Consider the following 120,351-nt stretch of genomic DNA (forward strand, 5'->3'; position numbering starts at 1 on the left):
TACTCAAACTTTACATGTGGTAGACCTCCACAAAGAATCAATAGCTATTAAGTAGTTTTAATTTAATACAATTAATATACAATAAAATATTAATATAAATTGAATATAAAATAAATTGTTATATTTTAGCCAAACAAAGAACAGAAGTTAACTGCCAGGCATGCCACGGATGAAGCCGTCTATATACTAAAACTCTTTACATAAAACAGCATACCTATTACTTATATGCTTGAAGCTTGTAATTTTTTAAGTGACTGCATGTCATATTAATGTTTATATTTATACAGTATTTAAAATGATATAGTAAAGCCTATAATGTGATTAAAAATGTACACAACTCATTTTAGATTTGATTTGAGTTTTAACTACCCATTGAAATATGTGGACAATCAGCGTACTTCACCTGCTGCCAATTAAAAACATAACACTTAAGTATGTATGGTCTTTATAAACATTTGAAGACATAGTTATGTATATTATATTAAATTTCCTGTCAATAGATCCTCCAAAAACTACACACTGGACCTTTAAGCAAAAAGTTAATCAATATGTAAATTAGATTACAGAGAGTTGACTCATTTGCTGACACCTACTGGTGGAATACAAATGTATACCAGCACAAAGAGGTCACAATCTAATAATACCAGAGACAGTACAAGTAGGAAAAATGTACCACTTTAAGGAACTCGATATGGAAATGTAGCAAGGGATGTCCCAGCTTTTGTTTAAAACATCTAGTTGCGTTATTGATTTATCTGACTGCCTCCTCCTATTACTCTGCGTTAGAATATTTGATTATATTGGATAAAATTGAACTTTTGTTTATTTGTTTTTTGTTATTTAAAATATTTGATTAGTTATAGAAACTTTGCATAGCCACCAGATTCAGGCTTTGCAAAAATGCCAGCAGAATGACTTGGTAAGACTTGGATAATACTCATTTGTTGGAGATGGTAGCTTTTATATTTAGTGACTGAACTGTCATCGGCATTGAAATGGCATGTCAGCTGACATCATCACTTACATAGCCTGGAGGCAGATGGATGACACTTATTTATTGAAGATGTGACAACCAAATGTTACTCTGTTTTTAGATCACATAAGCCAGTCAATCTAACGCTTAACCAATTCTGATAAGCCAATATAAGTCTGTGATAACACTGGAAATTAGACAATATCTGATGCTCAAAGCCAGCGAATGGGGAAGTGAAAGAAGATTTAGCACAAATGAACGTCTGAAGCGTAGTGAAAGGCTTGGAGGGGGGGTTACCTGTTGACATTTACAAGCCACATGCTGGCTTAATGATGCAGGAACAAAACCAGCCAGTGCACCTCAGCAATGACCTTTACATCATGGGAGTGGGCCTACAAACCCAGCTAGTCAGCTGGCCTACGTCTGAACTCGGATAAGAAAAATGACCATGTTCAGCCACTAATGAAGCTTGTTTTTCTATGAGAAAGGCATGATGTAATTGGTATGGCTGGTTTAAGAACTGAACGGCTGTTTATGGCTTAGAGTTTTGATAGATCTCAGAAAGCACTGGTGGGATTTGCTGCTACAGCTTCAACAGTTTTGAAATGCCATAGATGCTGCAAATAAACAATGCACTGATCTTTGAGTCAAGTGCAAGTAATGAGCTATTGATTTCCTGCAACCAATGACATAATCTTGACGGCAGAACCGGGTTTATAGCTCACTCACAAAGAAACAGAAGCAATCTTTTCTACACGATACTTCTACATCTGCAAGAGGAAAAAATTTAAGATATGGCTGGACAATATATGGTGTGCATTTACTAGAAACTATGCTATATATACTATATTTAAAGGTGCTGTGTGTAATATTTAGGAGTATCTATTGACAAAAATGCAATATAATAAACCTATGTCAGCTGTATAATGAAGCGTTATGTTTTATTATTTGCATTTCGTAAATGAAAAGGATGTGCAATTCGCAACCTAAACAAATCTCCACATTGCCAATATTTTACTTAAATTGATTTTACAAAGTGAAGTGGCATCCCTTATTGCATTGTTCAGCACATTTTTGCATTTAGCATTTTGATTAAAGATATAAAAAATATAAAACAATTATCATATTAAAAAACTAACCAGAGCTTCTTAAAGTTTAAGAAAACTAGAGCAAATGTGCGTGAAATATTTTGTGAAAACCTGCAACTGAGTTTAATTGTATGATCTTTTATCTTTGTCTTTTCATTTACGGCCTTATGCCCATTTTACAGTGATGCTGCTGACACCAAAATACACATTCAGCTATCACAGCTTCATCCTTTTCAACCTGAGCTCAAATATCTCATTATGTAGCTCCTAGCAGAAATCACTGCTGTTTACTTTGTGTCTCTCAAAAGATTTCAAGGCTACATTTTTTCAGTTCTTTAAATGTTGCAGTAATACGTAGGCATACTATAATTGTTTATCTCTATAAAAGAGAATCATTTTTTTAAGCAGTTTGTACGGTTTTAGACCTGAATGCACCTTTACTGTGGTGAGATCATGGTAGATATATGGTTATTGTGGTTTTACTTCAAGTAAAACCATGTTTATTTAAAATAAGTTATATATTGAGCTACTGTCTCTCGAAACTCCCTCCACAGAAGCACGTTTTAAGATTTGTCAATATTCTAGTGTAAACCAAAGCACATCTGTTCCTTTAAGCTTTTATTTAGTCTATAAGAACACTGGAACAAAAATATGTAGACACTGTCTACTCTGAATTGATCTCCCTTGATGAACTGAAAAGCGTTGTCCCTGCTATACCTGGGGAAAACAATCATACAGCACACGAACACTAGCAGTCTTTCTCTCGGTCTTAATGATTTGTGTGGTAGTGCAAACACACCGTTCACTTCAGCCTGTACCTTACAGCCAAACGCACACATATAAACACAAACTGACGGGCACCGGCGTGATTTATATCAACGCCTACTTTCCTTCGGCGTGTGCTTGCGGAAGAGCGGTTACCTGGTTACAGGGGGAGTGATGGAGCATCGAGTAATGTAAAGGACTCCAGTCGGGTCGCCGCCGCTCACTGAGATATGAGAGTTTATCCCCGCGCGCGCTCACAGACCAGCCACGCGCTGCTTCTAGCCGCTTCACAGCGCGATATCAAGCACTCGTCCGGGATAGGAGCTTTAAACCCCGAATTAACAAACGAAGAGTGTTTATTTCGTTGATATCCTCTGCGTTTGAGGACCAGGTTGGTTGACAAATGCTGTTTTGAGGTAAGAAACTTTAAATCATTTTGCATTAGATCGTTCAGCTATTAGTTTAAGGAGAGCTCCTTGTGAGTTGTGGATATAAAAGGCATCATTTTAATACAGTTACAAATAATGGGTAGGAGCTTATATTAAACAAGAATGTAATTGTGTTGCTGTTTCATTCGGGTTTATTCGCAACACTGTGTAATTGGCAGCAGTAGGCTAACATCTTTCTTGATGCGAAAGGGCGAATTACCGCGGCAGGTGAAACCGCATGTGCGTTCACACTCTCATTACCTTGTGCTATTAGAGCGTTAATGTAACTTGGTAACACATTGGCAATGTTTAATGTCTTTCTTGTTATTCAACCGTATAGTTGTGTTGATTTCAAACGTTAATGTGCTTATTTTTGTTAAAATGGCTAGATGGCGTAGACGTGATAAGGGATTGACTATAAAAATGAGTTGCACTTTTTCAGATGTTTTGTTTATTTTAGTGTAGGCTATATGGGTATTCGAGTAAGTTTGTCGTTGCAGTGAGAGCTGATTTGGTTGGTTGTGTTCGCAAATGAAAATGAAATTTGAAATATATACATCTATATTGTATGCCTAGTGATAAATACTATGCTGTTTTGTAATATTAATATGGCTATTCGTGTAATTTAGATATTTAAAAATGTTACATGCAAATATCATTAGTTTAGGATTGCGGTTTATGACCTTGGAGAACTTGCATTCAGCTGCTACACTATTATACACAAGAAACAGAAGCCCTTATTAAAAAAATGTAGTGTGTGAGCATTGCACCTTGCTCTTGAAGAAAATTGAATTCACGATTATCAGAACACTCGCAGTGAAGAATCCTGCCAGGAAGGCAGGCATGTTAGCCAGTAAGCCAAGACACAAGGCCTGTCCAAGTCTCCAGCGAGATGTGTCAGTTTCGACAGCCTACACGGTGTAACTGATGAACTCACTCTGCTTATGGAAATATTGAAAAAATCTTGACTATTTTCCTCCACAGTCTCTGTCTGTCTGATCGGTTTCACCCTCTGTCTCACATGTTTGCATATTTGCTCCTTAAATAGAGAGGTTGTCTTTCATTGCAGTTGGATAGAGAGTTGATATCAGCCCTCAAAGCAGGTATATCTGTAATTTGTCAGCATTATTTGATAACTGAGAGAAGGGGAGCGAGAGATGGGATGAAAGTAGGTAGGCAGGAGAGATAAATATGCCCCGCTCCATTGTCTCATTAACAGTTCCTCCATTCTCCCCGAGCTGACAGTCGCTTTAAATTAAACCAGATGGTGCTCATATACCTCTTCATTCCGAGCCCATGGAGCATACCTGCTTGGTATTTTCTCAAATTAAAACCTGGGGGTTTTCTCATTTGCAGTGTTTTATATGTTGGGAACACTTGTTATCATTTCATATAACTTTGATTGTACTGTAAGACTTTGGATCTGTATGTGTTCTCGCTTTTAACAACATGTCTGTTTGCAAGTGTGTTTATGTGTTAGTTTTATTAGGTTATCATTTTGCCCAAGGAACATTTTAGTGTTTCTGTTCTGTCAGGAACCTTTCCACTTTTCTTGGTGAAAGTGTGACAGTGTGAGCTACAGTGTTGCCGCATTGTCTCATCGCATGCCTCTCTCCATTCCAACACAGCTCCAACTGTTCCACCCACATGCAATAGAGCTTGTCAATTGACGTCACGGTGCGTTGCATGCTGGGGCGGTGGCGCCGTCTTCGGAGGTTGTTAACTAGTGATTGATACATGATCCTCTGTGAGATTTTCTTTGCGTTGTTTACAAATCCGAAAACATAAAAATGACTGTGCGCCTTGCTGTTGCAGTTGGAGTTTATAACACAGCACAACTAACCAACCATGTTTATGTCTTAGTCAAACGGAACAACATTGAACTGCAGCGCCACATTCTCTATTATAACTCCAGCACACGCTCTCCAATCTATCTGGAAAGTTAATAGAGCACAATAAAGATCTTTCCCACTTGCAGTGGTGTATTTATTAAGTTGATTCTAGCGTCATGTACAGTACAGAACATGTCAAGAGCACAATTCTGTCAATGCTGTGGTAATGAGATCAAATGGCCTGCTTTTAAAGACTTTTACAAATTCCGTCTTTCTATCTGGTCTTATTTCTCTGTCTCCAGTTCACAAATATGGTTAACAGCTCTTTTTGGTACTTTTTATTGCTGGGCTTCTAGTAAAATATTTTTTAGTTGCTCTATATCTATATCTCATATATATTACATTATAATTATAATTACTGCTGCTAAAATAAATGTTTAAAATAAATGTTTTATTATTGGCTATATGTGTGTGGCATGTACATTTATATGTATATATAAATGCAAAGACGTGTGTGTGCGCGCGCGCGAGTGTTTAACAAGTATATATAATATATTTACATAGAAATATATATAATATATACATGTTGGTTTTTCTATTCATTTATGAATATACACACCACATACACATACATACATTCTACTGTCACACTAAGCCGTGGATACGGCAGACCGTGGTGGAGCCCAAGCTACGGAGGATGAAGCTGGAGCTGAAGGGTAGAGGCCTGACAGAGCCAGAGAGACGAGGCATAGCCAGAGGATAGGATCCCCGAGGCGAAAGTTGGTCTAAGATTGACCAAGGCGGAGCCGGAGGGACAAAGGAGACTGGTGAAGCCAGCAGGGCCACGACGAAGACGAGGAAGGCAGGAACCGAGGTGTAGCCACTGGGTCGGAGAACCGGCTCACGCATCTGGTCAGACGCATCTCGTGAGTAGCTCATCATCCAGACCTGACTGAAACAAATGGTTAAATTCAGGGTCGTTCCAACTTGCACGCCTCGAAGAAATCCTCTGCATACATCTACAGAGACATGCAGTCCTGGCAGAACTTCATTAGCTAGGTCTCTGGAGAGGTGATGTCAAAGTCCAGGTCCGAAAGGGGGTCAGTGAAGGGCTTGAGGGTGGCGAAGGGGTACAACTTAACAAAAAGTCAAAATGAAGAGAACAGTGGTATGTAAATATAGAGTCCAAGTGGATGAGATACAGGTGTGAGTGTAATCAGAGGTGAGATTGAGTGCAAGTCATGATGGGGAATGTAGTCCATGATGCTAAAAGTCAGGTGATCGAGAGCGGGAGAAGCTGGGTGAGAGCGCTGCTTTGGGGGGCGTGGTAGAGTAGTAGCGTTTGTTACAACTACATACGCAATTTATATCACTGGATATAAAAAATATTTTTTTATGATTTTTGTTTAATTGAGAGAGGCCGAAGTAACTGAAGTGCTGCTAGTTAAAAACTTTCCTTTTCTCCAAGAGGTACTTACTGCAAGGATGAGGATCAGCTCTTTATGCTTAAAGAGAACAACGGTTCCCAGGAGATTGAGTGTCATTTTATGGCTTCAAGATGAAGCTTAGATGTAAGCTGAAATTGTTTAAGTTCGATCTGAGACCTCTGATGTTATCAAGAGGAAGCTGAGTAGATCAACATTGGTGCTCTGGTTGGCAAAGCAAGTGAATTTGATCTGGAGATATGGAGGGATTTCAGTTTTATACGATCTCCTCCTGTGATTTATTCTGCAGCGTTTCAGGCGTGATAAAAGCATATTGTTTTTTGGTGCTTCTGAGAGGAGATTGCGAGCCTTTGAGAGATCCCAGGGTTCTCTGTTTAGAAACCGTCTGACAGGCATGAAGACTGAATGTGGGGCTCATGAAACCTAACCCACTTTATAGAATTGATTCTGAACCAGCCAGGAGTCACATAATCCCTATCAGGACTGGTTATAAACTTAGAAATAATAACATCAATAATGCTGTTGTTTTCAAATTATTCCAAGAAACTTTAAACATTCAAATACCATTTCACAGCAGAATTCCCTTTCATTTTAACAGCTTTAAAAACACAACTCCTTTTAGTTACAGTATTACACACACAGTTCAATAAAAGTACACAAGCCATCCAGCAAATATTAAAATACAGGTTTTGAAAGTTTAGCCACAAGAATTCAACATCTTGGTAAGATACTTGTTTCATTGAATTGCTGGCCATGTTTGTGTAAAGTAATGTGTAGTCTTTCAACTTTATTAACATGAAGATGTTACCTAGCAACTTTAGTATGATAGATCCTTTAGCATGAAACTTGTCATGAAACTGCTCCGAGACAGGCAGGTCAGATCCAAATGCAGCTTTATTTCAAAGAATGGTCAAACAGGCAGTGATCAACAACAGCATCAGGTATGTCAGGGTATATCCAAAATCAGAAACGGTAACAGGCAGAGGTCGGGGCAGGCAGCAGAGAATCAGATAACAAACAGGCCAAGATAAAACACGGCAGGAACAAAATGTCAGACAGGCTAAACAAGACTTCGCAGTGTGTGAATAAGTGCACATGGTATATATAGAGTGAGATTAACAGGGTGATGAGATACAGGTGAATGTAATCAGTGATGATGAGTCCGGGAAGTGTGTTATGGGAGATGTAGTTTTGTGAGTGAATGATAAGTTTGAGGTGGAGTGCCCTCTGGTGGTTTTCAAGGGCACTCCAGCTGGTGATTGTTACAATACTTTAGCATGAGAGTTGTGATGCAACTTTGTGAAAAACCTGAATACATTAAACAGACTCAGAATTAAACTCACAGCCATTACAAGGAGGTCCACCCCCCTAGAAATATATTCCATCAAAAAGGTCGATTTAGACAACTTTACTGCTCAAATAGTAGATATATTTGTAATGAATAATTCATGTTAGTGCTTTACAAAATTGCAAGCATCACAGTTTGCTTCCATTGTAAATGGCTTGCATAACAATGATATGTGCTAATACAGTCCAGTTCAAAAACTCGAGATAAAACACAGATTTATGTAAATAATACTCTTAAAATATTCTCGCAATATTTGTGATGTGCATTTCCCGAATCGTGTTAATTACCACCTGGGGCATGTTTGAGAACCCATGATAGCATTTTTATTTAGGAACATGCTGTATCATCAGTTTATTAAGCAATTCAAGGCACTCTGGGTGGCTAGAGTTGTGGGGGATGATGGGAGAGCTCCCAGATGGAAGGCCCCTACTGCTTGTTAAATTTATGCATTTGCACAAACACAGACATTAGCTGTAAACCTGATACGTGATCTATTATCTGAATACATTCATGTCTGTGGCCATACAAGTATATTTACTTGCAGCTTTTGGAGTCATAATGCTGGGAGTATTTCAGCAAACCGTAACTTTTAATCACAGCAGTTCAGGTAGTAAGTCATGTTTTATGGGAACACAATCTAAGACGTGAATTACAGCAATACCTACAGTCTGAATGACATTCAGGAGAAAAGTCTCTTTAAATAAAGATTGATAAGAACTGCAAACAAGGCTAAATGGAACTACCAGTCACCTGTGCCACTGACCTTGAAATCTCCATCAATGCAATGGAAACTGTAAAAGTATCCCCCGATCATCAGAAATGCGTTTCATGTATGAGATAGAAATTGGTGTAGTTAACTCTTATTAGCTCTTGTTTGCTCGAATCTGTCATCTGATATAGCAAAGGCCAACAATCGGATTAGCTGATGGGGGAGATGGAGAGGAATGTGTAAAACAGAACACATTACATAGGGATGCAAAGGTGACACCACATAGCAGATGTTTCTTTTTAATCATTGATAAGCTCTCTTTCGTATTATTCATCAAAACTTGTTTTATTTTTCAGCTAAATCTGTTGTCTGTAACTGGTTCAGTTTCCCTTTGCCTATGAAAGTTTTTATGTAGTGACTGTTTTTCAGAATTCATTTTCTAAACAAATGTTAATTCAAAAGTTTTTTAAACATCAAATGTCACCTCTGTACAAGAAAGAGAAAACTATACAGGCCCCGTACCAAATGCCGCCCTCAGCCCTTGTAATCCTCCTCAGAGTCCATGCTTTTGTGACGTAATGCCACATAGACTGGCATGGTATGAGTCCAGACTCAGATCATGAGCCTGTTGGAATCATGTAAAGAAATTGGTCACCTTGGCCTGAAGCAGCAAGTCCACAACAAAGTGAGTCATTTAGAATGACTGGCTGTTCAGTTAATATTAAGTTGAATAACTGTTTAGTAATAACTTCATATTCAAACTTCAAATAATCTAAGACTTTCTATAATATGAAACTTTTTTGGATAAATTGCGTGTGGATTTTTTTGTTGTCGTTGAACAACGTTTTATCTTGTTGATGTTGAACAGATCACTGCTGTGGTTGTTATGCTGTTTTTCAGAGGTATTTCTGTATGGTGAAGTAATGTGACATCAGACATGGTTAAATGAGTCACGTCTCTTGTTCTCTGTCTATAGGCAAATCAGTCTCCAACCTTCAAGGGGAAATACTCAAAGCAAAATGAACAGTAATGCTTTGGCAATACAGAGGTTTAATAATTCTAAAGCATCCTTTTTTTACCAAGTTATAGGCCTATTACCCCTGATTGTGTGACCTGCGGCACCTGCCTGTATGCTTTCAGTTGGTCCCGTATTTAATCTAATAGGTAATTATGGGTCTGAATGAGGAGGAAAAAACATAAGCTCTGACTGCTACGATTGCTTTTGCCTTCAGCTTCACTGGTAATAGATTAAATATTTCTCCTTTTACATGGTGATAGTATTACATTCAACTAGTATTTTTAGGCACATATCAGAAAGAGAGTTTGTTTGAATTAGTTAATGGTTCATGGGCAATACAAAGTCATACTGTACATGGTGACTGTGGCAGGCCTGTGCCAACAATGCTGATAACAAATTTCCGACAAATCATTCTTAGAAATAGAGCAAAATATGAAATAGTAACATAATATTTACTCAGTTTATTTAAATCAATAGTAAAGAAGTGTAAGAAAGGTAGCGCCATCTAGCTGCCATCAACGGCTCACTCCACACCTCCTTTTTGAAGCACCACAGCGGGTGACACCGAACTAAGGTGTCGTCATATTTTTGCTAATTTACATATTGAGATTGCGTATACGAAATGAACTCTGTTGAGCAGTTTGTCCGTTTAGGGTTATAGAAACAACATGATGAATTCCATGCAGGGTGACCCGCGATGTATTTAGATAGAAATAACTGATTTTAAATGCTTCATTATGAAGAGTCTTTATACACCTCTTAAGACATGGTAATGTATACTTTATTGCATTTCTCTCAATAGATCCTCTAACAAATTACACAATGGGCCTTTACACAATGGGGGGTTTGGTGTGTACATTGGCTTATAGAGTATAAATTATGACAGCTGTAAGCTTTTTATATCAAGGCCATATTGAGGGAAATCAATTCATTTGGCAAAGTAAAACAGGAATGTCAATATTTGTGTTTGAGTTGTGGGTGTATAGGATGTTTCCTAAAGTCTTTTAGTCCCGAGATTGACAAACATCTGAGGCTAAGACTCAACCTGGGGTTTGTTGCATAAACTGCTTAGACTAGTCTAACAAGTAAGTCACCAATTTATTTCTTCATGACTGGTCATAACTTCTTCAAATCAGTTACATAAAACGGTAGATTGCTCTGAACTTGACACTGATTTGTCATAACTAATTGCTAGTCTGTACGAATAGTTGTTTAGACACAGTCTTAACTTAGTGGCTGCTTATGCAGCTGGCCCCTTGCATCAAAGTGGGAGGCAAAGTCTACCACTCCAATAATGCACCCTCCCCAACCTGGGTAGCATCAGGTGGCAAATGGTACTGAATATATGATGATTACAATAACTCACTAATGAGGATCATGCTGTTTCAGTTAGTGCATACAGACAGTGTCCATTTGAAGTCAATCAGGATATAACACTGTGATAAATTCATAATAATATGAAATATTCTGTTTAAGGGATCATTCCATGTTGAAATGAATGTGTAGTGGGCCACATATCTCTCAGAACAATTGAAACAAATAGCTTAAACAACACTGTCTCGTTATGTATAATTTAGTATAGCGATAGTCAGTGTGTGTCAACCCTATGCGTAGGTCCTCCTTTTTCAGTTCTTTAGTGAGAGAAGACTTGAAGAGATTTAAATGAACCTCTGAGCAGAGGTTCAAACACTGAGCAGAGAAGTCTAGCTTTTACAAAACGATGAGACGAAAAAAGAGACAAAGAGTGTGGGAGTAAATTTATTTAATACATTTAGTTTGTCAATTATCAAACTTTTGCATTAAAAGTAAGTTGTCCACAATACACAACTGTTTTACAAGTCATTGCATATTAAAGTGACACTAACTTGCTGATTATTATGACTCCATTTTAACAATAAGTGTAGTGGACTTCTGAAATGAGGTCTGTTTTTATGTAGATTGATTCAATGTACCGTCATGTTCCAGAAATACAGAACAGCATTTACAAGATACTTTGACCAACAAGAAATACAAGCATTTTGTATTTTTTATGACAGGTTTGGTGAATATTTTTAGATTATTAGTCATAAAATCCTTGATAAACACAGCAGGTGTAATGAAGGTCGCAGACACTGGGTGCATCTTTAATTTAACCGAGCTGAGTGCTCACTGCAAAGTAATTTCAAGTTCATTATAAATTCATTCGGATTCGGATATGAGTGGGTGAGTTGTAAACTCTGTAATTTGTCTGTCCATTTCAACCAATTTGAGACACTCAGGTCAATTAGTGCATAATTCGCTACATGATAGGCATCCATTCAATGTGACTTTTCTCCTGTATTTCATACTAATCTCTATTCATTCTTCAGGACCCTGGTGAGAGCAAAGAGAGCTTTAGGGAGTCAACAAAGACAATAACTAAGGCTGCGTCCTCCGGAGGTCTCATTTGAAGCCTGTTTCATAAAAGCAGGTATTACACTTCGTATGCACCCTTCTAATGCAACCTACTTTCAGGAAGAATTCGGAGGAAACTTGAGGTATCCTTCGTTGCAAGAGATAACCAACAATTCTTTGCGGCGGCCAACGCGTGACATTTGAATAAACAGCCGCAGCTGCACATTCAATCAAATATGTGGTGTTTAAATGTTAACAGTTTACAATTTGTGTAACGTTTTTTAATCTTAGCAAGCATATGTAGTAAATAGGTTTACAAGTTTTCAGTGATTTTTAAATGTTTAAAAACAGTAAGGCAAACGTGGTCCTTCCTGTTTCCTTTTCTGCCAGAATGTCCTACGAAGGACATCTCTTTTAATTTTGAGAATCCTCCTATACTTTAGAGGATGATACCTCTGGAGGACACAAGGACGCAGCCTTACGAATCGAGACACAGCTAATGTAGACTCTTTTGTTAATGTTAGACAAAAGTATTTTAGAAAAATGACATATTTAATAATATATTTCTTTAATCTCCCTTCTCAGAGAAGACAACCCGAGTAAAGAGATATACAAATTCAAAAGAATTAGAAATAAATAGCAGATATCAAAGCTTTAAAATAAAAATTTTAATTTAATAACTAAAGATCAAACAAAGTCTGTCAATCTGCCAGTGCTACAGTTTCATTAGAAAGCAATTACCTTTAAAATACCACACAAAACACTTCTGGCGTATTTGGACAACCATTTTATCCTCTGTGAGGTTTTGGAGCAAAGAAATCGTTTTGATGGTTTGGATAGCTATTTTATCATGATGGTTACACGCAGTGGCGGCTCCAGACAATTTTGGGGGGCCAATGGGGGATCCTGGTCATTTCAAGGGGGGTCTCATGAAAACCAACTAAATATACAGTGGACACGGCTAATAACTGCATATTAATGCTAGTAAACAAATAAAACAACACAGCATATAAACTACTTTGTTTTTAATTAATTAATCAATTGTAGTTTACAAACAATATGCTCTAACTTTAATTGCAATAGCCACACCCAGTACGCTGCTAGCCATATTGGTGCCCTAAGCATAATTCCATTAAGATTTCCCCCCCACCCTGAAATAGAAAAATGTTTTTGCTTTTTATTACCAAACATATAACTCAATACCAGTAACACAATAGCAGCATCACAGTATAAAACTTAAGAACACTAAATAGAGAAAGTAAAATCTTCACAGCCTTGCTGACTTTATAAACATATGTAGAATAGCCAACACACACTACCATCTTCAGTAAACAGAATAGCAAAACAAAAAAACGATCAATGTTTAACAGTAAAATCTCAATTCAGATTGCAAGCAGCACCGAAATTACATGGCTGAAATGTGCCTGCCTAATAGTTTTTCTATAGCCTAATGAAATAATATTTGATTTATAAAAAAAATTAATTAGGCTATTTTTGGTGACCCCTCAGCACCCCCCAAGACCCCCCCTGGCACCGCCGGTGGTTACACATTTCTAATTATTGTCAGGGACTTAAATGATCACATGCATTTTCTCCTTTTACTTCTTATTCTCTTTGTTTGACTCTGCACTTTTATTCTTGGCTTTCATTTCTCCATTGCACTGACAGGGAATAACTTGAAGTCTACTGTGTTTCATGCTCTCATCTTTTCCAATTTAAATTAAAATCTTTGAAATTTGGGAAACAGAGATCTCATACAATGAATTAGTTCTAGAAACATTGTCTTCTGTTCAATATTAGAAACTCACAAAAATGTCTTAATATAAATGGTTATTGGAAAAAATGTATCTTAAAATTGGTTGATGTTCAGTAATTGACCAAGTGAAAGCGGCAATTCGGTATGTATTATTCAATATATTTAATATATGAATAATGTATTATTCAATATATTTTCGGTGTGCTTGGATGTCCAAATTAGCTGTTTTTAAATGATAAAATACTGTGATGTCAAATTTGGCAAGCACTTTTTATTGCTTATTGACATTCGCAAAACCCAGTGACAAATATAAAGAGTGACTAATAATAGTGATGCATGGCAAAAAATACAAATCACGAAATATGGAGATTCAAGGTTTCTGAAGGACAGCAGTCCAATATTTTAACAGTTAATATAAAACATATTAATATATATATAAAGAAAATGAATTTATATATATATATATATATATATATAAAACTATAATTGATTCTACAAACCTACAGATCGAGTGTCTCATTTTCTGAATGCAATCTCCATTTAACATCATATCTCATCCTAGATTGGATTCAATTGTACTATAGCGCGTATCTGCATGTTTTCCCCTCTTTTTCTCTATATGAGTTTCAGCACCACATTGATCTCGAATCAATTTATCCTCCCCATTCTTTCCTTCTGGCCATAATTGAGAGAAAGAGAAATGGAATCAAAATGGAGAGAGACAGGTGTGAATATTTTACAGAGACATCAAGCCTTTTCAACAAAAACCAGTTTCATCTAAGACTCTAACGCTTATCATCCGCCGATACTCACTATAAGATACATCATATGACGCACATCAAGAAAACCAAGGGCACTATTAAAACCAAGGGCACTATTACCTAGGAAAAGCACTCACATCATGAATGGGCTTTTAAATATCTGTGTTGTCAGCTTGTGTCTACTTGTTAATGAAATGTAAATTATTAGCCCTGGACTACAAACCACATTTGGGAACATACAGTGTTTATTCTGTCTGGGGAATAAATGTAGTACATCCCTTGCCAAACAATGGCATTCCCATCACCGGCAATTGTTTTCCACCTGACACTACGTGGCACTGTGACAGCTCTTACCATTTATTTGTTTTGTCCACTTTAATTATGCCTTTAAATCACTATTACCGGTATAACAAACCATGCCCCTTTTTTCATTACTCTTTGCTTTAGGGTATCATGTAATTGCTGTGTTTGTTTTTCCACATTTCAAACGTGTACAAACATAATATAATGCTAATGGTTTAATGCCATTGATCCAGCAAGGTACTGTTAAGGCTAATTGGCATGTCAGATTTCCCAAAGGACAAAAATAACATTGTTTTGCGATAACAAAACATACATTCAGACATGCTCAAATTTGTTGGAACCCCTCCACAAAAAACATAGAATGCAAAAAAAATATTCTGACTAAAGTAATTGGCATCCACAATTGTTTATTCAATATTTAATAGAAATTTTGCCTAGATAGTCTTAATAGTCTCCAGAATGCCTTGAGGTTTCATTGTGCCCAGCACAGATTCAAGGCACCCTGTGCCAGATGCAGGAAAGCAGCACCAAAACATAACCGAGCCTCCTCCATGTTTCAATGTAGGTATGGTGTTCACTTCTCTGAAAGTTCAATTTTTTTCATCTATGAACTTAGAGCTGATGTGACTTGCCAATACGCTCCAGTTTTGACTCATCTGCCAAAATGACATTCTCCCAGAAGGATTGTGGCTTGTCAATATGAATTTTAGGAGGAATAAAGCATTATTTCAATGAGCTGTAAGTGTACCAGCAAATTTGAGCACGTCTGTATATTAGAACAGAAACAATGTCTTACATTGACTCATAAGTGAGATTTGTCATCATGTCTGCTCTGTTTTAAATAAATGTGAACAATGACTCATACACATATTTGAAACAATCTAAGGTTGCGTAAATTATGAATTTTCATTTTTGGGGGAACTATCCCTTTAACCAATATGTTGTATGTAGTCAGTTTGATCCAGATTTGTGCAAAGCCTCTTCACAATAGCACTTTTGTCTATAAAATATTTATTTATTGCATACCAGAGTATAGCCTTGTATGTGAGAGTGCATTGAGAGACAAATAATAATATGTGGTTGTTCTTTGTACAGGACAATGGCCCCTAGCTGAAGGGAGTGACGTCAAAAGACTGAGATGGAGTTATCCTCAATAGACGCCTTTTCTGCACTGGGTATATGGGGCAACAGCTCCTTTCCCAGTTTCCTCCTCAATGAGACTATTCTTAATGACACCTGCCTCTTCAATGCATCAAACTGCACCAATGTTTCAGATAGAGCCAACCGATCAGGAACAAGCATGGCTGGAATCCTCATCCCTCTTATATACATAATCGTATGCATCTTGGGCTTGGGAGGAAACTCTCTGGTCATCCACATTGTCCTGCATTACTCAAAGACGGAGTCTGTGACTAACATCTACATCTTGAATCTCGCTATAGCTGATGAGCTCTTCATGTTGGGCCTTCCGTTCCTTGCTGTGCAGAATGCCATGCACTCGTGGCCGTTCGGATCTTTCACGTGCAGGCTGGTAATGACCGTAGATGGCATCAACCAGTTCACCAGCATTTTCTGCCTCACCGTGATGAGCATCGATCGATACCTGGCTGTGGTTCACCCTATCCGGTCTTCGAAGTGGAGGCGACCGCAAGTGGCCAAAGCAGTGAACGGAACAATCTGGGCGGTCTCATTTTTGGTAGTCCTGCCTGTGGTGATTTTTGCCAACGTGCAACGAGAGGGAGGAATCTGTAACATTATATGGCCGGAGCCGACCAAAATCTGGGGGGCGGCGTTTATCATCTATACATCCACCGTTGGGTTTTTCTTTCCCTTGCTGGTCATCTGCATGTGCTACCTTCTTATTGTAATCAAAGTTCGTAGTTCGGGAAAGAAAGTTCATGCCACTTCAACCAAACGGCGCAAGTCGGAGCGAAAGGTCACACGGATGGTCGTGATAGTGGTGGCGGTGTTTGTTTTTTGCTGGATGCCGTTTTATGCCCTCAACATCATAAACCTGGTAGAATCACTGCGTGATGAGCCGCAAGGCCTGCATCTTTTCGTGGTGGTGCTGTCTTACGCCAACAGCTGTGCCAACCCTATCGTGTACGGCTTTCTCTCTGACAACTTCAAGCGCGGTTTCCGCAAGGCTCTCTGCCGCTCCTCACGGAGGGTGGAAAACCACGATCCCACAGACCAGCAGCGTCAGGAAGAAAGAAGAAGGGTGCTGATGCCCAGGGAAAGCCTGAGAAGAGCAGTGAAAGCTGAAGAAGATGAGGAAGAAGATCTCGGGGAGGAAGTGACAGAGATGACCGAGATCTGCAAGATTACTCAGAACGGAAACGGAAGTGGACAACCTGAAAGCACCCGTGCGCTTTTCACAGAGAGACCCACAGCTCCGGGGTTTGCCGAGACGGCTTCCCCAGGCACAAGGGACATGGATGGGGAAACCGCTGGAAAATTGTCAGGCATTGGGCCTGCAGCAACTCTGTTGAATGGGGCTAAAAACGGGAACGTGAAAACCCTTCCAGAGGAACCAGTAGAAAAAAACACCTCACTGGAGATCAGCTACTTATAGGATAACTGGATTTATGTCAGCTGCAGGAAAAAATATTGTAAATGCATCCTGGGGCTTCTTCAAAAGAGCCCTTTTGAGATTTGTAGGTATTTTCTCTTGTGGCTTCTTTGAAATCCTGTTTCACTTTTTGAATGTATCGAGACATGTTCAATAAGCAGATTTAATACTATGGACACTATTATAGCTTTGCAAACCATCACAGTGGTTTTTATGTTATTTGTCGAATCTGCCAGACAAAAGATTTGTGAGCAGCAGCATTCCACAGTCTTCATGTGCCTTCTAAATTTGTTAAGGGAGCTTAATCAATGCAATGAATTAAAGGCTACGACTGGGCACTGGATAAATGAGATCTGTAGCATATTACTGTAATATGTGATAAACTTATTGAGAAGATAATCATTTTGTTCACATGCAAACAAAGGTTAATAATTACCTACACACAATTTGTTGATATATTCCTATGGTGGTTTGTAATTTTCTGTCTTTTTATGTACTTTTGCATTACTTGTAAAGTATCGTATGCTAATAGAAATGTGTTGCAGCGTCTGCAACTTAGTTGAATGTACAATTTAAGTTCTAAATTTATGATCCTAATGATCTGGGTCCTGTAAATATTTTTTCCAAGTGTGTAAGCAGTCACCTATCAGCAGCTTGCCTTTCCCTTACCCCAATTTGTCTGCCATTTTCCTCTCATGATCGACTTGTGTTTTATCCAGTTCTGTTGTCTGGACCAAACTCCTCCTTCTAAGAAAGAAAGACACATTTGTGACCCAGCCTGTGGAAATCCAGTCAAAGTAATTTTTAAGTGATTTGTCCCACCATAAAATGTAAAGAACATTGTTTGAAAATAGAACCTTGATATTTTTAATATTGTCTTATATGCATCACAAAGATTGAAATCATAATGAAATTAATGATTACATTCAAACTGTGATGCTTGATTTTTCATTTATAGATAATTAGACTTTAGGCTGGTTTTCAAAGTCAGGGTCATATCTGTACAAATGATTATTTCCATTAATGGGAGGGGAACCCATCAATATAGTATAACATCAAGGTTTTTTGTGCAGCTAATCCGTATTTGATACAAACATATTCTTATATAACAATTCTTAAGGGACTCAACCTCTATGGCGTATACTGTTTGCGTCACAATGCCCCACAGAGTCAGGGTTACTTAATGGCTCATGTTGTGCAGGGAGACACATTCCACACAACGAAGACTTGAAAATCAATGTAAAGCTAAAAACATCAGGACTTTAAGCCTGGCCTTTGACCCACTCAGAATATCCAACAACAGCCAAATTTTAAGTGTTTTAGTGCCCCCAATTATAATTTAATTTATGTTCCCTCAAACGGAAAACACATACGCATACATTGAAATTTCAAAGTACCCCCATCCGGCACCACAGTATGTATATGTGACATTCAAAGACCCTTTTCTTAACGTATAAATAAACGTTAACCATTGAGATCGTAGCAAGCCCTAGCGTATCACCCACACTCCCCATCTCCTCCTACGCCCAAGCTACCACTCAGGGCTCGAAGGAGTAAACGAAGCCATTATAAGAAAGGCACATTATAAGAAAGAGAAAAAACATTTTTAATGACCGTGCTGTCCCTGTGCATTTCACAGCTTTCAATTACAACTGATTGTTTAAATGTGTCAAAAGCTGTGTGTGTGCTGGTCAAAACACAAGATGTTTATTATGATTATTTTTAATTGTTGTGCTGTTACGTGGCATTTATCGAGAATTATTTTTACCATCGCGCCCTCAGAGAAGCTGCCATTTCTGTCTGTGGGCAGAGCAGCACCCATCCTGTGACCTTATGATTGGACAGCTCTCTAAATGAATGTCTGTGATTCACTGGACGCTTGACACCCACCGAGGCCCACCCACACACGGTATGGATGCACAAAGAGGAAAATAATGCTGAAGGCTTCTTGTGAGCACCATGATGTTATTCATTTCTTGTCACAGACTTATATAGGCCTCTTGTGCAAACAAAGCCATTTACTCCAGCATAAAAATACAACAGTGCCCGTGTCTTTGAGAAATATGTGATTATTTTGCCGTTGTAAGTTTTGTACAATCTTCTTTTTAGCTGCTTAGTGTACATTTTAAATTACGCACTATGCTGAGAGACTGCAATTCATGTCTAATATTTTGGGAAGAATTACTATGGAATTAAATAGCTTTTAAGTGTTAAAATTTATGAATCTGCTGCTGGGTGCATCTTGCATTAGATAAATCCTTTCATATCTCTAAATCATTCTGTGTATATAGTGAGAACGTTACCAAACTCTACATTTATATATTTTCCAAATTCTGAAATAAATGTTTTGTCTCTGTGAATTTGCTTTTTATGCTTCTTTCATGTGTTTGTCAACATTTTTCAAAGTAGAATTTTGTTCTGCCCAGAGGCAGACGAGTGCACAGCTGGTAACCTCAGGGAATTCTGAATCTGTTGGATTTTTGTGCTTTTGTTGAATTTGGTCGGATTAAAATAAGACATAATTATGATGATAATGAGGAAAGACAGGACATTGTTGCTTACCAAGGGAGCACACAATTAGCATGCCTACTAAAAATAATGCCATAAAAGAAAATTACATGGAACACATTTGACATGAAAATCAATTTAGCTTGACTTGATAGAACACACGTTCTGAGTAAAATATTTCTGTGAATCGCAGTGGAACTTCGTGTAGTCATGCACTTCTGGGTGTGTGTCTTTTTTTGCAGGTTTGTGTGTGTTTGGGAGTGAGCACTCAAAGCAAAGTACTCAAAGAAATGTCTGTCCTCTAAGGCAGAAGTGGTGATGGAAGAAGAAAATTAGATCAATACTCTTCCACTCGTCTTAAGCTTGAGGCTACAAGAGCAGCCAATGCCTTCCTGTTCTTTTTTTTAAATCAATAATAAATGTACCAAAGTCCATACCATATGTTCACATAGGTTTTCTGCTTTGTTTTGTTCTGGGCAGTGCTATGATCAGCTACAGCTTTTAAAAACATTTTTTGCTAGTATTTCAGATCAATTTCTGTCAACACTCAATTAGGGTTGTTGTTTAGACATCACATTGTATCTCATAACATGTTTCCTGATAAATCCGTACAGGCATTTTTCCCTCGAGTGACTCATTGGCCAATTAGAGTGGGGATATCGCTGAAATGGAGAGTGTGGGCAACCTTATCAGCCAGCAGAAAAGGTCCAGTCGTTTCTCTTTCAATGAAAAAATCACAAACTCCCTGAATGCCTTCTCTTTAATTTCCACCTTCACGTAATGGTGTTCATTACGCTTGTGAAAAGAAAATGAAAAACAAGGTATATATAAAAGGTTTCAAGTGGAAGGACTGCAGCATTTCTGGAGACTGAGGCTGTGCATACTTCCTGAAGCTGAATCATGACATGAAAGTTGGATATAAACACAGAAAGCAGAGGAGTGCAGATGAAAACTGCAAAGCATTAGGTCAAATGCTCACACTATAAGTCAGAGAAACATTATTCCTGTATGGGCTCTAGGTTGTCTCTTGTCACTCTTTTTTTTTACTGTTGTTGTGTTTCCTGTTTCTTTCCTAATTGCATCCACCTGCGTCTTGTTTTGTCATTAGTGTCAGTGTATTTATAGCTCACTTGTTCTCACTCTCTTTGTGTTTGTTCTATGAAACCAGGTTTTAATCGGGTTTAATTGTGGCCTGGTGTGGGTTTTTAATTAAACTCTGAAATAGGGGGTTTAAAAATGTATATTTAGACTGACGAGGCCATGTCTTATGCAAAGCACTTTTACATTACAGCAAAAACCTACTGGAGTTTTTTGCGGTTTCATAAAGTGTCCCCTAGAAATTTATCTACTGTACCTTATACAAAAACAGAGCTTCTATTAAATAGCTTCACAATATATTAATATGGTGACTTCACATGAACTATTTTATTACAGATGTAGCCTTTTAAATTTAATGCTTTGTACAAAACTGTAGACTTTTGAAAGCATTACTTTGAGTCTTGGGAGCAAATAACGGAGCACGGTGAAGTCTTTACAGCTCTACAGCCTTAATGTTCAGGTAGGCCTACTGTGCATATACATTTTGTTGTGTTTTTGTTTCTTTTCAGTGCGATTAATCTTTCAATGACTGCTAATGTGACACAAATTTCATCAGACTTCTAGTTGTAATCATAAATATATGATCACAGGCTTGTATGCCAAATGGCTTGACTCTGGCTGTGTTGTTGCTTTGAAGAAGGTATGATAAGTTTGGAACCGTACAAAATACAATGCTTGACTTATGGCAAAACTAATGTGTCTACATTTTTTGCTAACCCCTTAGACAAAACCCCAAAACTGCTTAAATGTTGCACTCAGTCAATCCAGTGTCAAGAGATCCTTGAAATTTTAAAGGCATGCTTCAACTGTTTTCATTGCTTAAAGGGGATGTGCAATGGTGTTTCATGCATTCAGACTTCTTTACAATGTTAAACGTGCTCTCTTCTCATGCTTGACATGCTCAACTTGTCAAAAAACGAGTTTGACGTATTACGTGTATATATATATGATATAAAATGGGCTAGTTACACAAGGTGGCGCCGGGTGAGTTTTGCGACACCAGAGTCCACAGACTAATTTCCAGTCGTATACCACTATTGAGTTGTTTTGGCTTAACGAAGTGCTCAGCAATGTAAAGAGGATCAGTCATATTGCTTATATTTTACTTTCTTCTTTGTTATCTAAAAAAACACCAAACTTCCTCCTTTTCACTTTAAATAAAATGTGCACTAAAAGTGCATCTCTGCTCGTAATCATTGGGGAACCACTTTAAGTGCTGTGGAACCATATCTTGGTGTTTCCATGTTGCGTCAGCAGTTCTTTGATATGACGAGGTGCTGTATATAGAACCGCTGAAAAACCCTACATGGGCTTCACATTTTCTTTATATGGAAGCTGTGCTGTATGGTTCTTCAGTGGTTCTACAGCACCTCAGTCATCCCAAAGAACCTCTGAAGAACCACTGGAGCAACAAGATATGGTTCTACATTGCACTAAAAGTGGTTCCCCTATGATTATTAACCAAGAACCCCTTTTAGTGCTACGTATATAGCATCATTTTTAAGAGTGTTACCATACAGTGTTATATGACTGGGGACGCCCTTGGCGCCATCTTGTGCAACTAGCAAATTCATGGGCCAAAATCAGTGGCCAAAATCATTACATTAAAACCAGTGAAAACAAATTGGTGATAAGTGGTGGATGTTATGATTCTTGTTTATTACAAAACCAGGGCAGATGTTTATTGTGACATTTGTGTTTATTGTGGGCCTATTCATGTCCCAGTGGAAAATGTCTGCACTTTAATGGTGCTTCCTCTCAGCTAGAGTGTGTCAGACTTCCTCACTTTCATAGATAAGAGAAATTTACAGCCCTTAATAGCACAGATAGTGCTGTTTTGTTCTAATGTGCCAGTGGAGCAAAACACTAGGAAGAAGTTGCTATAGCCTACTACCAGAAGAAATGGTACCGCTTAAGACCTTTAATAAACAACAGCTGTTGCTAATTTAATTCCCCAAATAATAGAGTGCCGCCAGCAACTCAGTTAGCGTTTCAGTATGGTGTAAATTCTAACATGTATGCTAATGCAGGTGTATGTTACTGGCAGGATGTTATTCCTTGAAGATGTCAAAGTATCAAGGATCTTTCCAACAAATAGATAACTGTTTGGATTTCTCTGAAAGGCAATTTGTGGAAAAGCCTTGTATTTGCTGCATTCATATTCCTTCATTCTACCTCTGCTGTGGGGATATTATTCTTTGAGAGTGAAATTACACCACAATTATGCCATTATGTTGCATTTCCAACTAAAATAATTTGTTTATAAAGGATTCTTTCACAGGTTTTGTGGAAACAGGTGCAGTGTAAAAAGCAGACTTGTAGTTAAATGAGGAAATATGCTTACCTCTGATTTCAAATATCATTCTCATTACATAGCGATACAATTTTAATGTGATTTTCAATCCTTGGCAGGGATACTAATAACAGGCTTTGGCTTTTACCAACGTACAGCATACTGCTGTGAGCGCTGCTAGACGACCTGTGGATGACCTGGAAGTGAATGACAGACCAAGATGTAAAACAACTCATCTACCCTAATTGCAATCCTTCATGAGTGCTATGAGATGCTTCACCAAAAGAGACAAATTAAATGTCACCACTTCTAATTTGCCACCTCTCCGTATCGCATACTGATGGAACACTCAAGGTATCAGGTCTCATCGCAGCATGAGTATTTACAGAGCATAGCTACTACCTTTTGCCAGAGTAGCGCGTAAAGATTGATTTGTCTTTCTGTAGATATGCAGAGGCTAGAGGCTTTTATTAAGAAACGGCTATTGTATCTCAGAGCAATGGAGAGCTAAGAAATGCATCACAAAAGTGAAGGTCGAACCAGTAGCCCCACCCCCATACTCATGCCATTGGTTAGGTCAATGTAATTATTTTCAGTCCAGGCCAGTTGGTGCTGTCTGATGCCGAGATTATACTCTTGGAAATTTCACAATTCACAACAAAAGCATTAAATATTACAAAATTACAGTTTTTCTTCTAAAAAATTATGTTATGCACATGCTCAGAACGACAAAAGCTGAGAGGGAGTAAACCAAACTCTGAATCATATACACTTTGCAAGTAGACAATTTCATTCTGGCCTGGTCTCCGGGGGAAATGAGTCATGTTGCTAAGAGACTAAAACCCTGGCAGCTAAAGACAAGGAGATAGAAAGTTTTATGTGGCGATATTAGATGGAAAGGCAGGTAAGTGGGTGGATGGAGAAACAAAAACTGTTTGGATTAGTGTAAATAAATAAAAACATAAAATTTTAATTTAAACAAAATGTGAACTAAAAGTAAACTGTAGCTGATGATGCCAATTCTAAGGGAATTACCACGTGGAATTTCTTCATATAGGCTACAAAATCAATACAGTACAGTATAGTATAGTAATATCTCCCACTAGATTCAACATTTTAAAGACACGGTTAAATAAAGGATTGACCATAAAAATTAAATGTTTACACACAAAGCATTATTCTTGCAAACTGCTTTTGTAGTTTATCTCTCACACACAGAGCAGGATACAATTGCCTTAATTTTAGGATTTGTAATTGTTTGTGTGGCTGTTATCAGTTGATCTTTCTCAAAAAGCATTTACATTCATCTCAATTATTTGATGCCTGTGTTCTGATTGGCTCTACACACCTATTGTCTCCCTACAACCAATTGGGCCCTCACTGGTCAGAGACCTGATCTGACACTTCACAAACTACCAACTTTCATTTATATCTATTAAAGGTGAAGATCCCACATGCCAAAATGTTTAAGTATACCTTATGGTCTAGGTAGAGCATACGGCACGTTCATCATAAACATACATGGACCCAATTTACATATCAAGACTAAGACCAAATGTTTAGGTAACTGATATTCAGGTTAGTAACTTAATACTTACAAGAGTCACTGTTGTTTTGGGTGTATTCTTGTCTATTATATCACTCCTACATTCTCATTCAAAGGCCATTACAGTAGTTACATTAGCGCATGATGTGTTACTGTAAAAGCAAGTCAAAACAGACCTGAGGTATAAATACTTCTCCAAGGTTTCAAGCATGAAACACAAATATCAAACATTTAATTATTCATGTACAATAATTACATTTGATATATAGTTCTATTTTTAAAATGAAAAGTGGTGTAATATTTTAATCACATCGAGCCAATTAAGAAGGATTAATTATCTGAACTCATCAAAAAAGAAAAATCAATAATGGCTCAAAAAGCAAATAAGCTGCTAATGCATTCTCACAGAGCTTGAATACACAAACAGGTGCAATGAGCAAATGAAGAGTTTGGTTCCAAAATGAGATAATACAATTTTAAAACCGTTATGTTATGTTTTTATTTTGTGTTAATGTGTTAGTTAGCTGTATTTTTTTGTTATTATAGCTTAAATAAAAATAAACCAATTTTGATTTGATTGATATTAATTGGAATGGACAATAAAAAAACATTATTATTGAAAGATTTTTTAAACTGAGATATCTTATTTTGGAACCAAACTCTTCAAAATTATGACCAGAATCTTGAAAACTACTTAACGTGTAAGAATGTTCTTGCCCACTCACTCACAGTATGAAAGCAACACTCACAAATGTGTTGTTATTTGCTGCAGGGTACAATGAAAATCTTTCCATGTGTGACTGCAAACCCAGGCATATCAATTTACATATCCATTTCAAAAATCATATAACCAAAATAGAGTGGTGCACAGACATTTGGACTTGAGAACAATCTCTGTCATTCGCACTACTCAACAACAGTTCCCATGAAGGCCTAGAACTAGACTATAAATATGGCTCATTTAAATCAAAGCAGAGATAAAATAAAATAGATGGCAGTAGAGAAAATAGCTAAACAAGTTTGATGTGTATGATCTGAGCGCATACACTCAGCAGGAGCTCTTCAAGATATGCACAGGAAGCCATGGGGGGGCTGGCATCAGGGAGCTGCAAAACCACGTCAACAGTCAATCTGGGTTAATGAGGAAAGCAATTGAGTTTGTGAAGCCCCAAACCAACTAAACCTAGGAGATTTACAGAAAATAATGTTTCTTATGATCAAAAAGCGTACAGGTCCCTGCGGTTAATTCAAGAGGATGATCAAATCAGTCCAAATCAAATGAAGACAGTACATTTCCGTTTAGTCTTCGTTCCATGCAGTGGAACTGCAGCTGTTTTTGTCTCATATCTGGAGGATTACAAAATGGGATTAATCTGGATGGTCTCCACAATCAAACCGGTCAAAGGAGGTTAAACCTCAAATCACTCTTTGACACGGTAAATATATGAACATCTTGATTAGTTTTTCATTGCATAAATAAAGAAAAGCAATCTAAATGTCAATGAGCCCCATGGGATATGTTCTGTTTTTGGAAGTCAGCGTTTAGAAACCAGACTCGATATCTGTTGAGCAATGTCTTTAGCTGAGATCTCTGCAACACTATGATCTCTGAGACTCTTCAACATGAATAAAGGCACGAAGATCTTCACACCACTATGCCACACATTGTTGGTTGTATGATTGAGATACACTGCTCAAAAGGGACTTCGGATAAAAATTAGCCATTGTTGCCTAAATCTGGTGCATTTTACATATTGTATGCATTATTAATGTGCATTGTCCCTGATTAAATAAAATGAACGTCAGAAATACATAAACCACACTGTAATTACTACTTTCATAGTGTTATATTAGAAAAAACAATACATTTTTGCAATGAATCTTTTGTAGTTGGTTATTTGGTATGGATATCATTAGCATTTTTCATCATTAGCATATTTACGTAAAGGGCAATGGAATGTATCATGTTGCAATTGAATTTCAGACAAGCATGTTTTAGGTCATGTGTCCGATCTCAAATGTAAAATAGTTTAATTAAACCTAACCATGCGAATTTAATTCGAGTTTCCAGTTGCGTTTTCATAGTCTAACGTGGTTTTGGACGTGAGACTGCGCGCAAACTCTGTGGTTACTACGGACTTTTATGTCATTTATCAGCAACCGTGTTTAAACTGTCGTGAATTACGGCAACGAGTTCCTTTACGGTAAGGGCTCTTCACAGCACGGTCCGGGAGTAGACGCGCATCCATCAATAAATACGAATTCGTACATCAGTAAAGGTAGGTTTAGCGCTCCTTACACCTGTATACTTTATTACAATCAGAAACATACAAGCTTACGACAAGTGAATGCGAACAGATTGGTTGTTCATTCTAAGGAACGGAAGTTAACGTCAGCAAGCATGTGCGGTCCTGAATCGGCCAGCTGCGTTGACGCGTTTAAATCCCTATGCGATCTGCATCTTTTTAGACTGTACAGTTCATACGGTCTCGACGATGTTAGTAAAATATAATATAAATGTAAGCTACTTGTCAACGGGAAAGGTCAGGGTTGTATTGAATAATAGCTGATAAGCTACATGACTGTTCATCATGGCCGCTCGTAAAATCTTGATGTGGCAAACGTGCAAATTGCGCGAAGTTGCCACTATGATAACAAAGCTGTGGGTCTATTCGGTGCAATTTTTACTTTTAGGACATATTTTTCAACCAAACCACTTCTTACCACGAACCAACTAAAGCCGATTTGCGAGAAACAAAAACCTTTTCGTGGGGGTGGGGCTAGTGGTTTCTTGTTGGCGCTCCGCAAGAAATCTCCCTGACCAATGAGAAGGTTGCTGCTAGGTCACATGGGTCAGACTTCGAGCTGATTTGCGACAGTGCCAAACGGAAACGACATCACTACAGAGTAAAGCAACTTCCACTACAGATTATATTACATTGTAATAGAATGCTCTTGTCTCATTTAAAGCTACTTACGTTTACCAGCACTGTCTTATTTTGCGACTTTAATCTATATAAAACATAAAAAGTAATATCTGTGCGTTAATGTATTTTGTGCACTCCGACTGCTAATATTCATTTAAGTGTTTTGAGTTCATACACCCTAGCTCGCGTGTTATTTAAACGTGATTGCGTCACTGAATTATAAGAAATTACTTTAAAATGCTGGTAGACTGTTAACATAGTGTAATAGGGTGTTCAGACCAAAGGCAGTAAATCGCGCTATTCGCGTGTAGTTGGACGCTTGAACATTTTGAGTTTACTCGCTTCTTTCAGCGTCAAATTCGCTTCATTACCGACGCGAAATCGCGACATGGGAGGGGCTTCTGCCGCTCGCACACGGCCCTACTAGAGCAAGCTCCTGATTGGTTAACGCGGCGCGAATTTTCGCAATTTTATTGTAACTAAAATACGATTCTTTGTTCATTCATAATACCAAATGTAAAATGTGACAACTTAAATTGTGAAAACGTAATACATGTAGAACTTAAAAAGTAACCAAAGTTAAGTAATACAAAGTATTACATTGCGCTGTAGCGAATATGAATAAATTTGACATTATTATAGAAATGCTTACCATAAACAGCTGTGTCCTTCTCCACTATTTTAATTGGTTGCTTTCAAGACTTCACATGAAAACTTTTTCGGAATAATCATGGTCTTCCGTTTATTTTGATATACTGTATGGGCCCCTATCACAGTAACAGCTGCTACATGACTAAATGTAACAGAGGAGACAAAATAAAACGCGCGTACAATGATTCAATGCCCCCTTGAGTAAAACGTCTGATATTGTTTATTTTACATTATTTATATATATACATTTATATGTAACGATTACATAGTTTACCCTGCTTCGAACGATGCGGAAGTCAAAAACCCGGAAACGTGAAAAAGATTGAAAGAGAGAGTTCTGCCAACGGAAATCTTAAACGCTGGAGCGTCATGTGATTCATGGAGCCTTTAGATAGTTTTTAAGTGGGTTAGAAGTTTATCTCAGTTGGTCTGTTTAGTCTTGGTACTAGGAACAAATGAAACTGTGAAAAAACTGTTCCATTGGAGTCAACGGAGAAGACGCGACTCTCTCTCTCAATGGCTCTGGTTTGCGAGTACAAAGAACTGCATTATAAAAGTCACAAAACTGTACTACGTATATGAACTATGAAGAGTTTGTTTTCAAAAACGAGAACTCGGTTGTTATTGTTATCGTGTTTGTGTTAGTAAGCTGTATTTTTTAGTTATTATGGCTTAAATCAAAACAAACCAATTGGAGCTTGATTGATATTAATTGAAATGCACAATTTCAAAAAGCAAATTTTAAAAGCAGTTATCTAATTTTGGAAGTAAGCTCTTCATATACACTAACATTACCTACCTAACCACATATCTTTTAAGTCGGTTGTGCACATTTTTATAGTTGCCAGACAGCTGTTACCATTTATATACTGCTTTTTATATTACACATTACCATACATGTCAGATTTTGGGTACCTAAAATGGTGATGTGGTTGCCGGCTCTGTTATAAATCTTTTAATTACTTTATATCTTACATAACTTGATTTTCATGGCAAGTTCTTAAATGAAAATCAATATATTTATTCAGAACAATAATACAGATTGTTTAATGCACCTCTGCAATGTGTCATTTTATTAAAAATTTTGCCAGACATCTCAACGTCAGACATGAAATACATCTAAACATGGTTTAAAAAAGTACAAGCATTTTGTCCCTTTACGCTTCCAGTGGTTCGTTTCTTGTAACTTGGTTTATTAGTTAGCAGAATGTTTTTATTATTAAATTACATGGATGGATGGATTTACCAGTGTTTGCATATTGCAGTTATAATTTAGAAGAAGAACTGCTTATGTTCACAGTGTGGGAAATATTAGAAATAAACTATATTAGTAGTAGTCTAACATGTATCATTTAAGATAGATAGTCATAACAGGAAGGAAGTGCACTTCCCGATTTTAACTAAAGATTATAAGGGCACACACATTTTTAAAAGGGAATGACCTACATTGATAAACTATTTACAATAAACACTGCAATATTTAATGAAAAAACAGGCATTGCAATTTATTTCACCTGGACTTAAATGTTATTGATTGTCTTTTACCAACAATTAAATACTACGTATCTGTTGTTTTGTTAGGAAATGGCAAAGTTCCATGCCCCTGTGATCCAGGACAACCCATCAGGATGGGGTCCTTGTGCTGTACCTGATAAGTTTAAAGACATGCCCTACCAGCCTTTCAGTAAGGGAGACAGACTGGGAAAGGTAAATTCTAGTATTCTGAGACACTTCTTTTTGCCTGAAACAGACCGTCAAAATTGTATTTTTCATGTCATATTAAATATTGTGGTTCATTTTCTTCATACTTAAAGGATAACATCCATTATTTTACACACAGGTGGCTGACTGGACTGGAGCAACATACCAGGATAAGAGATACACAAGTGATTATATGAATTTTTCCCCAGTTGTGTTATACAGTTATATATGTGCTGTCTTTGCTCAAGTCATTTATCTTGTCATGATTGTGCTTCTGTTTTTTGCAGATAAGTACTCTTCTCAGTTTGGCGGAGGCAGTCAGTACGCATATTTCCATGAGGAGGATGAGACCAGCTTCCAGCTGGTAGACACTGCCAAGACTCAGAAAACTGCATATCAGAGGAACCGTATGCGATTTGCTCAGGTATATTTTCTCTTTCTCAATTTTGTCCTTTCACTCAACTTTTCTCTTAACCTCTTTCATACATCATTGTCTGCTCTCCCCTGATTCTGTTCTACAGAGAAATCTCCGGAGAGATAAAGATCGCAGGACTCTTACTCAGTTCAACATGCAGACCTTGCCTAAGAGTGCCAAGCAAAAGGAAAGGTGCGTTCTGCTTAACCAGTGTAAACTTATGTTAGAAGATTGAAAACCCAGTCAATGCACCCTCGCCCTCTTTTTTTACTCCATTAAGGGACCGTATGCGCCTGCAGAAGAAGTTCCAGAAGCAATTTGGTGTACGACAGAAGTGGGATCAAAAGTCGCAGGTATGAAAAACATCTTAGTTATTCTACTATTTTCATTTTTTACTTTGAACTCAAGTCCCTGGTCTCTATTCATTTATTTGTGGTTTATATTGCGATGTTACAGCCATTGTGATTTTCTAGCCTTTTTGTCTACCATGTGTCAAATAGTTTTTTTACATTTGTTCTGCTTCTCTCTTGAGTAATTATGTTACCAAGAGACCGTTCATAGGTCAAAAAAAATCTCAGAAAGCTTATATCAAAAGTAAGACAACAATATTAAACCGTTCTGGTGCCTGCGAAAAACAGGGGATTCACAAAACATTCTCGACAATGTGTTACTGTATTACAAACGCTTCTCTGATTTGAATTGCAAGTGACTGTTAAATACGAGAGGCCGATTCTCGCACACATATGGAGCTCATCGCAAGAGAGGGCATGCAAACACGGAAGAGGAGGAGGGCACACGTGCCACTCACACCAATGTCATGTCAGGAAAGAGAGAAGACACGGAAGCGCTGTTTATTCACTAGTTAATCGATCACAGATACAGTCATTATCACGGATGGATAAAAAATTACAGAATGTGATAGCAAATATAATTTGGTGGCCATTAATATACGTGGGCGGACCACCCAACTAAATGCATTGTATGGGTAACACTGTGTTTTCTTAAATTTTAATTAAGAAAAGTTAGGATATTTTTTAACTTAAGACCGTTTTTAAAAAAATCTCAAGATTGATTTTAGTAAAACAATCAAGAAGAATCCAAGTTCTCGAAACAATATCTTAAACGCTTCATTACGTTATCTTAAAAATATCTTAAAATTAAGACAGCCTCACAGTTGTCTTAAATCTCAAAAGGTAAGACGTTTGTATTTGGCTGTTTCACGTGTGATGTGTATTGTGTTGAGCCAGAATCTTCATTTTGAAGTCAACTTGCCATTAAGGAATATTTATTTTTATATAATAATGATAAGGTCTAGCTACCTTACATAAGCTTTCATTATTAAAAACTGAGTGCTTTTTACATTAGTGACTAGAATAGGAGAGCGTCACAAGTATTATGCCGTAGTAACACACAAAAAGGGAATGAATGGCTGCAATATAACAAAGAGTGAAACATAAGGGGGTCTGAATACTTTCTGTACCCACTGTATATATATATATATTTATATATTAGGCTTTATAAGAATGCAATGTGCTTGTAACACACAAAGTTTATTAACATATACGACCTTCCTTTAATCCGGCACCAGGTTATTGGTCTTAATTCTCCAACTATACTCCTTTCTCCACAGGCCCAGCTTAAACCCAGAGACTCTTCTGTGGAGGTGCGCAGTGATTGGGAGGTGAAAGAGGAGATGGACTTTCCTAGGCTCATGAAGATGAGATACATGGATGTAGCCGACCCAAGTGACATGTGAGCATTCTCACTTAAGCCATTTCATAATATTGTGTATTATGTGCAGTGCTCTCAATATAGTTCTTCATTACTTCTCAGTGAGTGCTGTGGAGCTCTGGAGTACTACGACAAGGCTTTTGATCGCGTCACCACTCGCAATGAAAAGTCACTCAAGAGCATCAAGAGGATCTTCCACACCGTCACCACCACCGATGACCCTGTGATCCGCAAAGTATGCTGAAGCACCCTCCTGTGTCTGTTCTTCTTGGGTGTAAACAAACATACTAATTCCCCTTTTCTGAACTCGACTCACAGCTTGCAAAGACCCAGGGGAATGTGTTTGCCACCGACGCCATCCTGGCCACTCTGATGTGTTGTACTCGCTCGGTTAATTCATGGGATATTATAGTTCAGCGTGTGGGCAACAAGCTCTTTTTTGACAAGAGAGACAACTCGGATTTTGGTAAGCATGTGCTTTGGTTGTTGTGTTAACAATGTCAATTTTACGAGGTATTGACTTATTTTCTAAATTTTCTCCCCTCTTCCAGACCTGCTTACTGTGAGTGAGACTGCGAACGAGCCACCGCAGGATGAGGGCAGCTCATTCAATTCCCCCCGTAACCTGGCTATGGAGGCCACTTACATCAATCACAACTTCAGCCAGCAGTGTCTTAGAATGGTTTGTTTAAACAGAATTCTTGCTGTTTTGTCAATTTGAGAAGTGGTTATTAACACTGAAGGAATAGTTCACATTCAGAATGAAAAATCTTTCTTCATTTACTCAAGGTTTCATTTTAAACCTGGGATTTTCTTTCCTCTGCAAACACAAAATATGATATTTAGAAAAATATTGGTAACCAAAAACCCTTGGTCCGCATTTTCTTCTATTGTATGGACACAACCAGTTCAAGACAATGCAGACCAATGGTATTCTTTTACAGACATTGTTCAAAATATCTTCTTCTGTGTTCTGCAGAAGAAAGTCATACAGGGTTGTTAGGACAAGAGTGCGTGTAAATAAAGACAACATTTTCATTTCGAAGGTGAACTGTTCATTTAAACGTATTGCTATGTTTGTTATCAGGCAAAAAGCCTTTATTGTGTGAAAACTGTTTTCTGTTTTCTCGTGTCAGGGAGGAGAGAGGCACAAGTTCCCCAATCCAAACCCATTTGTTGAGGAGGACATGGAGAAAAGTGAGGTCGCCTCTGTAGCCTACAGGTGTGTGCTGCCCCTTGCTGTTCATTCCGAGATGATTTCAGTTTGGTTAGAATGTCAGGAAATAACCCTCAATGGTTTTGTTCAGATGTTCGTTTGTGCAATGTCGTCTGGAATGGTGTCTAATTTTTTTCTTTAAAATGTGTCACACAATTTATATGTCTCTGTTACTTATATTCTCCAATATAAGCTAATATGTCCAGTTTTCTTGTTCTGACAGCTATAAGTGTTTTTTCTTGGCATTGCGCTGACACCATTACTGTAGCAATCTGAATATCAACTACTCAACAAACAAATCATATTTCAGTGTTTAGAAATAGTCAGTGACTGTTACAGAACATGAATTGGATTTGTGTGCTGTGTGAACAGCCTGAGAGTAATGACTACATATACTGTAACTTCCTTACAAAGGCTGTGTTTGGTCAAATGTGAAAGTAGTGACCCACTTGACTGATTTGTAGGTATCGGAGGTGGCAGCTGGGGGAGGATATTGATCTCATAGTCCGCTGTGAGCATGACGGAGTGATGACTGGAGCAAACGGAGAAGTGTCTTTTATCAATGTGAAGACCTTGAACGAATGGGACTCCCGGGTAAGAGACAGTCAGATCGTTGCACTTGAACTTTTTACGTTGTAGTACAGCATTTGATGGTAGAAATACATGCTCTCTGCAGTACTGCAATGGAGTGGACTGGCGACAGAAACTGGATTCCCAGAGAGGAGCGGTTTTGGCCACAGAGCTGAAGAACAACAGCTACAAATTGGCCCGCTGGACCTGCTGTGCCATTCTTGCAGGATCCGAGTACCTCAAGTTGGGGTGAGTTAACCTGACATACATCATTACCCTTTCCGTATGTATGTGTAATAAATGTCAAATACAAACTACAGGGTTAATTAAGCAATTTCCTTTTAGGTACGTGTCCCGTTATCATGTAAAGGACTCATCAAGGCACGTCGTCCTTGGCACACAGCAGTTTAAACCCAATGAGTTTGCCAGCCAAATTAACCTGTGCATGGAGAACGCCTGGGGCATCCTGCGCTGTGTCATTGACATCTGCCGCAAACTGGAGGAAGGCAAATACCTCATCCTTAAAGACCCAAACAAGGTAAGGAGAAAGTCATGCTGTGATGTCGAGTTTTGAGAAATTCAACACATAAAATGTCTTACAGTGTAACGTTGTTTAAACAAAACCATGTGGTTTAGGCCATGTCGAGCATAAAAGGATTTTGTTTTATGGACATGGACCTCAAGACCCTTGTTAAGAAATAGTATGAACAGGATTTTCAGTACTGTTTAACACCTTAGGTGAATCTATAAGTATCTTATGATGTTAATTTTAGCAAAGCAAAAGGCTGCAGAAATTCATATTTGCCTGAAGCAGTCGCCTTGGCAACCCACTAGGACTTCTCTGCCTTAATGTACAGTTATAAATGTATTGCTCGCCAGCTGTTACAGTTAAGTCAAATTTGTGTTCCCTAACAGCAAGTAATTAGGGTGTACAGTCTGCCCGATGGAACCTTCAGCTCAGATGAGGATGAAGAGGAGGAGGAGGAGGATGAGGAAGAAGATGAAGAGGGTAAGGAGGATAAGGGATTCATTTTTACGAATGAAAAGTTTGTTGATGTTTTCATCTGTTTAATCTGTTTGATGTTTTTTTTCTTCAACAGATGATGATAACTAAGGCGAAATTAACTATCACAGCTGCCGGCATTATGTGTAACTTTGTCAGAGCTGAATAAAGATAATTAAGTATTCATATACAGTGGTCATGTCTTTCTGATGCGTTCACGGTTGGCTGCCCTTTAAGTTCTGTTATGAACTCGGTTCTGAAGCTTGGTATCATTAAAAATCTATAAAGTAATACAAAAAAATAACAATGTTGCCGGTTCAAAAGTTCTTAGAGATACTTTTTGAAGACTTAGATATTAAGAAGAGTGGCAAAGATGAGAAACCTATTTTAATTATCATTTAAAACCGATAAAAGCATTCTCTCTGTATTTAATTAACAGATCCCATTTATTAAAACCTATGGTTGGATGGCACATGCATTTGTCAGAGGAGTTCTTGTTCCTACCAAAAGTATAGTTTGTGGCATTGTTATATTTGTATTACTAACATTCATCCATTTAATTTATTTTTCTATTTAAGTCCCTGATAACGTCCAGTAGTATGTTTCTCATTTTGTCATTAAAGATCTGATCAAACATCTCACTTTGTACCACAGTAAAGATGTTCTTCCAATCACCTACTGTGCCGGCACCAAAAATATATATATATTTGATAAGAACAAAATGTTACTGTCATAAAAAGCAATCTTGTGAGGTTTTGTAGACAACCTTTGAGCATGAATTGCGGCTGAAGTAGAAGGTCTTTAGGGATAAATTCATAGTTTGTTTTGCGGTTCAGCTTCATGTTTTTAAAAGGAGCATCATCTAGAATGCGATCTCACTTGATTCACCAAAACTTCAAAGGCATATGGACTTATTAAGGTATGACAATGACCATGTCCTCATATGTCAAGAATAGGATGTTATAGTGGTCTCTATTATTTTACTTCTCTATTTTCTTCTTTCTGACATGATCAAACCAAGGACCACCACCTAGTGCTGCACGATTAATCATATCGCGATGTCAGGCTATTCGATTACATGACGGCAACATGTTGCGATTATATTAAAGAAACGAGTGCATTCGTGGACGTGACAAGACATTCATTCAATTGGTCACGTGACTTGCGTTGCGCAGTGTGGAGACAGGAGAAATGGATGCAGAGCATCCGACACCGAACTAGTGCCCAGAGATAAATGCTACCTCTGTTATTTGGCGATATTTTAGATTCAGGATATCAGACACCGAGCAGAGAGAGGTACTGTGCAGAATTTGCAAATCTAAAGTTCTAAATTGAATGTTTAAGAAAGAGGATTCAACCAGTTGGTTGAGTAACAATAATTTAAAGTAACAACAAAGATTATAGAGGTTTAAGTTTTACAGAGTGAACCACACATTTATATCCAGTTTCTTTTTCAAAAGAGTTCCTACAAGTATGTTACAATCTGCTAAAATGTCTGTTGGTTGGGATTATTTTTCTAAAAATGTGTACATCCGTACACTATATTTGTTTTAATTTACCTGTACTGTTGAGAATATATATATATTTTTAAGTTAATTTAATTCAGTAATGCAAAGATGTTACTGTTATTTAATTTTATAACATTTTATTTTCATTTGAAAACTTTGAGCAATTCTAGTTCTTGTTGCTATAGTTTGAACTGTAGATCTCAGTTGAGAAATACAAATTTCAGCATTTTCAGTTATCTTTGTGTGCATTTTCCTTGATATCAACCGAGTTGATTTATTATACCCTATCGTAATCACAATCGCACATTGCCATTTTACCTCAATAATCGCAATGTGACATTTTTTCTCAAATCGTGCAGCCCTACCACCACCAACTGAAACAAGGTTTGTCTTTTTATCACTTTCAAAGACACCTGTGTATGGCACGCTATTTATTGTAATTATATATCATTCAGACTTTAGTGTCTCACAGACAGATTCACATTATTTTAATTTAGGTGGATCACAGAAGTCAACCTACTGAAAATGTGCCGTAGCTTACTGTTTCACGATAGCTATTGCAATGACACAACATTTTTTTTGGATTTCTGATCACATTCACAATCTGTCATTTTAAAGACAGATAGTTCTACACAAATATCATTATACAAGTATAGGCTACACAAGTGGTTTTACTGATTTGGCTTAATAAAAATAAAACACTATTAAAGAAGGAATTGAGTCTAACGAGGAGGCTAAAGACCGCAGTCCCTAGTGTCTGTCGCTAGAGCGAATAAGAATAAGAACTAGGAAATATATGGAAATATATACCAATGTTGATGATCTAATACAGACAAGAGGTTCTTTTTTATGTCATAATGGTCATTATGTGAGAATTTTTTTTGTTTGATTTAATACAAACATTAATAAATATTCGACTTTCTTTTTTGTTATGGTTAGGTCATTAACCCAGTGTTGCTCACCTTCTTCACTGGGACAGGCAGGGTGCAGTCATGGGGAGACTGGGGTGCTGCTGACTCATCTGTTGTTAAGTCTGCTAAGATGGGCATGGAGTCATGGACAATGATTTAATATGAATATCTTGCTGAACGTTTCCCTGCATTGATTAAATGTTATTGAAATGCTGGCTGACACCTGCAGCTAGCTAGCTTATTTCCCTATGGACAACAGGTTAATACCACTCAGACTGAATGCTACCCACCTTTCTTGGTGAAAAACTGGGTTCAGATTGACACCCTTTCTTTTGTCTTTGCTCTCTTTTGTTTCTTTTCCTTTTTTGAAAACCAGATTTTTTACTACGCAACATAGTTGTCTCTGTTTCTGACGCGACGCGACTTTCTGCAACTAAACACCATCACTGATGAGTGCGCTGAGGCAGGACCGAACCCTTTCATGCAGACACAGGGGGGTGCTCGGTCAATATGGAAGTTTACTTTTTGGTCCATTGGGGATATTTAACTTTTATTACGTTAAAAATACGTTTAATAAAAGACATCCTTCATTTTACTATTATTTTAAATATGCTAAATGATGATGATTTATATAGTGTATAATATAATTAAAAATTAATTCGTTTTTATCTATTTGTTGGGGCCCCTGTCAGTCAGGGGCCCTTGGAATTGTCCTAACTTTTCCCCCATACGGCGCCCATGATCAAAGTTATTATATTCTGTGCCCATATTGTACCTGCAAAAATAAAACTCTATTCAGAAGTCAGCATAACCTACATGTTTGGTACAACACCCTACACAAAAACATTTTAAAAGAAATGTTGCTTATTTTCAACATTTCTTAAATACATATTTGTTTGATTGATGTAAAAATCTATATTTCAATTGTTTTTCATGTAGGCCTTCATTTTAGATTTTCTGTACTTTTTATTTCTATCCGACCTGACTTGGGGTATGTCACTAAAGAATGTCACTGTCACGAATCTCTTGAAGAGATTCGATATATATATATATATATATATATATATATATATATATATATATATATATATCTATCTATCTATATATATATCAGTGCTTCCACCTATTGCAAAATTTTAACCTTTATTGCATTGAAACTCACTGAGGTTTTCCATTATGGAGCTTTTGTGTACTGCGGATACACCTGATTGAAGATCACCTTTAGACTTTTATACATTTGGAAATAGCGCCATCGGGTGTTAAAATTAAGGGGTTGTCTTCAATACACTTATAATTACATTTTATATAAATTATTCCAGCAACACCTTATTAGGGTTTATTTAGCATATTGAATGGTTGCCTGCTATAATTAACAAGGAAGCATTAGGCCGGTCAACTGGTATCTATGTCATTTGAATGGAGATTTAGTCATTTAGCAGACGCTTTTATCCAAAGTGATTTATAATATTACATAATATGCATTAGAAATATATTATATTATATTTATAATTTATATTATAAATAAATTACTTACAATACAAATAACAATAAAGTTACAATTGAAAAAATTAATCTTTAATCATATTAACAGCTTTATGAAAGACGGGGAGCTGCTTTAGAATTTGAAAGTTTTACTTCATGAATATTACATATAGTAATTTATAGTCTGTTTAATATTTGACCTTTGTTTCGCTCTTCTTCTCAGTGATAACCACTGTGCGTGCGTGTCTGTGTGTGTGTCTACGCATCCGTGCGCATTTGTGTCTGTGTGTTAGTACGTTTGCATATTGTGTGTGTGGAGTGTTTTGTATGTGGGTGTGTTTGAGTCGGTGTCTGTCTTCTGTGTTTTCACCTTTTTTTTTTTTACTTGTATAGCTTTTATTGTTTTGCTTATAGTCAACATGTTTCATGTGCAGCTGCTTTGTAACAGTGAAAATTGTTAAAAGCGCTATATAATTAAAAGTTGACTTGACTTGACTCAATGAGCAACAAGCTTGATCTTTGTATAGTTTGCACTTTGGATATGTACTGTAGCAATAAAACTATGCTGTAAAAATTATCAAAATTGATACATGATTTCTGACAACAGGACAACTCGACACAGGAAACAGAACCAAACAGGAGATCTTCACATAACATAATAATGTGAGTAGATTTGTGAGTAGAGCAGCAAAACAGGGTTCAGACTTCCAGAACATGGATGCAACAGGAGGATCACACTCTCATGGTTAGTATATGCCTTCCAAATATGCCCCACTGTAATCATTATTTAACTCTGGCTGTTGTAAAATGATTGTAGAGAAAAAACATGAATGACTTGATCATGAATGACTTTTAGATTTGATCAGCTGTGTCAGTTGCTAAGAGAAATAAGGCAAAATTGCAATGATTATCTGTTTTGATATTGGGACACTGGTAAGCCTGTTTGTAACATATCCTACTATTCTACTATTAAAAGATCTATAACTTCAAAATGATAAAGTGATTTTAAAATTGAGTGAAGAAATGAATCTCAACAGAGCTAATCCAATGTAGTGTTTTCCTATTATATAACATTATTATCAAGTGACCTATGAATTTAATAGCGAGGAACATAACATTTTATGGCTGTCTTTATTGCAAACAGCTTAGACCAAAATACACTCATGTAACGCATATGGTAAATTAAACTGTTCACTTGGGAGGTGGAATAGGATTGAAAATTTCACATACACTGTTTTCAGTGATGTTACTTAAGTTAGTGAGTTATGTTTCTGTGTTTATTTTATACCAACAGAACAGGGCCTTAATTTCTCTGACTGGCCTACACTGAAGTTGGTCATGATTGGGGTGAGAGAAGCTGGAAAAAGTGCCGCTGGCAATGCCATTCTCGGCAAAAAAGCATTCGATGAGGTTGGTGTTAAAACCAAAGCGAGTGTCTCTCGTCAGGGTCTGGGACAAGGGATGCAGCTACTGGTGGTTGACAAACCAGGCTGGGAATGGTTCAACGTCCGTGGCACCTCTGCATCAACATGGACTCTTAAAAAGGAGATTATTAGAAGTATGAGCCTGTGCCATCCTGGTGCCCATGCCCTGCTGTTGGTTGTGCCACTGTCATTCTCGTTCTCCAAGAGTGAACGTTGTGCCATCGAAGAGCATTTACAACTATTTGGCCCAGAAGCCTGGAATTATAGTTTGGTGCTCTTCACCATCCTAGATAGAAAGCAGTTGCGGGGTTCCACCTTGAGACAGGAAGTGGAAGAGAATGAGGAACTCCACAGGCTGGTTGAGCAATGTGGAGGCCGTTTCCATGCTCTGTACAGCACACCTCAAGGAGGATTAAACCAGGTTGCTAACCTTCTGACTAAAATAAAAAAAATAGTTTCTGATAATGGAGATATTGTGCTCTCCAGTGAGGAGATTCTTAAATGGGCACAGGAAAAAGAGGGAGAGAGAGATGAGGAGAGAGGACGAAGAGAGAAACAATTAAATATGTTTGAAAAATAGGAGAGGAAAAAGCAAGGACAACAGGATAAAATTAGATTGACACGTTACACCCCAAAAAAGCATCAAGACGGCACCATTTCTCTCCTGTACTATCGGATCATGATGCAGAGTGCATTATATTCTGTCACGCAATTAAATTGTATGTGTATGTCATCTATGCTGGTGCTTTACGTAATTAAATATCAGAAGCACTGGATCACAAATCCACAAAAAAACAACCAAACCAATATTTGTTTATGCACTTTATTTATGTGATGAATTTCATAAGAACATTTTTTGGGGGATGTTTATCTAGTTACAGGTCAGTCAAAATCAATTATTGTAATGTGTTGCATGTTATGTGCAACTGATTATTAACAAAACATATCGAAAATCATAACTTTTGGTTTACCACTGATTGAAGTGTGTATACAGTATGACGTCTGCAACTTTCTGCTTTTCTCTTCTACACGTTTTTTGGTGTTAAGAGTAATTAAGTATTTACAGTGTTCTGTGCCGTTTTTCATTATAGTACAAATAAAGTGCCTTCTGAAACATTGTGTTTCTGTAAAATATAACCCTTGCTATTTTTCCACTGTTCTGAATATTTATCATCTGGCATCCGTTCTGTAAATATTTAACTGAAACATTTGAACGTTTCACACCACCCTTAAAGCAAACAACAAAATGAAAACCACAAAACAGCAGGCTCATTCACGTTGAAATATGTAAAAATACTTGATTATCAATCATATGACTTTACCCCATGACAATCACAACTGGTATTCCATATTTTTAATCATATTTACAGGATGTACAAAGATTTAATCTCCATCAGTAATTCAATGTTCAACATGTTTACGTGAATTAAAATGTGAGTAAAATCCACGTCTTGCAAATTCATTATTATATCTAAGGAAGAAACGGTTCCTCCAACACTTTCTGGCTTTTCATAAATTTCCATACTCCTATGCATAAGGAATCATAAATATTTTCCCAGGCCTCCAGCTCAGATTTCCACACACTTGCTCTGGAGCGGATGAGCTCAGAGGCTTCACTCTTGCTCCCTTTTGCTAGACTTATGCTGTCTTTACAAATAAAAAGGACATCCAAGCCAATAAACAGGGCATTTGCAGTGATTAATCCAGCTCTCGCTGACTTTGAGAGTGCAAGGGGTGTCCCTTTTGCCAACTGCCCAATGTCAGGCAAGTCTGCAGCCAGTTTGGGAATACTACGAGCACTTTGTGCCTCCTGTAGCCCTATCTTGGTTATCAGCTTCCCAGCACTAACGATATCGACCACGTCAGGCCCCTCTACACTATCCACCGCACTGGCCTTTTCCATACGGCCTTGAATCTTTTCCACATCGTCCATGTATCTCTGGAAAATGCTTTGTGCATTTTTACCATGGTGCATGTTGACCGCTGTTTCAGTGATACCTGTGACCAAACTATTTACACCACTTGTCACTCCCAGACCAACCCCTGTCAAAGTGAGAGCCAAAGACACTCCTGCAGTGACAGGAGCAAGAGCGAGGCCAACAATAGACAAGATTCCCCCTGCTACACCCACTGAACTACCAGCTACAGTGGAGATATTTGCCCCAAACTTCATCCTGTCCAGCTGAACTGCACTTTCCTCCAGATCTGATAGGAACTGCTCCATCCGAGAGCGACGCTGACTGAACAAACCAATGAAATTTAAAGTATTCTCTTGAAAAAGGAAAGCCAGTTTGGTGTGACGGTCCATTCTGGACAAGGAAAGAAAAAAATAAGATGAGTTTACAGTCATGTATAATAAAGCTTAGAATGCAGGTCTAACATTGTTTTACCTTAGTATGCCTAACTGCTTTAAATGATCAAGCAATTTTTGCATGGAGGTGTCACTCATGTTCAAACTGAATTTTATTAAAGGCTCACCCGTCATCCATCTGTAAAAAGATATATACAGTATAGGCTACCAAAGATCATGTACATTTCATGTTGGTATTTAACAGGCTCATTGTGGTTTCATAATTTCAGACATGAACATTTAATCCTTATTATAAAACTTACTCATACATGTCTCCAGACCACAATACACTCTTAGATCTGTAAAAAAAGGTAATAAAAAAATGGAAAATCGGTTTACAAAATTATATTTCAGAGACGTTGATGTATCAATTTTCTTGTGTTTAGTGTTTGCACAATATTATCAAGTTATACAAAATTAGATTAAAAATCCTCATCAAAACTAACTTTTTCTCCATTCTTTCACACAGCTGTTGTGTAATGCGTATATATTTGTCTAGCTGGAAGGCCAGGACATCCACATTATTGAGAATTGGAAGAAAGAATGTTTCATTATTTCGTTTAAAGTGGATGAGGAGCGGAGAGGCCATTCTTGCAGCTGTGATGATCGATCGCACACTCGCAGCACTCTCCCCCTTCGGTAGGAAACTTTGTGAAGTGAACACAAAGAGTGAAGTAACTGCTAGTTTCTCCACTGCATCCAGGAAGTGGTCAAGTTTCTCAAACCCCTCAAACGTGTCTTTCAGGACAACACTCAGACTCTTCTCTAGTTCCTGACGTCTGGAGTCAGCTGTGACCTGCGTTAAACCGCTCCATAGGTACTCTCCAAATGCCTTGCCTTTGTTTTCGGAATTCTTAACATGGTCAAACTTAAGACTGATTTTGTTAGCTTGATCCTCGATGTCTCTCATCGTCTCGAGCTCGTTCTCTCTCTGAAGGGTCCATTTTTCTGCTTTGTCACAAAAGTCTCTGACCGTTTGAATGTAAGTGAGGGTGTCCACAACATACACTGACAGTAACTCCTGTAGTTTTTCCCTGTGCAATGGGAGTCAAATGAAAAGATACGAGAAAGTTAGTAGCCTAACAAATATTCTGCCACATGGTTGTGGTCTAAAACATCAGGATTTTGAATCTAAAGTCCTGTTTTGAATCTTATCACGCAGTTTGCTATAACTTGTTTTTCTAGATCTTGGGTTGTGCCATAGGCCTATCTGATGATGTCTTATCTGTACAAACCGATGTTTAATTCCTCAATCTACAAAAAACTCAATTAACACTTTGTCTAAAATAGAATTATACATTTCAAAAATGTATATAGTTATCGTAAAACGCACTTTTATAGTTTAACGATGTTGCGTTGCGTCTCTAAATGCATTTTTGTTAGTTGTTCCTCCTCGAGGAAAAAATCTTATGTACGTAGCCTTACCCACCTGGTGTCCATAATATTTAAGTAGATTTAAATCTACAGACGGTATCCAACAATCACATTTGTTGAGTTGAACGGACTATATGTTTGCTGTTTTGTTCTCCGGGAGTTTAGTTTCGCTTTCTTCCTTTAGAGTTTGCCCCACCCATCACTCCAGATGTTGTTTTCGGCTTTACCCCAGTTAACACTGCATGCGTGAGCATGTTATCAAATGAGTCCTTTCATACCGGGAGCAGGAGCAGCGCGTCAAGCGGGGCGTCGCGTGATCAGCACTGATGCGATGGTTTCAGCGCCGAGTCTATTTGTGCTGCACTGCTTAAGCTCAGTTAAAGTGACAGTACAGTTTTAGATGGACAAAATTAATTGTTGCACAATAAAGGTCCTGAAAATGCACAGAATAAGCAAGCCTGTTGTGTTTTTTGCAAGATGGTAAAAACAAGCACACATTTATATTTCATGTACCACTTCATTTGTTTTTAAATATTTCTGTAGTCTGTATTCAGGTAGTCTAGGTCTATCCTATTTTGAAGTATGACTGAAACAACATGAATTGGGCTGTTTATTGTTTACAATTTACGTGGGTGTTGCACACTTTCTAACATAAGTTTAAGTTTATCACGTTTACAAATGTTTAAACTTAGAGAACAAATGCATGCTGTATGGTTGGTTTGCTCACCTTGCACATTTGAGCCACATTGCTGCGGCCACGCTGTACAAAAGCTTCCTGTGTGAATACCCTCGCGAGTCTGTAGGTGCAGTGATGATGTAGTTACGTTGACGGCCTGTTGTGTTTTTTGTGTATTATTCATAAGGAGTTTGCCATTGTTATGGATGCTATTCCATCTGGCATATGCATGCTTTTTAGAAACTGTTCTTTATTTTCTGAAGTCTCTTAACCTGAGCCTAGCGATACACCTTCTGGTAAATTATGTTTTACTAGTAAAAAAGGAAGAAATCTTAGAGCTTTACTTATTGAGAGCATTGCCTGTGCCCGTTCTGCTGTTTCATACTGGAACAGCCTTTTTGATAATCTAAACTGGAAAAGGATATGGTCCATGCAACAAAAATATCGTCTTTCTAATAAAGTCAAAGAAATATCCTTTAAAATACTCCATAACATTTACCCTTCCAAAACTTTTCTAAAGAAAAAATTTGGATCTGACTTTGACACCAAATGCATCTTTTTGTCAGAATGACACTGAATCTCTTCTTCACTTGTTTTGGTCGTGCAACTGTATTGAGCTACTTTGGAAACGTGTTGGTTTGTTTATTTCAAATACTATTTTGAAGGGCTTTGTTATGAACCCCAAAACTGTTATTTTTGGATTTTTTGAAGGTGACCAAAATGCTTGTTTTACAATCAACCTATTTCTTTCTCTGTGTAAATTTTATATAAATAAATGTAAATTTTCTAATAGCAAACCTATTTTTATAGTTTTTCTACAAGAGATAAAACTGTATTTAAAAACATAAGGTTCAATAAAGCATTATTAAAAAAATAAAAATAAAAAGCTCTGCTCACGCATGCAGTGTGAACTGGGGTAACTTAGGGCTATTCAACTGGCGGCCCGTCAATCATCTTTACCTGGCCCACCTTAACATTTTATATAAGGGGGAGACATCATAACGGTGTGCTTCCATTCACGTCCTCCTGAGACACCACATCTTTAAAAGTCCAAAACGCTGCTACATTCAATACGAAAGTAATTCCTGCGGCTCATAATGATTTACGTCTTATAAGAAACGTAATGTTATTTACAACGTTATAATCAGCAATGCATTGCACAGGCAATCGATTTGCGCACACAAAAGGTCGCGTTCCAAAACACGTTTTGTGGCCTTGAAAGTAGGCTAACTGTAGGAAGGGTACACCACGTGAACGACTATCTCAGAAAAGGGGGAAACGGTGTTGTTTTTATTACTGCATTCAATATGTACGGCTATCCCTGATAGCACATATACATCTGGCTTACGTCTATTTGACGTCTGCATTTACATCTTCATGAGTTTGCTCATCTGCAATACGTCTCTGAGATCTCTGCTGTCAGACGTCATATATCCATGTAGAAGATGTCTGTAAGATGTTTATGATTTAGAATGGATGTAGAGCTGCTCTTTCTAAGACTTTAGAAGATCTTTTATATCTCCAAATCTTTTGCAGACGTATTATAGACGTTCAGATGTCTCCGAGACGTATTGCAGAAGTGAAAACTATGTATTGCAGATGTCTTGAAGATTTATATGCAGACGTCAAATAGATGTAAGCCGGATGGATTGTGCTATCTGGGATATTTACGAAAAACCGCTCCCCCCAGAACTCGCACTATACAAAGGGTCTGCCCTATAATTGCATGGGGCACATGAATGCGATTGGAATTCACCCGAAGATGTGATAATAGCGTTCAGTTTCTTGCACAGATCAATTGACTCGATTTTTAAAACGCTAATTTAACGTCACAAGTGGCAGGGATTACATTTGTGTTTAATGTATTTGCCTTTTATAATTTTATTGATTTAAATAACTCCATAAATATATTTTTCATGACTACAGATGTGACAACAACGGGTCTGTAGTCATTGAGTACTGTGATTTTGGGTTCCTTTGGGATGGGGATTATGGTTGGGCGCTTGAAACAGGAAGGAACTGTGCAAAGCTACAGTGATCTGTTGAAGATCTGTGAGAAGATGAAGGCCAGTTGAATAGCACAGCTTTTAAGAGAGGCTGGGGAGAAGCCATCTGGGCCTGGTGCTTTTCTTGTCTTTTGTTTCCTAAAGACTCGGCACACATCCTCTTCACTGATCTGAAGTGCAGGAGGTGGGGAGACTGAAGGTGATATGTGTTGTGTGAAAATGTCAGAGTTGGTGTGAGGTGTGAAGTTAGTGTTAGAGTTCTCTCTTCAATGAATACTCTTACACGAAACAGGTTCAGGTAGGTAAAAGTTGCCAGAATTTATTGGTGGCACTCACACCAAGGCTACGCACGAAGATGGTCCCCAAAGTACCTCAGCAGAGATGAGCGTTCACATACATCCACAACAAACCAAATTGAAGAAACAAAAGAAATACAGGCAAATCATAACCTTGCGTTGTTAATACAATGCTCCTACCACTGAGCTAGAAAATTATATTAGAGGTCACCAATTATTCAAACACGAGGCCAAGCAACGCAGCAGATTAACTCCTACCTGGACCGATGGAAACGTACAGCCAGGACTCACACTACACAATTGTTACAGGTGCATTATCCACAAACGCATTCCTCAAGATCGCTATCCGGTAACTGGCACAACCGCCATGCTCTTATCACCAATGCTAATCCCAATAATTGCCAACATTCCAATGTTTTAAGAGTAGTTTCTCTTAGCCACTCTGATCTCCTTTGTCAATGTGTTCCTAGCCTTCATGTACAACACTTTGTACCCTTTTTTATAGGCATGCTCCTTGGCTTGGCGAATCTGTCTATGTTTTGCTGAGAACCATGGTTTATCAGTGTTGTATTTTGAGGAAGTCCTAGTAGTAAAGTACAAATCCGCACAGAAACTGATATGATGTTACAGACTCTGTGAGCGAGCCAGATCGGTGGTAGCAGCTTCAAAAACACTCCAATCGGTGCACTCGAAACAGGCTTGTAAGGCCTGCTCTATTTCGTTGGTCCGTCTTTTAACAGTCCTTACCATATGTTTGGCAGATTTTAGTTTCTGCCTGTAGGCTGGGATAAGGTGAACCAGGCAGTGATCAGACAGTCCTAAAGCTGCTATAGGGATAGAGCGATATGCATTCTTTATTTTGTTGTAGATATGGTCCAAAATATTTGTGTCTCTGGTAGGGCATGTGATATGTTGTCTGTATTTTGGCAGCTTGAGTGTAAGTTTTGCCTGATTAAAGTCACCAAGAATAACAATAACAGAGTCAGGATGTTATGCTCAGTGTCCATGATGTGATCGGCAGGCTGTTGTAACGCCACGCTCACGGGCGCTTGCGGTGGAATGTAAACACAGACAAGAATGAACGAGGAAAACTCTAAATCCTAAACACTACCTTTTTAAGACTTGATAATGTTGATTTTGGACTTTATAGCTGATTTGATTGATTGAAATTATTCCGGCCCACCCACAATTTTACAGCCCCACCGATCATTTACTTTCTGTTTCCGCATCTTCTCCAAGAGCCTTGATACAATTCGGACACTGTACAGTATAACTAAAAATTCTTAACACAAAAAAATATGTTTGGCAGTATTTTAGCAATGGGCAATCGTTGACTATCAGTAGAAAAATACTATTTATTTATTTTGGTTCTGTTTTTGAAGAATTTAGGAAAAGAAACAGTTGTGGGGAAACTTTGACTACAGTTTTTTACTAAACAAGAAATCTCAGTTGCTGACATTCTTCTAAATATCTTTATTTGTGTTCAACAGAACAAGGAACTACTTGAGTAAGGTGAGTAATTCATGACAAAAGTTTCATTGTATCCCTTTAAACTTGAGGTCTAAAGTGTTTTTGTCAGGGACTTAATGTGTATGAAATTGTACAAATGCAATAAACATGGAGTTGTTTAGTGAAAACAAAAAGCAAGGTATTGTATTCAGGAAGTGGTTGTCCCTTTTGTCCCCTATTGTCATATCAGCAGAAAGAATCTGAGCTGAGCTGAGAATGTTATGAAAAACATTTGCTTTCTGTTCTCTGGGAGTCAGACCATGTTTAACTTTCCCTTTGTTAAATGTTATAGTCTGTCCCATCCATTATCCCCAGATTTTAAAAGGTTTATCAAGTGTGTACACCTATGATGCTGAACAGAGAAGTTTACCTAACATCATCATCAATGTTCATAATCTGTTCATAATCAAAGGCATCAATATTACAATCGTTTTCACAATCCCTAAACAAATATATTTCTAATGCTTGACACAAGTTTGAATCCTGTCTGTTATGTCACCATCACCCATAGACCATTGACTATAGACCGTGAATTATATCATTTGGATATTTATTGCTCTGCATTTATTAAAAGTGATTGAAGGATTTCAATAAGTTGAAATCAGTTTATTTAATTAATTGACATCAATAACAAGCCATCTGGGGAAACTCTGAATGACACCCCAATATACAACAATACAAAGAGTTAATTTGTTATTACATATAAAATTCAGAATCTCTGCACTAGACTATATCTGATTATATTCATTTAAAAGTCGTAGCGGTCTATCGCCCAAAGTAAAAAAATGAACAGAGCAACCTGTGCCTTGGCATTTAAATGTTTATATGTTTACAACTATATGTATATTGGCAACAGGTAAATCAAAACACTATATAGCTGTACTTAACATTCCTTAGACTTAAAGTACAAGTAAAGTAAAGTCTGGGATGACAGTTCTTTGTCATGGTAACACAAATAAAGGATGCAAGGTACACATACATAAATCCTATTCCTGTAGACTCATTACTATTTTTAAGGGAAAAGGGGTTGCTCCAACAATTTTTGGCTCCTCCTAAATCTCAATTTTCCAATGCATAAGGAATCATAAATGTTCTTCCAGGCCTCCAGCTCAGACTTCCACAGAGCTGCTCTGGACCGGATGAGCTGTGCTCCCTGACTCTTGCTGCCTTTTGCTAGACTTATGCTGTCTTTACAAATAAAAAAGACATCCAAGCCAATAAACAGGGCATTTGCAGTGATAAATCCAGCTCTCGCTGACTTTGAGAGTGCAAGGGGTGTCCCTTTTGCCAACTGCCCAATGTCAGGCAAGTCTGCAGCCAGTTTGGGAATACTACGAGAATTTTGTGCCTCCTGTAGCCCTATCTTGGTTGCAGTTGCAATCACTTCCTCACTTTGAAGGACTTTAACAGCTGACGCTGCATCTACCAGGGCATCAATACGTTTGACCACCCCTACAAGAGGTGCCGCCGTCTTCCTAGCTGTGACCATTTTGACCACTTTAGGCCACTTGGCACTCCATTTTCCTTTTCGATTTTGCATTTTAACCACCAGGTGGTTTAGCTTTTCCACCAGGGAATCATTACTTATGATCACTATTCTAGCATGGATAATTAACCTCCCAGCTCTGACTATATCAGGGATATTTACACGCTCCACACTGGCCTTCTCCAAACGGCATTGAATCTTTTCCACATCTTCCATGTATCTCTGGAAAATGTTTTGTGCATTTTTACCATGGTGCATGTTGACCGCTGTTTCAGTGATACCTGTGACCAAACTATTGACACCACTGGTCACTCCCAGACCAACCCCTGTCAAAGTGAGAGCCAAAGACACTCCTGCAGTGACAGGAGCGAGAGCGAGGCCAACAATAGACAAGATTCCCCCTGCTACACCCACTGAACTACCAGCTACAGTGGAGATATTTGCCCCAAACTTCATCCTGTCCAGCTGAACTGCACTTTCCTCCAGATCTGATAGGAACTTCTTCATCTCAGAGTGACGCTGACTGAATAAACCGATGAAGTTTAAAGCATTTTCCTGAAAAAGGAACATCAACCTGGTATTCTGGTCCATTCTGCTCGAGGGTAGATGAAGAAAGGTAATTTAAATATTTAAATAAAATCAATAAAACATTTTATTTTAGCAGTATATATACTCTATGTATAGTGTCTCACCTGATTTTTTTCAACTGGTTCAAATGTTTAAGCATTTGTTTCTTGGAGCTCTTTACATTCCGACTATACAAAGGATCATCCTTTATCCATCTGTAAAGGGACTCAGTATAATTAACACAGCCTTAATCCTAAAGATTAAGAGACCGCTTTTCAGTGTTTCTAAATTTAGTTTTTATAGATACATGTTTAAGTGAAACGATCATTTCTGTCTATTTTATGAATTAGTGACAACATTTCTTCCAACTTCCAATTTAAAATCTTTTTTCATATTCAACACAGTATTAATGTTTTTTACATGCATTTATGATCACTTAAGACATGAAAATATTTGAAAAAGCCAGATTTGATTCTGAACTTTCTTGCGTCTTTGTATTATTTCAGTCTTTCCCATTGTTGTTAGGCGACTTCGTCACCCCTGATGTTTGTTTTTGTTGAAATTCAACAGACTTTTAATTATCACAATACATGCAGAAATGTTGATTAATGGATAAATTGAAGTGATCTCTTATTTCAGTCAAATAATTTTTCTTCTAAATGAGTAGTATTCATATTTATGATTAACAGAAAAAACTTACCTTTTCTCCATTCTCTCACAAAGCAGTTGTGTAATCTGTATGTATTTGTCTAGCCGAAAAGCAAGGACATCCACATTTTTGAGAATTGGAAGAAAGAATGTTTCATTATTTCGTTTAAAGTGGATGAGGAGCGGAGAGGCCATTTTGGCAGCTGTTATGACTGATCGCACACTTTCAGGACTCTCCCCCTTCGGTAGGAAACTTGCAGTGAAGTGAGTGAAGACAAACAGCGAGGTAACTGCAAGTTTCTCCACTGCATCAAGGAAGTGCTCAAGTTTCTCAAACCCCTCGAATGTGTCTTTCAGAACAGCACTCAGACTCTTCTCCAGTTTCTGACGTCTGGAGTCAGCCGTGACTTGAGTTAAACCACTCTTCAGGTACTGCCCAAAAGCCTTAGCCTTGTTCTTTGACTTCTTAACATGGTCAAACTTAAGACTGATTTTGTCAGCTTGATCCTCAATGTCTCTCATCGTCTCCAGCTCTGTCTTTCTCCGAAGAGTCCATTTTTCTGCTTTGTCACAGAAATCTCTGACTGTCTGAATGTAGCTGAAGGTGTCCACAACATACTCTGACAGTAACTCCTGTATGTTTTCCCTAAATAACAGGATTACAAGAAGTGAAATTGGTTTTTACCTTATTTACAATTATATAAATGTTTGTATCATAAGCATGTCAGATTTTTACAAGAAGCTGAGGCTAATCTTAAACTGATGACCTAATTTGTTATTTTCACAAATCTGATTTTTTAAAACATTTTTCAACGTAGTATTCTAAGTTTTTGCCAGTGGTGAGTTACTTTACCTCAAAAGATATTAAATGGCTTAACGAAATGTAATTGAATGTTATTGTAATTGAAAGTTGAAATGACTGTACTTAAAAATGTAAGGCTGCAAAAAACTTTACAGTGTATTACACAAAAGAGCTATTGTACAATAAGTGTAGTTCCTTTGGTATATTACAGATTGTATGTTCTGTAGCATTAATTAATAAAAATGCAGCCACACTAAAAGCCCTTACCTCAGGCCCTGTATTACATATTATTTTAGAGTTAAACACTGTAAATGTAAAATTCTTGGGTATGTAATGATAAATCTACAAACCTGCTCTCCATTATATTTAAGACGAATCAAAACTGCACAGAAAATCTAATGATGACATTCACTGTGATGAACACAGAAAGAGCAAAGTTTAATGCTTCGCAAGTTTCACTTTCTTTCATATTCCAAAATTGCCCCGCCTATTACCCCAGCTTTTAAATACTTCCTGAAGAACTTGTTCCTTATGTTTCGTGCTGCGGGAGTTTGGTTGTGTGTAAGTTTAACTTTTCTTCAGTTTTCAAAGATTGCCCCGCCTATTATCCAAGTTGTTAAAGACTTCCTCAAGAACTTGTGCCTTTTTGATAAGGTAGGCCATATGCACTGCAGTTTATCTGATCAGACTTTTTAACTTCTAGTAATTTTTACTTTTGAAGAAACGTTGGTTTGTAATAGAGCTTGGTTTTATTCAAGTCCACATGTAAGGCAAAAGTTATGACTGTTCTGTCTTACAAAACTCTAAATTGTCTTTGGGGATGTCAGATTTGTCCACATAGTGTACTTGTGATTTTACAACTAATGATTTGGCAAATGATGTCTGGGTGAAAATTACACCACTCCCAAGGGCTGAGGTGCTTGACAAAGAGCAAAGTGCACTCAAAATAATGATTTGTTTAATTTCCTTTAAAACTATATTAAGTAATTTGAACACTTTAGTTGTATGAACAAAATAAATGTAATGCATGTAAGTCAAAACACAATGAGCAAATCAGATGAGAGGCATCTCAGTACTGGCGTTAGTAGAGTTAATGCTTATTGAATGATGCAGTAGACATCATATGCGTACCTTAACCTCTCACAGCCTAAGCACATACCACTCTTATAAACAATGGCAACCCTAAAACAAAAAAATACAACAAACTCTTTCAAACCTGAAAGAAAAAGGAACATAAAGAACAGTCTTTTTTCTTTACTGAAAAACATTTAAAATAGTACATTTTTAAATTTACTGCCTAAATGCAGTCTTATGCAAAGCATGCTGGGAACTGAAAACCCCTCTCAACCAGTCATGTTGAATAAACTTGTTTATATTAAGTGTACATTCATGTACTGTGAACAAGGATGGGTTAAGTAAAACTTACGACAGTTCATTTTTTTACTGTACCTGGTAGTTTTTCCACGGCATCCAGAAAGTGGTCTAGTTTCTCCAAAATCGGAATGCCTTATATTCCTCAACGAATGGACAAGAGAATACTTCTACTGAGAACTAAGTAAAAACACAATTTGTGCTGTTTAAAATGACCTAGACCAAATATTCGTCCTTTGTAATAAACAAAATAACTTTTAACTTTGCTCCTTCTTTCTCCTGTCAAAAGACATTTCAAATGCTCAAAGACTCACTGAAATGAATAAGCTGGTTAAAGCAGGGAATTCTAAACATTTCCCCTGCTTTACAAAAGTAGCTTAGTTACATTCACCTTCATTACAGTAGCATACTGCTCAGCAGAGAGACAAAGACACCTTTAATGTGAAAATGTTCTGCTCATTCTGAATCTTAGCAAAAAATTTAAATTTAAGTTTATTATTAACATGTGAAAAAAAATTCTTATGTACACTTGATTTTTGCATCATTATTTTTTACTATAAGTCAATGACGCTCATTAAAGCATTTTCCTGAAAAAACACAACAACTATATTGCAGACATCTCAACCTGCAAAAAAGCATTTCAGGGAGGTATCCCGAAAGCACATCCCACGGAACTTCCGGGAGACTTGGGATGTCTGATATTGTAAGCTTTCCTGTGGCTCAATGGTTAGAGCATGGCGCTAGCAATGCCAAGTTAATGGGTTCAATCACAAGGGATTGTACATACTACGATACAACGTATAGCATAATGCAATGGATAAAAGCATATGCCAAATCCATAAACGTAAATAAAATGACAACTAGATTACGGAAGAGAGCATTAGCAAACAAATTAGTAATTTCTTTCTTCAAATACAGATTTGTATGAAAAAACTTTTTCTAAATAGTTGTAATAGTTTTTTTTAGACTTGTTGCATTTTAAAACACGAGTTATCTCCTTAAATATTTGTCAGGAATGTTCACGGAGAGAACCCAACAGGCAGTCAGGTAGACATAAAACATTTATTTTTAATAATCCCGCAATGGGGAAACAGGAACTCGAACAAGGAATAACATAACACGTGCCACGAGGGGTAAAACAAAGTCCTTTTCATAACCCATACATGCAGGGAAACAGCAGACACATAAGACAAGGCAGGCCGGAACAAAACATGAAGCACAACGCAGCAGGACAGGACAGGAAACACGAGGGCTTAAAATAGGAAACCAAATCAAGGGGGGAACAGGTGAATGAGGAAACGAGAGGGCGGGGATAAAAACGAGACCAGGGAGAGCGCATGACATTTCAAAACAAACAATGTCTCTCTCTACACTAATCACGTTGGCCTGTCATGATCCTGCCACAAGACTAAGAAAATATGACCAGACGAGGCAGAATCATGACAAATATTACTTCTGCATTCCAAATGGAATAAATCATATTTTAAATTATGGCAGCCATATTCAAGGATTATTCCAAACCGAAGTCCTTAAAACTGGCTACCTACAAGGGTTGTTTGAAATGTAAATACTTTGTACTATACTCAACTGTACAAGTTGTAAAGTTGCCTATATTACATTATATTCCACATGAGGGAGCTGTTTAACCACTAAATGGTCATTCCCGTTTTAATTTGAATTCCAACATCAGTGTAGTCTTGTAAAAGTCTTAATATATTTAATAAATAATTACATTTAATATAAATAACAATATCAGTTATACAGAGTCCTGGTTAAGATGGCCTTACAGTGTGTACTTTTAGTGTATTGCACCACATTGAATAAATAACATGTAAAAATGATTGGTGAGTGAGAGAAGCCTGAGGAGGCTTTCTGCTGTGTGTTTAGTGGTGACACAATATTAAAGCGAAATGAACTGGAACGAGAGGTCTTCCTATAGTTTTTTACATTGTTCGCTTTCTCTTTTACAACTCTAGCATGAGCAAGCTCTTATTATTAATAACATAACATTAACCTTAGCATGGCAGCTTTTAGGTTGGTTGTGCTGGCTTGAATTTTAGCTCTGTGGATGTAATTTGCTTTAGGATTACATCAAACTTGGCCTTATGTTTGTTTAGCTTTTGTAGTTCTTTGAATATTATAGGTTAGAGATGGCAAATATATATAGATGGTTAAACATCCAACTGCATGTTTCTACATGTTGTGTCCCCAAAATGCCATATAATAAGAGGCATTACTTTGAGTAATTGAGTGAGTGGACTTTGGTTCAACTTTGCAAAAGAGTTTCTTCAGGGTCCTGCTGATTGGCTTGGGCAATAATTGTATAATGCAGTTATGACATCATGATCATATTTAGCATTAGGCTCTGACAGTTCAAACATATTACTGCCGTTGGATGTTTTAGAGATGCTATGAATGGTGGTGGCAGCGTCTCTCTCTCTCTCTCTCTCTCTCTCTCTCTCTCTCTCTCTCTCTCTCTCTCTCTCTCTCTATCTCTCTCTCTTGCCGGGAGACTTAGAAAGAGCAGAAGGTGTAATTAGAATGCGAGGGAGCAAGCCGCTGCTGCAAATTGAAAACATATTGATTCTCCCTCAGCTCTGTTCTGTTCTCCCTAGCCTGAAAACAGGAGAGAGGTTCACACAAGGCAGGAGAGAAACGGGAAAAGGGTTTGGGATGGGGGGGGGGGGGGGGGGTGGTTGAGAGAAAATGGAATTCAGAGAGATAAGATAGGAGATTGCGTCACACTTTTAACTGTATGGAAAACAATGGCAAAGATTTCGTTGTTTACTGTGATAGTTCGGGCTGATCTAAATGTTCTGGGCTCGATACACAGCACTCGCCTGTTAACAAAGCTAATCTGGCCCCATATAAAATGAAAAGGGCGCTCTGGTGCACTGTACTGACGTCAGAGAACAGGGAGAAATAGTTAAAGCAAAATACTTTGCTAGAAGTAAGATTCGTAGGAAGCTGTGTTTGTGTGTATCTGGGTACAAGCAGAAAATAGTAGCTGAATAGGTGAAGGCATATGGTAAGTCAGAAATGTGAGGCTTTCAAATTCCCGGCATATATTGTCATGATTCCGCCATCATGTCATGTTTATTCTTGGTCTTGCAGCGGAGTCATGGCATAGCCTTAGGTTTTGTGTGAGAAAGGCATGGCTTTGTTTTGATTTTGACTTGCCATGTGCTTTCTCGTGTCTCGTCAGTGTTTCCCGCCATTTTGTCTCGTTAACCTTCCCTGAGTGTTTCAGTACCCACACCTGCCCATTGTTATCTCCTTTGTGAGTCTCCCTATAAAATGCCCTCTTGTCTATTGTCTTGTGCTCGTTCGTTGTACCTGTACCTGTACCTGTACCTGTACCTGTACCTGTACCTGTACCTGTACCTGTACCTGTACCTGTACCTGTACCTGTACCTGTACCTGTACCTGTACCTGTACCTGTACCTGTACCTGTACGCCGTACTTGTTTCATGCCATGTGTCCAAGTTCCCTGGTCTTGTTTGTAGTATATGTATGGTTCTTAGTTCCTGGTTTTTTCGTGGTTGTTTATTTTTGCCCCCCTTGTGGGAAGAATTTAAGTTCTGTTTTTTTGTATTTTGTCTAGTTAGTTTTTCCCCATCGTTGGGTGTTTGTTTTTGTTCTTGTCTTTTATAATTAAAGTAGATCTGTTAACCCCTTCATCCGTGTCTGCCTGCACTTGGGTTCTCCCCTGAGATCTCTCCTCGAGATCCGTGACATATATGTCGGTGTCTCCCCTTAGTCAATACAATATTCCTCACAGTGTGTATCAGAACTCTACAATACCCAGCATTCCAGTGACAAGAAAACTTTGGGGATGTTTTTACAAAATCTCTCTTTTAGCATATGATTGATAGTTATTTATTTTAACTTAGACCTGTTGATGGAGCCAGTCATTAAGTAAAAATAATGTAAACTCTACAGAAAGGGAAGAAAAAATTATGTAAGGCTGTTCAAAAAAATAGCAGTGTCTGCATTTTTCTTTACAAAGTCAAACATTTACTGTATGAAATTGAAAATGCTTGAAGATTTAGCTTTCTTGTGAATCACTGAACTGATATTCAGTTGTATAGCCACGGTTTCTGAAAACTGCTTCACATCTGTGTTGCATGGAGTCAACCAACTTCTTGCAGCAGGTATACCAGCCCAGGACAATTGCACTACAGACCACAATTCCTCTGCATTTCTTGGTTTTGCCTCAGAAACAGCGTTTTTGATATCACCCCACAAGTTTTCTATTGGATTAAGGTCTGGAGATTGGGCTTCAAAAAGTCAATCTTGTTGGTCTGGAACCAAGATGCTGCTCGCTTACTGGTGTGTTTGGGGTCGTTGTCTTGTTGAAACCTCTTCGGCATAAGGCAACATGAAGTATTTTAATGTAAAGAAACTGATCCATGATCCCCGGAATCCGATAAATAGGCCCAACACCATAGTATGAGAAACATCCCCATATCATGATGCTTGTGCCACCTTGCGCCACACTTGTCTTCACAGTGTACTGTGGCTTGAATCCAGTGTTTGGGGGTCTTCTGACAAACTGTCTGCGCCCCCGACCCAAAACGAACAATCTTGCTTTCATATACACAAAATACTGGCCATTTCTCTTTAGGCCAGACAATGTGTTCTTTGGCAAATTGTAACCTCTTCAGCACATATTGTTTTTTCAAAAATGGGACTTTGCAGGGGCTTCTTGCCGATAGCTTGGCTTCACAGAGGCGTCTTCTATTGTTACAGTACTCACAGGTAACATCAGACTTTCTTTGATCACTCTGGAGCTGATCATTGGCTGAGTCTTTGACATTTTGGCTGTTTTTTTATCCATTCGAATGCTAGTTTTCTTCCACATCTTTCTGGTTTCGGTTCCCATTTGAAAGTATTTGATATAATTTTAGCTGACCAGTCTATCATTTTTTTCATTTCTTTATATATTTTCCTCTCTGATCAATTTTTTAATAAAAGTAAACTGTTCTTATGAACAATGTCTGGAACGACCCATTTTACTCAGATTTTCAGAGGGAAATGCACATTACAACATTTGCTGCTTTCGTCCTTAAACAAGGGCCACTTGTTTGACACCTGTTTTTGCACCGAATGATTTACCTCTCTATTTGAACTCCACACTGCTATTATTTAGAACACGCTCTTTACAATTAATGATTCAATTACACAGAATTAGCAGCATACATGTCATGACTGTTGGGTCTGTTGGTTTTCTATTACTCTACTACACCTATTAGTAAAATATTTGCCATATAGATATGTAATTTAAATAAAAAACAGTGACTGATCTGGTGAGTGATCTAGGACTGCTATTATTTTGAAGATTACTGTACATACGTGTATATACAGTATTTAAGAAAAATATAAAATACCAAAAACAATGAATGTTTATATATAATTTAAATTATACAAAAATATAAATAAGTACATATAAATACTCCCTAAATGCAAGTAAGTGTGCATGTATGTTTTTTTATACAAAACTTTTATTCACAATTATTCATTTGACAGCGCTAATTTTTTTTAAATGTATTTCACACAGTTGACTGCACCATGTTTTAATGTACGAGTTTATGTAACAAAAAAGGACACGGTTTCGGGAGTACGACAAACTTTTGACTCTATGAATTAAAATTCACAAACCAGAAGCATACCCAACAAACGGAGAAGTGATGCCTCTTCATAGAACATAAAATAGTTACTTTTTTCCATGTCCTTACATTTCTATTCACATTTTCACGAAAATTGCTCATTTCACAAAAAGGAAAACCACAACGTATCAGGAAAAGATCCACTGAAAGACAAAAAGCTCACAGGAACAAACATTGACTACTTATCCTTTCTTGTGGTAATATTTTGGAGACATTCTTCTCAAGCTTCAGTTTATACTCCTATCACTAATGACACATGCATACAATTTTTTAATGCATCTTTAATAAAATATTTAAAGTTGGACATCCCTACTGTAGATGACAAAGCACACATTATGTATGCCTACATAGAACATAGTTACTCCAATGACATGTTACAAATGGCCAGGTTTGAACTGTTTTTATGATAAATGCAGAATCTTTGTCTAAAAATTACTTGATCCAAACATTAAAAATGCAACGTTAATGAGAACATTCCATCCAATCTTCCATATCCCTGACTAAGACCACAATTCTTTATCAAAACAAAGGTGAGGTATTTTCAACCCAGTGTATCAATAATCCATGGGACCTTCATCCCAGGGAATACTGTCTACCCCAAAGACAGAGTATGCCCCGAGGCGAGGTTTACCAAGAGAGTCCACATAATCACATCCAATTAAAGAAACCACAAAAATAGACTGCAGTTTAAAGAACTACCTTATCCATGACTGTCTCTTCCTCTCTTTCAGATTCCCTCTCTCTCTCTACTCCAGAGCACAATTCACTTTAAGCATTCCTTAATGCTCAGGGGGTGTTTTAACAAGCAGTTGATTAGCGCTGGTCTTTTGCAAGCTAATGTTGAGCAGACATTAAAGGTCCACATGGGAAGGATGTACCACAAGTGCATGCCGGGCCTTGGATGCACACTCCTGGCTCAATGAAACGATTTCCAACGCCAGTGTTTTCCATGTGTCAGTGTAGCCCAAGCCAGCAGGAGCCACAATATCCAAAACCTGCTCAGGGATAATGGAGCCACGCTGAATTTCAGTATTACTTTAAACCCCATGATAATAAACTCCAAGCACCTCAAAATGTTTGCTATAAACTGATAATAAGCACAGCGGTAGCCTGGGTACTATTTCACAGGTAATACACTTTTGTTGTCAATGTTATGTGCACAAAAAGCTAATTATTGCACAATTTGATATGTGTAATTTGTGTTTTTTATTAGTGTTGGTGAAAACATGGTCACTACCCACCCATACATTACTAATGGGGAACAAGAGCTCCCTTACACTGATTACAACCTTATCCCCAAAAAAGTGATCCATTCATGTCCGTTTAATAATTCCCTACTGGTTCACAGTAGATCACACAGTCAGGCTCAGTGGTCAAAGCCAGAACTCCTGTTTGCTCATTGTTCATTCCAGTGATCATGACACAGCTAATAGAGGCCGGATTAGTGTGCAGGAACGAAGTGGGCAAACACACAGAGACTAATGATGGAGACCAGCCTGCACCACTCATGCAGCCAAGCCCATTATCTTTGTCCCCAATTTTACATGCCTCGCATACCATATTTCTCAGTTTAACCTGGGTGTAGATTTGAAGGTTGCGCTGGAATAGATTGATGGCCCGTGCGTGCCATGTCTCCATGTTGGTGTTTGCTGCATTAGCTATTTATCCACTTTCACTGCTGTGCCGTCCCTATTGATAATCATGACTTGAAATGCATTGTAATATGGCATTTTATTTATGTGCATTCATGAGCATATGCCCTATACGCTTCTTTATCTCACTCGTTCTCTGCAGGTTTGAAATCACTCCACAATTCCCTGCTTCACTAGATCTACTACCCTATATATTTTGTTCCCTTCCTCTGTGTGTCTGTTAGTGTGCTCTCCTCATCTCTGTCGTCTGCGCTTTGAATCCGGAGTGGTCCAGCACTGTACCAGACTAGAATTTTAAGCATGTCCTTTGGTCCGGAGAAGGGGGCGGTAGAGTTGGTTGCTGTATGCATGCAACTTAAAAGGGCTCTAAAAGAGAGCTGTAGCGTGGCACGCATGGGATCTCAAAACACGTTTAAACGCGTCCTGTTTTAGCGCTTGAATGAGGAAAATCGATGTTGGAGACGCACTTTATCGTGCTGATCTGCAACCACATGAGTTTTTGCTCTTAAAACACTGTGCATGTGCACATTATACAATGAATCGGATAATGAATGTTTTTTGCTTGTCTGAACTGCAATGGTCTGTACGCGTAATGCCTTATAAACCAAAAGCGGACGCGCTTCAATCAACCCTGCACGAATCCCAAAGGTCGACATTGAAAACCATATGTGCTTTTTCTTAAAATAACGTCAATTTATTGCAATTTAACTAATTGAAGGAGGTACTTCAATGCGCTTTATAAATCGGGCAACGGACGCATAAGGATGTTTCTGCAAAGACATAGGATCATGCATAACGAAATATCGAATATGCAAACAATAAATGAAAGGGTTCAAGCGTAATGGCTTCAGTTTTTCAATAAAAGCAGTGTATGCGGCATTGAAAAATAAATATTACGTTCATACGAGTTTTTTTGGAGGGTGAACCGTTTCGCATAAAGCAGCATTCGGCGTCGTTAAAAACACATAAAACGCGTTAAAACGGGAAGCTGTATCCGTGGTTTCTGCTCCGTCCAAATAAGAGAGTTTTAAATGCAAACACAGTTACGCTTTGGATAAAATCTCCAATCTGCACCCATCTCACAGCGGCCTTTTCTGTCGCCGCACACCCCTTCCCGGTTGTATAATCTCTCTCTCTCTCTCTCTCTCTCTCTGTCTCTCTCTCTCTCTCTCTCTCTCTCTCTCGCTCTCTCTCTCTCTCTCTCTCTCTCTCTCTCTCTCTCTCTCTCTCTCTCTCTCTCGCTCTCTCTCTCTCTCTGTCTCTCTCTCTGCCTCACTCTCTCGCTCAACCGCTTTCTGAGCCACAGCGCGCCTGCCTACATCCCTCTCCAAATTTGTCACTAGCACACAAGCGAAGGGGAGAGAGCCAGATCCTTATCCTCCTTTCCCAGCACATCAAGTTCCTTCATCTCAGGTCTTTTATTCTTTTACATGGCGCAAGGGATCTGCAAACGGGACGATACTGCTTGCGGTTCTGGGTGCGAGAAAGCCAGCACGGATTTGGATAACCGAGCATCACTGGCGGGTGTAGAATACAGCAGTTCCGGCGCCTCCGCATTCTTGTTCTCCTCTAGCCGGCTCTATGACGAGTAATGGTCGGTTCGTTCTGCTGGATGCTCCCTGCTCTAACCGGATCGTCGACGGTACCCTATTTAACCGCAGATTGCCATTTTCGGAAGAAACCTTCAAAGAGCTAGGAGATACATATGGAAACGGGGGATCAGAATTTTAGGAAAAAGGATATCTAGTTGTTTTCTTCCATTTTCATTTATGTTGATTAATTTATTTAGCTTACGGTGATTTTTTTATTCCACCGTTGACTTGATTTGTCAAATTGATGTTAACGGCATAAGCAGTATATTAGATTTACCGTCTTAATTCTGGACATTCCTTTCGTTGGTTTTGAACTGGACTATCCTTCCCATACATCTCTCCTATATTTTTCTGCGCCTGTAACTAAATAGAGCTTTCCCCGTCCTTATTTTTTCTCTGGTCCCCTTGTCTCTCTTCCCTCATTATTAGAATAGACTAGGGTTTGCTTAGCCATATTAAGTGAGGACGGTGTGTTTGTTGGACAATTTGCAGCTACGTAGGTCAACAGTTGTTGTAACACATCGAATTGTTTAGATACATTTCAGATTCAAGGCAAAGCCTTCCATTACTCTATCAACTCTCCACCCCTTTAACGCCTGTTATTTTCGTATTAATTGTTCCTAAAGCTGTATTTAACCCCAAACCCTCACACGTCATAAACTACCGGCTATTTATGCGCCCTCAATTGTCATAATTACATTCTCGTATTGCTCAAAATCTCTGCCAGCGTTGCTGGTAACATTTGCTAAAAGATCATATAAATATACAGCACTGTTGCATTTTCGTTTGAATGACATGCTTGTGGTATTATTAAAGGCCTAGGCTATAAGCAGTAAAGTGTATATTTCTGTATTATCTTTGATTAGTGGCTCTGCAGCCTGTATGTTCGCGTAAGTTAAACTGTAGCGCTAGCTGCTGCATATCTTACCTCGCTCGATAAAGAAAAGGACGTAAAAAAGGTTCAAATTATTCGTTGTTGGAAAAATAACATTACATAAGCAGGTAAAGTGTGCTAAAAATTACCCTTACCCTTAAAAAATAGCCATAAAGGCTCACCTATTTCTTACTTAATCGGTTCTCACCCAAACGCAACCATAAGGTTCCTACCGCATCCACCCCCTTCCCCCTCCTTTCGCTTAAATATATCCCATTTTTTAAATTTGGTTTGGTCCCGTAAATTTTCAAATATTTATTTCCTATACATCAAGAGGAAGGGGGGTCCCCCTTTCATGGAATGCGGAAACATGGGTGTGTTTGACCGCGGAGTTCAGATGTTATTGACGACGGTGGGTGCGTTCGCTGCCTTCAGCCTCATGACCATCGCGGTGGGCACGGACTACTGGCTGTACTCGCGCGGCGTCTGTAAGATCAAGACAAACAACGAGAACGAGACCAGCAAGAAGAACGAAGAGGTGATGACCCATTCGGGACTGTGGAGGACATGTTGCTTGGAAGGTAAGACCAGTGTGGGCTTTTGTCGTTCCTTCTCTTTGTTCGACGGCTAATTACGTCTAGTGTCATTTTTCATTAGAGGGTCTATCTTACCAGGTGCACGTGTGTTCCTGTCAGTTTTTACGGAAACGCACCACCCACCCCCTTTCTCTCAGGCCTGCGCTCTAGTGTGCTGCTATGTGGTAACGATTGTTCAGTGGCTCTATTCAGCACCACGGACAGCGACAGGGACGCGCAGCAATACAGACATATGTAAAGCCTAATAAGAAACGGGGTTTAGTAAAAGCACAGTCCTGTCCATTAGAATGAATGTTACAACAATGAAAGCAGATAAAAGGACATACATCTGCAACTGCCACAGGGCACACCTCGGGGAAGAACTCACCCATGGTCAATATACACAGGCACATATTTCCTGTCATGCTCTTTGGTCTAGCAATGTGACCTTGTGAGGTCCTCGAGAATACCAAACAAATAAACTTCATTCTCAATAGGGCTCAAAGGAGTTACAGAAGATGACCTGGGGCTTTGTGGCACACGTCCATATGCAATCTGTGTACTGCATTAAGATACACATCTTCTAGTGCCTCTAGACTAGAGCACTCTATAGCTTAAAAAGGGTGATTTTAATTAGGAAAGGGTTTACAAATGAGTTAACTTGAGTACTTGAGTTACTGTACATCTTGATCTTATTGAGCATGAGTTCCCATGTCCTTTAGACGGTGACCACATGTTTACCAAAGCAAGATGAGTGACTTTGGCCACATCTGCGAGTGTGCCCTTAACATCTGTTAGTCTGTTAATGTATCCTTAAGGGTTTGTCTGTCAGATGACCCTTAAGGCTTAAAGCATACTGTCACTGTATAGAATTTTAAAATACTTGGATGAAGATGATCTTGGTTTGCTGGAGCATCAAGTGGGGCCTGTGAACCACCATGTAGGATCAAGTGGGAAATTGGTGATCTTAGTACATGGTTGTTAGTAAGACAGTACACAAATATAGCGATTGCATTAAACTACCAGAACTCTCCTGAAAAGTGGTCAGTCTTGTGTATCTCACAAAAAATAAATACAACAGACCGTAACACAAATCTAAGCTGGATAAACTCATAAACTCTAGAGTCTAATGTAAATGAAACAGCTTTAGTATACCATACTGTTTAAATGCACATTACACGCAGCTTATTTGCTAAATAAAGTAGGCAGGTCCATGATAAGTCTTAAATAAAAGATGACTTTGCTACCTAAATAGAGAGCATATGCATTTCTTATGTTCTTGGTTTAGCCTTGGACAGATCCACCAACTATGACACAAGCAATTAGCTGAAACAGCAAATAACAGTCACCGCTCAACCTTTCGCTTCAATCCATCAAGCAGGTACCGCCTCTCTGAACCAGTTTCGCACCAACATCTCATAGAACAGGATGTAAATCTCAGTGGTCAGTACAGAAAATGATTTGTTGGGGAGAATAGATTTACAGGGTGCAGGTGGGCAAGAGTGTTCGTGTAATTTGTCCCTGGAGTGTTCCAAACTGATGAGAGAGGGGAAACACCCTCACTGGGCTGCCCTCAGCAATATTACAAGCACTTCAGATATTTAACATTAACTCTTATATCCACCCACATGTGAAGTGCACTATAGACCAATCTAGAGTATTGCACCAACAAATGACTTATATATCGTGTGCTGCTAGACTTCCCTTAAGCAGTAACGAACATCAGATTACTTTCTTTTTGGCGTTAGTATATTTTGAATATTAAATATACTTCTTTAGGTTGTTCCTTGTGAATGTGGTTAATGGCTTAAATAGACTGCTGTGTATGTTTGTCAGGTGATGTTGATTTACAAACAACAGCATGTGTGTTTCTGACTGTGAAAGGGTGCTTTTGCAAAGGGAATAAACACATGGGATGAAAAGAGCATTTGGAGAGTTTTATATTTGTATCTGGAATATTTTCCTAAGAAGCTAAATTAAGAATGACATTCTTTCAGTGCTGTATAAAATATAGTCTGTATTGATTATGGAGGTCTACACTTGTGTCGACCTGCCTGCTTTGAGCAATATTGCAAAAACTTATCAAGAGCTGTTGGAGGTTTAATTTTTGATTTTCAACAGCAATACTTGTATTTGGTCTGTGAATTTATTTGTTAACGCTTTACCCCTCTCTCTTTTAGAATTGCTTTTAATATATGAATTTATTAGTAGTTTAAGTACATTTTGTTCCTAATTAACATACAGCTGCCCCAAAATATATACTTTAGAAACTGTAATTTTTTGCATTTTGTTTCATTGGATTGCACATCAAATCCAGTGGCATTTTTCCCTGTTCACGAGAAGAGGTCAGTGGACAGCTAACAAAAACAGATATCATCTACTCAAGATTCACATTCACTAAAAGCAATAAAACACATTTATAAAAACGGTCAGTTCTTGGCCTGGTTGCATCTTAAAGCATCTTAAGTCTGACACTTAAGGGGTGATTTCCCTTGTCCAAAGACAAAAGGAGAATAACTTAAGAGTAAAATATGTCACAACACATTTTTTATACGTTTTAAATAATGAAACAATACATGATGTACTTAGAGTATTTTAAAGGTTTCTAGTCAAATTTACTGTATGCCCATAATTAATATGTTGAAGTTCTGTACTTCTGCAGTTACTCTGTTGAAATAAACTTTATACATCCAGTGAAATTACCTTAATTCAAAGGAATTGCATAAATAGCAAAGCAATTTGAGTTCTGAGAAAGGTCTAGCTGTGTGATGTAATGAAACTCATACAATTTAAAGTTAGGTTTAAATGTCCACGCTGTATATAAGTAGCACTGCATATATATTTTATCATTACTTAACTGATTAAAATATCTGACCCTCTAAATAAAATATCTGTGAAATGCAGGCTAAAAGTCAAAACATCAAAAAAAATTTTTTTTACATTTTTATTCATTTGGCAGACACTTTTATCCAAAGCGACTTACAAGTAGTTTTTTTTTTTACAGTGACACATTATTGCAGAGCAATCAGGGGTAAGGTGCCTTGCTCAAGGGCACTTCAGTCATGACCTGCTGGCCCTGAGATTAGAACTGGCAACCTTCTGATCACAAGCCCAACTCTCTTACCACCAGGCCTCAATATGACGATTATATTTTTACAGAATATTCGTTACATTATGTAGAATGATTTATGTAGAAAACAGTGAATCACAAAAATTACATTAGCTTGGTTTTCACAGACTAGGTAACATATGTCATCATTCAATTTCATCAAGTCAAATGAGATAATTAGGACAAAGTATTGGTTTCTACTATACAAAAACGGTGCTGTTATGACACATCTCAGTCAAAGTTGACAGTTTGGTAACGTCTTATTTTGGACACCTGCAGCATCATTGTAGTTGACACTTGAGGATTAGAATATGTCCTCAGAGTGTATATACACTATATATATTAAAGTGAACCTCACAGATACATTTGTGCAAAGACAATGATATGTTGCTGTGATAAAACAAAAGCTGGTACTCTATGTGGTGGGCCTTCCGATCTTGGCACAGCCAAGTGAGTCGGGTGGTGAGTCAGACTCAGGTGTACTGTTCTTAGATGGGGTCGCAGAACTACAGGTAAATCTGTGTTATTAATCTTCATTACATTAACAATGAATTTAAGGGCAGGGCGCAGCGAGAGCGCACAAACAGCACCGCAAAGCACAGTGACAAAGGAGGTGCAGTTATGTTCCTTGCATTTTCAACACAACCCAACACTCATCATTTCGAATCTCTTTGACAGCAACTTTACCCAAGAAGACGGATCGTTCTCCTGAACGCTTTGAGTTTCCACAAATATTTTCTGGGCTGCGGGGGGTGTTACTAATGAATGGACTTCATGCGCTTTGTTTTCTTTAGCATGCGGCCAAACCGTGTATCTGAAGAGATAGCCCACACCGTCTCAGCGGGAGGGGTGAAAAATAATAAAACATTTCTCACCTTTCACTTGTTCATGCTCGCAAATCTGCTCTTTTTAAGCAAGTGAGTCAGGTCTCGTTCTCAGCATTCATTCAGGTCGACTGCACTATAGTGAGGCCGCAGTGTAGGCTGTGTGCTGGTTTTGGCAAATTGCATCTTGCATCTTGGGTGTCACAGCGTATAGTCTGATCAAAATGTTTTGTTATGTGTATCGGTGATAGATGTATGCACATCCAACTACAGTAAGCTGTTTTTGATTTGATAAAGAGTGTGTGTGACATAAGCAGAGATAAATTAAGAGGCAGTGGGCCTTAGCTTTGCCTGGCACTGCTGTAAAGAGGGATTACTCTCATCAACAGATCAGATAAAGATTACCAGCCTGGCATGTATCTGCCCAGCTAATGACCCGCATCCAGAGTGGCATTACACATTGTATCATAGCATTACAGCGAAGTTGTCCCAAAACATTGGCTCACTGAAACCCTGTTCATCTCCTTCTAGTTTCCTGTATAAAGTAAGTGAAAAAATCCAGTCATCCCCATCTGCCCTACGATGGCATCATATTCTACATGGTTTATTTCATTGGCAAGGCAGACATGGCTTTTCTCTCCTTTAGTAACACTTCAATACCATGATCCACTTATCCTATAAACACCACTGATGTGATGAAGAGTGAGAAAAACACTCTTGAGCCACTGGCCCATTACTGTCCATTCCGTGCCAAAACATTCTGTGGGTTAATGGAAAAGCCCACAGAGTATTTCACTATAATGTTAAATTCGCTATCCATGATTCTCATGTTTGTCACTCTCAGCACCATGCAAAAGGTTGTTCATTTGGTCGTAGTTGTCAAGGATTTAACTTGTTTTTTGTATTTTTATATATTTAAGTTTATGTGGGTCTGGTTTACCAAGGTTTTATGCTAAATTACAAAGTCTGGTAGCTCCAACAGCATCCAAAATACGTCAAGTCAAGTGCAAAAGGAATATAACAAAGAAAATAAAGTAAAAAAACATATACATACATAAAGTATCTATATACATTACTGTTGTATTGCTTAAAAGTGAATACGAACTTATTTTCTTTCCAGTATTTGAGGTCTGAAAAAGGACAGAGCATATTTTCTGTTGTTTTGACCAGATTTTCTGCTAAATAAATGTGAATAGAAATGATGTTTTTATTCAAAACCTGGGAGAAATATTGTTAGTAGTTTACAAAATGAAACAGTTTTATGAAAAAAGACAATTTTACATGATTTAAAATGGTCTTAAAATGTTATTTTGTACACGCATATAAGCATTGTATCTTAAGAGTACTACACACATCCAAAAGATGAGCTAGAGAGGCCTTAAGACACATTTTCAACAAAGTCAAAAGAGATTTTGACATAAGATCATTTATTATGGACTGTACAATTAGAATTACTTTGAAAAGTAGATAGGTGTCTATTTAGACTGTGGAAGCCTACACATCCTATAATGGTGACCAGTCTCTCAGTTGAGGCTTTAAATGCATTAGCTCAGCTGCCATGGCCATGCACTTTCATACGAACAGTTTTGTCTATTGCTCTGCGTCAAGCTGTGTTTTGAGCATCCCGCCACAGTTGTGGCACTTTTAAGACATGTCAAGTTAAAAGCATTCAGGCATTTTAAAAACACGCCTCGAGAGTCCAGCATTCTGTTGTATTCGATTACACGCAGTCTAGCTGTTTTTGAATGCAAGAACACATCTTATGTAAACGTCTCGTGAAAACGTGTATAACAGGGTAAAGTCAACCCGAAAGTGATCAGATACGATTTTGTTTGGAATGTTTAGTCAACTACTATATATAAATCAAATGAAATTGAAATGAAAAGTATATTGCACATCACTACCATGCTAAACATTTACATTAACCTTTATTCATTTGGCAGAAGCTGTTATCTAAAGCGACTTACAAGTAGGATCGCATATAACATTTTGGCCTAGTTTAACATTACATCCAACAGAAATCACTATATCCAAAGTTCAATGTAATCTATTATCAGATTAAACAATTCATTTGTTTGGAAGAATATCTTTTTGTCACTTGCATTTGCAAGCTAGGTCTTAGTTTGAACTTGCCGAATGCAGTGTGCACTGTAAGAAACAGCCGATGCTTTTTGTGACATCCAGACAACCTCTGTCAGAATCAGAGGACAAACTTCTCCTCTAGCTCAGAGACGAGGGAACATAATGAGGGTCTCAGGGGCATTATTAATATTAGGATTGGGAGAGGGCCCTGGTGAAACACAGCTTGAATCATCCTCGTTCCCATTCAGCTCTGAAAGCAGGTTGAATGTGGTGGCAATGATCAGAGTACAACAGAACAGTCTGTTCCACAGTCCTTATTTCTTACCTCCTTTCTTCTATCTCCTCCGCCAGTGTCTCTATCACTATCCGCCAGTGTCTCTATCAGCTTTCTCTCTCTGGTTTTGCTTTTCTCTATACCTGATATCTGGCAGGTGCGTGTGTAGGAGTTCTCATGCTATTCTAGAACTTCCATCCCCCCCACTCATTTGACCCTCTACTGGAGAATCACATCTGCATAAGCAAATAAAAAAACTGCTTAGCAGCCCTCCACTTCTAGAACGTTTTCCCTTCTGAGAGAAATATATGGATGTTGGCTTATACTGTATGTATGTTTGGGTTTTGTTTCTTGCTGAAACAAGAACAAGAGAGAGTAAGATGATCTGCCTGACGGATAGTTCACCGAAAAATGTTAAATTCTGTCATTTACTCACCTTCTTGTCATTTCAAACCTGTATGACGTTCTTCTGCAGAAAAAAATTAAGATAGAATGTTATTAACTAAACAATCCCCATCACCTTTTTACTTCTATTGTATGGAAAACCAAAACCAATGCAATTCAAATGGTATCATCTAATCATTTTTTTAAGTCATAGTTTTGAATGACCAAAAGGTGAATAAATAAATCAAAGATTTTCACTTTTGGGTGAACTATCCTATGCAGACATTTTGAGTTATACAGATGTGCTCAAATTTGTTGGTACCCTTCGTAGTATGAAGAATGCAAATTTTCTTGAAACTGACAAAAGTAATTGGCCACCATAGATTATTCCATATTTAATAGAATCAGACTTTGCTTTTGATTTTTGATTTAACATAATATTGTAAATAATAAAACAAATGAAAATGTCATGGACAAAAATGATGGGATCCCTAACCTATAATTTTGTTACACACCTTAAATGTGTTCTGTAGCTCTCAATGAGACTTCTGCACCTGTTAACAGGTAGTTTGGCCCACTCTTCCTGAGCAAACTGCCCGGCTGTCTCAGGCTTGATGGGTGCCTTCTCCAGAATGCAAGTTTCAGCTCTTTCCATAGATGTTCGATAGGATTCAGGTCACGACTCAAAGAAGGCAACTTCAGAATAGTCAAATGTTTTGTTCTTATCCATTCTTGAGTGATTTTAGCTGTGTGTTTTGGGTCATAATCCTGTTGGAGGACCCATGACCTGCGACTGAGACAGAGACTGACACTGGGCAGTACGTTGTACTCCAGAATGCCTTGATAGTCTTGAGATTTCATTGTGCCCTGCACAGATTCGAGGCACCCTGTGCCAGATGCAGCAAAGCAGCACCAACACATAACCGAGCCTCCTCCATGTTTCAATGTAGGTATGGTGTTCACTTCTCTGAAAGCTTTTTTTTGTTAGAGCCGAACATAGAGCCGATGTGACTTGATCCAGTTTTGACTCATCTGCCCAAAGGACATTCTCCCAGAAGGATTATGGCTTGTCAATATGAATTTGAGCAAATTCCAGTCTGGCTTTTTTATGTTTTTCTTTCATAATTGGAGTCCTCCTAGGTCTTCTTCCATGGAGCCCAGCTTTGCTTTGGTTCTTTTTCTACCATTCGCACTAACCTTCTGTTCAATCTGGGGTCGATTTTCCTCTTGTGGCCGCACCCAGGGAGGTTGACTAAAATTCAATGGACCTTAAGCTTCTTAATAATAATATAATAATAATAATAATAATAATAATAATAATAATAATAATATTTTCCTCCTCAGATAACTGTTTCCTTTGCTTTCTCTGGTCCATCTTCAGTGTGAGGCACACAGTGATACCAAACAACACAGTGACTACTTTTCTCCATATAAATAGGCCGAATGACTGATTACAAGATTGGATACATGTGTGATACTAATTAAAGAAACTAATTAGTTTGAAATATCACAAAAATCCAATTATGTATTAAACTTTCTAAGGGGTACCAACAAATGTGTCCAGGCCATTTTAGAATATCTTTGTAGAATAAGCAATAATTCATCTCTTTCCACAGCTTCTTTGCTTTACTTTATGACATACCAAAGGCATGCAAGTAAACATGATACAATAGCTTTTAATTTCATCACTCATCAGGAGGAATAAAGCATTATTTCAATGAGCTGTAAGGGTAACAAATTTGAGCATGTCTGTTTATCCACATTCTCTACACTGTTATTTTTCTATCTTAAAAGATGTTTACACATGAGATATGTAAAAAACCTTTACACCGTTTCTACACCGGACATGACTGACGCAACACAACAAACGGCTTGTTCTTAATACGTTTTAAGAACAAGCCGCATTGCGCCGCATCCAGTGATGAATAAATGTACCATTCTACTTTCTTTTATCGTGTCGCGCCGCGTCCGGTGTAGACACAGTGTTAGACCTATTTTGTCCTGTGTTTATTTTCAATTTGAAGTGAATCTAAAAGAAGGCATTTGACTATTCGTGGCTCCGCTCTGGCATGTGGAATTCTGCTCGCCGCTGTGATATATTTATAACTTCACTTTATGTATTCTTGTGTGGAATGGCAAAACCTCAGTGAGCATTACCCTGAGTTAGACCAATTATAGAGAATTGATCTCATTTCCACAGTAGTAGACCACGCAGTCGACATTAGTCCAATTTTGTGATAATGTTTGAAGGGGATCATTCATTAAATCTCTCCCCCCTCTCCTTTGGCGGCCATTTTACAGATTTTAAGCAGCGAAAGGAGATTCAAACATAAATGCTGATTAACTCTACCTGCTCCATTCATTTGAAGTCAAAGCATTTCACAGTTTTTTACCCGATAGCAGCGGTGTAATCTGCAGCCCTCTCAGGTGTGATGAATTGGTGGTGTCCTTGGCACAGTTCATTTGCGATCCATTACAGCGCATTAGCTTTGTGTCAGAGAGGAACCCAAACACCATGCATCACTAAAATAAGGGGATGGGATCAGATACCCTAGAATACACCCACGTAGCATTGACTTGCGGAGCACGTTTGAGTTTCAATTTGACTTTTATAAAGTGTGGTAAAATTAGGCCAGATCTGTTCAGAACTGTGATATATTCAGAATAGGAATTACCTGAAGGAAAATGTTATTGCTCAGAGGCCGCTTCCTCAAAGCTCAGGAGCCTTAATGGAGATATTAGATGTTTCATTTAAGTATCAGTTCTATCTTCACAGCATTTTTGGCTTATGGAACTCAAAAAGCCAAAACTCCAAAGCCCATTCATAAGCCTTTATATGGCTCATGTTGTCTTTACTGTCATTTACGCTTAGTTTGGCATATTATACTACTTTTTATTAAGATTAATTATAAATATGATTTAAATGGTTGTGATGAAGATTTAGTAATAAACAAAATAAAATCTAGATTTGACTCTGAAAAGTGTATGAAAGTCAACACACCAGCGCTCGAAAAAACGTTCACAAAATGTTAAATGTACTGTAGTATGCATACTTCTGTTCTGGAATCAATGCTGGGGAGGAGTGCCAGCTTGATACAGTTGGACCGGGTTAAAGTAAAGCAATAATGAAAGCAATTTACTAAGTTACACTGTGTTGCACAGTAAATTCTTAGCACCAGTGAGATGACAAAGCGAGCGCCATTCCACAACATCCCAAAAGATAACATTAGCTCAATCTGTATTTTGCTTTAGGCACAGAGCAGTGAAGCTCATTAGGTACATTTTATCAGTTTGCTTACAAAAAAATGAGCATTGAGCTACAAGTACCATTGCATTTCCATTGTCCCTTCTGAATCCACAACCACATGACCACATTAACTGCAGTTAAATGATGTATTTCGTCCAGACTGAATTAAATTTCAAGACGTGCTTTCATACTAACATATTGCCAACTTGCTTCTCTTTCCTCTCTTCCTCTAAGTGGGATATCAGATATAACAGTCCACATTTTGTCTGTATTGATTTCAGGTCTGCAAAAGACTATGAACACTATTGATGGGTAGCACGTGGTGCCCTGCATCTCACACTGATGGTACGGAAATCTCTCCCCCCCCCATGTGTGATCTTTTTTCCCATGTGACCTGCAGTTCATTGTCTTTTTCGCCAATAACACCCAATTAAGTGCAGAGAATTCGCACTTGATTTAAAATTTTAGTGTGAATCACGGAGGACTGCTTTGTATGGTGGCCTGGGCCCAAGGGGGCCAAGCGGTGCTGTGGTTGAGCAGAGCTGCTCAGATGGCTGTGTTTACATCAGGCACCAGTGCTGGCAAAGCCTCCAGTCACAGCAAATGGTGCTGTTGGCTAAACATACTGCTGTCAGGAGACTGCCACTGTCAACTTCATTGAGGAGAATTCAACAAGACGCGCCATCTCAGGGAAACCAAATACTTGAATAAGATTAGTTGCAGGTTCTTTATTAATCATTCATTTATTGCATTTAAACATTTTTAGAAGAAACTGTGGGTGATGCTTCTTTGTGCAAGACAGCCACTGTGGAAGACAGCCATACATAGTTCATGCTAATATCCAAATCTCAGCGGTTTGATGTACACTGCAGAACACTGGTTTGAGATCACTCTGAAAGGAGAGGATGTGTTGGGTTTATCGCAGGAAATATTGTGCACTTGGTGTCTTCATTCTGCAGACCTCAAATAATTCATGTGCAAAAAGGGTGCAGTGTTCCATATAAACCAGGAAACAAACATTTTCACTTTACAAAAAGGCTGACCATGTTTCTCTTCTGGAGATAACCTTTTGAACAGGTTGCACGAGAGGTGATGAGCAAGACCGGTGCTATCACCTCCTGTGCAGATGTGGCCAGGGATAAGTATGTGATTCAGGTCAAGGAGGATGGTAATGTTGATTAACTTCTTATCAACTGTGTTACTGGTGCCCTCTACTCTGGCTTTTCTCTGCCCATCTCAGATTTCTTCACAGTCCAAACTTGAAATCAGCAAGTGTGTGTGTCTTTTTTCTTAGAGTAATAAGGAGCAATATACATTTTTAATGAACAGCAGCATGGCTTTTCTTTGCTCTCTCATATCGCTTTCCAGGACAAGGAGTCTGTCATCTTCAAAGTGCCTGGTGCTGTGTGTGTGAGTGTACAGACTGTATGTGTATATAGACAGACAGTAATCTATGGTGTTTAAATGTGAAGAGTGTCATGTTCAAATTCTCTCTCATATCTCTGTTAAATACGCAGAGACAACTATAAGTAAGCCATTTGTCGACTGATTTCCTGAAAAGTATCAATCTAGTGGCTCTGTGCAGCTGTATTTTTCCCATTCATTTTGAAGATTTCCCAACTTTAATAAAGAAAACTATGAATTGAAAAAAAACAATAAGCTATGAAATAAATCAACATTTATTTCGACAAACTATTTGAAAAGCACTTACCTACTAACCGCATTAAGGAGGGGTGATTGTAATTGTAAATTAAATAGCAACATAAACCTATTACCTGGAAGTCATTGAATATAAGTATACAGTTAATGAATACTTTATATTTATAAGTATGAGTTTAATTGTAAAATCGCATAATTCAGACAAATCATGCTTTAAAGTTGTTTTTATTGTGTTCATTAGCTTTTTTTTGTATATGTTGTATTTTTTGTATGTTTTATTTTTTGTTGAAACAAATCAACTCAACTGTAGTTTGATTAATATACTTCGAACAATAAAAACATTATTTTTAAAAATGTAGTTATATGTTTGCAAGTGATTATAATATGTATATGCACTATTTTCTATTTAAAAGTGTAGGGAAGCGCGATTACCGGTGTGTCTGATTGTTGGATCTCTCTTTATGACTACGAGTAGTGTAGTTCAGTTCCTGACCAGGATTTAAGCAAAAACACAAATCTTTTAGTTCTTATTGAAATTAAATAAATGTTATGTTTATGAATACACACTGACTTGTGGCTTTAATATCGGAGCTCATAGTGAGAGGTTTATACAGTATCTGTGAAAGGTTTATACAGTATCATTAAAAATCGATTTCATGTTATATGTGCATTGAGCTACAAGTACCATTGCATTTCCATTGTCCCTCCTCAATCCAAAACCACATGTCCACATTAACTGCAGTTAGTTAAATGATGTTCTTCGTCCAGATTGAATTACATTTACGTGGCATCAGCTTTCATACTAATATATTGCCAGCTTGCTTCTCTTTCCTCTGGGTAAGTGGGAGATCAGATATAACAGTCCACATTTTGTCTGTGGAGAAAATAAACAGGATCTTTACACCAAGAACCCCATTTTTCTCTTTTAGTTCTGAATCAATCAATGAAAGCAAAGGATTTGGAGCTAGACTTCCTGTCAGGTCAAACAATAAGGAGGCAAACGTTTTAACGTATTTTTGTATGCAAAACCCAGAAGCGAGTTAGTTTTGTAGGAATTTGGGTTCCATCACTCCGAAGTCTATGATATTTTTTAATGGGATATTGGTAAATACCATGAAATAAGGTAAACAAAACCTCTAAATACTTTCACGTCTTATTCTATGATATAAAACAGACCAATTATAACCCGCTTGTGATTTTAAAGCCTTTTTGTGTCTAAAAAACAGCAGTTGCTAACAAGTTGCTAAAAGTAGTGCAAATAATGCAACATGGAAACAAATCTCCTAAAACGTACTGTAGATGCGGATTCATTCATGGAGTAATTACTTGCCAGGGAACGCATTTTTAATAAAGTTGGAAAGAGTTTCTGAAGCTTGGTGATGGTGACCATCTCTGAGGTACTGGATGGAAGACGTGGGTGTGAAAGAAGAAAGAGTTTCCTAATTTGCTTTTAGTTTGGAAGAACCTACGTGCAAGTAAATGGCAGAATTGTATATATATTAGTGTGAACTATTGCTTCAAATGTAATAAAGCAGCTGTGTCCGTAGAAAAACAAGGTGGTGTCAAGTGTAGAGAATCAGCAACATTAGGTCTAAGTGACAGGCAGCAAAGGCAGCCATCTTGGATTCGTAATGTCTATTACCTCATTCTCTAACACCCCCTCATCCATATCCATGCACAGAAAAAAAGCGGTTCACAGTAGCATTGCTGGCACAAAACATTCCCATGTTCCCTCACTGGTGGTCATCTGCATGCTTAAGCCCTCTCCCTGCGTTTCATGTTGTGTGTGTCTGTCTCAGGCATTGTCTCTGTGTTTGGAGGGGACCAATGGCAGTCACACTACGTCAAGCTGCTGTGTGTCACTATCAGGAAGTATTTGGATGAGAGGACAGCGTCACGAGTCACAAGCTCATAGCAACAGCGAGAGGAAAAGAAAGAGAGAGGGGGTGGAGCAAGGAAGATTGTGAGAATGAATTAACACCTTTAACAGCAGCAGCTTATTAGGGCTGCAGAAAAACAGAGGCATGGAGAAAGAATGAAAGATTGAAAGATGGAGTGATGGAGGAGAAATGTGCATATTGAATGTAGTGAAGAAAATGAAAAGTGCTGAAATGCAGCATATGTATGGCAGATGATGGCTGCTCTTTTGCAATGCAAATCTATAAATGTGGTACAACACAGAAATCAATGAATAATTATTGTTGTTCTGTTATACAGTACAGACAAATAATATTTTTTATTTGTATTAATCGTTTTCAATGTGGTTTTTATGTTAGAACTATCCAAGCATCCTTAAATTGAGACGCAAAGTGCTTTTCAAAGAGACTTTTCAGTTGTCAGAGTTGCAACAAAATGTGCAAAAAGGAGGTTAGCAAAATAAACTGAAAGGTGTGGAAAATATATTTATCTAAATTAAGTTGAATATATTTTAACTGAAAATAAATCAAACACTGATCAAAATAATTTTAGCGCTGCAGAATTAAAGAAGTGGACACTCATTGAATATTTAGTTTGTACAGCCACAGAGTGGAACTGGCAATTTGCAGAAGGGAATGTTTGTGGGGATAAAAGGAAGTAAGAGAAAGTAAGAGTAACGAAGGAGAGGGGAGGTGGTTTGACGCATCCAGACTGCAACCATTGGCTTTTTTCTTCATTAGGGATCAGAGGGAAAAACTGCAGAGAGGCGGTGCATTGAATTCTGGATGCATTCGTCTCTCTGTCCTCCTGTTCTTTCTTCACATCCATCTATGCAGAGCTATCTGCCATCATGACTTATGTCTTTTTTTCTCCCTCTCTCCTAAACACTCATTAAAGGGACAGTTCACTCAAAAAATGTAATTCTATTATGCACATCAATGTCATTTCAAACGTGTATTGTTGTTGATTTGGGTGTAACACACACAAACACAAAAAAATTCAAAGCTGCTTTTTTATTACAATGTAAGTGGACGGGGATTATACTTAATAAACCCTTTTGACTTTCGCACAAGAATTCATACAAGAACAATATTAAGAAATGCTTCTTTTTGTGAACCTGAGTTTATCCCAGTCTACCTACATATGTCTCACACAGCTAGAGCTCACACTCCCATTACTCGCTCCTCTCTAAGAAACAGTGTCTTTAACTCTTTAGTCATCCTCAAGTTGCTCTCCGTTACTCTTTGCCCATATCACATACATGCACACAGACGGTACATGCCCCCTTGGTCGCTCTCGGCTCAGGAAGAGAAATCAATAGCAACAAATTAATCATTCTGCCTAAGGCAATCCAGTAGAAAGGGGGAGGGCTGGAGAGGTGTGCATGTGAGTGTGTGTGTGTTGCTGAGGAAGAATTGGCAGTAGTACATGTTCTGACATTTGATTTAAGCTCTCTCCTATTGCTAAACCAACATTATTTCATATGTGGGAGGGACTGATTTTGTTATCCTAACAGTTATTTTGATGGTTTCTGTGTTTTGTTATTGAGCTCATTTTTGTTGGGTTTTTTTCAGATCATGTCAGTCAGGTATTGTTATATGGGTAGTTGACAAATCAATTTTGAATGTGTCTATGGTGTGACAGAAAAAATCCACTAGAATAAGATCATTATTTTTGTTATTTAAAATTATGAATATTCATATTAAAATATAAAGTAATATATCACTGTTGTCCTTCTGAAACCTTGCATCTCCATATTTTGTGGTTTCAATTTTTGTCATAAATCATTATTCCTGCCTTTGTCCTTGGGCTTTGCAAATATCTAACAAATAGAAAGAGTAGTGTAATTTCCTTTCCTGATTTGGTTTCGGAAGGACAGCAACAATATTATAAAAAATTTGTTGTCAAAACTTGTACAGTGTATTTGTCAACTACCTATATAGAAAGGCAAAAACTTTGAGAGCGAGTGATCAACATTCTTGCAGTTAGCTTTATTGTACATCTTTATTGTTTTTTATACATGGCTGTAGCAGGTATGGCTCATATAATTATTCATTTTTACTACTTGACTAGTCATCCGGAAAGGTACTGTATGTAACTATATAAGATACCTTGAGCAGCATCAGTGATCCTTAGACCATTCAACCAAAGATTTACTCACCCTTAAGTTGTTCCAAATTTGTATAAATGTCTTTGTTCTGATGAACACAGAGAAATATATTAGGAAGAATGCTTGTGACCAAACGGTTCTTCGCCACAATTGACTACCAGTCAAAAGTGCCCCAACTATAGTGGAATAGTGGTAGTAATTTTTTTGTGTTCACATAGCTAATGTAACAAAAGTCACCAAGTGTCATCTCTCTCAAAACAAGCTATTATTTTAAACTTTTCAAAATAAAAAAAGTCCAATGAAGGTTAACAACTAAATAATTGTATGCTATGTTTTTTCTTTATCTTAAAGGGGTAATTTGACGTGGCTAAAACTAAAATTATTGTTTGCTTTAGATGTAATACAAATGTGTATACAGGATTTGAGGTACCGTGCATGTTTGTATCTCCTCATTGCTCCGCCTCTCTGAAACGCTCTGATATTTTACAAAGCTCATCGCTCTAAAAAGCGAGATGTGCTATGATTGGCCAGTTCAGTAGTTCGTAGTGATTGGTGGAATGCAGCGCAGAAATGCCTCTTACAATACTCGGAACATCAGGTTCCAAAACTATTGACAAGTGATAAAATGGCTTCGATCCTCCCTTATCAATTCGAGCCCAAATCTGATCCGGAAAATGAAGATCAAGCCGACACAACTTTGCCAGCGTGACTCGAGCAGGATGTAAGGGCATGTCTGCATTTGCAGATCGCACAAAGAAACAACATCATCAAACTCAACTCACCTTAGTCCGTAACAAAGTCTTTTACAATGAAAATATACTTACAGGCTGGGAATCTGAAGCGCCAGACAATCCTTGCAGAGTTTTAACTGTGGGAATTGCCCCACTTTTTAACAAAAGCTTCCGTGCATAGCCGGTCTTGATCTCTCCCAGATTTGTGAAGCAATCATTGGTGAAATGCTCTGCACAAACCTGAACATTTAGATTGTACTTCTCTGGAACACCCACCTTACTTGCGTTTAGATTTGGGTGGTCTTATTCAAATCGTGTTACGAACTGACGTAGATTCGCCAGGGTTTGGTTACACAAGATAGATAAACGAATGCCTGAAGGAGGGGAGACGAAATGGAGTGACTGGATGCGCAACTTGCGCAATTCAACTTTTCTGCGCATTAAATCTATAACAAGCACAGTTTATATTGTTCAGTTGGGCAGTGGCACCTGTGTGACCATAAAGAAAAACTGGTCGTACCTGCTGAAAAAATATTCCCAAAATGCAACCATGTGGTCACAGTATAGAGCCCAGACACTTATCACACTCAGACCTAAATAGACTAGGCGGCGCATTACGGTCAAATGTTCTGTAATAACATAAACAATTATGCCATTCATAATGTTTACCTGAATCTGTGTCACACAACGTTAAACACATTCCACTGTAAAGAGCACAGCAGTGTAGACGTGTGTCTACAAATGAGTTATTCTACCTGAGAGACTGAGAAAATTACACAGAAGGAATAAAAGTAGATGTTACTGATCCACCCCCTCAACATGGCACCTGGTTAGCAGCGAACTCTCCCTGCAGCCCACACGGACTACAGAGCGCTGAAAGCAATACCTGGAGCCAACATACAGAATCGGGGATGTTTAAACACACATATACAAATGGATGCTCGTGCATTGCATGACGTGACTGTGATGGAGGGAGAACATGTCCTTGGATGCTGATAGAGTAAAACGCTAATCTGTTTCATAATGTGCCCCCTGATAGTCCATTGACCTCACTTACATGCTAACTTACAGGCTCATCTTGATGGTGAGCGTCTGTTTGCGACTAATCAAATATGGTGATACCAGGGATGTCATCGGTGGGGCTGTCCCACATCCCCGGTCTGTGACGGGTGGGGGCTGTCAAGATTTAGAGGCGGAGGGTGTAAAAATCTTTTTTTTACTTGCACATTTTGCCTCACATTTCTGTATTGATATTCTTATGCCAGTAATTAAGATTTTTTTCATATGATTATTTTAAGCAAGATGTTCCTTCTGTGATTTTAAACCAGATCAACAGCTCCTGTATCCCTCACCCCCACTCCCATAAACATCTCTCGCCCTTCCTTACTTTTCATTTTTACACTTATATCTCTCCCTCTCTCTCTCTGTCTCTCTCTCTCTCTGTCTCTCTCTCTCTATATAGTACTTTTTATAATCTATGGAAGCAGCAACATTGATTGCTTTTAATTTGTGATCTTTTATGGTCACTCATAAAAGTAGCCCACCAGATCCATGCTTAGGCATACCTGCTGCTATTAAAGCCGATTTACATACACTAGCTGATTTACATAAGAGTAGAGATGTCCATGTGATCCATGGTCAGCTGCTTTAAATGCAGATTTACTGCTTCATATGTGTCTGCGCTAACTGTGCACATTTCAGTGATGTTAGGGTAAGCTAACTCCAACCAAGGATGATGTATATCAGTATTTGCGAGGTTTGCAGAGGGTTCCGATGCTTCCGATGCTTGAACGGGACCCATTTCAACAGTTAATGTTATTGAATGGCAGGGAAATGGCATTTAGTGCTAAATCATATTGCCTTTGCAAAGTAATGCTGAGTGAATAGATTTTCCGAGATGGTGGATTAGATTGTTCGCAAATATAGGTTTTGTAAGAAATGCAAACCTGTTTTAATGAATTGGATTAGCAGCTTTTGAATCTCTGGAGTAAAGCTCAGGTTTGTGCAAATGCCACTGCAAAAAAGGTCTGTGATGGTATTGTGTAGTTTGCATACACTCTTAAAAATAAAGATGCTTAAAAGGTTCATTCACAGCAATGCCATAGAATAAACATTTTTGGTTCCACAAAGAACCATTCTGTCAAAGGTTCTTTAAAGCCATCTCTTTCTTACTTTTTTATAATCTGAAGAACCATTTTTGTCAAAAAGAACATTTTGTGAAACGGAAAGGTTCTTCAGATGTTAAAGGTTCTTTATGGAACCAAAAGGTTCTTCTATAGCATCGCAGCACCTTATTTTAAGAGTGTAGTACTTTTACCTAGATATGTGATCGGTTTAGGTTAAATATTTAGTAGAGTTATTATTGATGCATGTGTGCATATGTGTGTGATATTGGAATTGAGCAGGTTTGATGGTCTGAATCTCCGTGTTTGTGGAACGGCCGCTGCGAGCTAAATCAAATTAGCACCTGGTCAGTGAGGGTTCTTGGCCGAGCGCTGGTTGTGTTAATGAGAGCAGCCTAGCCACAGTCACTCTGTGTGTTTTACAAAGCACGCGCCACAGTGAGCCTGCACACGCGCGTACACATGCGGCGCAAGGGAAGTGTGAACACACCCCCTGTGAACCATGTGTTTTCAGAGTTATGTGTGTGCGTGTATGCGCTTACTCTACCACTGGATTTGCCTCCCATCTGCACGACGGAAAGCTGATGTTACACATGGTTCAGCAAAATACACTGTGATATGAGTGTGCATTACGGAAATCTGACACACATGATATGAATGTAAATTCTGATGATATGATATATATACGTATATGTATAAATATCAGATTCTGATACTGTATATCAAAGCAATTGGAAAATGCTGATATGCACATCTGACATGCACATCATTCTGTCATAATGCACCAATAGACATGTTAACTGCTAACAACAAATGTTGAATAACTATCTCTGCCAGAACTATTGTTTTGCCCAGTTATTATTAATAAACATGATTATTTAACATTGGTTCCTGACATTTTCTGAAGGCAGTAAAACATGCATTACTGTGATTATACTACAGTTAAGGTTGTTAAAAAAAAACCTCACCTGTGGATAAATCACTGCAATGCACTGCCTTGTCGCCTGGTCAAAGACCATTCAGATGACTTGAACAGTGTTCTGCAGCCTGATATAGATACTGAAGGAAGAAAGGGAAAAAGAGGTAAAAAAAGGGAACAGCACATGCAGATCTTTGACCGGCTGTTTTTAGATCCAGTCCCCATTTGCTGTACCAAACCTCTGCTTCCTACGTCCCCATGTCCCCATTCATTATTTTATGGGAAATTGTACACCCATCACCTTGGTATTGTGTTTTTGGTTGCCGAGAAGAGGTACAAATCGTTTGTGTCCACTGCTTTATTTTATTTCTTGGTATAAACTGTTTTGCACATCTTGACTCTACATTCAGTCTCACACATTTCTGTCTGTGGTCCTTTGTTTAAAGAATCTGTCTGTGTCTTTTATTCTGAGCTCTGTTCTTGACATTTTCTTGAAGGTGAAAAATGAATTGAGGATGACCTACAAAAAGTTTCCCTGGAAACTAGGATAGGAACAACTGTTGTCCTACTAGCGATACCACGTGTGGTAAATAGACAGGGTGACATTTGAAACGTGAGATTTTAAACACTTATATTTTCTATGTTTTTTCGATACTTTTCAGAGAAAAAAACATGAATGAATTGGCTAAGGACACATCATTTCAACTCAACGTACCCCTACAAATTAAAATCACAATGAAATCCAAATCTGAATTGTGTGGCTTTTACTACATGTAAGCTATTACTAAAAGTAACTTTCTCACTTCCATATCAAAATGTTAAAATATTAATTCTTCTACGCAAATGCAAGCAACTAAAAAGTAGCATCATGTTTCATGCATAACCTAGCAACATAAATGTTGAGTCATCATTTTTCATCTGAGAAAAGCTGGACATTTTAAACGCACTGGTCTTATTTGTTCAAAATCCATTCGCTAGCATAGACAGCCTCAAAGTTAACAATAAACAATTGAAAAACATAAACTTGGCAAACTTTTGTTCTTTCACCTTTTGCTTGTGTCTCCTACTATTTCAAGTTTTCTCACATTATCTTTGCTCTGTGGTCTTACGTCTAAGACACTCTCGTCCTAAACGCTGGTTGTTTCCATCTCCATTGCTTTCTCTCTTTCTCTCTCACGAGCATCATGTCAGTTCTCATGACCTGATTCTTGGTAACTGGTTTGCATTAGTTTTCCAGTGAAGGGAAAAAAGATAGGATCATCTCTATTGCTCTTCAGCTAGATACACTGAATACTGCCCCAGTGTAACACTTTCTTCTATTTGCGGCACAGCAGAACTAAAGACACACATTTTTGAAATTTATAAGCTTTAGTTGAGAAAGAACATCAGCGATTTGCACACTTCACACCCTGTCTCTTGACATGAAGGACCGGTGGCGACCTGAGGAAAGGGAGGGCTGGAGAGGATGCTGATGGACCGGATTATGATGCTGATGCAACTGACAGAACTACAGAAGAAGAGAAGGAAAAGCCATCAAAAGAAGAGAAGAGAACAGATGAAAAATAAATGAAAAAATTATCAGGTTTGGCAGAATGTCTCCACAAAGATAGTAAAACCAGTAATTTTTTACACTTACCCCATGAGGAACATATTATAAATTAAACTAATTTATATTTTTTCGTAAATGTAAAAATGCAAAAAGAGTTTGGTTTAGGGGTAGGGTAAAGGTGAAACAGTTTGTACAGAATAAAATCATTATGTCTATGGAAACCCAACATGTGTCTGTGAGACAGAGAGAGAGAACACCACAGTGGTATTGATGGAAGAATGGCTGTAGGGTGCAGAGCCATTTTGGCTCAGCATCAAAGCTAATGCCAAGGGATCTCTGATCTTTAAATGGTCAACAACAATGCTGACAGGGTTACATGTGTCTAAACCTTCTACATGTGTCTAAACCTTCTAAACCCACCCAAAGGAGGCGGGAACTGGCGAACTTAAAACAACTTTTAATATAACAGAAACAAACAATAAACAAACTTAAAATGCCGGCAGCTCTCTCACGGTCAACTACCGGATACACAAAAAAATAATAAAACACAACATAAAGTCGAGGCTTGGTCCTCTCTCGTCGTACCCTCCTGTTGCTGGTACGGAGGGTACGACGGGAGAGATGCGAGACCGGTGCAATGCGCAGCTAAGACAGTCATAATCACTCTCGTCACCGGCCTCGGTCGTTCCCTCACGGCTCTCGTCCCGCCTTGCTTGCTACACCTATATTCTGAGGAATGTTGCTAACCAAACATTGGCTCCCATTGACTTCCACTGTGTGCACACAAATCCACTGAGACATTTCTCAAAATATCATCTTTTGTGTTCCACAGAAGAAAGAGTCATATACAGGTTTAGAACAACCTAAGGGTAAATAAATGCCTGAAACTAGTAAACAACTTCTTGCAGCTAGTACCCCCTTCACAAGGTGGTTGTAGCTGGATCTTGCACCAGCGAAATGGCAAAGTATTTCATTTTTGGAGCTGTTACCTGGTACTTTCTGAACCGCACCCCACCCATACACCATTCCAGCGTCATTAATTATGCCAGAAAACATAGAAACACACTGAGAACCTGCTAGGTTGGGCGTTAATGAGCTCTCCTAGCGATGTGCTTCAGTACACACTTTACCAGCAGGAATATTGAGATTAATAACTGGTGATTATTAGGATGAATACACAGATTGTGGTTGTTGTTCCTTGTTCTGTCACTGTTGTTAATTGAGGCCACATCGTTAACACACCAACGGCAAATACTAACCCTATACCCATCCATCCCCATCAACGTGGGCGACGGTAACCGTGGAGTGCTTGCATTACCCGAATGCTGTTTTGGTATAAAGTCTGCGGTTATAAAGATTCAGTACCAACATTAGAGTGACTAAAACCATTGTAAAGTATCATGAATATTCTTCAGTAGATGTAAAAACAACTTAGAACAGCCTAATGCCGTGGACACACTAGACTTACGTTCCATTGACTTAAATTCAAATCAGAAACATTCAAATATCGAAACATTCTCTCCGGAAAAAAATGCATTCTGAAAGATCAGTGTGCAGATAGCCCAACATGGCTAAAAGTAACCAAACTTATGTTTCAAAAAAGAAAATATAACAATTAGGTAGGTTTATGCTTAAAACAAGAAAGCACACACTTAAAAAGCAAGTAGGATTTTGTTTTTTGTAAATTTTTCTCACAGTTTTTTAACACATTTTATAAAACTTGAAAAATCTTTTCAAAAATTCAGCGTGAGAAAGAACACGCCGATCAATGCCATTTCACTTGGCTGATGGAAGTTTAGCTGTGTTTGTATGCTCACTGCATTTTGGTGATGAATGTTATATAAACGGTTAATATAATGCTGGATTTGGAGACCGTGAAAAAGTTAATTCTATAAAAATTTTTTCAGTGCAGGGACGTCTGTAAGATATCTGCTTAAGAGCTGGAGATCTGGAAAACAACTTCTGAATAAAAACGTCTGATAAACGTCTTAGAAAAAGCAGTTTACATACATTCTAAATCATAAACATCTTACAGACATCTTGTAACAAACAGTTGTATAGACATACATAAGTTGGTTGTTGATGACAGTTGGTTACTAGTCACAGACAGACCAGTACAAAATGAACATGATGGTGAGGAACAGCAAAGACGTCTTCATGTGGATAACATTAGATGAGGTAATCCAAGTTATTAGGTTTAAGCCATTTTGTTTCACCGTGGTTTTATCACTTGGCTCAGATATCTGCTTGATATAGCCATCCAATAGGTCTAAACTGTTACCATGGAAACTCGTAGGCTAATAATGCACGGCTCAGGAGGCTGCTGCTAAACTTTTTGAAACTACTACACCCACCTGCAACAGGGCAGAGAAAAAAGACGAGAAGGGGCGGAGTCCGGTGGAAAAGCAGAGCTTTCCATTTCTCCGAAAAATCCTGGCCTCCACCACCGATCTGAACTGAGCTGATTGACACCCCCTACAAACATACTCACACACACAAGTACATCAAATACACACACCAACCCTCTTCAGTTCTGTCTTTAACTGTGTGGGCAACTGCATTGATTTTCTCTTGAGCTGAAGGGATGACATCACTGTAAAATGGGAACAGCATGTGGGCGGGCTCTTCTTCGCGCCAGTCGTCAGTGGATTGTTCTGTGATTGGACAATGGCTTCAGAGGGGTCGTCTTCGCAGCGGTAGCTGTTGGATTACATGACTATCCTCTGTCCTTCTTGACATCACAGGCAAAAAGAAATAAAAAGAGGGGAATGTTTGAGGGGAATATTTACCATTATTTAACCATCAGAACACACACACATAGGGTAAATGAGATGGACGGCATTGTGTCTTAACAGGGACTGTAATGAGCCAAATGAAGTGTAGAGATGAAGAGAGGGGAAGAACAGAGAAGAAAGCTCCCAATTATCTTTAATAATCCCTTAACACTGAATGGAAATTGTGCGGTATGAAAAGCATGAGAAGATAAAGATTACAATTAAAGTAAAAATCCAAATTTTTCGTGTAGTAATCTGACATCGTCGGGCAATGAGCTTTATGAGTTTTCTGCGCCCAATCATCTCCAAGAGGCCACAAGGAATGTAATGGAAAATGAAACAATGAGAAGAAAAAAATGGAAACCGCTACTTTAGTCAGATATTGTTACTAGTAATAAGCGATCCAGTGTATTTTATAAAAAGCATAATCTTCATGAATATGCAAAGCTAGCTAGCAATGATTATCGAGTTCACGAGACAGCCATGTTTGTAATGTACTTATCTATTCCACTTATGCAAGTACAGCTTCATTGTACCTGAAAATAAAAAATTATGTTTTAACTGAATTGAACTCAGCAGTTGCACTGAATTTAGAGATTATAATAGACAGAACAGAAGAGCAGAGAGGAGGAAAAATAATGCAGTTGAAAAGAGAGGAGTTTCAGAAGGAAGATTGTCCCACTTTAGGGAGAAGCAAATCTCATTCAGCACACATACTCAGAGGGACGGTGTGTAAATGCTCATGTGAACTCTTCTGTACTTTTATCAAGTGTGTGAGAGAGGTTAAAGTGATAAGTTAAAATGAAAATGTAGTCATGATTTATTTAACCTCATGTTATTTCAAATCAACAGGTAGGCTACATGTGACTTTTTCTTCTGTGGAACACAAATGAAGATATTTTGATAAATGTCCAAGTGGTTTTCTATCCATACAATTGAAGTTAATATTGTTGGGCCAAAAAATGTGCTTTAAAATATCTTCTTTTGTGTTCTGCAGAAGAAAATAAGACATAGAGGTTTGGACTGACATAAGGCCATGAAAAGGATGAACACATTTATTTTGGTCAAGTATTCTTATAAAGTTAACTTGACATTGCAGCTGCTTTAGATCAGGGTGGTGGGGTAGATCGATATTTCTAAGAATGTTTCACAATTTTTTACGGTAGAATACTGTAAAAACATTTTCCATGCCACAAATCTAGATTTTTTTTACAATTTGTCCACTGTTAAGAGCACGTCCATGAAAAGATCAACATATACTGAGTCCAAAACTAGAATATAATAACAATAATAATGCTGAGTAAACTGTCGTAAAACAAAGTAACTTCAGGTACCTATAAAGCCGCGGACAAAAAAAAATTTTCAGTTCTTGTGAATACTGCAAAGAAAACAAGTTCATATACAGTTTTAAGGAATGCAACAGTAATATTTGTATATGTATTTAGGATAAGTTCAAAACGTATTTTTTATGTGATAACCCGGATTGTGTCTTGTTATGCTGTCAGTCTTTCACATTGCTGTTGGATAACTTTGTCACTCCTGAGTTTTGAATGGCCACAATACATCTAGAAATGTAATTAAATTAAAATTTGGAATTTTTTCATTGGTTGTATATGGATATACAGTAATAGAATTGTGTTTGTGTGTGTCTACCTACAATATGTGTAAATTTACTTAAGCAGCCTCTTAGTCTGTCTACGGAAACTGAATATTCATTGAACAGAGAACGGAAGAGAGCACACAAGAGATGCGGGATCATCGACTGATGTTGACTGGGAAGGTCTGGTGCGTGGGCTGACTGGAGGTTTCTGCTGCACAAGCACTCGTAAATTTGATGTCCTTCTCCCCACCTCCTTCAAACAATCCCTCTCTCTCCTCACTTCTTCTCCTGGACCCCCCACGATAATGATAATTGCATGTTTTATGAGAAACTGAAGCAGGCCATCTCTACGTCACCAAGACAGAACGGGTGCAATGACCTCTCTCAGCCATTACGGAGATTAAATAAGACTGACTCTATCCCTGTGTCAGTGATGCAGATCATGGGCTTCTTCAGCCATGTAGGGACAGGGGTCACCTGACTTGACTTTGGTAGTGATAGATGTTAAATACATGGATGGATGCCTAGAACTGTCCTATGAGATATACACACTTATGGATGCTTTTTGTTTGATGGGGCTGACAACTAAGTCTAGAGAAATAATGTTCTGCCATTTTACCTTTGGGTTAAACCAGATATGTATAAGGTCTGTGCATGAAGAAGACTACAGAAAGTTTTCCACACTTGGGTCAAAAACCTGTGCAGTGTTCATTATGTAAAATATATATTTGAAACACAGTAACCTACATAATGTTTCGATATATCAAATGGCAAACATAAGGAGGTTTGTGGTCTGTGACATCACAGTTTCAAGTTGAATTAAAGCTGCAAGCAGCGATGATCAGGTCCTCGCACCAGTGCCACCGCCACCCAGTGCCATCGTCACCTGTTGGCTTTAGGAACAGTGAACAGTGGGCAATATGCATATATGTAGGTAGATTATATGAAGTGTTTGTCATTTACATGACATTTACATTTCATGCTTCCAGTTTGTGGCAGAAGACTGTAGGTTGATGTAGGTGATGTCTTTCAAGGCATGACTCTTATTAAACATGTTAAGTTTGGGGCAGACTGGACATTGTTTGCTTAACACACAGCAAAATCTTCATGGCAAAACTCTGGACTTCTGCAGGCTGCCGCAAGCACACCCTTCAATGAAAAATCATGAGTCCAAGAGATTTATTTCTTGGAATTAAGATGATAGACAAGTACGGGCCAACGCTACCCAGTTGCTTTAGAAAAAAAGTGAATGGTAGGCAATAAAATAAATGCTGGAGAATTATAGTAGGATTTTCTTGTTTATTTATAAGTGCCACACTGCCTTTTGCCAGCTGGTGGCGCTATGACTATAAGTGAATGATATGTGTTCAGGCCAGGACTCAGGCCTGTTGGACATTGTATGCCTGAGTTACTATAGTTTTCTGTTTCATGGTGAAACAACCAACTTTGTCAGGCCCCCAGGTACCCGCACCTCAACGAAAATCATAAATCTCGTAACTTCACAAAAGTCTTAAGATTATACTGGCCAAATATGATGTTGATCTGTTTATATCTCTATTGGCGCTTTTCCACAACATAGTACTGCACGGCATAGTACATTACCTAGTACCTGATACTTTTTTTAGTACCACCTCGGTTGAGGTTCCAAGCATACTGTACCGTTACCAAAATGTGACTGTAATGAGATCCATAAAAGGGAAGGAAGGAGGCGGGAACCAGCGAACATTTAACAAACTTCAATCAAAACTAAACAAACAATAAACACGGAAGTAAATAACCGGCAGCCACCTCATGGTAGAATGCCGGCCATAAAACAAACACAAACTTAACATATGTCCGGGCCCGGTCCCCTCTCGTCAACAGTCCTGCCGCTCGTCCTGTAAAGCTCCGATCTCCTCCGTGAGATAAGCGACACTTATTAGGCAGAGAGCTCTTTGCTCTAAGATTTCCCAAACTCTCTGGTATTTTTAGCATTACTTTGATGCTGCCATCCGCCATCGATATGCTACATTACTCCTGTGTTGTGTGTGTGTTTATGTCGCGTTCACAATGATGTTACGCCAGTAGAGGCGCCGCAACTTAAGACGATTAGTTTATAATGCCCACACATGTTGAAGGGGTACTAAACTGCTGTGGAAAAGCAAACTGAGGTGAAGTGAAGTGAGCTGTACCACGCAGAGTCGTACTAAACCTGATGGTACCATGCAGTGGGAAAGCGTCATATGAGGAGTTAATGACAAGGTGAAACATGCCACTTCCTGTTGCCTGCAGGTGGCGCTATAACTGCAACTGAATATTACCATGTACTGTAGATGTCTTCAGGCCTGGACTCTTATCAAACATGTGAAGTTTGGTGCCTGTTGGACATTTTATGCCTGAGTTACAATAGCTTCCTGTTTCATGGCGAAACACTGAAATTTGTTGGGTCAAATTGTTGGGTTATAAATTTTATAATGATATATTCCTTATGTAAAATATATCTTTGAAACACAATAACCTACATAATGTTTAGATATATAACATTGCAAATATAAGGAAATTTGTGCTCTTGTGACGTCACAATTACAAGTTAAATGATGCAATCTTTATAGATGCTATACCTCGAAGTAAAATATTTCTATACATTCTATATGTTCCACCTTGTGTCTTACTCGACACTGTCCCGCTCTTCCTTTTCCTCATCCCTCTCTCTCTCATCTACCTGCTCTGCTACAGCTAATTGCCGCAGAGCTCATTGATAGAAATCAATGTGCAATGTTTGATTGTGAGCCAAAGCACAAGAAGGTGAAGCAGAGCAATGCAACACACAAATACACAACCTCACTCTTAATTTTGATCCGCTGATGATTTAGGGGTGCTTCACACAACACACTGTGTGTCTTTGTGGTTCTGGAAATCCCTACAGTGTAGGGAGTTTAGGGTGGGGGGGTTAGGGGATGCAATATACAATTTGTACAGAATAAAAAAATTAATCCATGGAAAGTTCCATAAAACAAGGTAACCCAGTGGTGGGCTTCCCACGGACCTATTGACAAAATTCCTTAATTTGACCTTAATGCCATTAACCATACAAGGATGTGTTATTGTAATGCTGAAGTCTAAAATGATGCAACAGCAAACTAACAAATTAAATGCTATTGTTATTGTAAAGTGTAATGCCACGAGTCTGTTTTCTGGTATATTTTTGGTTTTGATCAAATGACACGCAGCATAGGTATCAAACTTCAATATAAAGCAGCATACCTTGGTCCTTATACAAGTACAGTATCTAAGCTTTATGCCGAACATCACATGCAGAAACTGGAAAGCAGATATCACCGTATCCGGTTAAGGTCTTTTGTATGTGCTTTCTTACATATAAGGAACTACCAAAGATGAACAAAATCAATGTCTATCATGTACTGTATACAAATCGATATGCAAAAGTTTTCCGGTTTAGTCAGTTCCGGATGTGTTGTTCTTAACACAGCTGTTTTTAGAGTGTGAGCAAATATATTTATCAAATAACAATATTTTATATTGTATATATAGTATTTTTATTTTACTGTTTCTTTAAGAATCAACTGAGTTTCATCCTTCAGATGTAATATAACAAACACCTGGCTTAAGTGTCATTTTAAATTGTTTCATTCTCTCACAACAAATGCTGTCCAAAATGAAAACCAATAATGAAAGCCAAGAGACACTCTAATACTGTCTCAAGCAGAAGGTACTGCATGTCTTTCTTCTTGTCTTCAAAACCTTGTGGAACAGACTGTATAGACTAGAGAGAATAGTGTAAATCTGTCTCCTACATGAAAGTGTCTTTGATAGGCCTCTACTCTCCTCTCATCTCCACAAGCATACCGCTAATGTTCTGCCTCCCAGCCAAAATATCCCCAGCAACACCTGGCAAAAATCTAATTAAATCATTAGAGAAACACATGGGAGATAGGAAAAGAGAGATGAAGCAGGGAGAGTAGTGAGGTAATGGGGGAGGACTGAACAACTTCATAAGCTTGGCACCACGGTCCTGGTGCTGTGCCCGTTGTTTATGTCCGCACACATGAAAGGCAACAGTAATTGCTGCTGTTTGCAGGCCCACATCCCTTGCTCACCTTGACTGACCTGTTATACACCATAACCCAGACTAATGGTTAAGCAGGGCAGGAATCATCTGAACTTGGACACTAGCACATCATGAGATGATCTTCCCTTAGCACACCAGCTGGAGAAGGCTGCTGTGCTAAGGGAAGATCATCTCAGGGGCCCGTTTCATTTACATTTATTCATTTGGCAGACACTTTTATCCAAAGCGACTTACAAGTAGTTTTTACAGTGGCACATTACTGCAGAGCAATCAGGGGTAAGGTGCCTTGCTCAAGGGCCCTTCAGTCATGACCTGCTGGCACTGAGATTAGAACCAACAACCTTCTGATCACAAGCCCAACGTTCTAACCATTAGGCCCCAGCTGTTTCAATTCTGAGTTTTCTGTTTCATACTTTTTTTCTGAGTATGTTCACCATAGGTCACCCGCGTGCACCGCGGCTTTAAAAAACCATCATCAATTGAGCGAAGATAGCACGATTCACCATGGCAACGGCACGTTACAAAAAGCCCTCCATTCATTTCTCGCCAGTCGAATTGGAGGTACTGTTACAAGCGTACAGCGAATATGAGCACATTTTTAGAAAGAAGAGCAACACAGCCACAGCAGCAAAAGTAAGAGAGTCGGCATGGGAGAAATAAAAAATCCTCCGGATATGATAAAACATCCAAACGGGGCCTCACGATTCTCTCCCGATGTAAATTTAACTTTCTCCGAATTAATGCAGCTTCCTCATCTACAGGTTCCTGAATGAACAGACATGCCAATTTAATGTCTGTGTGACGAAGTTGTAGCGATTAAGGAAAACGAATGAAAAATCAAACGGCGTAGGCAATTTCAACACCACTCACGCTTCGAAAAGGGGACGGAGATTGTAACAAACCCCGGGTTTGTGAAATAAAACCTGCTCCCGACCAAGTTAGGTTCACAGAGTAGGTTACTCACTCTGGGTATAAGATACGTCGATTTCTGAAACGGGCTTGACTTATCCCGCGTCGCAGGTTTGAGGTACCTTGCTTCTGAAACGGAAAACCCAGAGTATCCCGTTTTCTGGGGTTAGATTACTCTGAGTTTGCACTTACCCTGCTTTCTGAAACGGGCCCCTGGACTTCACCAGCTGTGCTGCTCTTGTTTATAAGTCACCACCTGCACTGTCAGGCTCGCTTGAGTAGCCGAGCCCAAACCTCTGTGTTTGAACATCCACGTGTCCCATACCACTCTCTAAATAAAAAAATGTGGATATGCAGTGCTTAAATGTACAAACCTAACAGCAACTGTTTCTCTCTTCCTCTGTTACAGGAAACTTCAAAGGATTGTGTAAGCAGATAGATCACTTTCCAGAAGACACAGATTACGAAGCAGATGCCTCGGAGTACTTCTTGCGTGAGTGCTTCATTAATATTTCTGTGACAGTATTCACGTTCTAAACAACTACTTCTACCTAATTCCGTTTGTAAGGAATTTTAAGCAGTATCAGGTTTACTATTTTTGACCTACATATGCATTCTTCTAAAACGCTTTGTGGATGCTTTTTCTACCTAGTCAATGCTGGCAATGAAAAAATCTGTAAATGAATTCGACTGGGAACAAGCAAGGACAGAGAGATATAAGAATTTCAGGTCTCTTTAATATGCATCACTGTACGCCCCCCAACCAAATTTTGAGAATTTTTCTTTATTTTTTGAAAATTTGAGAATTAAATAGACCAATTCATATGAGTATCTATGATCTCAATTGTACATTTTAGTAAGGATGTGCGATATTGACGAAAAAATGCAATATGCGATAGCATGCTTAATAATGCGACAAACTATATGCAATACAATAATGATTTAAGTTTGTAAAATGTACTGTACATTTAATAACTGAAAATTATATAACCAACATACATATTTCACATGTTTTCTGATTATTGATCATCTTCCACAAATCAGACACGGTCTCTCTCGGACTCAGACCACTTCGCAAGATATAAACACTGGACCTGAAGCACTCCGTGTGCAAATTTTTCCTCTCAAGTTGGTTTTCAATAGATGACAACCTTTGGGTGGTAATTTCAAGGTTCTTTCTTTGTCTCACGCCTCATCCTATTTAGCCATGATATGATGCTTTGTTTTCTCTGCGTGAGAGTATAAATGTTGCTCGCTCTGCTTAGATATTCAGCAGCGGCAGCTTCTCGCTCATACAGTACAGCTAAACTAGGCCCTATTACGGTACACTGGCTTCATCGTAAACACAGGCCATTGATTTCCACTCTTTTTTCGTCTGCGCAAGCAGGCCCAGGAAGCGAGTGTCAAACAAGCCACGCGCATCAATCCTAAACTCACAAGCAGGACTATCAGTTACTGTCATCAAAACAAGGGCCCAAATTGACTGGAAACAACATGGTAACAACTGAGAGTAATTGAAGGTTCTGTAACTGAAAAGCACCGTTGGATGGAGGTCTAATTTATCCAAATCTGTTTATGTAACTCACCAAAAGATTAAAGCTCAGATTGAGACCAGTTATCCTAGCAAAGGTTTCATCTGTTTCTTCATTGGGGATATATTACACTAGGAATGATCTAAGGCAGGGCTGTCCAAAGTCGGTTCTGATGAGCCGGTGTCCTGCAAAGTTTAGCTTCAACCCTAATCAAACACACCTGAACCAGCTAATCAAGGTCTCGGTAGGCAGACTAGAAACTTCAAGACAGGTTGTTGAGCCAAGTTAGAGCTAAACTCTGCAGGACACCGGCCCTCCAGGACCGACTTTGGACACCCCTGATCTAAGGTCAAGAACCTCGGGAATCAAAGTTAACCTTATCTGTCAGAGCTTTCGCCCATCCACAATGGTTTAACCTACTCCTATTGGTTAGAAGATGATATTTGATAAAATACCATACAATTATCCCAGTATAGGGCCCTCTTTAGCTTCATGCATCACCCCTTACAGGTAGCTGACCTGCTGTAATTGACTCTTCGCTGCGCCTGTAATTATAGCTTATGCAGTTATGCAGCACAGTTATGTAGCAGCATTGACCCCGTTGCAGTTTATTGTTAATTGACATCATCATAATGATGCACTGTGAGCGTCCAGGTCTCAGACTGAATATCAGACTCGGATCCGTTCGACCGTGTCTTCCCCTTGCTGAGTTCTTTATCTGAGCCTGCAATGTGCAGTTAAGTCTTGTCCAAAATTCAGGGGCCTTAAATAATTACCCTGAGCTGTACCCAACAACCAACTGCAGACCTCACACCCTATATGTGTGTGCGCATGTGAATTCGTGTGTTTGTCCTTTTCCTTTGCTGCAATTGGACGAACAGGCCGCAATGCTCCCAGTGGCTTGTGAATTAGGACATTCACTTCCATAAATATTTCAGCCTCTTTCCTATATAGGTCAGTTTCTGTCTCTCTCTCTCCTCTCCTTGCTACTTCTCATCTCCCTGCCGCTCTGTCTTATCTTCTCAGACATCTGTTCTGTAGTACTTTTGGTCACCAACTGTGTCCTGGGTTAAAGCTAAGTGATAGACGATATGTGGAATAATCAGATATGGACTATTCGATTTTTAGATGCGGTTTATAATGTACAAACCAAATGATTTAAAAAAAATCTAAAAACAAAAACAATGTGTAGCTTTGGAAGTTTATCCTACAGTGGACTATGTCTGCAGTCCAAACCTGGAAATGTAGCGACGCCTGTAAATGAAAATGAGTGAAGCCTGGTTATTCCATTACAGCTAGGCACCAGATCGCTAGCAAAAACCTTTACTTATTCGGTTCCCTGTGGTGGAAAGAACAGCCAGCCTCCACCTGAACTGCAGCATCCTTCACAACTTTCAAAAAACAGCTGAAAACATACCTGTTCTGCATTTATTTGGCTGACCAATAATAGTCTAGGTCTCTAAAAATGTATTTATTGTTCATTCTCTCTCTTGCTTACTCCAGCTTTAATCCTCCTAGTAGCAAGGCCTTGTAAACTAATGGTACTTTTTAATGTGCTGAAAAAAGGTATATGCTCTCATACTAGTAAGTCGCTTTGGATAAAAGCATCTGCCAAATGAAGAAATGTAAAAGTTTCTTAGATGTCATCACGGTTTCGCTTCTTTGCTGAAATAGATATCGAATTTACGAAACACATTCGGTAGAGCAGTTGGTCTGTTTAGGGCAACTGTAGAAACAACATGCCGAATTCCATGCAAGCTGGGGACCCGTGGTGTATGTAGATAGAAATAGCTTATTCTAAGGTAATAACGCTTCCTTATGTAAGGTCTTAATACACCTCTGAAGACATAGTTATGTATATTAAATTGCATTTCTGTCAATAGATCCTCCAAAAAGTTACACATTGGGCAATGATACCTTTAAAAGGTATAGTTCTACAATTAACTGCAATGAATGGACAAACAGGGTTTGACATAAATGGAGGGTTAGAAAAGTACACCATCGAAGATACATTTTTTGATCCTAAAACAGTTTGTTTCTGACACTACACAGTGTGGTTTGAGATGTGTGCTATGATCCATAGTCTACCAACCACCAAGCTGTTATGTAAGTAATCTGCAGAGTCACATTAGTGAGGTCACACAAATTATGTCATGGATGGCGTCATTCAGTTCAATGACACACCAAAAGAATTGACCATGAATTAAAACACCCCGAACGTCAAGGAAAAACTAGGGGAAATAAAAACAGGTCAGTGTGCACATCTCAAAAACACGCTGCATGGATATTCATGCCTGTATTTTTAGACTTCCACTTACAAAATGAGTGTATGGATTCATGCACATTTGATAATGGGGGAGTTGTGCACCGATTCTCAAGTACCCACAGGCATCTAAAAATCTAAAACATAGCAGCGGCATATCATCTGCATACATATTTACAGTGCACACAATGGAAATAGGCATGTACAAATACCCATGAGCGCACACATTAACACAGGCCCTATCAGTGGCAGGCTTCTCTTTGCTGGAGTGATCACGAGAATGCAGCCCAGGCAGCGAAATCAGGCAGTTCACACATCCACACACAGTTATATAAGAGTGCTGAAGCATTCTGAAGCGCCAGTGGGTTTTTAGATCATGCCGTGTCAGAGCTGCAATCTTCCACAGCGCTACGGAGGACCAAACAGCAGTGGGGGAGGGAGGGGACGATGAGAGAGGGAGAGAGAGAGAGAGAGAGAGAGAGAGGGGAGCCAGCTGGTAGAAGGGACAGAGGCTATTAGAGAGATGAGATGAAGCAGGGTAACTAGCATTAGCTCTTCCTGTAGCTTAACTGGTAAAAAACGGTTCAATTCTGAGGTCATGGATTCATCTTAAAGCATGTGTGGACTGAAATGAATGTTGTAAATGCTTGAATATAAATAATGGTTAACAGCAAAAGTGATAAATTTTTATCACTGCGATTTTGATTTGTCATAGGTAATAATCGTATCCCCTTTGAATGATAGTTTTGGGTGAACTATCCCTTTTAACCAAGTGATACAGTATGTAGATGATGTTTCTATTTGTATTTGGTTTCATATAGATCAAGTGGTGATGTACAGTGGTTGACATGACAAAATCTACATCAGACCCATCAGCAGGCACTCAGGAGTATCACTGATGGTGTGGCTCTTGCCCTCACGGGCACACGGTGTGGATCTGACTCTGGCCAAAACTGGCTGTGACTGGATGACCCAGACACACACAGATGCACACATACCCGAAACACTGGCCGAAAAAAATCAATGAGGCTGGGGCCGGCCGACAGCGGGTTCGCATGTGCGGAGGGCACAGTAGGTTAGATCAAGGCAGATGATGAACTGGTCTTATAGCAGATGGCAAATAAGGCGATACTTCAACCAAAATGAAAATCCTGCAATAATTTACTCACCTCCGAGTTGTTACAATTGCTGATGAACACAGAGAAAGATATTTGAAAGAATGCTTATAACCAGACAGATTTTGTCCCCAATTGACTACCATAGTTCATCATGTTCATCAGAACAAAGAAATGTATACAGATTTTAAACAACTCAAAGGCGAGTCATTTTTTTAATTCATTTTTGGGTGAAGTAAATAGGAATTAATTGAATCCATATTCTTTTTCAACATTCTTTCTCACTTTATTTTTTAACTTCATATACAACAAAACATCAGACCTGGTGGGGGGATGGGACACATGCCACTTGAGCTGAGGGCATTGGATGTGAAGCACTCACACATGAAAGTTCAGGACACTGCCTGTGTCACCCGATGAGACACCGCTTACCCTATAGAGACTGCGTACAGGCCACATGCCCAGATCATATGATCATAACAGCAAAGGTCATGCTCTGCTTTATTGATAGGTTTCGATTGCAGTTGTCGTGTACTTTAGGTAATGCAAATGGCAATGCCCGTATAGGCTACCATACAGGGTTTGGTCATGTGTCAATGTTTGCATACTTTTTGTCATAAATTAGACATACTGTATAGACCACTTTGCAAGATGTTAAAACTGGTCCAGAAGCACTTCTGGTTTTAGTTAGTATTTTTGAACCTTCTTTAAGATATTTCTTTAACATTTTAAATTAAGTTAAAAACTTCTGTTGATTGAATTTTGTTTAAACGTTTGTGTAGTGTTAAAAAACTGAAACAGAAAAGTTTTTGTGGACCAGCATTGAACCAGCGTTTTTTATGTAGGTCAATACTTTACATGAAGTGCATATGTTATAAAACTGCATTACACTTTAAACAGTCAAGTATATGGAATACGATTACAAGAAGGAAACATAAATGGCACAATTTCCAAAAAATTATCACATTTTAGCAAAAATTATTGATGTTGACCATCATTGATGTTAAATGTGAACATGCAGGATGTGTTAGAGCTGGGCCACAAAAATGATGTCATCTTGTTATAAAAACAGATACAACATCAGTCTCTGGTGATTTTTCCTCATGAGCCGTCTTGCTAGGTTAGAATTTAAGTTCTTATTTTTTAAGTGTTTTTTAAATAAATGTGTTGTTTTAGAGAATTTCTCCCCACTTGTCAGTAATAAACTACAGCGACGACTGCATAAATGCACAAGTGCTTCACTTGTGTTTGTGCCTGTTTACACTTACAGAAATAGCCATGGCATGACAAGTCTTAAACTGTTTTAAGAAATAAGTCTCCAACTGATTCTCTGCTCGATTCAAATAAAATTTAGCTTTATAACTTTAACTGAGGCTTCTTTGACTGTTATAAATGACCAATATTAACATTCCATCAACTTAAAGGGATGGTTCACCCAAAAATAAAAATGATGTCATCATTCATTCACATTCAAGTTATTCCAACCCATTAAATGTATAAAATGTATACAGGTTTAAAACAACTAGAGAGCGAGTAATTCATGACAGAATTTTGACAATTTTATTGGGTATGGTTAACTTTTGTTGCATGAGCATGATTTTTTTAAGTCTGAAATGTTTTTAAAGCAATGTTTGCAAAACAACGGATTATGACAGTATTAACAGATGTGAGGCCTGTGACAATACAGAAACAGGCTCAAATGAGAGTAACACTTGAAGGTATTTTTTCATTTTTTATTGCAAGCACAGGTTGATATGGCTCAGGTAGAGGTGCGTTTAGTAAGATGGCTAATGATAGGGAAGTGTGTGTGGTGAAAGGGCAATGTGGTGGGGCAGCGCTACATTAATAAGTGTTTGTAGATTTCAATCAATGTGCCTGCAAGCTACAGCACCTGATTAGCATGACCCTCTCCTGCACATCAGCACATTCAAGTATGTGGGAGGCTGATTAAGTGTGAATGCTAAATTTCTTTCACAATGCTGTCAATGAGCGAGAGAGAGTGAGTGAAGGAAAGACGAGTAAAGCAACGAATAGAGCGAGGTAAAAGTGAAGACGGCAAGAATGAGCGTCCATTCACATGTGCATTTAAGTTTTACTTCTACATGTGTAATAGCTGCCACTAATGCTAAGCAGGTGTTCGTTTTTCATACATGCAACATATCAGTGAGTTGGTGCGGTGAACTCAAGTTAGATGCTGTATCTCAACCATCTGGAGCCAAAAATAATCTTTCATTAAATTTGATGGAGAATAAATATTTAGTTTGATAGAAAAGCTGTTTTGAGATCCTATAGACCTATATTGTAAGAAAAGGAAATTTTACCAATTTTAGGTTTTTTTACACTTTTTCGACGCATAAAGACAAATAAAGTGTAAAATTACAGAAAAGACAGCAAATGGGGAAGACATGTAATTTTGCAGAGAGAAACTGTACAGTTGGCTGTCCAGCTGCCAGATAATTTCAGTTTTAAAGGATTTTTTTGTCAATGAAAATATTGAAAATATTAGTATTGAAAATACTAACAAAATGTAAAATTACAACCAAAAATACAAATAAATTAGCAAGTAAAATGGGGCACAAAAATCAAATTTTAACATGTTTTTTAAACAGTGTAGTACTGTCTAAAAGAACTGCAAGCCGAAGCCCGACTTCACCTCAGGGTTCTGCCCATGCTGGCAGCGTCTTTGACCTCCACCTAAATCAAAGCATTGACCTTCAGTGAATCACACGCTTCTTTACACTTCACACTGATTATGTTTTCCTGGCTTGTTCATAATGAAACTTCTTCACTTGTTCACCCATTCCTAGCCTCACTAGCTATCATAGCAGACGAGGGGTGAGGATGATAATTTGGAGCTTGTAATTTTTAGCTGTCGCCCAGACTCCAGAATATAGGATTGACAGCTCCTCCAACCTACCACACACAAGGGCTTTGTAGATACAGAATGCTTGCAATTATAATTGTAATACAACTAGGGCTGTCAAGTTTAATATTAATACAATTATATAAAAAATGTGTTGTTTAAATTAAAACGTTGTGTCCAAATGTATTCCCCCACTCCAAAACTTGAAATCCCCGTAGCCAATGATGTAAGAGGGGAATTTCCCCCCCAGTATAAAAACGAAATTCAGGCCCTGCCAAGAAAGGCAGTGTCAATCTGTAATTTGGAATTGTTTTGGTTGTGCAGCATCAGACACAAAACAAACAACACCCTGCTGCAAAGTGTGTTTGAAGTCTGTTGCCTGCAAATTTAGCAGAACGGCCAATTAAATGCAGCACCTCAAACAGAAAAATCAATTTAAATCGTAAATCAGAATTTTTGTGAAAGAATCTAGGGTTTTTTTGGCCATATCGCCCAGCCCTACTTAACAGAGCCCTATGCTCAGGTATAATCCTTGTAAAATGTTAGACTTCTTAAGTAAGTAAAGACTATGATAACTATGCTGTTTTAGCAACATCATAATATTTGTAAAGCCCACCATTTTATGTTTAAAATACTTTAAAACTCATAAATAATAATATTTTACATAATTTTAAGCTTTGCCATCACTGACACTTTAACTTCAGGAATAGCCAGACTGTATAGAGCTTTAAGATTGAGCTGTTCAAAGCCCCAGTTCACCAGCACACAATCCTCTAATAGAAGCTGACATAATAAAAAACGCTGCTGCTTCGCTCCTCTCTTTTGCTCCTTTCCTCGCTTCAGGCTGAACTTGCTCCTTCTCCTCTTTGCCTATTCCACCATGTTAATAACAACCCCCAGGCGCTGTTTATGCCCCTGACAGACCCTCAAACACTGCACAGGGCTTGTGTGAAAATTTCCCTGTGCTCTGTGCCAGCATCATGCCTGGGGAGTCTGGGCAGATTGCCAAGAGAGATGGGCTTGCCCTGGGGCATCATTATCAGTTCGGTTTCCCAGAAACACCCATACTAGAGCCATAATTTCAAAGAAAGAAAAACAAAGAAAACGGCTTGTTCCAAGCACTTTGGAGATGTTGCCACAGTTCTTGTGGATTTAGGCTGTCTCAGTTTTGTTTGTTTCTTTATCTCAGACAAACACAGTATGATTATATATAAAGTAGACGGATAACACATTAAAACACATATAAATAAAAGATCTTTGGATTTTCCTCTTACTTTACTCTAGTTTTTAGTTTGTTTTTGTCATATTTTATGAAAACAAAGACAAACTAATTTACACTGAACAAAGACATTATACGTTTTTTATTAAAAAGAGTTCTTTTGCACACTTGTCTTTGTCATCTTGTCAATCAGCACGCTGTTTCACTGTCCTCACGCCAGTGCTCTGTGCTGCGCGTCAGCTCGTGCTTTTTGCAGAAGACGCATCTGCTCACGTTATATGAAGAACACAGGCCTGACATTCTAACTGCCCAGCTCCCATTGTATGGGGAAGATGTCTCGGAGTTTAAAACTGCACAGCTTGTGCCGTATGGGGAAGAGCTGTCTGACGTTTAATGAAGAGCCTGGCAAATCTTAAATGTGTGATAGTGGAAGACTTAACAGCTTTAACAACCTTCTCAGACTCTCCCGAATGTAACTTTAAAGCTCATTCACAAAAATGTATTTATTTTATAAGCAACAGAGATATGTGGAGGTGAATTTATATTAACGTTAATATATCATATATTATGATATGAACTACATCTCAGGCAAGGATAAATAACTTTTACTTTTACAAAGAGTTACAGAGATGAAATTATACACCAATATTTATCAACTTGGACGTTGTTGTCCTCATTTTACTTGTCAATTAACTTGTTTTTCAATGTCTTGTTCTATTCTGTTTCTTTGCTTGATCCATTTGGTCATGTGACTGTTACAGAGTAAGCGGTTGATATAATAACTTGATAAAATATATTTGTTGCGCTCGTTTAAAATGCTATACAAAAATGTTACTAAAACGTTTTTTGTAATTGTATATAATTAACGTATTCTATAATAAAGTTTTATTTAAAAACCTTTAAATAATATTTTGCCACAATGACGCCTCCCCCTTGTGCAGCGCCCCTATGCACAGCATATACGGCATACCCAATTTTTGCGCAACTGTTTATATGTCTATATAGTCTGCATATACAGTATTCTCAACCCTTTTTCCACTGCAACATAGAAAATGATAAACAGGATAGATGCTGCAAGAATTGAGCATTGAAAACTATAAATAATCATACAAAATAATTATGAAAGATCAAGTGTTTTGGGGAAAGGCTTCTGCTTGTTATATCACACAGTACAGATTAATCATATTACATACTATCATTTTATTGTTATTTATTATTCTAGTATAGCTCTTTGCATTGTATTTGCGGTGTGTAATCTATCTATGGACCGTATTCATTAACTAAGTGTTTTAAAACATCAACTGAAACGCATAGTCACTGCAGCTTCCCCCCTGGGATGAAAACCAACCCAGAATGCTGGTCTCTCAGGACACTTCTGTCACCTTCAACACTGTCGCTTTAAACGCTCAAGTCAACAATCAATAGATTTGGGCTATTATCTGTTCCTTCTTTCAATTTCACCTTCTGCCTCGCATCCGTTCCCATCTCCTTCCTTATTTCCTTCCTTCCAGTGTCGTTGTGCATGAGGCTGATGGACGAGAAGGGGGTGCTATGTCCCTTCTGTGCTCTGACTGGCCATGTCAACCCTCTGGTTAATGTGAGACTGGGGAAAATGAGAAAGACATTTGGAGGAAGGTTTTTACGGGGCAACAGGAACAGGGGTCAGCACCCAGCACACCTTAATATTTAATCACACTCTACACCCTATAGAGGGAGAGAAAGAGAGAGATTGAGAGGAAAGAAAGTCAGGACAAAGAACATGCAAGGACATCCAGCTGAAGATGCACTTTTATTTATGTTGTGTATACGTATATATATAATGTATATATACATTTATATATGGGTCAAATACAATGAGATGTCATGATCAAAACACATTTAGCAAAAATGATTTAATGTCCATAGAAAGCATATTTAAATGTAAGGAAAATGTCTACCTTATGGTTTCAACAAAGTTTTTGTGGAATAAAATGTCAAAATTTGGTTGAAATAATGTTACATTGTCATTCAGTGTAACACAATATTAGGTGTGCTATATAGCACCGTTTCCATATGAAGAACCTGTATACGATCTGTATATAGTGCTATATAGCTCTATTTTCTAAAAGTGGACTGATATAATTCACAAAAATAAGATTTTTGCTTTTATAAGAAGTTTAATTTTAAACCAACAAATTGTTTAATGCAGAATTTCTGGCCCCATACTAGCAGAAAAAAGCGGGAAATGAAAGCCAAAGAAAGGGACAGAGAATTATGACGGTCTCCTTCAGATTGTGTGGACAGAGAGAAAAACAGAGAGAAGGAGACAGATAGGAATGGACAGAACAAGGCGAAAGAAAATTAAAATGCTGTTCATCACTTCGAGTGAAGTCTCATTTAAGTTTCTCTAGAGGGAGAAAGAACTGCAGTGAATGCATAAGAAAACCGTCTAAACTTATATAACACATGTCGCAAATGAGTGCATTCTGGCGCAAGCGAAGTATTATAGTATATTATACTATTGAAATACAACTTGCAATATCTTTTTACTTGTATTGATGTAATGCTCAAACCAGCACAAGTTCACAGTGTTGTCATGCTGTCCAAACGAGAGAGAGGTTTGCTGAGTTTGCAAACTAGATGAAGCGGTGAATATTTAACTAGCCTAATGAAAGCATAACTTTGCATGACAAGTATTTTCAAAGAGACTGGGATGAAGGAAGAAGAGAGGTAAGAGAGAAAGCAATGTACCACATAATTAAACATCATTTACAGTGTAACTAATTGTAATAATTGTCTACCTCTACAGTACATGTATGTAGCTAAAGGGGAACAATATGAAACGTTTGGGGAATAAAGGGCTACTAGTAATGAAAATAAAAAACATTAATACTGTAGGTATTTTTAAAACTAAGGGGTAACTATTTCAAAATTACGTGGTATGCATGACCTATTATTCTAGACAACAATCTTATGATTGGGAGAAAGTTTAGCGCGAACATACACTGTGTACATTTTGTAATAACAATGCACCCATAAATAAGCTACTAGGGGTATTTTTAACTATGGGTATTTTAATTATTACAGCACACATGATGGATATTACTAACAACACACAGGACATATGAGGAAATTATGAGTTCTGCTGTGTTTTAATTATAATTTTAACATATATGCAACTTGCAGTTGATCTCAGCTGCATATCATGTCAACAAATCAAATACAATTATGAGATGATTAAGTAAAAATCATCTCAGTACATATAGACTGTAATTATATCATGATAGCAAAGTGCAGCTTATTTAGTTTGGTCATCTTTTCAACCATTGCAATTACTTTGTAAATATACCTCTTGTACTATGTAGTTACAGGTTGAGATTAACTTCTGCAGGCCGTAAAATGAAGTGAGACTTTTTACCCCCTTGTTTTATAGTTACAGGTTGAGTAGAACATCTGCGGGCTGTAAAATGAAGGGAGCCTTTTTACCCCCTTGTTCTATGTAGTTACAGGGTACAATGTACATAAATATTCACATTTATTGTGAAGACAACTTATTATAAACACATTTACTATACTTCATTTGAATGAAATGTTCACTAGTGTTAACTGTAAGAAGTTACAAAGGCTGTTAAAAAAAGGGTGAATAAGTCACGACTTAAGGGTGCTAAAAACGAAGTGATTGCAACCCCTTAAATCATGTCTAATTCACGATACAGAACTAGCCTCAAGCAGCTAATTGGTTACCACACAAAATAAATATTAAAGACAAAACTATGGATCAATTGAACTTTTACTAAGTAAATGAATAAGCCTGCCCTTCGCTGGCCGACAGTGAACAGCAACAGAATGATCTTTGTGTGCCGCTGTCATAACTGTGTTTTATAATGAATCAAGGACTGCAACTAATAGTTGTATAATTTTACATGAGATTGATGAAAACAAAGTAGCACGTCTGTATTTTCCTTGTTCACTTTGACGTTTTAGATGCTGAGGAGTTGATAAAATCTCATAGCTCTTGCTGTTTTGCAATATACGGAAAACCAATACAATTACATTCTTTTAGGGAGCTATTCCTTTATTTGACTTCATTAACAATATTTTACATGACAATTACTGTGGTACTTTTAAATGTATGTATTGCAGCTAATCTGTTAGCCGGTAGCGTTTTAAAAAGAAAAGTTTTGATTCATCTTTAGCCTGCTGATCCTCCTCACCTCATTCACAGTTCGATTCCTTTATGCAGTGTTACTCTCGATTTAACAATGTGATTCCACCTCAACAATAGCAAAACTTGCACAGCATACAGCAACTTCCTGTTTTCACCGGTCTGCCAGCAACACTGCTCCGTGCTTTGTCACTTGCCCTCAAGTTAGTTCCGCTGTTTCAATACATTGGGTAGTTTTTTGCAGGTTAAGCATATTGCATAAAAGACTATCATGTCAATGTCAATGTCAATGACTTGCAATTTTAAACCAGGACATTAAATGAAATAAAACCTTTTATGAAAAGCTAGACTATGACTATCTGAAGTAGAAATTAAATCATTTTATTTAACCTCAAATGTTTACATGTGTTTTTTTCATACCAGAAGCAGACAAGCAAGGTGTTTGAGTTTTTTTATAAAAAATGGCAAAACATATTTTCCCAAATTCTATTTTATTTTTCAAATTCGTTGATTTAAATTCCTTTTAGTGTTTAATATGTCCTAAAACATTAAACTTGCAAAATCATTTAACAATTTAATAAACGTCTACATGCAACTCGATGTTCAGCCTTTAATCGTGATGCTAAGCATTTTTTTTCACGCAGGACAGTAAAACTCACTAAATAAAGCGGACAGCCCAGAGTAACTCAAAGAACATAAAAACACTCCAGTTGTTTGTCCCGTTACATATTTTAAATTGAGGTAGAACAAACATATTAACATGATAAGGTCACTGGCTCAGTCGGTTTACAAGAACACCTGCTGAATAGAAGCGTGATTCACGTTTATTTAATCTTATATGCCAAACAATGAAACCATGGCAAAGAACTGGAGATTTAGAGTCCAAACTGAGTTTAATGTGTTTTAAAGATCTCAGCGCGTCGTAATCTGAAGCATTACCGACTTTTGTAGAACTTCCCTTGAGAAGATTACCTTGTCGTTTACAGCCAAACTCTGGCTAAAGTCATGACAAACATTTGTAAATATAAGAGAAAACGTTGATTGGTTGTGTTGTACGGCACTGAGGAGAACAGCTGCTAAAATCAGATCGTGTTCTCTTTTCATCTCTTTTTCCTTCTCACACTGTGTTCTGAACTCAGACCCATTCAACAAGTGACTGCCTGGATGTAATATTTTCTCTGTATTTCCCCTTCTTTCTCCATATGTAGGGGCCGTGCGAGCGTCTAGTATCTTCCCCATCCTCAGTGTCATCCTGCTCTTCATGGGTGGCCTGTGTATAGCTGCCAGTGAGTTCTACAAGTCCCGCCACAATATCATCCTTAGCGCAGGCATCCTCTTCGTCTCTGCAGGTGAGTCCACGTGAAACGATTTTGTAGAGCCGTGAGACCCTTATTATATACACAAGAGCCTGGGTTCAAATTGATGGATGTGGCAGGCATCTACAATCAGGTGTACTTTGTTACGAGTATAGCCCGGTTAAAGTGTCCTTCTCCATCTTTTGAATTACTGCTGATCGCTAGAAACGTACACAAACAACTAAATCAAATTCCATTAACCGCCTACGTAATGCACACAGAATGGAGGTGTGTTAACACAGAAAAGAATGACAATGACTCGGTTTAAATATGATTTTGCAATACATCAAGTGGCTGGTTTAACTGAATTGTGGGGGGTTGTGAATAAGACTCGGTTTAGCGCAGAAATGCATGAAAGTGGCACAACTCTTCAGCCAATTTTTTCTCACTTAAGACTTTTTAAAAGTTCTATACAGTAGCCAGTTAGCAAGTCGATTTCTTTCCTGTCTCTCTTTGCTCCTGATTTTGTTGCTAGGCTTACAGAAGCCTTTTGGGATTAAACTCTAAAAATATGGTGTCCCTGACACACTTTCACAGTGATCCATCATGGTGGTTTTGTCTGTCACACACAACTCGAGCAGGGTGTGACTGAAGTCAGCAGCGAGCCACAGATAATGTTCCTGTTGGTCACCCACTTCCATCGCAGATTTTAAAATCAATCTTCTCATTTACTTCCTCACCCTGACAAATTAAAGCACTCAACTTTTGGTTTATGACTTGGGGGTTAAAGCATATGTGGGATGTTGTTAATTCGGCTGTTAAACTTGCTATTTACTTGGCTGTTAACCTAGCTATTTAAACAAAAGTTGCATTTTTTATTTCGAGGTGCACCACCAAATGGCATGTGAACTGAACATTTAATTGTATTACTAGCCATAGATATTATATTAATATTTTCATTTATTTATCTTTTATTATAAATGTTATTACTGGCCATAGATATGATATATTTTTATATACTTTAAAAGTTTTTCTATGCGTATCAGCAACACAATTCTAAACTATTTTAGGAGATGGTTAATTTGTGTGAATTCATACAATCTTATTTGTATGTTTAGTACAATTAGTACCAGTGGCGTCAGATTTAGGGGAGGGGCTTCAGTATTGCTTTTTTCTAATAATCGTACTCATTTGTACGATTCACATCATGAAAAATTTGGTGAGATCAGGTTGCCCAATTTGTGGCGAATCAGGTCACCCACATAGCATCATACAGTAGGTAGTTCACGAATAAACCGTAAATCTGTCCTATGGAGTGACTGCAAATAAAGTGACCGTTAATATATTATTGTAAATTAATCATATTTATAAGAAAGATTTATCTTCATTGTTAGTTTTTGTTTGCTGTCACACCATGACACAAGTATGGTCATTACTACCCAAATGCATAATAGATGTTTCAAAATATGTTACGGTGCAGAACGTTTTGTTTAAGTGATTTGTTTCATCATGTATGTTAAGTCGCATTAACATTTTTATGGTAATATACGGTCTTATTCACATTAAAAGTAATGAGGCCATGTTGTGAAATTAGTCAGTGATGTTGGTCTTCAAGTCGGGTAGTTTCTTTTGCTCTAGTAGCACGAAGGTCATAGGTTAGATTCCACAAACCAACACGCACTACAATTCCAAATGCATAAATGTATTGTCTAAGAAAATGTTATTTTAGGTTCTCTGCAAAGCTTTATAATATCTCCCATCTTCTCCACAGGCCTCAGTAACATCATTGGCATGATCGTGTACATATCAGCCAATGCGGGGGATCCCTCAAAAAGCGACTCCAAGAAAAACAGCTACTCGTATGGCTGGAGTTTCTACTTTGGTGCTTTGTCCTTTATCATGGCTGAGATGGTGGGCGTGCTGGCCGTGCACATGTTTATCGACCGGCATCGAGAATTGCGCGCAGGCGCGCGAGCCGCAGATTACCTGCAGGGCTCGGCTATCACGCGCATCCCCAGCTACCGGTACCGCTATCGGCGCCGTTCCCGCTCTTCGTCTCGTTCCACGGACCCGTCACACTCCCGCGATGCCTCGCCGGTGGGCTTGAAAGGTTTCGGAGCGCTGCCTTCCACCGAGATCTCAATGTACACGCTCACCCGCGGGGGAGACACCCTAAAGACCGGTCACGGCACCCCCACCGCAACCTACAATTCTGAGAGGGACCACAACTTCCTGCAGGTCCACAACTGCATCCAGAAGGACCTAAAAGACTCATCTCACACTAACACAGCCAACCGACGTACCACCCCTGTATGAGGGACAACCTCCCCCCATACAGATAGTGCGGGAGAAAAGAGCAGGGCTGAGGCGGAGATGAGGCCCAAAGTATTACAGATCAAACTTCATGTACCATGAGTTCTCATGACTAAGAGGAAAAAGGAGGATTTTTACTTTTCAATCAAAGATTACACATGTATGCATGATTTTGCCATTTGCCATTGACAAAATAAGTCTGGTTTTAAATGGAGAAAGGTAATGCGAGGTTTGCAGAAGGGTTCATTCAGCCTGTGACATGGGAGCTGTAGCTTGTGGTGTGGATTTGATATATTTTTTCTGTTACAAAAACATTTCACTCAATGTCTACATGGAACAACAAGCTACTGCTCCCTCATAGCGTTCTTCCCCTTTCCAATGTATTCATCATATTTATGTTCATTTGTTATTTGCATAAAAACTGTGAACCTTTGCAGTAGGGTATTCAGTAAGTAATAGCCCAGTCTGCAATCTCTTACAATAGGTACAATATATATATATATACATATAGTATATATATATGTATGTATTAATTTTATAAATAAATTAACATAATAATCAAGACTTTTCTGAGGCAAAAAAAAACAAGAAAAGGAAATACCGCTGTTGTTGGGTGTTGGAAGAGACACGCGTCCCAGAGCGACCGTGGATGATGGACGACATCGAAAAGAAAATCTTCACTGCAAAGCTGCTGTAACAACAGACTAAGACGTTCAACCTTAGACAAAATTCTATTCTTTTAAAAGAACCTTCTCATCTTTTTCTCAGTCCCTGTTTGCTTCCTTTTGTTTTCCTCTCACGTTCAGTCGTCATAGGAGCAAGGAAAAACTGTGCGTATGTCGAAACCCTTCACCGCAACGAAATGGGTCAGAGTTCGCTAAAAGACTCCAGAAACGACTGCCAAGACGAAAATAAAGGAAGGAGGAGGGGAAGAGGGAAAGAAGAGGATGCAGAACTCTAAATAAATACTTGCGAGAAAGCAAGCGACAAATAAAAGTATGAAATATTACGAGAAACGAAGCTAAGTGACTCACGAATACAAAGATTAAATGCATGCTATAAATTTACAGCAATCCTGCTCTTGAAACTTAAGTTTTAAAGGATAATGATAATTATAAAGGGAAAAGCGATGTTAAAAAAGTTAAATATTAATGTTTTGTGTACTCTTTTTGTTTTGGTTGACTCATTATAATAATATACTTTGGTGATAAACCAAACAAATGACAATAGAACTGCTTTTTTAATTCTGAGTTATTTCTTCGTATGTACATGTATTTCTTTCATTGGTTTATTTTTCTCAGAATCACACGCCTTAGTCATTTCGTTGGTTTCATTTTAACGTGTCGTTTTATTTTAAATGAAATCTAAAGGTGCCAAAACAGAATGATCCTAATCTTGGATGCATCAAGTCCTGATGAATAAAAAGACAAACCCAAGGGGAAACAAACTCGCTGCTTCTCTGTGTTTATACATCACTCAAAACCTCACGCACCTGACGAGGTTTCAAGCATCATTTAAACCAGCGGGAAGGCAGGCAGTGTTGTGAGCAAGCATGTGGCTTTCCAGATGAGTCAGACATGAGTAAGTAACAGTAGGGAAGCAAAGTAACGGGCCACGTAATTACTCATCTGTTCCAGGCCAATCTATATGTGGGAAACAGTCTCTTAAGTGTGTAATGTATCCATTGCAGTGGTCATGTGGATTTGTATGTGAATGTCATTATTTGCACACTCTTATATCTTTTGACATTTCTTCTGTGGAATACAAACAGTTTTGCAGTAATTATAATGAATGATGACTAATGCTTTTAAGGTTTAAAAAGCTAGGCCAAGCAGGTAACATAGGTATTTACGCTTTTCTTGTCATCATACAATAGCTTTGTGACCCCCAAGCTGTTATTCCCTGACCTGAACTTGAACTGAAACAGTCAGATTTGTAAATAAAGCATTTTAATTTTCATGAATTGGAAACTGATTCACAATTCTGTCTCTAATGTACAATTTGTTCACTTGGTTATGTAGAAAAGCGCAACAGATTTGTTGTTATCAGTGCCTTACATTTTTGTCCTCACATAAGTGTACAGTTTCAGAAAAGTATTTTTTAGGAAGAGTGACCTGTTTTTTCTTTTGTGTTCCATACCAGTTTAACACAAGATCACGGAAAGCCGCTCACTCTACATGTTTTGCTTCGCCACAACAAAGCGCACCTGCAAGATCCACAAAGTCAAGCAAAAGCGGGTGAAAAAGCAAGGACATGTAGTGGAATACAAGCAGTGTTTCAGAGAAACAGAACCCAGGTTTGTAATACAACATACCACTCCAAGCTTCCAGCTTTCTCCTATAAGCTACAAGCGGCATCTTAAAAGCTTCAATTTCATGACTCAACGCCCCTGTAGGTTTTACTCGAAGATGCGTGTGTAACAGGTACCAGGATTTGTGTGTGGGAAAGAATTGCTTCAGAGAGCAGCTAAAGACTCAGTTTTATTTTGAGAATTAGTTCTTTTAACTAAGCGCATATTCATGCTTAATCTGAGAATATGCCAATCAAGACAACAAGCTTTATTGTGAGAAATGAATCTTGGAGTCTCTGTGGTAATACAGAGGAATAGTTCTTACGCATATTAAATTCATGCCCTCTTATTCTGTGCAGAAATCCGAACCATCTATAGGCGACAGCCATTTTGCGAGTCATCCCTCGACAGAGAAAGCAGAGAGTGAAAGAAATTACAACCGCAAACAAGCAGTGTTTTATGCATTTTTTCCATTTCTCTGAATTAAAATGCTTCCCTCGTTCTCCCACTCTCTATATTCACTCATCCATCTCCCTACATCTTGTTGGGCCAACATGCTTGTCCTTAATTTGCCTCCCCTGCACAATCTCTCATTTTTTCTCCCTCTCTGAATTATCTACTTGCATTCTACACCCCCTCCCCATCCCTCTGTCTATTGCCCTCGCTCCCTTCTTCTCTCTCTCTCTTACACATTCATCACTCGCTCTGTCCTTTTCCTCCTCCATCACATTCTGGCATCTTGCACATCAACTTTTCCATTCGTCTCATCTCTCTTCCCGGCAAATCAAATTCCCTCATTCTCCTCATTACAATATTGTGGAAAAAGGCAAAAAGAAAGAAAGAAAGAAAATCAACAGATTTAAACAGACAAATCAATCATCGGTTAATAGCCTCTTCGTTCCCAAAGATCAAGATTAGCAACTGATTAATGAACACTCTCACTCTTCAGTTTCTCCTAAATGAGTCGCCGTCTCTTTGTCTGTGGGCTGGCAGTACATAGTGAACCTGTATATTTGTGTAACAGTTTAACAGTTTTTTGTATAATACTTTATAAATTACTGACGTATCTGTTCATCTATATTCATACAGATGCCAGAAAATCAAGACACCACTAGGTGTGAGCGGGGGCACAAACTAACGCTGGGTTAATTGTGACATGGATGTTTTCATAGTATTAAAAAAACAGCACTTTGACAATGAGAGAAAAAGACTGAAAGTACATTGACATCTGTGAATTTGGGATTAGTTTTTATATGCATTCATAGAGATATTGCACAAAAAGTGTTTTGGCAGCACAAAAGTACATTTCTTCATCATATGTGTTTTCGATTTCTCAGTTAGGTGCTTAAATCACCAAATCCAACCTTATATTGTCTTTAGCACAGTCTTGTTGCCTATAAACACAGCACTGTATTAAAACACGTTAACCACTTCTAGCAACCAGGGCTGCATGTTAACTTTTTCTTCACATAGCAGTGGTGCAACAGAGGGTTAAAGTTTTGCACAGGCCAAACAGTTATGTCTGTTATGTGCAGGTCATTATATAAATAGACATTAAAGGGATACTTCAGGCTTGAATAAAAACGTCCCCATGTTTTATTTACCCTCAAGGCATCCTTAGTAAATGTCACTTTCTTCTTGAAGAATAATGTAGTCAGAGTTATAATACCACGTATACTTTTACATCCATTTGGTAGAATGGGAGTGAATTGGGGTATTTTATTTAAGCTCCAAAAAGTGCATCCATCGATCAAAGAACGGCTCGACACGGCTACATGGTCTTAACAAAGGTCTTCAGACAAGGTCTTCTGTCTGCGTAAAACGCTCAATTCGCGTTTGGTGTGAACCCAGTGTAAAATCCACTGCTGGCCAACGAGATGCTTTATATTCCCACAAATGCTGGTCTGTGACGAACACAGCATTTTTCATTTTCAGCCAAAAGAAACACCACCTCCTCTGGCCGGGCACTTTCGTCATCATAACAACAAGCCTTTCGCTCTAGATCAATGGACTCGAGGCAGCTGAATAACAAGTTTTATTTCAAAAATGTAATACAAAACTAAAATAAATAGTGGTGCGTGCACTATTAGTTAACCTCACACACGAACAAGCACAATGACACACGCACTTCACACAAACAAGCGGCTGTGCAATGCACCTGCAAAACTGTAACACACTTTTAAATTTACTCATATAACAGATCAAGTTTTTCGCTGCATGTGCGACATATATGGCAACTGTAGGCTCTGAAAATATTTTACACAGTTTACACATTTGATGTTTTTTTTATAATTGTGCAGCATTTTCTCGTATATCAATCCATATGTATTGATCCATAGAATGATGGTTATATGAGGGATGGCTGGATGATAGATGTAGGGTGACTATTATATACAGATGTACAAACATTATCCATCTCTTGTTTACAGATAGAATTATATAGATTTATTTGTGTTCAAACACAAGTCATAGCAAGTGTTACTAACCCTCTGTCTGTAACAATGAACCCACCAATGGGGTAAGTTGTACATTTACAACACGCATCACTTACGCTGTTATTGGGAACAAACTTTAAACAAACTTTTAGTATTCATGTTATATAAATATGATTAATAAAGCTCAAATCTCTTGAGTGATTGAGCTAAAACCAGCTCTCCCCTACTGCAAAGAAAACAAATTATTTAAACAGAAAACTGCTTTTATATATATTATAGGATCTTATAAAAATCTATATGATGGAATAAGCCTATTTTTTCACAACTTTCACGTATCGGTGCATTCCTGCAGTCTTTCACATTGCTGTTAAGAGACGTTCTGTCATTCCTGTGACTTCAACAGACACTGGACTAGAATAGCCAGAATACACGCAGAAATGCATATTAAAGACAAAACCCGAATGGTCTCCTAATGTTTTCCAAGGTTGTTTTTTGTTTTGGCAGCTCCTATGAAATATGAATTTTTACTTAATTCAAATATGTTCAAATTAAAAAGATTGAAATCATATTATTCTTATCTACTCAGAGTAACAAAGCTGAAATCTGAGTGTGTGGTGTCAGGATTTTTAGTATGGATGCTAGCGCTGTGGCGGAGGGCATACAGCGAGACCTACATTCCCTACTCCAACAATTCTCTTCTGTGGCCGTGAGGCACGAACTGTCAACTCTGAAATCGAGTATTGTCTGTGTGTGTCTTTTCGCTCTACAGCCCAAATCTTTATACAATTCCTTCTCCATCGCTCTCTCTCTCTCTGTTATTCCATGCTCTTATCCAGAGTGTCAATTTCTGCATCTTGCTGTGAGACATGATGTTAGATATTAGCCCCTTGCTGTGTACCTGTCAGTGACTGTCTACCTGTCTCCAGCCTTTTTCTTCCAGCTACCTCTCCATTTGACACCTCACACTCTCTCTTCTCACCCTCCATTCTTATTTCCTGTCACTCTGCGTGGCTATGTTAGTAATAGATACATTTATGCATTTGGCAGACACTTTAATATAAAATGACTCACAGTGCAACAGAATCTATGCACAGTGGCGGTAAAATCTGAGGCTGCGCAAAAGCTTCTGGTCTGTATTCAGTCATAGACAGAAGATGACCGCTGGTAAAGCACGTTCGCCTTGTAATGTAAAAAAGCCTGTCTGAATTTTACTGGACGGTGTGACAGTTGATAGCCTCACAATGTGACTAACATTATCTTAATTTAGGGAGTTCCTGTAAGCAGCGAGTATAAAAAGTGATCCTATCAGTCATTTTGACAGTTTCCAATGGCTTTGAGCACAGCACAGGATGTTCTTGGGCCCCTAATTTAAAAGCGGAAGCACATCAATTCTATTCTGTATACTTTTAATTTGTCCATGTGTTCATTGAAAATCAAACCCATGCCTTTGTTAACCCTATGCAACTATTTTACAATATTGCGCAGAATACACAGTTTTTGAATGAAAATGTAAACAATAGGCATTTATATATTTTTTTTACTTTTGACAGTACGATAAAACAGAAAATACCACTGTAGTATACTAGGTCATCTGATTATTTTATGCACACGAATAAAAGTGCATACGGTCCACGGCATACACACTGCAGCCATACTAGTAGTATGCTTTAGCAAACATAGTGTATGCCTATCCACCAGCATCTGTTTTTTTTTTCCCTCTCTCGATTATCTCTTGTTGTGGTGATAAAACGTGCCTTGTGTGTCTCTCTGCAGTGCTGTGTGATCAGTTTGGAGAGTGAGCTGAGACAAAGCGGGACACGGAGACTTTGTGGGATTGGTATATGAGAGACCCAAGGATATGAGCTGCCCCCTTCTGGCTGGGAATACTAAAGACATATTCTTGCAGCTACTCATTGTGTCTCCAGCCCTGACCACATTAATGTAATGCCAAATTACCAAAGCCAACTGTCTAACTATTAACACAGCACATCTTCTGATAAGAATACATTTCAGAATATATCATGAAACGTAAACTGACCTTTTGGGAGAAGTTGATGCATATCACGTTTCTCAACAACAAAAGTTCGGGTTACATTTTAACTGAATGTGTAAGGTAAAGTATTTAAAATGTATTTTAAAATTTGTTCACCTTTGCCTTTACTAGCTAAATCTAAAAATTTACTTCGACTCTGGCAATCCCTCTCTGATGACATCAGTTTGACAGACTGCTGCCAGCTCCATTTCTGAATTAACCTCCTACTTTTCTAAATCCAATCATTTTACAATGGGAAAAATAAGTCACACTGTCTGTTTTTTTCATTCAATTCAATTAAATTTGATTTATAAAGCGCTTATCACATGTGCATTGTTCCAAAGCAGCTTTACATGGGAAAATAAGAAAACCGAAAATACAAAAAAGTTTAAAGACAGTACATGGTGTTTTATATAATAAGTTCAATTATTCTAGTAAATAATATCTAATAAATGCAGTCTCCCGGTGGTTTATTTAGCATATTTAGCATTAGGTGAATGCTTGGCTGAAAAAGATGTGTCTTTAGTCTAGATTTAAATTGGGCGAGTGTGTCTGATCTTCGAATAGTGTCGGGAAGGCTATTCCATGGTTAGGTTGCTACGTATGAGAAAGCTCGACCCCCTTTGGTGGATTTAGTAATTCTTGTTGTTATCAAAAGTCCTGAGTTTTGAGATCTTAGAGAGCGTGATGGGTTGTAGTGTGATAGAAGCTCTGTTAGGTAGGTAGGGGCTAAACTCTTTAAGGCTTTATAAGTGATTAAAAGAACTTTAAAGTCAATACAATACTTAATGGGTAGCCAGTGAAGGGTTCATAACATTGGGGTTATGCGATCGTATTTTCTGGACCTGGTTAGAAATCTGGCAGCTGCGTTCTGAACTAACTGTAGTTTGTTTATTGATGATGCAGGACAACCACTAAGTATTGCATTACAGTAGTCAAGTCTTGAGGTCATAAATGAATGAATAAGCTTCTCTGCGTCAGCTACATATCGAATATTTCGTAATTTGGCAACATTTCTTAGGTGGAAAAGGCTGTTTTTCGTGACACTTGAGATGTGATTTCGAAATCTTTTACTGTATTTGTTGGAGTCACACATCTCCATGCATCTTTCAATTTGCAGGTTATAATCCGAAATATTCGGTTTAGGTGTCTTTGCCTTTCTGAAACCATTTAAATGTTTCGAGCTCATCAATGCTCCACATACCTTCCCTGTTGGTTCACACACAGGATTGTGGGATATCTAAGGCATTGAAGGATACATCTATGTTCCCTTCAAAAATCTATCTGATGAAGGAACTGTCAAAGGAGACAGGAAGTGAAGCAAACATTGGATTTGAATATGCCTTGATGGCTTCCCACCCTTGAATAAATGTGCACAAAAGTGAACAAATATGGCACTTTTCAGGATTCGGACACAGCATGAAATTCCAAAGTCACAAAATTTGTCTGCATAGTTTTTTTTTAAAGTTGATTCAAACAAGCATGTTCTGAGATCCTGAATTTGGTATTTTCCTTGTCAGTTATAATCATGAAAATGAAAAGAAATAAACATTTGAAATATATCAGTCTGTGTGAAATGAATGAATATAATATACAAGTTTCACTTTTTGAGTGGAATAAGTGAAATAAATAAATGTTTTGTTGATATTCTAATTATATGGCTAAACTATGAAACTATGTAAAGAAATCTTTCACAAACCAATCAATTCCAAATCAATAAAATGTACTGTCACTCATCGTCACATACAATACATATGTATAGTTTTTTGATCAGACGAATCATACCCTTGTACATAGCTGAACATGCCGCGCAATCTTCCCTCTTTCTACGTCACAGATGTGACATCCTGCCTTGCCTAAACACCAGGACAAAGTGGTAATGATGGGTGGTATAAGAAAAGTATTTAGCTCAAAACAAGTTTGCTTTAATATTATCAGCTCAGTTCATAATAATAAGACTGTTATTGGATTGATTACTTACCGATGACTTACACTCGGGGATTTAATTAAAGATGGACGTAGTAAACTGTCTTTTGTAGTAAACTGTTAAGTTACACACACGTGTAAACCCCATTGAATAGAAACGAATCGAGAGAGAACCCCAAACAGACGCGCGTGCACGAGAGATGATACGCTCATAACACTCACTTGTGATTGGCTGAATGTCACTTAAATCTACTGCTGTGCTGCGTACCATGACGCCTCGGATTGAGGATATTTACCACCTCAAACCCAGAAATAACGTCTGGGTTTAGAAACATAAAAAGTACATTGACATGAAACATTAATGTTACACTTATCCTAGAAACATACAAATAACTTTGTGGTTTTTTTCTAAGGTAAAACCGTTAATTGTCAATAAAGCAAATCGTCCACACCACCATCACGCTCCTTTTCCCTCATAATTTTCAATTACAAGGTACTTTATTGATCGTGTGTTCTTGCGATATTGTCAAAGTATAGAAATATAACAAAAGGCATACATTAAGTACAAACATTAAAAGGAAATTAGAATAAGATGCTAAGTAATGAGTGAAATATCAAATAAAGTATGTAAACTAATTGACTGAAATATATCATATAATTATACAGATTAAGGCTGTAGTTGTTTTGTACTGTCACGCTTGACCAGCGGTATAATTTCCGCCCTCTAGTGTTTAGATGGGGAAGTGCGCTGTGGGCGTCTCTTCGACTCAAGAGTCTGGTGATGCTGTTGCTGTGTCCATAGGAACCAACTCTGAATACAGATTCCACAGTGCAGCACTTGT

General features: G+C 38.2%; 6 protein-coding genes across 6 annotated transcripts; 4 read left to right on the forward strand and 2 right to left on the reverse strand.

The window, feature by feature from the left end:
* Positions 1–15,937: 15,937 nt before the first annotated feature.
* LOC306893680 (somatostatin receptor 3) lies at positions 15,938–17,374 on the forward strand (the record flags this gene model as incomplete). The annotated part of the gene is made up of 1 exon (XM_079455629.1): positions 15,938–17,374. One exon carries the CDS (start codon positions 15,938–15,940, stop codon positions 17,372–17,374), a length of 1,437 nt encoding a protein of 478 aa, XP_079311755.1.
* A 9,523-nt stretch (positions 17,375–26,897) lies between these two features.
* Positions 26,898–35,218, forward strand: eif3d (eukaryotic translation initiation factor 3, subunit D). Its single transcript, XM_079456230.1, has 16 exons — positions 26,898–27,095; positions 29,976–30,101; positions 30,235–30,280; positions 30,383–30,519; positions 30,617–30,702; positions 30,791–30,863; positions 32,141–32,262; positions 32,344–32,476; positions 32,560–32,707; positions 32,793–32,923; positions 33,378–33,463; positions 33,922–34,051; positions 34,134–34,276; positions 34,373–34,565; positions 34,943–35,036; positions 35,128–35,218. Exons 2-16 carry the CDS (start codon positions 29,979–29,981, stop codon positions 35,139–35,141), a joined length of 1,659 nt encoding a protein of 552 aa, XP_079312356.1. The 5' UTR covers positions 26,898–27,095; positions 29,976–29,978; the 3' UTR covers positions 35,142–35,218.
* A 3,953-nt stretch (positions 35,219–39,171) lies between these two features.
* On the forward strand, positions 39,172–43,044 carry LOC306894331 (GTPase IMAP family member 4). Its single transcript, XM_079456794.1, has 2 exons — positions 39,172–39,676; positions 40,226–43,044. Exons 1-2 carry the CDS (start codon positions 39,646–39,648, stop codon positions 40,933–40,935), a joined length of 741 nt encoding a protein of 246 aa, XP_079312920.1. The 5' UTR covers positions 39,172–39,645; the 3' UTR covers positions 40,936–43,044.
* apol (apolipoprotein L) lies at positions 41,168–44,447 on the reverse strand. The gene is made up of 5 exons (XM_079456793.1): positions 44,135–44,447; positions 43,152–43,739; positions 42,969–43,004; positions 42,746–42,844; positions 41,168–42,664 (listed from the first exon to the last, which is right to left on the reverse strand). Exons 1-5 carry the CDS (start codon positions 44,143–44,145, stop codon positions 41,827–41,829), a joined length of 1,572 nt encoding a protein of 523 aa, XP_079312919.1. The 5' UTR covers positions 44,146–44,447; the 3' UTR covers positions 41,168–41,826.
* A 4,062-nt stretch (positions 44,448–48,509) lies between these two features.
* LOC306894332 (uncharacterized protein) lies at positions 48,510–52,647 on the reverse strand. Its single transcript, XM_079456795.1, has 4 exons — positions 52,420–52,647; positions 51,320–51,913; positions 50,745–50,834; positions 48,510–50,644 (listed from the first exon to the last, which is right to left on the reverse strand). The coding sequence occupies exons 1-4, from the start codon at positions 52,428–52,430 to the stop codon at positions 49,579–49,581; spliced, it is 1,761 nt and encodes a 586-aa protein (XP_079312921.1). The 5' UTR covers positions 52,431–52,647; the 3' UTR covers positions 48,510–49,578.
* Positions 52,648–63,582: 10,935 nt separating this feature from the next.
* Positions 63,583–110,829, forward strand: cacng2a (calcium channel, voltage-dependent, gamma subunit 2a; the record flags this gene model as incomplete). The annotated part of the gene is made up of 4 exons (XM_079455475.1): positions 63,583–63,808; positions 94,492–94,575; positions 108,427–108,567; positions 110,285–110,829. 4 exons carry the CDS (start codon positions 63,583–63,585, stop codon positions 110,827–110,829), a joined length of 996 nt encoding a protein of 331 aa, XP_079311601.1.
* Positions 110,830–120,351: the final 9,522 nt, after the last annotated feature.

This window comes from Barbatula barbatula (genome assembly GCF_947034865.1).
Source record: "Barbatula barbatula genome assembly, chromosome: 5".
Taxonomy (NCBI): Eukaryota; Metazoa; Chordata; class Actinopteri; order Cypriniformes; family Nemacheilidae; genus Barbatula; species Barbatula barbatula.

What these genes read in the sequence shown, in the direction of transcription:
- eif3d (XM_079456230.1), top strand. Translation starts at nt 29,979, where the DNA reads ATGGCAAAGTTCCATGCCCCTGTGATCCAGGACAACCCATCAGGATGG. An exon ending in AGGGAGACAGACTGGGAAAG is followed by an intron (nt 30,102 to 30,234) that starts GTAAATTCTAGT and finishes TTTTACACACAG; the next exon opens with GTGGCTGACTGGACTGGAGC. An exon ending in ATGACCCTGTGATCCGCAAA is followed by an intron (nt 32,477 to 32,559) that starts GTATGCTGAAGC and finishes CTCGACTCACAG; the next exon opens with CTTGCAAAGACCCAGGGGAA.
- apol (XM_079456793.1), bottom strand. An exon ending in TGTGAAAGAATGGAGAAAAA is followed by an intron (nt 43,005 to 43,151) that starts GTTAGTTTTGAT and finishes CTTTTTTTACAG; the next exon opens with ATCTAAGAGTGTATTGTGGT. An exon ending in AAGCAGTTAGGCATACTAAG is followed by an intron (nt 42,665 to 42,745) that starts GTAAAACAATGT and finishes TTCCTTGTCCAG; the next exon opens with AATGGACCGTCACACCAAAC.
- LOC306894332 (XM_079456795.1), bottom strand. An exon ending in TGTGAGAGAATGGAGAAAAG is followed by an intron (nt 50,835 to 51,319) that starts GTAAGTTTTTTC and finishes GTCCCTTTACAG; the next exon opens with ATGGATAAAGGATGATCCTT. An exon ending in AACCAGTTGAAAAAAATCAG is followed by an intron (nt 50,645 to 50,744) that starts GTGAGACACTAT and finishes ACCCTCGAGCAG; the next exon opens with AATGGACCAGAATACCAGGT.
- LOC306894331 (XM_079456794.1), top strand. Translation starts at nt 39,646, where the DNA reads ATGGATGCAACAGGAGGATCACACTCTCATG. An exon ending in AGGAGGATCACACTCTCATG is followed by an intron (nt 39,677 to 40,225) that starts GTTAGTATATGC and finishes TTATACCAACAG; the next exon opens with AACAGGGCCTTAATTTCTCT.